This window comes from Urtica dioica, chromosome 12 (assembly GCF_054948205.1).
Source record: "Urtica dioica subsp. dioica isolate 48M chromosome 12, U.dioica_male_clone48M_v1_H2, whole genome shotgun sequence".
NCBI classification, from domain to species: domain Eukaryota; kingdom Viridiplantae; phylum Streptophyta; class Magnoliopsida; order Rosales; family Urticaceae; genus Urtica; species Urtica dioica.
In genome coordinates, this window is record NC_142767.1 from 20,252,957 (window position 1) to 20,386,671 (window position 133,715).

At 35.8% G+C, this 133,715-nt stretch overlaps 21 protein-coding genes and 1 pseudogene across 26 annotated transcripts in view; 5 read left to right on the forward strand and 17 right to left on the reverse strand.

Moving 5' to 3' along the window:
- Nucleotides 1-312, forward strand: part of LOC149380109 (Pentatricopeptide repeat (PPR) superfamily protein) — a 5,041-nt gene extending 4,729 nt beyond the window's left edge. Inside the window, exon 5 of the mRNA XM_089604362.1 lies at nucleotides 1-312. This exon is cut by the window's left edge and continues 32 nt beyond it. The gene's annotated coding sequence lies outside the window, so the exon portion shown is untranslated.
- A 742-nt stretch (nucleotides 313-1,054) lies between these two features.
- On the reverse strand, nucleotides 1,055-1,981 carry LOC149380110 (Copper transport protein family). The gene is made up of 3 exons (XM_089604367.1): nucleotides 1,843-1,981; nucleotides 1,643-1,721; nucleotides 1,055-1,561 (listed from the first exon to the last, which is right to left on the reverse strand). The coding sequence occupies exons 1-3, from the start codon at nucleotides 1,849-1,851 to the stop codon at nucleotides 1,329-1,331; spliced, it is 321 nt and encodes a 106-aa protein (XP_089460493.1). The 5' UTR covers nucleotides 1,852-1,981; the 3' UTR covers nucleotides 1,055-1,328.
- A 4,057-nt stretch (nucleotides 1,982-6,038) lies between these two features.
- LOC149380111 (Heavy metal transport/detoxification superfamily protein) lies at nucleotides 6,039-8,002 on the reverse strand. The gene is made up of 3 exons (XM_089603501.1): nucleotides 7,873-8,002; nucleotides 7,667-7,745; nucleotides 6,039-6,564 (listed from the first exon to the last, which is right to left on the reverse strand). The coding sequence occupies exons 1-3, from the start codon at nucleotides 7,876-7,878 to the stop codon at nucleotides 6,236-6,238; spliced, it is 414 nt and encodes a 137-aa protein (XP_089459627.1). The 5' UTR covers nucleotides 7,879-8,002; the 3' UTR covers nucleotides 6,039-6,235.
- A 6,441-nt stretch (nucleotides 8,003-14,443) lies between these two features.
- Nucleotides 14,444-18,948, forward strand: LOC149380112 (uncharacterized). The gene is made up of 6 exons (XM_089602995.1): nucleotides 14,444-15,017; nucleotides 16,385-16,926; nucleotides 17,563-17,755; nucleotides 17,858-17,922; nucleotides 18,011-18,221; nucleotides 18,439-18,948. The coding sequence occupies exons 1-6, from the start codon at nucleotides 14,877-14,879 to the stop codon at nucleotides 18,799-18,801; spliced, it is 1,515 nt and encodes a 504-aa protein (XP_089459121.1). The 5' UTR covers nucleotides 14,444-14,876; the 3' UTR covers nucleotides 18,802-18,948.
- A 742-nt stretch (nucleotides 18,949-19,690) lies between these two features.
- Nucleotides 19,691-23,607, forward strand: LOC149380113 (uncharacterized). 2 transcript variants are annotated; one of them, XM_089602900.1, is made up of 7 exons: nucleotides 19,753-19,809; nucleotides 19,951-20,168; nucleotides 20,844-21,391; nucleotides 22,124-22,316; nucleotides 22,467-22,531; nucleotides 22,607-22,817; nucleotides 22,988-23,607. In XM_089602900.1, the coding sequence occupies exons 2-7, from the start codon at nucleotides 20,028-20,030 to the stop codon at nucleotides 23,348-23,350; spliced, it is 1,521 nt and encodes a 506-aa protein (XP_089459026.1). In that variant the 5' UTR covers nucleotides 19,753-19,809; nucleotides 19,951-20,027; the 3' UTR covers nucleotides 23,351-23,607. The 2 variants fall into 2 exon arrangements, with proteins under 2 accessions (XP_089459025.1, XP_089459026.1); XM_089602899.1 differs by having other exon boundaries at nucleotides 19,691-20,168.
- Nucleotides 23,608-25,916: 2,309 nt separating this feature from the next.
- Nucleotides 25,917-29,690, forward strand: LOC149380114 (uncharacterized). Its single transcript, XM_089603437.1, has 6 exons — nucleotides 25,917-26,656; nucleotides 27,522-28,060; nucleotides 28,376-28,568; nucleotides 28,651-28,715; nucleotides 28,788-28,998; nucleotides 29,079-29,690. Exons 1-6 carry the CDS (start codon nucleotides 26,516-26,518, stop codon nucleotides 29,439-29,441), a joined length of 1,512 nt encoding a protein of 503 aa, XP_089459563.1. The 5' UTR covers nucleotides 25,917-26,515; the 3' UTR covers nucleotides 29,442-29,690.
- On the reverse strand, nucleotides 29,507-36,685 carry LOC149380115 (uncharacterized). The gene is made up of 3 exons (XM_089604106.1): nucleotides 36,513-36,685; nucleotides 29,962-33,447; nucleotides 29,507-29,743 (listed from the first exon to the last, which is right to left on the reverse strand). Exons 1-2 carry the CDS (start codon nucleotides 36,668-36,670, stop codon nucleotides 29,967-29,969), a joined length of 3,639 nt encoding a protein of 1,212 aa, XP_089460232.1. The 5' UTR covers nucleotides 36,671-36,685; the 3' UTR covers nucleotides 29,507-29,743; nucleotides 29,962-29,966.
- Nucleotides 36,686-37,236: 551 nt separating this feature from the next.
- Nucleotides 37,237-82,215, reverse strand: LOC149380116 (uncharacterized). Its single transcript, XM_089604107.1, has 4 exons — nucleotides 82,044-82,215; nucleotides 79,912-80,273; nucleotides 38,169-39,371; nucleotides 37,237-38,135 (listed from the first exon to the last, which is right to left on the reverse strand). The coding sequence occupies exons 1-4, from the start codon at nucleotides 82,187-82,189 to the stop codon at nucleotides 37,237-37,239; spliced, it is 2,610 nt and encodes an 869-aa protein (XP_089460233.1). The 5' UTR covers nucleotides 82,190-82,215.
- Nucleotides 48,673-54,225, reverse strand: LOC149380117 (receptor-like protein EIX2). The gene is made up of 2 exons (XM_089603433.1): nucleotides 54,051-54,225; nucleotides 48,673-51,528 (listed from the first exon to the last, which is right to left on the reverse strand). Exons 1-2 carry the CDS (start codon nucleotides 54,218-54,220, stop codon nucleotides 48,687-48,689), a joined length of 3,012 nt encoding a protein of 1,003 aa, XP_089459559.1. The 5' UTR covers nucleotides 54,221-54,225; the 3' UTR covers nucleotides 48,673-48,686.
- LOC149380118 (uncharacterized) lies at nucleotides 62,061-66,821 on the reverse strand (annotated as a pseudogene).
- LOC149380119 (uncharacterized) lies at nucleotides 66,865-69,046 on the forward strand. Its single transcript, XM_089603438.1, has 5 exons — nucleotides 66,865-67,380; nucleotides 67,693-67,885; nucleotides 67,968-68,032; nucleotides 68,112-68,322; nucleotides 68,403-69,046. The coding sequence occupies exons 1-5, from the start codon at nucleotides 67,070-67,072 to the stop codon at nucleotides 68,763-68,765; spliced, it is 1,143 nt and encodes a 380-aa protein (XP_089459564.1). The 5' UTR covers nucleotides 66,865-67,069; the 3' UTR covers nucleotides 68,766-69,046.
- On the reverse strand, nucleotides 68,926-71,797 carry LOC149380120 (receptor-like protein EIX2). Its single transcript, XM_089603434.1, has 2 exons — nucleotides 69,285-71,797; nucleotides 68,926-69,066 (listed from the first exon to the last, which is right to left on the reverse strand). Exon 1 carries the CDS (start codon nucleotides 71,789-71,791, stop codon nucleotides 69,290-69,292), a length of 2,502 nt encoding a protein of 833 aa, XP_089459560.1. The 5' UTR covers nucleotides 71,792-71,797; the 3' UTR covers nucleotides 68,926-69,066; nucleotides 69,285-69,289.
- On the reverse strand, nucleotides 71,900-76,105 carry LOC149380121 (receptor-like protein EIX1; the record flags this gene model as incomplete). Its single annotated transcript, XM_089602779.1, has 2 exons — nucleotides 75,934-76,105; nucleotides 71,900-72,821 (listed from the first exon to the last, which is right to left on the reverse strand). Coding segments are annotated over exons 1-2 (1,080 nt in total), but the record flags the coding sequence as incomplete, so codon positions are not given.
- On the reverse strand, nucleotides 77,306-79,874 carry LOC149380122 (receptor-like protein EIX2). Of its 2 annotated transcripts, none has more exons than XM_089603436.1 (2): nucleotides 77,970-79,874; nucleotides 77,306-77,512 (listed from the first exon to the last, which is right to left on the reverse strand). In XM_089603436.1, exon 1 carries the CDS (start codon nucleotides 79,858-79,860, stop codon nucleotides 77,977-77,979), a length of 1,884 nt encoding a protein of 627 aa, XP_089459562.1. In that variant the 5' UTR covers nucleotides 79,861-79,874; the 3' UTR covers nucleotides 77,306-77,512; nucleotides 77,970-77,976. The 2 variants fall into 2 exon arrangements, with proteins under 2 accessions (XP_089459562.1, XP_089459561.1); XM_089603435.1 differs by having other exon boundaries at nucleotides 77,306-77,516.
- Nucleotides 82,216-83,493: 1,278 nt separating the features above from the next.
- Nucleotides 83,494-84,727, reverse strand: LOC149380123 (uncharacterized). Its single transcript, XM_089603439.1, has 2 exons — nucleotides 84,169-84,727; nucleotides 83,494-83,928 (listed from the first exon to the last, which is right to left on the reverse strand). Exons 1-2 carry the CDS (start codon nucleotides 84,653-84,655, stop codon nucleotides 83,909-83,911), a joined length of 507 nt encoding a protein of 168 aa, XP_089459565.1. The 5' UTR covers nucleotides 84,656-84,727; the 3' UTR covers nucleotides 83,494-83,908.
- A 1,480-nt stretch (nucleotides 84,728-86,207) lies between these two features.
- On the reverse strand, nucleotides 86,208-91,417 carry LOC149380124 (uncharacterized). Its single transcript, XM_089604544.1, has 3 exons — nucleotides 91,266-91,417; nucleotides 86,627-89,989; nucleotides 86,208-86,511 (listed from the first exon to the last, which is right to left on the reverse strand). Exons 1-2 carry the CDS (start codon nucleotides 91,325-91,327, stop codon nucleotides 86,629-86,631), a joined length of 3,423 nt encoding a protein of 1,140 aa, XP_089460670.1. The 5' UTR covers nucleotides 91,328-91,417; the 3' UTR covers nucleotides 86,208-86,511; nucleotides 86,627-86,628.
- Nucleotides 91,418-94,350: 2,933 nt separating this feature from the next.
- On the reverse strand, nucleotides 94,351-96,412 carry LOC149380125 (uncharacterized). 2 transcript variants are annotated; one of them, XM_089604536.1, is made up of 2 exons: nucleotides 95,035-96,412; nucleotides 94,351-94,638 (listed from the first exon to the last, which is right to left on the reverse strand). In XM_089604536.1, the coding sequence occupies exon 1, from the start codon at nucleotides 96,340-96,342 to the stop codon at nucleotides 95,035-95,037; it is 1,308 nt and encodes a 435-aa protein (XP_089460662.1). In that variant the 5' UTR covers nucleotides 96,343-96,412; the 3' UTR covers nucleotides 94,351-94,638. The 2 variants fall into 2 exon arrangements, with proteins under 2 accessions (XP_089460662.1, XP_089460661.1); XM_089604535.1 differs by having other exon boundaries at nucleotides 94,351-94,642.
- Nucleotides 96,408-100,777, reverse strand: LOC149380126 (uncharacterized). The gene is made up of 2 exons (XM_089604534.1): nucleotides 100,611-100,777; nucleotides 96,408-98,505 (listed from the first exon to the last, which is right to left on the reverse strand). Exons 1-2 carry the CDS (start codon nucleotides 100,766-100,768, stop codon nucleotides 96,408-96,410), a joined length of 2,256 nt encoding a protein of 751 aa, XP_089460660.1. The 5' UTR covers nucleotides 100,769-100,777.
- Nucleotides 100,778-102,022: 1,245 nt separating this feature from the next.
- On the reverse strand, nucleotides 102,023-106,408 carry LOC149380127 (uncharacterized). Its single transcript, XM_089603432.1, has 3 exons — nucleotides 106,196-106,408; nucleotides 102,454-105,855; nucleotides 102,023-102,285 (listed from the first exon to the last, which is right to left on the reverse strand). The coding sequence occupies exons 1-2, from the start codon at nucleotides 106,378-106,380 to the stop codon at nucleotides 102,459-102,461; spliced, it is 3,582 nt and encodes a 1,193-aa protein (XP_089459558.1). The 5' UTR covers nucleotides 106,381-106,408; the 3' UTR covers nucleotides 102,023-102,285; nucleotides 102,454-102,458.
- Nucleotides 106,409-114,566: 8,158 nt separating this feature from the next.
- LOC149380128 (receptor-like protein EIX2) lies at nucleotides 114,567-119,724 on the reverse strand. Of its 2 annotated transcripts, none has more exons than XM_089603289.1 (3): nucleotides 119,545-119,724; nucleotides 115,312-118,626; nucleotides 114,567-114,835 (listed from the first exon to the last, which is right to left on the reverse strand). In XM_089603289.1, exons 1-2 carry the CDS (start codon nucleotides 119,703-119,705, stop codon nucleotides 115,317-115,319), a joined length of 3,471 nt encoding a protein of 1,156 aa, XP_089459415.1. In that variant the 5' UTR covers nucleotides 119,706-119,724; the 3' UTR covers nucleotides 114,567-114,835; nucleotides 115,312-115,316. The 2 variants fall into 2 exon arrangements, with proteins under 2 accessions (XP_089459415.1, XP_089459416.1); XM_089603290.1 differs by having other exon boundaries at nucleotides 114,567-114,839.
- Nucleotides 119,725-120,538: 814 nt separating this feature from the next.
- LOC149380129 (uncharacterized) lies at nucleotides 120,539-126,495 on the reverse strand. Of its 2 annotated transcripts, XM_089602272.1 has the most exons (3): nucleotides 126,236-126,495; nucleotides 121,746-125,327; nucleotides 120,539-120,644 (listed from the first exon to the last, which is right to left on the reverse strand). In XM_089602272.1, exons 1-2 carry the CDS (start codon nucleotides 126,445-126,447, stop codon nucleotides 121,751-121,753), a joined length of 3,789 nt encoding a protein of 1,262 aa, XP_089458398.1. In that variant the 5' UTR covers nucleotides 126,448-126,495; the 3' UTR covers nucleotides 120,539-120,644; nucleotides 121,746-121,750. The 2 variants fall into 2 exon arrangements, with proteins under 2 accessions (XP_089458398.1, XP_089458397.1); XM_089602271.1 differs by lacking the exon at nucleotides 120,539-120,644 and having other exon boundaries at nucleotides 121,659-125,327.
- A 2,549-nt stretch (nucleotides 126,496-129,044) lies between these two features.
- Nucleotides 129,045-129,645, reverse strand: LOC149380130 (Cox19-like CHCH family protein). The gene is made up of 3 exons (XM_089603661.1): nucleotides 129,472-129,645; nucleotides 129,310-129,355; nucleotides 129,045-129,220 (listed from the first exon to the last, which is right to left on the reverse strand). The coding sequence occupies exons 1-3, from the start codon at nucleotides 129,589-129,591 to the stop codon at nucleotides 129,159-129,161; spliced, it is 228 nt and encodes a 75-aa protein (XP_089459787.1). The 5' UTR covers nucleotides 129,592-129,645; the 3' UTR covers nucleotides 129,045-129,158.
- Between the last annotated feature and the right edge of the window lie 4,070 nt (nucleotides 129,646-133,715).

Here is a 133,715-nt window from a genome sequence, read left to right on the forward strand (position 1 = left end):
AATCCTTGCCTTGCCTATTTCATGTTGACCTCATTTAAGGTCAGATCAGTCACCGACTCACCATGATTCATGATCTCGGCTCAGGTAGACAATATTCATTTTAAAACTATGATAAAATCATCTTGATATGGTCATTTGTGAGATCAATATACATCATATACTTGTATTCCTATACAAAGTTAGCTAAGCTGTTATTTCAGGTTAGGTTGAGAATTGAATATTGTAATCATTTATTGAAGTAAATCATAGTTTTCAAATTAGAATTTTGTATTTCTACTTCTAGTGGTTTCCCATTCATTTTTCCATCTTAAATTTGAGGTATACTAAACATCATGAATTTTTTTTTTATTTTTTTTTTTTTTTTATTTTTTTTTTTATATATATTATGTTATCCTCTCATCTTCAGCAATTGTCATCATTGTGTTTGTGCCACATTTTTATCACTGTCCGAGTCCTGATCTGACTGTTGTATTAATTTTTCAATCTAGAAACAGCACGCTTACCATTAAAAAAAGAAAATAAAAAAAAGAAGCAAATGAGAGATGGTCAAAACAAAAGATCGTGGTTTGTGACTGGTTATATCATGAAGCACTCTTTTATAACTCAGCTTAGTCAGCTATCACCACCATCACTGAGGCACTTACTAAATCTTCAATTATTTATTTAATGATTTTCAAATTTCAAACCATTCACATTTCAATGGCTATTTGTATTGTATTATAACCAGGCAATCCAATGGGAACGAACCAATTGTTTTTGTTTTAGTGTCGCCAACTAAATTGAACCTCATGCCTTTTCCCTCTCGCTTTTTAGTCAAATGACGTACGATTAACAACTACAAAATCTTGTATAGATTCAATTCATTTATGGGTCCAAAAATAAATTCTTTAGCTGCCTAGACAAGAAAAACAGATTCTCAATTAAAAAAAAAAAAAAATATATTGTGAGAGAATTCTTTGGCTTAGTAGGCGACAGCACGATTACGATTAAATTGATTGCGACCCAAACACATATTGGCAAAAAAAAAAAAAAATTAAAATATTAAACGCATGCATGCCAACAACATTCTGTTTATTTAATATAAATTCCATAATAATATCAAGCCAAAAAAATTGGCATCTCTCCCATCTTACAAAATTGACATTTGCATTACATGGCACAAATAAAGTACAAAAAAAAACCCTACTAAAAAAAAGAGAAATTATTTATCATCGTTATTATCACCGACCGATCATTGTATTTGCATCTATGTTGTAATTTACATTTGCAAAGGAGAAAATGAGGAGATGAACGGGAAATCTGATGAAATTGAATTATTATTATTATGATTATTTTTTGTCGTCCTTTTTTTCTTCCTTCTTGGGCTCAGCAGGCTTTTCCTCTTTCTTTTCTTCTTTCTTTTCCTCTTTCTTCTCTTCTTTTTTCTCTTCTTTTGCTGGGCCAACAGATATGATGTCAACTTTGCCTACTTTCTTCAGCTTTTTCACCACTGCCACCGTGTCCATTTGCCCTATCACTGTTAGCTTCTGCTCTTTCACATCTGCTGCTATTGAATCCACTCCTGTAATTATATATCATTTAATTAACATTTATTCCTCAATTTGATAATAAATATATATATATATATATATATATATAGTACCATAAATATCAGCTGCAGCTTCCATAGCTTTCTGCTTGGTTTTGTCATCAGTCATGGTCATGACCTTCAACACCACTTTCTGCAATAATAAACAAAACAGTGTTTAATTAATAAATATGATTTAGGAGATCTAAATAGTAAAAGAAATATGAATCAGAAGAGATCATGCAGAAGTAGAGGGATGAGTTATTGGTTATTACCTGAGCCATCTCAAGAAGGAAAGCAGAGAGAGAGAGAGAGAGAGAGAGAGAGAGAGACAATGGAGTTGTGTTGTTTCTTAAAGAAGAGAATGATATTGAGATGTGAGGAAAAGAAATTGCACTTTATTATTTTGATTTTTGTTAATTTGGTTTATTATTTATATATCTATCAGGGTGACGGAAACAACTTTATTACGTGTGGGTAAATTCATTCAACAAATGGATCTTATTTTTTTTTTTTTTTTTTGAGGAAGCGATGGATCCTTAAATCAACTGAAACGTTTCGTCTTCTTTCCTACTTGACACGTAGCAAGGTTTTTTTTTTTTTTTTTTTTTTTTGTTGTTGTCTTTCATTAATATCATTGCTTTGGGGCTCTATGATCTCCTTTTTTTTTTTTGCTCAGATCCCATTCCCTCTTTCTTTTACTGACAATTAATTGTTTAATACAATAGTAGTTAATGCTGAGTTTATATTCATTATATTTATAATTAGATAAATATTATAAGAAATAAATTTAAAAGATATGTACCAAATATATTCGGCAAATAGTGTTATATATTTGACACATTCGAGAATAGATTACAAAAATTCGAAATCAAACAAATAAAGTTATTTTCGTACCCTAAATCTATAACTATTAGTGTAACCATATACCTTTGTATAAATGTAATTTTGTTTTAATTTATAATTAAAAGCTCAAAATTTTCATTAGAAGAAAGTTGAGTAACTGAAAAATACAGATTTCGAACATATATTTTGAAGGCCTAATTAGCCCTCAAGTAGGATTAAAGGTCAATTGTGAAGCCCATATAAGACACTTAAATCGAGAATATTGATTGGTAAATAATCCAAGCAATCGGATAACATAGCCCACGAACTTAATTGTTATTTAATCTTCACAGAAGATATTCTAATCATCCTTCCACAATGCATTGGTTTATACAGAAATATAAATAGATCAAGCAGTTGTAATTATTCACTAGTAAATAGAAAATAGATCTATTCATGGTGGATTGTGGCTTTATATTGGCGGGGTAGATCAAGTAGTTGTAATTATTTTATGATGAATTGATCTATAACTCGTCATATGATATTATTGATTTTAAAAAAAATACAGATTAATATGTTGCATTGATTTTAATCCTTATCAATGCCAATTTAGCTTAGTAAAGCAGATTTCGTGGCCCAGATGATTTTAATTGAACTCATGGGTAAAGAATATAACTTATTTCCATTATGGTTGTTTTAACTTTAAGTGGGGATAGTCAACTTTATTTATTTTGCTAAGAAGTATAAAGTCGGTGGCTTTTTGGTGTGGCCAAGTTGGGCTAAGCCATCAAGATCGAAAAGAAAACGAAGGCGATGGCTTCATCTTTTTCAAGATTCTCTTCCATTCTATAATAACGGAAGGCTTATTTTATTTTTATTTTTATTTTTATTTATTTATTTATTTTTTTTATTTTAGATTTCACACCTATAAAATAAATTGCAAATCATGAGAAATAGTATATCAAGATTTCAATAGAGAAAATGACATATATACCTTTTATTTTAGTGAAATGTCGAATTTAATTTTTAGTTTTAAAAAATATCGAGTTTAATTTTTAGTTATAAAAAATGTCGAGTTAGTACTTTGTGTTTAATCAAAATGGAAAAATTATATCCTAAAACAAATAACAGTGCCACGAATCTTCGTTTTATTGACTTTTCATTGATTTTGTCTCTAATATTTTTATGTAAATTCCATTTTACCCTTATTCATTCGTGCCCTATATATAATTTATTTTAAAAAGTAAAAAAAAAAAACATAAACAACAATCACTGAATTATGGACAATACGACAGGTGAAAAGGGTAAAAATCGACAATCGATCGTCATCAAAATCACTAATTCGAGCATCAAATCCAGAACTCAGAGTTGCGACTCAAACATGGAAGGAAGCCATCTCATGGGAGATATGCGTTTTATTAGTCTATTTTTATTTAAGACTATTTTTTATTTCAAAATATGGAATTTGGGGGTTGGAGTACTGGTTTGGAGTTTGGTTCGTTTTTCTTATATCAGAGTCAACATTAATAAAAAGTCAACAAAATGAATATTCGTGACACTGCTATCTATTTTAGGGTATAATTTCAACATTTTAATTAAATATAAGATATAAACTCGACATTTTTTAAAATCAAAAGTTAAACTCGATATTTCACTAAAACAATATATGTATCATTTTCCAATTTTAATATCACCTCACACGCACACATGGGCATGACTTTCCTCTAAGAACCAAGATTCTTAATCACATGCATTTCATATATATTAGGTATTTGTTTATTTAATTAAAATTTATTTTTTAGTAGCTCAAATAGGTCTTCAATGATCATGTAAGTGTAGTTATTTTTTAGTAGCTCAAATAGTCTTCAATGATCATGTAAGTGTAGCTATTTTTATAAAATTATTAAACCTTATAATGAAATATATTACCTAAGAAATTTAAAGTTTATATTTGACAACCTAAATTATTTGTTAGTTTGTCTGACAAGTTATAGGCCTGCATTCATGGTATGGAATCTAAAGAAGATGGTAGAGAATATATCAATACAAGCAATGGAGAGAGAGTATGAATAAGTATATGAAAATATAGAAAATTCAGCTATACAACCTAAAGTTGAGACTGAAAATGAAAAACACTCTCCTAAATTAATAACTGAATAGATGTCACGAAGTGAAGATTGTACTCCTTTGTGCAAGGGAAACTTTTATTTTGAATGTAAAATACAACACATCTTAATCCAAACCTTAGCCTGTTATTTTCAGCCGTTCTATGATCTCGTACGTGGTGTTTAATTGTCAAGAAAACAGACAAATAAAAAGAAAAAAAAGGGTCAATAGAACTTCTAAGAGACATAACACACTCTGACGAGTCGGAATAGGCGAAAAGGACTCAACCACGCAACTCACTAAAAGGAACTGTAGAGCCAGGATCGGCTCGGAGGATACATGTTATACTTGACGATATAAAGATAAATTGCATGGTAATTTCTTAGAAACTAAACTTGTAGAAAGTTGAAAACTAGAAGATTTTATACTTGCATGTATACCAACATGCAGTCTCTTAATTTAGATCTATAGATGATGCTATTTCCATAACAAAAAAATAACAAGAAATTTGAAAAAGCACGACTCATGTTATAAGACATGAAATAATATTGGTATTTACTCAATAGTGTTGGTGTTAGAAAATGTAACTCTTTGGACTAAAATATTATTATTGACTAAGAAAATACAGTTAAGATTGTTAAAAAAAAAAGAAAAAGTTAAAAACACGTTTATATTAAATCAACCCCAAACACATCCAATAACACTAACAACTCGAATTAAAAAATAATTTGTTAAAATTGTTTATATATTGATGAAAGAGCATAAATATGGTAGTATGTATTGTAAATACAATATCTTGATGGCCGGCTAGACACATTTGGAGGCCTAAAGCGAATTTCAAAATATATGATACATTTTAACCCAAAAAAATTGAAGCATGTACAATTTGAATTTTATATATGATGATAATGATAATGATTTTATTAAATAATAATATAAATCTAAAACAATTTTATTTATTTATGATAATGGTAATTATTCTATTAAACAATAATAGAAACAGTTAGCAACTTTTTTTCTCCTACACAATAAGGAATCATTTTGATGAAGAATTGGTGTTCAGATGTGGGCTAGTGCATGATGGCTTCTTTTTACTAGTTGTTTATGTAAATTTGGCAGCATCGCTAATTATTATTGCATTATTATGATTATTATATTGCTATTATTCGTGTAAAAAGAAGTCAAAGTGAGTAAAAAAAAATGGGCCTTTTTTTTATTAGTGGGCTAAAGCCTTTGCTTTAGGTCCCTATAGCAAGAACCGGGATCAACTTCACCCACAGCGCATGAAACCCGGGGTCCCTATAATAATATGCTGACTCTTTAAACGCTGCTAATTTTATATGTATAGTATTCCAAGCTCCAACCAATTACAAATCAAATATTTATTTGGCTTAGCTACTATTTTATAAAACTAGACATTGAAGTGGTTTATCATTAAAAAAAAAATAAAACTAGACAATTATTCTTGAAGTAGATACAACTTACAAGTCTAAAGCATGTAGACAAAACTGATAAGTGATACACGTGGAACGATTAGAAAAAAAAAAAAATTGTTGAATAAAATGAAACGTTAGGCACATATATGACACATTACAAATTTTTATGACCTTGGTTTCACTTTTTTCAAATCAACTAAAGACATTAGGTCTTCTAGAAAATGATCAAGATTCAAATTTCAAACAAAGACAACATAAACAAAATATAGTTTAATTAACAACTTAACTAATTAATGAATCATTACATAATTGTGCAAGCATGGGGATTGTCGTCGCTAAAGATAGAGGCTATAGCCTCGTCAGACGCAACGGCACGAGAATAAACAGCCGGTGTGTGGAAGAAAGAGTGAACGCCGTTGGTTGTGACGTTTTTGTAAGCGTCGTAGTAGTGATTCACAATGTGGTTCGGGTATTTGTAGAACGACGAAAAGTGAGAGTGTCCCGGGAATGGCCACGGTTCTGCTGCTTTTCCCGCTCGCTTTATCGCCTTTAGCACCTTCTTCTCTTCCAAAGCGTACCCTCGTACCGTTATCTTTTGTGACTCCATTTCTACTTCTACCTCTTCTGCCCCTAGAAAAAATAAAATAAAATAAGAAACATAAGTTCAACAAGTTTAAAATCATTATAACATGTCTCTCTTCCATTAAATTATGACATAAGTAGAATATATAATATATAAAATTGGCGAAGTCTCATAATATATATAATTTAATATCATAAAATGGGACCAAAAAAGAAAAGAAAATGAATATCTTAATTTGTCTCTCCTAGCTGAAATTAAGTGTTGAATAGACAATAGAGTATTAGCTAATGTAAACCTAATTGGGCCAAGAATTAGGCTTCTTAACCGTACCTTTGAAGGACCTAACTCCTACTCTAATAGAAGTCTAGTGATGCTTTGCGTGTGTAACAGTACAATATAAAAAAAAATTATATATAACAATATTATTAATAAAGGATCTCAAAACACTATTAAGCTACTCAATGTCAAGGACCTCACGTACTTACAAAACAATTATACTTTAGAAAAAAATTATACTTTCCAAATTTACAAAAAAATCACAAATATTATTCTAATTTCCTACAGAGATTTTACGTCACGTGAATTTTCTTCCTCATACCAAGGCTTATATTTGAGTACTTAAAGCTCATACGTGGGCCGTGGATTGATGAAACAGTGGACTGTTTAAGTGCAGGGAAGTTCAATAAATATCATATTTGAAGATGGTGATTCCATGAATACCTCATTTTGATTACTTTTAGATGATTTTGCCGATATTGGTAATGAAACTGTAACAACTAAAAATTTAAATGAATGATCTGTAAATAAAAAGTAAAAAATAGTCTAACAAAAGTGTAAACAACAAGAAGAAACTAAAACAATAAGCTATATCCAGATTAAAAATAAGAAACATGATACTCTAAAAAGAAAAAAAAAATTAAAATGAGGATGCTTGGGTAATTCCCACTAAAGGTTCTATACACAAAACTCAACGCACGTTAAGAAAGGTGGCACTTTGGCAAAGGGTAAACATCCATTGAGAGAGAAATCATGAAACGAACTTTACTACACTAAAGCAACATGGAATATCTGGCAAATAATGAACATATAGAGATTTGGCTCTCCCTCAAAAAGAAAAAGAAAAAAGTGATTTGTCACAAAACTACACACCTTTGAGCTTTAGAAGAGTTTTCCTCAACTTCGAAGCGCATCCTTCACAGTCAAGGTTTGGGACTCTCACTTCTACCATCTGAAACACCTCAACATTATCAGAATCTCATTTCCAAATATATATATATATGTTATCATATATATATAAATATAGTCATCATCTTGTAAATGATATTGTTGTACAAGTGAAGAGAATGAAGACTTACAGACATTGCTTCTCAAATACAGTTTATAAGAATACAACCACCGAAGAAAACTAGAACTAGATAGTTGGTCTTTTACTTAACCGTTATAAGCTTCGGAGCCAAGAGGATGTATATATATACAATGAGCATTGGGCTGAAAAGAGATAAAAAGGTTTCTGTTTTGAAATACGAGAGAGAGAGAGAGAGAGGTCACGCGTGGAATTGGAAAGCGTAACTTTCGTGTGCCCAACCCAACACTAAAACCTAATTATCTCCTTGGACACCTCTTTTTAATTACAAAATTATTTCCCACAATATGTCGCATTTGGCCACGCCACGCTCCTCCTGAAATAATTAACTAACAAAGAAAATACGTTACATGTTTAGTGTGTATGACTGTAGAACATGCATGTACTCATTAAACCATGACAGTATAACACACTTTGATTATAGTGCAAAACCCATCTCCCTATAGTTCCTCTCTTGTCGATGTTTAATATATTAATTATTATTACACAATTTCATAAACTATATGTCCAATATTGCATGAAACTCAATTTATTTTAGTTGATTAGTGCCAAAAGTTTAATTTCTATAGAATACCCTTAATACAATCAGCCCTCTGCTGTAACTCATTAGCAAACCGAAAAAGTTAGTTTTTCAATGAAATTTTTTACAAAAAAACACATATTAATAAGCATGTAAAAAAAAAACTATGAAACTTACCAATGAGAAAAAAACTTTATAAAATCTCCCCAAAAATCTGAAACTTAAAGTAAGAGGGAGTAAATATTATTGAGTGTAGGGTTGTTTTATGTGGTCTTTAAAGGTATTTTGATCAAAATGCATATAATTTTTAAAATTTTGAAACTTTTAACTTGGAATAAACCTTATTTTTGACGCAATTTGAGACATTATTATATTTACTAGGACCCCCATTGATTAGAATATAACCAGTTTAACTGTTTTGAGGCACTCTTTTCCGAGTGATGATGCCCAATTTACAAACTGAGTCTGACTTTGAGCTTGCTTTTTTGTTTTTCCTGTTCTTGATCATGCACTTTCTAGCAGGAGGAAAAAAAAGTTCTTGTCACGCTTTTGCAATATTTTAAGCTTTCAACACTGAATATGCTCTGCCAGGAAAAATAATAAAAAGAAGAAGAAACAGAAAATTAATGAACAGTTGTAAGACCAAAGAGCTGGCTATATAGTATCAAAGTGGTAACATATATTATATATATACAAATACATCAGAGTCAGACTATAGGTTATATACTACTCTTCTTTATATTATGTTTATCTGTCTCTGATTGGTCAACATAGTGGTGGCGCTATTTATGTTGCTACGGTTTAAGGAGCTTGTCCGATTGTCACATGAGTAAGAATTTTATTATTAAAAAAATAGTCTACTTATTAGTTAATTTAATTTACTTAAATTTGATGGGTTATTTTTCGAAGTAAATTAAATTAACTTAATCAGTTAATTAATTAATTACTTCGGGTAGACTATTTTTTTAGTTAAATGAAACTTTGACTATTTTTTTAAAAAAAAAGTAGGTTATTGAGCTAATTGCCTCTTATTTCAAATTGTCTTAACCTTTCTCTGTTGTAATTAATATTTGAAAGTACTTAGATTAGATCAGATGTCAAACTTATATATGTTGACTTACTCTAATAACTTACCCTACTAAAATATCACTTCATTTTTACAATATTAAACATAATATTGTATTATTTGTCACTCACGAGGTTCATATCAAATACATGGAGAATATTTTTTATTCACCAAAAATAATAACTTCTATTACTGTTTGGCGTATCACATATTCACATATATATATATATATATATATATATATATATATATATATATATATATATATATATAATAGTATATCCATAACGCTAATTAATTTATGATTGGTTATCTCCAAACTTTGAATTTAGTTCCGGTTTATTTCCCATCGTAAAGAACACGGGGGACCATGCATATATATTTGATCAATGAGATATATCATATAGTGCATTACAAATACACACACTCTTACGTACCCTTGGAATATTTTAAGATTCGAAGCATTGAGAAACAAACACACACACACACACACACACACACACACACACACACACATATATATATATATATATATATATATATATATATATATATATATATATATATTCTCTTGAAAAGCGCCTGCAAGAGCTTTGTTAAAGATTGACATAAAGCTAAAGCTAGACAATAGTTGAACATTGATATACACAACTTTCTTTTTTTGTGTGTTTGGTCTCTTTAATTTTGAGGGAAAATATTACTTGAATTTTGTTATTTTTAGTTTTTTATCGAAAAGAAAAAAGATTGAGGGAAAATATTACTTGATTATTTTGTCATCTATAGTGTTATTACGTGCAGTGTTCGCTTATTGGAAAACACAATCATAGTACTTGCTTATTTCACTACCGGAAAAGATAGATTCGTTAAATTATTTGGTCTTTAAGAGATACAAATAATTTTAACGACAATGTTACAAGCGAGTGTTTAGCATTGTCGTTTGTCTACGCTGTTTTTTTAATTTTTTTATTTCTAAGCCGGATCGAATAAAAGTGCACTATTAAAGATTTAAAATCCAACGTGACACCGTTGCCAATAATAATTCCTTCCATTCCGAAAAAAAGAAACGCAAGAAAGTATAATAATATTCCTCTTTTATTATCGATCATAAATGATTTAAATTTACTTCCGTTCCGTATCTGTTTTGTCGTGTCACGCTTTTCAGAGACTGTAAATCGCAACGGAACGAATCTCTCTTTAACGACCAAAGGTAACGCATTCCGACACATCCAATACAGTCACAGGACTGCGAGTCCACTGAGTACGGCCGCCGCACAGGAACCCGACTCCACCCCTGCGCGAAAGCCACGACAGCGCCACCGAGTCCAGCCGACTGCCACGTGTCTATGTGGGCCCGAGAGGAAATATCGCATATGCCGCGCTGGTGTGGGTGATCCTACAGTTGTTAAGGTAGTCCTTGTCTTGGGCCTGGAGTCCCTTGGAATGGGATTAGTTGGGCCTTCTTCGTCATAGAGTTTAAATACATTTTTTGAACTGGTTACCTCATTTTCGAAACTTATTATCCTTTTTTTATTCCTAATTAGGATACCTCATTTCCCACGCATTTTCTATCATGTCCGTACTTCAAACATTTGGCTTTGCCTAAGAAAGTGAGTTTCTGTTTATGTGGTAAGTATTGAGTATAATTTGAAGGGTATTAAATAGTATCAAACGTGAGGTATTTAGAAAATTATGTGTCTACGTGATAGTTACGTAATTTCCCAGTTTTATGTTAAACAAAGTATTTAAAATGTATATTCTTAACTTTAATTCCAAGAATACTATTTTAATCAAATCATTAGAAAAATAGTTATTTGTTTATTTATTTTTTCCCCGTATATTTTCATCAATGTTTTTTTTTTAATTATTTATATTTTTTTTCAACTTCTTATACTATAATTTTTGGAACTTTTTTTCAATAGTAAAATGGAGAAATCATCGTACATATGAGTGAAATTTGTACTTTCTAAATTCAAAAAGTTTGTCGGTATTTTTAGAATTATGATCCTCAAACGCGGTAATCATGTCATTTTCCCTTTTAATTTTACATCGTAATGTATATATGAAATAATAAATTTAACAATAAGATATAATTTCATTTTAAATTAAGTTGGACCAAAATGCTCGGGCATAAAGTTTTGACCATGAAACAATCTAACACTGTTTTTAAGACAGTAATTAGCACTTAACCTCCAACAGTTTCTTTGAGTGCCAAGATCCTTCTTACAGAGCCAAACATCCAATGCGATAGGTCATCAGTTCAAATTATCTTACTAATATGTCTGTTTACACAAGTTAAGTATATATAGAAAGAAACTAATAATAAAGCTTTTCTCATACTTACCTTAAAAAAAAAAGCTTTGTTCGTACTTGAGCATATTTACTTATTTCAATCTAGATATTAAAGAATATATAGCGTATTAATTACTAGATAATAAAATTAAATTCTACAAATAATTATAATGATTGTTTTCTCGCAATTTTGAACAGAAAGAAATTAAAAACGAATATTCTATTTCAACAATAATTAATTATTTGTGTTCCTTTTGTCCTCGATATTTTCTTAAACCTTTTCAATTAAGACGTTGCATAAGTAGCCATTAGAAAATAAAAGAACCCGGCACCAGTTGAAAACAAAATGTGGTTGCTTTTCACAACGTCTTGTATGTATTTTATGTAATAGATGTCTACTTGAAGTAAAGTTACGAAAGTCACAAAACTATATATTAACTTAATCTCTCAGCTTCACAATTCTATCTTGAGATCTGCATGGCCACCGGAAAAACATGAAGTACGAAATGGTTTCTCGAAATAAGAAAAGTCAATCCATTTTGAAACGTCATCTGCACCCAAACACACTATCACGTTCGCGTATACTTGTTTTGTTTTTAGCTTGCTCGGTCAAACTATACATTTCTCACGGCTTACGTGAATTTCAAAATTTTGTTTTTGTTTTTTGTTAATATCTGTTTGCTCTATGGATTTATAATATTATATTAGTAAATTTTCTCCTTCATATCATGCAATTTGTTTTTGTGCCACTTGTTACATATAATGTTTTAATTTTAGAGCATTTGCCTTTGTGGTCCCTATATTTCTACGGATTTTGGTAGATTTTACAATTTTTTTGGGGAACTTTGGAAACTTGGCTTCATGCTTCTTTCCCTAACTTGTTTCATTTTATAAAATTATTATTATGTAATTTTAATTGTCTGGCCTACCTAATCTTACCTTATTTTTCCGGGTAATATGCCATTTTCATTTGAAAAAAATATCATAAAGTGATCCATTTGAGTATCAAATCATATGCGTCGAGCACAACTGAATCAATGTCGCTCGTTGTCTTCTTGAGTATTCCCTAGCTCCACTCCTCGTTGAAAAAAATAATAGAATAGGTTTATTCCTCGAAGTCGAGATTGATACGTATGCCCCTAGATAGGAGAGTGCGATCCTCCCTAACACGGTCAACTATGGTATATCAATTAAAGGGAACCTCTTTCCTCCTCTCCCTAGAGCCGTCGTCCATCCATGCCATTTTTTATGATGTCACTTAAGACGACGATTAGACTAGGTGCAACAACTAACCACTTGCGATTCATTGCATTAAAGCTCGAGGCAGCGGTTGACATTGGTTTGCATGAAAGTGCTCATATCAACTAATTTCTCCCTAATGTGGCGGCTATCTTATTATCAATGGCCTGAGATATGGTCGAGTTGTGTGGCTTGGTCTCAAGAGTTGCAAGTCGGATGACATCTTTTTCAGACCTTCTTTGGCGCGCTGCATACCTTCTTCGTGGGATGTTGCTCTGCTGGTAGATGAGGATCTCTACAGGGAAGCATGTGGGTCTATTTTTTTTTTGGAGCAAAGTGGACCAGTGAGATTGATGCTTACATTATTGGATGCTATGCTAGTAAGATGTTGATTGTAGTTGTAGTGGCGATGCTCTTGAATGGAGTTATGTCTAACCGCCACGAAATGAGTCGTTGAGCCTATGGTAGGACAACTTGGCACTTGAGTTCACCGACTATGGGCCGAAAATCACATGTCAGCTTTTGTGCGTTCGCGGATATGAATATTTGTTCTTTATTTTGAGGAGATTTTCCAGAACTAATCATCCTTACCGAACAAAGAAGAAAGATGAATAATTATATAGTTCGTGTGACAAAGGATTAGTATCATAATTGGACGTTTAAGTCCTCGTTCTAATGCTATATATTGTTACTTGAAATTCGAGAATAACAATATTATCTAGAGAGATAAGAGGTGAAACTAATTAGTATCGGCTAGGTACTTGCAAAATTGATAATGGTTAAGGTGGTTTGCCTAAGTCAAAGCACATTGCTCAAATGAATACTAATGGCAAGACTTTGAGACCAATGGTATCCTTGAGAAAAATTTCTCTTAAGTTATTAGATTTTGATCTTTATTAGACGATGGGCGAGGATCGGTTTGGCTACTTTAAAGTGTTACTGACTCATTCATTACTCGATTGTTCGAGGAATAGATCTGCTTAAAACAATATTTTATTGTTTAATGAATTTATTTATATTGGTGTTTATGGTTGATCTCATTTAGAGGATCTATATCGGGTCCATACAATTATCGATCTTGAAGTGATTTTTATACAAGTTCTCGAGACAGGTGGAGACCTCAAACATATTTTGTGGTCGAAAAGGAGCCGAATGCAACCAAAGTTTCTTAGTTGGGTTATAAGTGGTACATTTATTTGACACTTCGGTCAATTAAAGCATAAATTAATCATTTATCATACATATAGTTAGGTAGAGGTTGAAATTTGACCTAAAAACAAGCCACAACACCGATTAATCAAGTAATTGAATCGTACATAAGTTTTCTATATAAAATTGCCAGGATCATTATTCAATAGTTGTTTGAGTAAGTTGTCTCTTAAACTATATATTAACTCTCTAAACATTTTATATATAGGTGCAAATACTAGTCATAAGTAAACCATTGAAAGATTGATTCTAATATGTAATTCTTCTTCACTGTCTCTCTCCCTCTCTCAGAAATTCAAGTCATAAGGTGAACCCATATGTAATTCTTCTTCACATATCTCTCCGACTCCGAGTTTTTCTTTCTCTCTACAAATTCGTGATCATACTCTATAAAAATCCATTATTACAAAATCCTGTCTTAGTCAACTATAAACTATACTTAAATTTTTTACTAATTCATTTCAATTTTCAATAGTTCTCTCAAGAAAAATCTCAGCTACACAACGTTGAACTATCAGTCTGAGAAACATAATTCAAAGCTTTTCTTCACATAGAGCTTCAAAAGGAGTCACCCAGTTAAATACCAATCATACCCCTCGGGCAGTCAGAATCTCCGACTCCGACGTCACTCTTTCTGACAACGAATAAATAAATAAAAGAGCTGAGACAAAGAATGAGAGAGACGGCGTTAAGGTATTGGAGTAATTTCAGAGAAGCGATCGTTGAATCATCGTCAAATAAACCGGCAATATATGTGTTCTGGATCCTGCTCTTCGTCGGCGCGTTTGCTTCCACGCGCCTGCTTAATACGACTGTATGTTTTTTTATTTTTTATTTTATCTATTTTATGAAATCCAGAAGAGAGGAAATTTGTCTTGTTACTTAACGATATAGAAACAAAGCCGTAATCGTCGGTTAACGTTTTCTTTCTTTAGTTTCCTTTTAATGAGGACGTGTTTGGCGCCAGAAAATAGGAACGAAAACCTGAAACCTTGTGCTTATAGAATCTGGAAACTATGCATCTTGAGACATGCATGTCAGTGAAATACAAGTACATAGCGTACGAATTTGATTATTTAATTAGATATTAATTATGTTTTTATGAAGGAAGTTCGTTGCTTGCATTTGATTGAAGAAATAAATAAATTTTTTTTTTCTTCATATTTTTGCAAAAAAAATAGTCAAATATGATAGTTTAGGATAACAAAAATAAAAGTCTCAAAAGGACAATTGTTTTAGTTTGCGCTAAATAAATGTCACTCTCCAAAACTACGAACATTTTTTTTTTGGGGGTATTATCAATGATTAAAGGAGAAAATTCGGTTAACCTAAGTTAATTGTTGAGCATTAATTTCGGTCAGCGGTTAATTGTTAGCATTGAAATCAAACAAAGTAGAATTTGAAGGATCTTTTTAAATGATTTGATTTAGTAGATCTTGAATTTTAATAAACTTAACCGATATTATTTGCAGACCAATTAACCGAAATTAATGGGTTTAACCGAGAATATTATGTGTGATTAATTTCATTTCGAAGTTAATATGAATAACATTTAATTATAGACATTGTAATTGATAAAGGACTATTAAATGCATTTTTGAAAAGCAAAATATCATTATTACGTCCAGTTTTAATTAGAAATAGAATGCTCATATATATACATATATGTAGAAAGTCGAAATACAATGCCTATTTATAACAAATATTGAATGCCAATATAAATATTATTAAATAGCGAATTGTATTACAATGTCTACTTTCATTGTATTTAGTATAGAATCTGGAAACTATGCATCTTGAGACATGCATGTCAGTGAAATACAAGTACATAGCGTAAGAATTTGATTATTTAATTAGATATTAGTTATGTTTTTATGAAGGAAGTTCGTTGCTTGCATTTGATTGAAGAAATAAATAATTTTTTTTTTTCATATTTTTGCAAAAAAAAATAGTCAAATATGATAGTTTAGGATAACAAAAATAAAAGTCTCAAAAGGACACTTGTTTTAGTTTGCGCTACATAAATATCACTCTCCAAAACTACGAACAAATTTTTTTTTTGGGGTATTATCACGTCAGGTTAATACAATGACGTACATGAAATAGAATAATCAATGATTTAAGATTTTAAAAAAAATAATTATTGTATGTTGACTTTGAATTTGTCCACGTACATTTCAGGACATAACAGATTTTACTCTCTCCAAATTCTCCACAAAACCCCGAGAAAAAAAAATCGAGATCCCACTGAATTGCTCTGCTTACGACCCCACGCGAAAATGCCCTTCAAACTACCCAACGACACGCCCAACGGGAGATCCTAGCCGTTCATCTTCCACCACGTGTCCAGAGTACTTCCGTTGGATCCACGAGGACCTCAGGCCGTGGGCCCAGACGGGCATCACGAGGGAGATGGTTGACCGGGCTGGGCGTTCCGCTGACTTTAGACTGGTCGTTGTGAAGGGAAAGGCTTACGTGGAGACCTTCCGAAAGGCGTTCCAAACGAGGGACGTTTTTACGGTGTGGGGGATCCTACAGTTGTTACGGTGGTACCCCGGGAGAGTCCCCGATTTGGAGCTCATGTTTAATTGCGGTGACTGGCCATTGGTCAACCCTAAGGCCTTTACGGGTCTTAATGCCACGTCACTGCCTCCGCTGTTTCACTACTGTGCGGACGACTACACCATTGACATTGTGTTTCCTGATTGGTCGTTTTGGGGCTGGTAAGATATCGTTATCTAGACTTACTCAATTTTTCCTTAATTTGAATTTTTTTTTTTTTAATAATTTTTCCATGAGAATGGATATTTGTTTAAAAAAAAATTTCAAACAGCTTTTAGTTTCAGAAACTTAGATATAGGATGGTTTCAGGAATTAAATGTATATATGGAAATCATCTATATAAAAACAACTGTCCGCTTCGATGTAAGTACATACAATTTTCCTTATGTTATACATATTTTATCATAAAAGATCTTTGATAACTCATTTCTTTGTCCATAATCTCTACTGTTGATTTATATGCATAAATACATTCAAATCCATCACAAAATTCATATAAATCTTATCAATTAATCAAACACCGATTATATTAATTTATTTATCGTCACAAAATTTTATAAATAGGTACCTTGTATGATCTTTGGCCAATATTAATATCAATAATCCTCAAAATTTAAACAACGACGATTATAAATCACAAATACAAAAACTGAATCTGTGAAGTGTAGCTATGTCGTTACCATGTATCATAATATCTCTAAAACAGCACAACGTCATCACAACAACAAAATCTATAATAAAAAAAAATTACAATGCTTATAAAAATGAAAATATAATTGATTATAACTCTAATACAGGCCAGAGATAAACATAAAGCCATGGGTGCCGTTGATGAAGGAGCTGAGTAAAGGAAACAAAAAGATGAAATGGAGCAAGAGAGAGCCTTATGCTTATTGGAAAGGAAACCCTACTGTTGCACCCACAAGAAAAGATCTTATGAGATGCAATGTTTCCCCAAAACAAGATTGGAACGCTCGTCTTTACCGTCAGGTCTCATAACTCATATTGTCTCGCTATATTTGTTATTAAATTCAATTAAGATGACTCTTAAACCTTGCGTGACACTCACCTCAATTTGTCTTGTTGTTGTAGGATTGGCGTCGGGAAACTAAGGCGGGGTTTAAAAATTCCAATTTGGCGAACCAATGCACCCACAAGTAGTGAACCTCTACCTACTCAGCTAACCTTTTAATTTCCTCGTGATAATTATTTTTACCAACGAATAACGAGTAAATTTTTGTGCAGGTATAAGATCTACATCGAAGGAAATGCGTGGTCAGTTAGCGAGAAGTACATTCTCGCTTGCGATTCTCCGACTTTGCTAGTGAAACCGCGCTTCTATGATTTCTTCACGAGAAGTTTGAAACCCTTGAAACATTATTGGCCTATTAAGGAAAATGACAAGTGTCGATCCATCAAGTTCGCAGTAGATTGGGGAAACGCTCACAAGAAAGAGGTAATAATAAAAACTAACAAATCACAATGAAAGCTCAATATCATTATTAATTTTATTAGCTATATATTATTTAAGGGCAGTTTAGTCTTTTAGGCATTCATTGCGTTCTCTATTTATTCTTTTATTATTATGTTCAACTCTTCAATGTAAATAAACTCTCTTTCTATCTTTATGTAAATTTAACCATCTTATAACCAACTTATAACCATTTCTTTAGGCGCAAGCAATGGGAAAGGCATCGAGCAGTTTCATTAGGGACGAGGTGAAAATGGACTATGTGTATGACTACATGTTTCATATCTTGAATGAATACTCCAAGCTCATGAAATTTGTGCCCGTGATACCGGAAAAGGCAGTCGAGTTTTGTTCCGAGTCCATGGCTTGCGCAGCTCGAGGTTTGAACAAGGATTTCATGGTTGAATCGATGGTGACAAGTCCATCAGATAGTGAGCCGTGTTCAATGCCTTCACCGTTCAGCCCTTCATCTTTATTTTCTGATCTTCGCATGAAGACAGAGACCTATGAGCAAGTAGAGTTGTGGAAGAAAACGTATTGGGAGAACACAACCAATCGGCCATAGTGTTGAATTTTATTTTGGACTAACTCTTTTGTTCACTAATGTAACTGAACAAGACTATGTTGTTCTATTTCATGGTACAATTAAGCATTGAGGTTATTTTTTTAGTTTGCGTAGAAAATACAATAGTCTACCGTTTGTTTTTATTTATGGAATTCAAATCATTGCAAAATACGTAATAAGATTGACATAAATAGCAAAATTAACTGAAAAATAAACATGTATTTCAAATTTGGGGAAAGAAATGTTATCGCCATCTAAAAAAAATCGTTATTAAAATATATCGTAACAATAGTTTTTGTAACACTCGATCAAATAATTATATGCTCCTGTGCGAATAAGAAATAAATTAATATTTTTTTTTTATCATTCTTAATTTCGGTGATTCGAACTCATAGTTAGATACGCGAGACAAAGCATTTGGAGGAAACATAACATTAGGTTGCCAATTCAATAACAAAACGGCCTAGTTAGCTAGTTCAAGCGTTGACTCTAAAATATGCATGCATGCCAAACTAAGGGGGGAAAAAGTTTGGCAAGGCCGCTAATAAGTGGGGATAAAAGCAATTGAGAATTAACTGCTATATGTAGATACTATAGCTCTTGTACTTCAACAATAAAAGAGAGATTAATTGAAAATTTATTAGTTAACAGAAATCTAAAACTTATTGTTACGTGTCATGGAGCTTTTGTATTCTTATTCACCTCACCATATACACATACACACACACACACACACACACACACACACACACACACATATATATATATATATATATATATATATATATATATATATATATATATATATATATCATCGCTTAAACTAGTGATCATTGCTTAAACTAGTATAGAATTATGACCCGATTCACTTAGTTTAAGGAATCGAATAAACGTCTTTCCACCAAAACTCATGTCACGTACCTCTTAGACTCTGATTTTTTTTTTTTTTTTTGGGCACCTCATAAAATGTATTCTGTTTGTCCGTCATGTTACAAGAAAGTTCAATAGGTCAGTCTCCATAAAAATCCCAGTTACAATTACATTTTTTTTCTTCTTCTAGTTGTCATTATTACACTATCAGTTAGAAACATAATTTAAAGCTTTTCTTCACATTGAGCTTCAAAAGAGTAATCCAGTTGATAAATACAGGAATACCCGTATCCGGTAGGATCAGAATCTCCATCTGAAGCTCAATAAATAAATAAAAAAGAGTATAGAGAAAAAGAATGAGAAAGACGGCGATTAGGTATTGGAATATTTTCACAGAGACGATCGTGAAATCCTCATCAAAGAAATTGGCAATATATGGGCTCGTGATCCTGCTCTTGGTCGGCGCGTATGGTTCCAAGCACTTGCTTAATACTGGTGTACGTAATTTTCTTCTTTTAATTTGTGTTATTGAATGTGAAGAAGATATTGTTCTGGATTATGTAATGTCGACAGGCAATAATCATTCAAAAAGATAAACAATGCTGTATTAAATTTATGCATCTAGATATAGATTAAGAAATTATTCATTGTGAGACATGCATGTAAATGAATATTGGCACAGACGTAAGTGATTAGTCATTTTCAATTTATATTTCTTTCTAAGAAAGTCTATCTTTTTTTTTCTTCATATAATTACAAACGGAATAGCTTGTTTATAATTTTAAAAACTACCGTGAATAAAATAATTTCATAAATAAGATAAAATTGTTTTAATTTTTCAGTATTTTTTAATGTTCAATTATAAAATTAATAAGTTATTATACTATCAAGTTTAGAACTGTACTTCAAAGCGACTAAAATGGTCCAAAGAAGAAGTTATGAATCAAGATGATACAAGTATAAAAATTCATAGATTACTTAGCGCCAAATTCTCTCAATTGTTTATCAGTTTTCATTTTATTTATTTATTTATTACTTTTTTGGTATAAGAAGTTCCAAACGTGACGAGCCATTGCATTTGATTTAATAAAATATATTATTTATTTGTTGATTGCAATGAAGCAATTGTGTTGATTATTTTGGTGTTCGTTTTATTGACTTTGATTTACCAGGACGTAGTTGGAATCACTCTCTCCAAGTTCTCCACAGAACCCCAGCAAATCAAAATCCATGTCCCACTGAACTGCTCTGCGTACAACCCCACGCGAACATGCCCTTCAAACTACCCAACGACCCGCGCACCAGAAACGGAAGATCCCAGCCGTCCGTCACCCGCCACGTGTCCAGATTACTTCCGTTGGATCCACGAGGACCTCCGGCCGTGGGCCGAAACGGGGATCACGAGGGAGATGGTTGACCGGGCTGGGCGTTTCGCTGACTTTAGGCTCGTGATTGTGAAGGGCAAGGCTTACGTGGAGACTTTTAAAAGGTCGTACCAGACGAGGGACGTGTTTACGGTGTGGGGGATCCTACAGTTGTTACGGAGGTACCCCGGGAGAGTCCCTGATTTGGAGCTCATGTTTAACTGTGGTGACTGGCCGTTAATCAACCCCAAGGAATATACTGGGCCCGATGCCACGTCACTGCCTCCGCTTTTACATTACTGTGCGGACGATTCCACGATTGACATTGTGTTTCCTGATTGGTCGTTTTGGGGGTGGTAAGACTTTTATTACACGTTCCAATTTTTCTTTATGGAATTTTTAGTTGTCATTTTAGAGCTCACTGCATGAGAAATATATTTGTATAAAACTCAATAATTAAAATATCGATGCCATCGTGGATACAAATATTTTGAGTATTGACTTTGATTTTTACCGATCAAAATTTATTGATATATATCAACACATTTTCTATAAAACAAAGTATTTAAATATGCTAATCAAATATGAGTATTCATCATTATTAATTATTGACTATAAAGATGATCTAACTAATAATATAACTCTTTTTAATATAAATTAGAAATATATAATCTTTGCATTAAGGTTTATGGCCAACTCAATCATATGCTATAGTTTTGTCCAAGCAAAAAAGAATAGTCCACAAATCATTTTAAAACTTATTAGTGATCTGACTGTATAATACCATAAACTATACTTTTCGACAAGTAGAGTACTAATAAGTGAAATTTTTTGGCTGTTGAGATAATTCAAAGGGAATATAGATTATGTATATTTATAGTACTTATACCATACTAATACAATAACTCAACTATAATAAAAGATTTTAATGAAAAAGAAACTATCATCAATAGTAATAAAGCTAAAATATTTCACGATACGAATTGTAACGTAAGTGTCACGTATATTTCGAATAAAATGTTATAGTTAAAAATTCCAAACATACAATGACTAACATAACCTAATATATATATACAACTTCAATACAGGCCAGAGATAAACATTAAACCCTGGGTGCCAATAACAAAAGAGATGAGTGAAGCAAACAAGAGGAGGAAATGGAAAGAACGAGAACCTTATGCTTATTGGAAGGGAAACCCTACCGTGGCAGCAACTAGACAAGACCTTCTCAAATGCAATGTTTCCGATACACAAGACTGGAATGCTCGCCTTTACGCCCAGGTCTCATATATATATATATATATATATATATATTCTCTATCAGCTTCTCTCTATTATAATTATTTGACTTGAACTCGTGATCTCAAATTATTAATTAGACGTGTTCACGAATTGTGCTGAAAAATCATTTCAATTGCCTTGTTCTTCTAGGATTGGAATAAAGAAACTAACGAAGGGTTTAAAGACTCCAATTTGGCGAACCAATGCACCCACAAGTAATTCACTCAGCCTTTTAATTTTCTCGTTATAGTTTAGTTTAACGAATTACACGGCGCCAAAATATTTGTCAGGTATAAGATCTATGTGGAAGGGAATGCATGGTCAGTCAGCGAGAAATACATCTTGGCTTGTGATTCTCCGACTTTGCTAGTAAAACCGCGCTTCTACGATTTTTTAACAAGAGGTTTGGAGCCCTTGAAACATTACTGGCCTATCAAAGAAAATGAAAAGTGTCGATCCATCCAGTTCGCCGTCGATTGGGGAAACAACCATAAAGACAAGGTACATAACAAAAACCATGATTAAGGTCAAATTCATCATTAATTTGATATGTGTGTATCGATCTCAAAATCAATTGGAAATGAGAAGAGTAGTCCAAGACTTTATAAGTCTGTGTTAATTTTTATTCACTTTTAATATCTAATTTCTAACAATACTTGTGATATCTTCAGGCTGAAACAATGGGAAAGACAATGAGCAAATTCATGATGGAAGATGTGAAAATGGAATATGTGTATGATTTCATGTTTCACATCTTTAACGAATACTCGAAGCTCATGAGATTCAAGCCAGTGATACCTGAAAAGGCGGTCGAATTCTGCCCCGAATCCATGGCTTGCGCGACTCAAGGATTGGAGAAGGAATTCTTAGTTGAATCGATGGTGACGAGTCCTTCGGAGAGTGAGCCGTGTTCAATGCCTCCATCTTATAGCCCTTCGCAATTATTTTCGGTTCTTCGCAGGAAGACGGAGACAATCGAGCAAGTAGAATCGTGGAAGATAAAGAATTTGGTGAATCAAACCTATCCACCGTAGTGTTCTTTTTATTAACACCTCTTTGTCCAATAATAATGGAATTTATATCACAAGTTTTATTGACACGGAAAACCAATGCGCTATATATTTGGTTTAGGGAACTTTACCTTTCATATTTTCATTCAAAACATCTTGTTGAAGAGCTACGAAATATTTAATAAGATTGACAAAAATTTCTCGATGAGATGTACTTTTTTTCTAAACATTTTTCCTAAATTTAACACTAAGAGTATATTCATCTTTTTTTTTTTTTTTTTTTTTTTTTTTTTTTTTTGTTTACACGTTTTTTTCCCTCTCATCAGTATGTCTTTATATTACAAATTTCCTGATAAACTTGTAATTCCAAGCATGACGTAAGCTCTAATATTTATTCGTCACCTATAGAAACAGATCAAGTGATTGTCTTTCGAGATCCTTTTGTATGTAAGCATTTATTTATTTATTATTTTTTTTTTGTAAATATAAGTATATACCTACCAAGTGCCTACTTGATGAGAAGTGACAAGTTATGATATATAAAGACGAGGCAGAGAAATATCACTAATGTAATGTGATAAGATCTCATTATCACAATTCTATGGTGGGTTCACTAGCATTGTCGGTAGGGGTTTTGAAATCACCATGACCACTAGAAAATAGTATGAAAATGTATCACGAGAGGAAAAAAGGGAAAAAAAAGCGTGCCTGTTGATGAGAAAAGTCAGCCAGTTTTGAAATGTCACTACCACCCAATATAATTACGTATACAAAGTGCCAAAGCGCTGATTGGATATTTGTTTGTATTAACCGAAGTTCGAAATGTCGTTTTCGTTATTAATCGGAGTCTTCTAATTTACGAAAATTCGACACGTCGACGAAAAATATAACAAAAAAATTGTGGAAAAGACAAATAAAATGTTGTTTTCGATGGAAAACCGAACGGAAATATTATTGTTGAATATGTTAATATATATATATATATATATATATATAATATATATATATATATATATATACATATGTTTTTTAATTTTTAAACTTAAGATTTATGGCAATTATATTTTATAATTTTCAATACGTAATTATTTTTACACCAATCTAATATTCAATATTGCAATACCCACAACTTATTAATTTCAATCCCACATAACGATTTATACCTAATACACAATTTATATATATATGTATATATTTATGTATTATTTTTATATATATATTATTTCTTAAATCTAGATGAGATTTTTAAGTTTGATGTGATATATTTTTTATAACTTAATTTATAATGTTTTATATATTTATTATTTTATTATAATTATTTTTTATATTAAGTTTATGATAGTACAAGATTTTTTTTTTACAAAATTTATATATAACTTTTACATAGTATAACAAAAGTGAAAACGTAGTTGATTGATAGTTGTTGAGCGCCTCATGCGGATGCCTGGAGTTCGAATCCCAAGAGATGCAATTCTCACCTTAAATTTTTAAGTGAAAAACGACGATTTTTGACGTAAAAACAAAAAATCTGTACGTCTTCGACCGTTTATGCTTTGACAGCGGTGTCGTTGCCAAATTCCAACAAATTTCGTCGGCATTTAAAATTTCTGGTATTAACTTCTCTTTTGCGTTATCTGTCAGTAAGTTTTGCCTCTCGTAAGAGCTTCATATTACGCTTGTTAATTAAACCATTGAATACGTAACACATCTTTATTAAAAGTTCTATACAAATTCGAGTTTGCTCTTTTATCGTGGAATTTAAAAATGTATATTTTATTGTATATATACATCGCTTATTTGTATCTTAGTCTTCAAAACTTGGATGCGTTTTGGTAGACTGGTCTATATATATACTTTGATTTTCTTGGCACTAATTTTTTACAAGTTCAAATTTTTTTTTGCACCCGTAACTCCATCAAATTTATAATTTTTAGCAGACATGCATGACCTTAATTGTATGCACAGAAAAAAAAAATATAAAAAAGTCCGAAAATCAAATTTCCAAAAAATCTCAAGCGCTACCTCCAACTTTTGTTGTTGAAAGTTGATTATAATTGATTTGATTGTATATATATATATATATATTTTTTTTTTCATATGGATTATTATTTTACCACATAATAAATCAGGTCATGGAGGTGGTATTTAGGATAGCCTAGTGTTAATTTCACATCACCTCCTGTGTAGAGGTCGTGGGTTCAATCCCCACTGCAGCACAGCTGCCTTAAAAAAAAAAAAAATCAGGTCATGGAAGTTGAATATTTGAGATCTGTAAAAATTAACAGAAATTTCGGAAAAGGACCGGGAGCAAAAATTGGAAGAAATATTTTTATGTAACCAAATGTGTAAAGTTAAGATTATCTTTGCTAAAACTAAGTGTGATCCAAATATCCAATACAGTTAAATTTAAGGAATTAAATTGCAACTAAGTTGTACATGCGGGACAATAATTCATAAAGTGGTTCGAGAACGTTCATTTTTAGCCTGCTATAGAGATTAATTCTCTAAGCAGATCATAAATTCAACTCATAGTCTCATACTATATAATATGTGAAGTAAAAACTGCCAAGAGACTCTCTCTCTCTCTCACACATACACACACAAAGGTCACGAGAAAAAAGTAATCTTTTCAACTTTCTAAAACACTCACATTACATTTACATACCTCTCTCTCAGTAGTTCTCCTAGTTTTTCTCATCCTATTTTTTCTCTCTACCATTTTTCATGTTTGTCTTCTAATCTCTTTCTGTCTTTTAATCTCTTTTCAACTTGCTACACAAGCACTCACATTACATTTACATACCTCTCTCTCATTACTTCTGCTAGTTTTTCTCTCTACCATTTTTCATATTTGTCTTTTAATCTCTTTACAGTAATTACCATATTCCCTTACCTTTTAGCCAGCTAAAAAGTTCTTTTCCCCAAAAGTTCAGTCTTCTCTACCCTAAAATCCCTACACACCCACAATTTTTCCTAGTTGTTTGTTTGACACCATTAAAACCTTCAGCCAGAAGAAAAAACAAAATTCAAAGTTTTTCTTGGCATTGAGCTTCAAAAGAGTCGTCCAGTGAGAGATACAAGAATACTCCTTGGGAATTCCGAATTTGCCACGTCACTCATCTCTCTCTCTCTCTCTGACATTACATTCTGTACTTCGACTGGTAAAAAATAAGAGAGCAGAGAGAGAGAATGAGAGATATAGCGCTAGGGCAATATAGTAATTATCTCGATACGATCGTGAAATCCTCGTCCAAGAAACCGGCTGTAATCGCGTTCTGGATTCTGCTCTTCATCGGCGCGTTTGTTTCCACGCGCTTTCTGAACACGGCTGTAAGTACTTTATCTATTTATTCTATTAATTGTACAGAATTTAGAAGGAGAAATTCGTCATGATTACGTGAAAACGTCGTTAGTTTACGAGAGAGAAAGAAAATCATTGGGAAACACAAATAACGCCGTGATCGTCGGTTACCGTTTTCTTGGCCTAGTTTCTTTTCCTGATTTCACGAGCCACGTGTCTTCTATCGCAAGAAAAATGTCGGTTACTATACTACTACTGACTTCGATAGGAAAACCGTGTAGTAATAATAATAAGCAACGCCACAAAAACGTACCTGTCATTTTTGGTATCTTATTAATAGATTATTTTAGTATCAAGATTCAAGAAACCCAACTATCTTTTGTTTTTGTTTTGAATATGTCATGGAAATATGGAGGTTCATGACTTTATAACGTACGGAGAGTTCAATTTCAATAAAAGAAATATTCCTGATATGCCTTTTTCAGCTGGGTTAAGATATTAAGAAGAAGAATTACTTTAGAAATAAAAAAGGATATATACCTTTTCTTGACAACAATGACTTGCTAATTTTGGACCTTTTACATGACAAAAATAACGGTTGTGTACAATATATAATAATACTAATTATATCGTTTTTTTTTTTGCTTATACATGCCTTTTTCTTCACGAGCTACGTATTCATGTCCTTTTATTGAGGTCTTGGAAGGACACTTGTTTTTGAATTTGGACTAAATCATAAAATAACTATTTTACCATAACTCTATTATTTCAGTTACACAACTACACGATATTAAACATATATATTTAATCGCGTGAAGTTAATCAAGATGCAATGAATTGTGTGGACGATTATTGTGGCCGAATTTGTTGACATTGAATTCAATTCCCACACAGGACACAGCTGGATTAACAGTCTCCCAAAAACCTCAACAAATCAAAATCGCGATCCCACTGAACTGCTCTGCGTACGATCCCACACGAACATGCCCTTCCAACTACCCAACCACGGACGCACCGGCAGCGCGGGATCCCAGCCGTCTGTCTCAGGACACGTGTCCGGATTACTTCCGTTGGATCCACGAGGACCTCCGGCCGTGGGTCCACACGGGGATCACGAGGGAGATGGTGGACCGGGCTGGGCGTACGGCCAACTTCAGGCTTGTGGTTGTGAAGGGAAAGGCTTACGTGGAGACCTTCCGAAAGGCGTTTCAGACGAGGGACGTTTTTACGCTGTGGGGGATCCTACAGTTGTTACGGTGGTACCCCGGGAGAGTGCCTGATTTGGAACTCATGTTTGACTGCGTTGACTGGCCCGTTGTCTTCTCCAAGGCCCATACGGGGCCCAATGCCACGTCACCGCCTCCGGTGTTTCGCTACTGTGGGGACGATAACTCGCTTGATGTCGTTTTTCCTGATTGGTCGTTTTGGGGATGGTATAATTCTAAAATATTTTCTATTTATCTTTTAATTATATATTTTTTTTAATTTCTTAATAAAGATGACATTTTTTGAAAAAAAAAAATTAGATTATTGTTTATGTATTTAAAAGCTAGGGTGCTTATATATATTTTTTAATTAAAAAAAAGGGCTAACTGAAAATTCAAACCTATTGTTAACCGAGGCTAATCAAATTCCCATCTTCACTTCATGGAAAAATGCTATTCCATACAATCATTATATACGTTAAACATGAAAATAACAAGAGCAAATGTAATATGGTGTGTGTATGTGTGAATATGAATGTATAGGCCAGAGATAAGCATAAAGCCATGGGTGGAATTGGAGAAGGAGTTGAGTGAAGGAAACAAGATGAGGAAATGGGAAGACAGAGAGCCTTATGCTTATTGGAAAGGAAATCCTGAAGTTGCAGAAACTAGAAAAGACCTTCTCAAATGCAATGTTTCCGATACACACGAATGGAATGCTCGCGTTTACCGCCAGGTCTATTTTTATTATTCAATTTAATCAAAATGATCTCTCACACAATGTTGTGACATGCCTTGTCGTGCCTCTCTTGTTGTAGGATTGGGGTAAAGAAACCAAGGAAGGCTTTAAGAACTCGAATTTGGCGAACCAATGCGTCCACAAGTAATCTACTCGCTTTATCGAATTTTTTTTTTTATAATTAATTTTGTTGAGCATCGAATAAAATCGGTGCAGGTATAAAATCTACATCGAAGGGTCTGCGTGGTCGGTGAGCGAGAAGTACATTCTGGCTTGCGATTCTCCGACCTTGCTAGTGAAACCGCGCTACTACGATTTCTTCACGAGAGGCTTAGAGCCGTTGAAGCATTATTGGCCTATCAAGGAAAACGACAAGTGCCGATCCATCAAGTTCGCCGTCGATTGGGGAAACACTCACAAGGAAGAGGTAAACATAACAAGAAACAGCAAGAGAGTAATGGGAAAATTGGTGTGAATTTTCTGTTATATGTAATATGATTTCTTCAGGCGCAAGCAATGGGAAAGGCGTCGAGCGAATTTATAAGAGAAGAGGTGAAGATGGAGTACGTGTACGATTACATGTTTCATCTTCTGAATGAATACTCGAAGCTTCTGAGATTCAAGCCGACAGTACCGAGAAGAGCGGTGGAGTTTTGCTCGGAGTCCATGGCTTGTGGGGCCCGAGGAGCGAAGAAGGATTTCATGGTGCGGTCGATGGTGACGAGCCCTTCGGAGAGAGAGCCGTGCTCGATGCCTCCACCGTACGGCACTTCCTCTCTCTTCTCGATTCTGAGAGCGAAAACGGAGACAACAGAGAAAGTGGAATTGTGGCAGAACAAGTATTGGGAGAACCAAACCAACAAGGAATAATGAAGATATCATGATATCTCCTTTTTATGAACCAAAATATCATTCATTGATATAGAAATTTGAAAGAAAGAAAAGGAAAGCATCTATGTTGTAGCAGAGCAATACAATACAGTATAGAAGACGTACATTATTAGACACAATGCAACATAGAAAAACCACACATTAAGTAATTGTTTTCTATAATTTGTTTCTTACAACAAGCTCAATAAAGTTCCTCAAGACTTGAAAAGCTGCTTCAATATAAGTTGCTACGATCCAACTCTTTGGCATGAATGCTCCAGACTTCTTTTTCTGTCAGCTGACTTGAAGAAGAGAAAAGTTAAAAAAAAAAAAAACATTAGTAATTGAAAATATACTAATCTGATATGAGATTGTCAGTCAGTCAGTCTCTTTAGAACTCTGTAGAATGATTTTTCTTTTGTTCAACATAATCTGATATGAGAACATACCAAGAAAACGCGTATATATATAAAATTAATAAATAAATTAAGATAAGTAATAATCTGGTAAGAAGTCTTACACTGATCAATTCCGCTGCATTCTCTGTTTCAGCCTTGCTACTTTGATAGCGATCATTGCAAGAATCCATTCCTTTTTGTCCTCAGCGAATCGGAAGTAAGCGATTCTCCAGTTCTTCTTGAAAACCAAAGCCCCGATTACTACCCATAAACCCAACGCATATCCAGTCGTCACAAAGAACCAAAACAATATCTTTTCCTTCTTCGCGTCGTCTCTGTTATCTCCCTTTTCATGCCCAGAGCTGATTGGAGGTTGGACTGAGTCGCCACATTTTTTTGGCAGTGGATCTCCGCAGAGTTTGGCATTGCCGCCATATATTGATGGATCTGTAAGAGTTTGAAGCTGATTGCCTTGTGGAATCTTCCCCGACAAGTCGTTGTTCGACAAGTTGAGATGACTAATGAACGGTAAAGCCGACAAGTTTTGTGGAATCGGACCAAACAATCGGTTGTTTGAAAGGTCAAGAGTATCCAATAACTTCAGGTCTCCGATCTGGTTTGGTATTTTTCCTGACAATTGATTGTTGGACAAATTCAGACCTTGTAAGCCAGAGAGAGAACATAGCTCAGCGGGTATAACTCCGGTTAGCTTGTTATTTGAAAGATCCATGTTGTGTAAAAGTTTGAGCTGCAATTTTGTGTACTCGAGATCTGATCCCTTTGTCGCCACCGGAAGCGTCTCTCTTCTCCACTCTGGATCCCCTTCAGGTGGCATTACCTCTGGATCCTCGTTTTCAGGAGCTTCGCCAGGAGCCGGTGCCATTGCTGGGCTTAGTGAAATTGAGATTTCCAAATCAAGTGGCGAATCACTCATTCCACGGAGATTGGCGAAGCAACGAGGGATATCTCCAATTAGATTATTATGAGCGAGATCCAAGATCTGTAAGCGATGAAGATCACATATTTGTTGAGGAATCCTTCCACTGAACATGTTCTTCCGAAGACTAAGAATCCGTAACGATGAAAACCTTTTTCCGATCCATGGTGGTATAAACCCTGAAAAATTGTTCTCACCGAGATCCAAAATTTCCAAGAGGGTGCAACTTATTAATGCTTGTGGAAGCTCCCCTTGGAACTTATTTTTGTTGACATGAAGCCTTTTCAGATTCGAGAGCTGTCCGAATGAGCTTGGAATACTCCCCGAAAGCTTATTCGATGATAGATTGATAACACCTAAATTTGGTATTTCTTTCCAACAATGTGGCACTTCACCAGATAACTCGTTCTCTGAAAGATCTAGAACTGTCAAATATCCCAACTTGCACAACGAGTTTGGGATCGAACCACTTATCAGGTTCTTTCCAAGAAAGATTGCATTTATGTTCGGCATATTATCAGCAATATTTGCTAATGGATTTCCCATGATTTGGTTGTTGGAGATATCCAAGTTGGAAAGATCTATAGGTTGGGGCCAAGTTGGTAAAGCTCCAGAGATATTAGTATTCGACAAATCTAGATCCCAAAGATTTTGTTGTGTTAGAATCCATGCAGGAAACTGAGACCCAATCACACAAGATGACATGTTAGCATACCTCAGAGAGAAAGGAGGAATCCAATCAGATTTGAAGTTGCATTTCAGATGGTTGGCACCAATGGAGATGCTATCTAAACTTGAAAGGTTGGCTAAGTGACGTTCCGAGAAAACTCCTTCCAAGGAATTAGAAGAAATATCCAAACTTTGTAGGTGTACAAGCTGCCCTATGCTCTCTGGAACATGTCCACTCAAATTATTACTTGCGAGATCTAAATCTGTCAAGGAGAAAATTCCCAACAATGATTTTGGAATACTTCCGTTCAACTGGTTATGTGACAAATCCAGGGACCTCAACGCAACCAGATTCCCCAATGATTGTGGAATTGAATCACTCAGAGTCAGAAGATTATGTGAAAGATCTACTCGCTCTAAGGCTACCAGACTCCCCAATGAATGTAGGATTGAACCACTCAATTGATTATGTGAAAGATCTAGAGACTCCAAGGCTACCAGACTCCCCAATGAATGTGGGATTGAACCACTCAATTGATTATATGAAAGATCTAGAGACTCCAAGGCTACCAGATTCCCCAATGACTCCAAGGCTACCAGATTCCCCAATGATTGGGGAATTGAACCAAGCACTGAAGTGTTGGCAAGGTCAAGATACTTCAAATTCGTAAACGTCCCTAACCAATTTGGAATGCGCCCAATTAAGTTATATCCTAGAGACAGACTTTTTAGCTTAGAACCGTTGGCGCATTTTGGTAAACTCGTGTTGCTATTCAAGACCTCGTGACTACCCAAGTTGTTAAATGAAAAATCCAAAAACTTTGCAGAACAAGCTTTACATAAAAATGAAAACAGTCCCCCTTCAACTCTATCAAATTCGTTCATAGAAAGATCCAGCTCTAGAAGTGTCTTAGAGCTAATCAACGAAAGAGGAACAGTGGAATTAAACTTATTATATGAAAGATCAAGTGACCTAAGGGAAGTCATGTTGTGGAAGGCATGGTGAATCGGTCCGGCGAACCTATTGCCGGAAAGATGAAGGGATATAAGGGAAGTCATGTTGTGGAAGGCATGGTGAATTGGCCCGACGAACCTATTGTAGGAAAGATGAAGGGATATAAGGGAAGTCATGTTGTGGAAGGTGTTGTGAATCGGTCCGGCGAACCTATTGCCGGAAAGATGAAGGGATATAAGGGAAGTCATGTTGTGGAAGGCATGGGGAATTGGCCCGACAAACATATTGCCGGAAAGATCAAGTGACCTAAGGGAAGTCATGTTGTGGAAGGCATTGGGAATCGGTCCGACGAAACTATTGCCGGAAAGATCTAGGGATTGGATGCTTGGAAGGAATGTGGAATTTGGAGAAGCGGTGACAAAGTGAATGTTATGCAGTTGACAACCTTGTAAGGCCAAGTTTAAAAGAGAGGGAAGTTTGCTCAACACATGAATCAGATCAAATGGCTCGTGTAAGTCAACGTGACTCATGTCAAGATGTCGCAAAGAGGTAAGACTTGAGACCCACCGGAGATTCTTAGCATACAACTGTTGTGGATAATAGTAATCACTGAGATCGAGAACTTGCAAGCTGGTAAGGTTACCTAATTGATGAGGAATCGTTCCTCCGAACTCTGCGCCAGAGAGATTAAGATACTTGAGATTCTTGAATGAGCCAAAGAAGTCAGGAATTCGAATTCCGTAGAAGCTGTTTCCACTCAGGTCCAAGTACTCCAAATGTTTCAACTCTGTTAAACCAGAATTAACCTCCATCGAGGATAATATATGATCCATGTAATTATATCTGATCCTTTCCCAGAATATATCATATGGCACACTGAGATCGAGCTTGACAACATGACCGGTAAATGTGTTGCAACTAATGCCTCTCCAGTGACAGCAATCTCCACCGATCCAACTGACTAGTCGGTTCGAAGGGTCTTTGAAACTTCTTTTAAGCTTCATTAGAGCCACTCTTTCTCCTTCGATACACCCAGCTATTAAGGTTCTGCATAAATGTAATTTTATTCCGCCAATGTTAGCCAATGCCATTCTTTTCCACACAAAAAATTATATTGAGGTTGTTTTTTGTTTTGTTTTTTTTTTCAACTACGAACACTTCTCTGCTCTATAATAAGTCTTAAACTGATATATGAACATAATGAAATAGAAAAGGCGAAAAAAAACCCAGTCTTTGATTCAAAATAGACTAACACTTTATCCAATTATATCGGGTAATTGAGCTAAATAGTCAAAATAAATCAACCATTAATACGTAATTATTAAACAACATATTTTATTTTCCAACTCATAAATACATACACGATTTTAATTTAAACCATCAGATTTAATGTCATAATTGAAATGCTAAAAATGTTCAAATAAGGTCACATAGTCTTATTGACTATTTATTTAAAATTCACAATAAATCGGCTATTTAGTAAGTCTTCAAGTTTTGATGGCTTAATTACTTAGATATTTGATATTTAAACTCATTGACTTCGTTTTAAAAACACAAAATAATTTTGTTTACAAACAAATAAGTCGGTGTTGCATATGAAGATTATTTGTAATTCAAAAAAATAAACTAGTAAACAAACTTCGTTTATAAATAAACATAAGGATTTTTTGTAAAACAAACAAACCGGTAAAGAAACACTATCATTTATAGCTATTCTTGTATTTATTTATTTATAAATTAACAACTTCGTAAAACTATTATCGAAATAAATTTGAATAAACAAAGATCGCTAAGCAGACAAAACCATTTATGTGTAAAAAATACTTTCAAAATCATTTAAAAGGGAAATCCAATATTAACATGGCTGCTTTTGTTTAATTGCCGAAATTCAAATATGTTCTTAGGAAAATCCCCTTAACGATTCATTATATATGTTAACAATGTCCGTAATATAGGAGCACATAATTTTTTTTTAACGAAACTCGATACCAAAAAAAATGATATTCTTTTTGGGCTACGATAAATACAGATCTTTTAAAAAAATTAATTTTATTATGAACTACATCCCCTATAAATTAGGGCTAATGAGTCAACTGAAAAAAAAAAAAAAAAACTGCTAGATTATTTAATATGTGTAGCTTTAAAAACCGGAAGCGACATTAAAAATAGAAGGAAAAAATTGTCATCCAATATAAAATGGTAACTTGGCTATAGTAACCTTCAATTAAATGAAACCTTTGCTATTTCTTAATTGAACAAGTTTCAAGTGGCTTGGATTCAGTGATTTCCCAATTAACATTTGCGGTGTTACCGTCATCATAATTATCATTACATTTTTAGTTATAAACTAAACACATGTCCATGAGGGCTGCACAAAAATTATTCAAAATATTGGTTGAGAGGATAACTGAATTGATCCAAACCCAAAGTTCGATTTGGTTAACTGAGCTGTTTTTAAAAATTAGTTCATTATCCATTTTAATAATTTTATATGTGGTTATTAGCGACCGAACCAAACATATATGTTGGCTTAGTGGTTGGGGGTTACCAGTTAACATGTCTGGTAATTATGGAGCATACTATTTTTTTTTCTTCATACATATTTAAGAATTTTCAATCAATATTATAGTACAAATTTGAACCCCGATCACTTCTTTACATAGTTTATTCAATATTTTAGCTATCACTTGTAAAAGCTGGATTTATATTTTAAAGAATCTAATAATCAAATTTCTAAAACAGTTTCAAAGCAAGAAGTTGCTTTTATTAAATGGAATAACTAAATATTCGGCTTTTGGTATTGCACTAAATAGTCAGGTCATTAGTCCAAAATTTTAAAAATAAGAAATTTTGATTGGATTATTGAAAATAGTAAAAAACTATTGTGCTGATCCAATTTCAACAATAATGCCAACATAATGTTTACTTATTTTTAGCTATTTTAATGAACAAATTAAATATAAACCATTTGATATATGAACTAAAATTGAATCAAGTAAGTGACTATAAATTAAAGCATATAATGTGCTTACAATATTTTGGCCAACTTTTTAGAATCAAGCTAATCGGTGCCAATATCGACCATTTCTATCAAAATTTATATAGAACATAGAAAAAATAGTTACAATGTCGACCTTTTCATAAATCCGTGTCATGATCAATGCCATTTGAAAAAATAGAAGGACCAAAGTGTCAATTTCAAACTCTTTGAAGACCATATGTTTTTTTATATATCATGCCGGAGTTCATCGTATGAATAATGGTCTGTATTATTGTATTATTTTAGTTTAGATTATCTTGAAATAATTGAAAATTTTCGGAAATCATCTAGAAATAAATGGAAATGTAAACATGATGCATTAAACATGATTTTTCGTCAAACACAATGAGTCTATTTTTGAAGATCTCGGCGCCATAAATTTGTAGGATTTGGAATCACTCAATTTCGAGTTCGTATAAGATAAATATGAATTTTTGAAGTTTTGATGAAAAAAATATGTTTGAAAAAAAGTAAGAGAGAGAAAGTGATGAATCTAGAAAAAAAAAAGTTATATTTATTTAATGATGAATATTGAATTTTAACTCATTATCTCTAGTGTCACCTAATATAATTGGTTATTTTTCTAAAACTCTCCAGTGGACTAAATCTTAAACCACCTTGAGTTTAAGGTGGCCTAGTAATTAATTACAAAATTCTTATTTTATTTTATAAAAGGCTGTATCATAGTTGATTAAACACGTTTAACACGATATAACGTGGTAATATAAGCAACAAAAATAACAACTTACACAGACTAAGCAATTTTATAAACTATAAACCAATCAAACACGAAGGGTATATTTAGAATTATAAAATTTTCTTCTTCTTCTTTAAGATTGCTATTTTATTAAGGTGTCAAACATTCCTTATCTTATAGATTGCTATAACGATGTATGCACGTATTACACGGACAATAAAGTTGGAGATGACTTCAATGATAGGATGATTATATAATAATAGAACCTAACACCAATTCATTAAAAGAAAAGCATTACACCATGCAAATTATCGCCGTCTTTTCTACGTTTTAGATTCAAATGAAGGAAATTTAATTAAAGAGATTGAGACTAACCGATTTGACTGATCTTTGAAACTGTGTTTGAGGTTGAACAGAGTTTGTTTCTGGCCCTCTATCCAGCCCGAGGTTGAGTTTGTGCACACACATAACTGTATTCCTTTGAATAACAACACAACAAAGAGTAAAATTAGAGGGCTCACAACTTTTTTCATCTTTGTCACAGCTCTACTTCTGATCAAACTCAGACCATATATATAGTACAAGTAGAAACTAGAAATGAAGACCGACTTATTAGATGGGGCTAAGTTTGGTCTTCTTACTTTGAGAAACTTCAACTTGATGAGCCTCAACTTGATTAGATTAAGTAACCCCACAACATTAAATTCATGCCCATTGAGTCGATGACTAAACACCATTGACTTGACGATGTCTTTGGTCTTCCTTGATAACGAAAAAGGAGTCTTCCTTCATCTATTACGTAGCTTCGAGTTATATGACTGCCTAGCTATTTGTCCTCAAATACCTTTTAAGTTTACAATTCGAGGAATGTCACGCGTTTTAATTAATAATAATTATTTTCATTTTCTTATATATATATATATATTTCTGAATTTCTATACCACCTTTCATAATATATCAAGCCCAAGACTAAAATGCCAGTGGTCGATAATTGGCTCGTTTATCTATTTTACATAATATGTCGAAAAATCAACGTGAAATATCATAACAATACAATTCAATTGAGTACATATAAATGATATAATACACAATGCAACATTCATCTGTCCTTAAAAAAAAACATTGAAAAGTCAAACCTTATTTGATAGGCAATTGGGGGTTGGGCTGACTCGCTGCATTTCTTCGGCAGTGAATCTTTGCAGAGTTTAGCATTGTCGTCAACGAATCGGAAGTAAGCGATTCTCCAATTCCTCTTGAAGACCATAGTCCCGATAACTCCCCATAAACCCAACGCATATCCGGTCGTAACGATGAACCAAAAAAGTATCGTTTCCGTCTTCTTCTTGTCCTCTCCGTGATCTCCCTTTTTATGGCCAGAACTGATTGGAGGTTGGACTGAGTCGCCGCATTTCTTCGGCAGTGGACCTCCGCAGAGTTTAGAGTTGCCGCCATATATTGATGGATCTGTGAGAGTTTGAAGCTGATTGCCTTCCGGAACCCTCCCCGACAGGTCGTTGTTTGACAAGTTGAGGTGGCTTAAGGAATTCAAAGCCGACAAGTTATGTGGAATCGGGCCAAACAATCGGTTGTTTGAAAGATCAAGAGTCTCCAATGATTTCATTTTTCCGATCTGGTTTGGTATTTTATGAGACAATTGATTGTTAGACAAATTCAGACTCTGTAAACCAGAGAGAGAGCATAGCTGGGGCGGGATAACTCCGGTGAGCCTGTTACTTGAAAGATCCATGTTTGCAAGAAGTTGGAGCTGCACTTGTGTGTACTCACGATCTGATCCTTTCGTCACCACCGGAAGCCTCTCTCTTCTCCAGTCTTCTGAATAAGATCCTTCCGTCACCACCGGAAGCCTCTCTCTTCTCCAGTCTTCTGAATAAGATCCTTCCGTCACCACCGGAAGCCTCTCTCTTCTGCACTGGTACGTCCCTGTTGCTCCATAAGGTCCGTCCCTCGCACACGGAAGCTTCCCTGTTGCTCCATAAGGTCTGTCCCTCGCATACGCACAGCGCGAATAAGGTCTGTCCCTCGCATACGCACAGCGCGAATATTTTCCTTTTGAGTTTGACAGTGAGTTTCTTGTGTGCATCATCGTTTCAAGTGGCAGAGGAGTCCCGATCATTCCACTGAGATTGCCAAAGCAAGCAGGGATGTCTCCGATTAGATTATTCTCAGCAAGATCCAAGATCTGTAAGCGATGAAGATCACATATTTCCTTAGGAATTCCTCCCTCCAACATGTTCTTTCGAAGCCTGAGAAACCGTAGCGACGAAAAGCTATTTCCGATCCTGGTTGGTATAGATCCCGAAATATTGTTCTCGCCAACATCCAAAAGTATCAACTTGCTGCAATTTCTCAATGCTTGTGGAAGCTCCCCTTGCAACTTATTTTGGTTGACATGAAGCCTTTCCAGTCTATTGAGGTTTCCGAATGAGTTTGGAATACTCCCCGAAAGCATGTTTGATGATAGATCGATAAAAACTAAAGATTGATTTCCTTCCCAACAACCAGGTATTTCACTAGATAACACGTTCTCTGATAGATCTAGGATCAGCAGATTTCCCAACTTACACAGTGAGTCTGGGATCGAACCACTTATCATGTTGTTTCCTAGAAGGAGTGTCCTTATACTCGGCATGTTATTTGAAATATTTTCTATAGGATTTCCGACGAATTGGTTGTTGGAGAGATCCAAATAGGAAATAGTCATGTGTCCAGACCAGGTTGGTAAAGCTCCAGAGATATTGCAATTCGACAAATCAAGCTTCTTGATGCTATTTTGTGACTGAATCCACGGAGGAAACCGAGACCCAACCACACAAGATGACATGCCTAAATTTGAAAGACTGAAAGGAGGAATCCAATCAGATTTGAAGTTGCATTTCAGATAGTTGGCACCAATGGAGATGCTATCTAAACTTGAAAGGTTGGCTAAGTGACGATCCGAGAAAACTCCTTGCAAGGAATTAGAAGAAATATCCAAACTCTCTAGGTTTACAAGCTGCCCTATGCTCTCTGGAATATCTCCACTCAACTGATTACTTGCGAGATCTAAATACGTCAACGAAAAAAGCCCCAATAATGAATGCGGGATTGAACCATTCAGCTGATTGTCTGAAAGATCCAGAGACTCCAAGGCTACCAGACTCCCCAGCGATTCTGGAATTGAACCACTCAACCGATTATCTTCAAGATCTAATGTCCTTAGCTTTGATAATTGACCTAAACACAAGGAACCCGAACCAGACGTCATCATGATAGTAATTGTAATCATTGAGATCGAGAAGTTGCAAGCTGGCAAGGTTACCTAATTGATTGGGAATCCTTCCTGCGAACCCTGCGTGGGAGAGATTAAGATATGTGAGATTCTTGAATGAGCCAAAGAAGTCGGGAATCCGAGCTCTGTTGAAGTCGTTTCCACTCAGATCCAAGGACTCCAAATGCCTCAACTCCCCAAAACCAGGATCAACCTCGACCGCGAATAATAAATTCTCATTGCTTCCACTGAGATCGAGCTCGACAACATGATTAGTATCGGCACTACAGGTCACGCCTCTCCACTCACAGCAATCTTCACCGCTCCAACTGATCAGTCGGTCCGTACGGTCAGCGAAACTCCGGTTTACCTTCATCAGAGCCTTTCGCTCATCTTCGATACATCTGGATACGCATTTTCTGCATAATACTTGTTCTCATTCACAGACATAAAGCTTAAAGCTTAAACCTAAACTTAAACTTAGTCTTTCAAGGGAGGATATGAAGAGAATATAGAAAAGGGAGTGAAAAAATAAAGCGAGCATAAGTTGTAATTTTAAACTAGACCTCACTTAAAAGGAGTCTCTTACAGACGACATTTTCCTAAAAAAAAAAAAAAACACACACACACACACACTTACAGGCGACACCATATCTTAAAATTTGACCACGCCATATCAGCATATTTCTGAATGGAGCTATTATATTAGACGGCTACCATATTAGCATAAAACTTCCATATTCATTCTAATCCCAATTATTAATGTTGTTGAAGTTTAGTGACCCGAACAGAATTGGTTTATGATTATGGTAATAAACCAAACACATTGCCATTAGGGTTGTACAAAACTTAGTAGAAAATCGGTTTAGCGTAACCAAACCGTTAAAAAAAGGGTCATTATTTTAGGACAGAAGAGGCTCTTAGATTCGATAAAATTCGCATCAACAAATAAATTTTTTGTTCGGTTAACTAAGTTGGTACCAGTGTGGTTATTGGTTTTTTTTTAATTTATTTTCAGTTATAATTAAACTGAATCGAACTAAATTATATATTATTGATAAGCCAACACAATGTAAATGGGTGTGCTGACTTAGTGGGGGGGCACTCTGAGTTCAATTACCATGTCTATGATCTTGGGGCATATTTTTTTTAAGTATTTATTTTTACCGTATTTTAAAGCTTTACAATGAATGTCGAAGTGGCTCTCCTAGAACCACGATAATTTATTTATACATAGCTATAATGTAGATAATTAAATAGCTTATTTATCTCGGGAAAACTAGATTTAGATTTTATAGAACCAAGTACTCGAATATTTACAATTTTTTTTATACTTTTTTGCTATTTTTAAAAGTGTGATTTTGGTAATAGCAAATTTAAAGCAATAAATTTGTAAAATAGTCAAAATTTACTTAAAATTAGTGAAGTAACTAAAATATGCAATAATTAGTTTCAAATTTTTATTTACCACAAAATTAATTTTTTTTGAAAGTATAAATTGCTTATAATAATTGTTAAAAATGTTGATCTTTGTGTCAAAAAACTTTTGTAAACGTAATTTTGACTATTTTAATGAAAATTTAAAATTTTGTCTATTTAGTTTCAAATAGTTATTTTGTATAATATTTCCTTTTGAAAATTCTTCTTTTTTATTTTGCCTTAAAAATTTAGAAAATTAGCCCTTTTGAAAATTTTCTTATAGCTCCCCTAGTCTACATTTTTGGCTCCATCCCTAGTAATAGAGGGGTCAAACTAAACGGAATTGATCTATTTTCACCCATAAATGCCCATTTCTGTACTTATTGTTAGGTATATCCGTATATGTAATTTAATAACGTTTTAAATATAAATCATTGGATATATAAAAAGAATTGAATTCAGTACGAGGTATCTTTAAAAAGAAGTATTTCAATACAAACAGTCTCTTGAACAATGATGCATAACCTCAAACTGAATCAAGTAGAGTCTATGAAAACTAAAGTACGTAAAATTTAGTGTTAAATGAACGTTATATTAAAAACGAATATATATATATATATATATATATATATATATATATATATTTATATGGATTTATCCTTAAACACCAAATTAAGACAGTATATAATATTACGCTTTGTCAATCCAAATTCAGATAAAATAGATTTAATGTTTTGCTGCCTATATATAAGAGTGAAACTAACCGATTTGAAGGATCTTTGAAACTCTGTTCGAGTTTCTGGCCTTCTATCCAGCCTAAGGTTGAGTTTGTGCAAGCGCATAATTGTATTCCTTTGATCAACAACACAGCAAAGAGTAAAATTCCAGGGCTCACAATTTTTTTCACCATTGTCACAACTCACAGCTCTACTTCTGATCAAACTCAGACCTTAGTGGGAACTATATTAGTGACCAATAATGATGATTGACTAGTCAACGGACTAGTTGGGTCCCTGCTACTTTTTTTTCTTTCCTACTTTGGATCACATTAGTCACTTTAGTTCAAATGTCTTTTTGTAACAAAGTGACATTTGAATTATTAACATAGTATATTAATTTTATTATTATTCTAATAATTTCTTTTATTGAGTGTATTAAAGTTATATACTCATATTCTGTACTTTCTCATTATCGAATTATTATTTGAATTTCAATTTTCTCTTTGAATCTTTAATATCAATCTTCATGAATTATCTATTCTAGCTATAAATTAAAAGCTGAATTCTACTTATATTTTAATTTGATGTAATTCCCAAATATATACCACTCCGACCAAAGTAGAGTTTCACATTCCGCGTTTACCACACTTTTTCGGTTTTGCAAATATCTCGTTGTTTATCTCAAATACCGAGCTTTTTGTGCTTACTGCGAGCTTTTCATCACCTTCGATCATTTTTCTTCTCCGATCTGCTATCATACTCCATAACTTTTTAGTCTTTTTTTTTTTTTTTTTTTTTTTTTTTTTTTTTTTTTTTTAAAGTTAGATTTGGTTTATTCTGATTGTATTTGGTTGTTTTTAGTTTGATTTTGGTTTATATGGAGTTGATTTTGAATTTAATCCGAATTATAGATTATTATTTTGATGATTTAGTTGATTAATTTGATTTTTTTTTTTTGTCTATGTCGACTTGATTTTGAATTCAATCCGAAATATTTGGTTTACTTGGTGGATTGGTCATTTATATGTGATTTTAGTTATTTTAACGTATGCGTGGAAACTTTTTTTTTTTTTTTTTTTATAAATATTTTTGTTTATGAATAATATCTTGCGATTTACTAATGTTTTGGAGTTTATCCTTGCGATAACGATTAGCTGTAAACTTTATTCGATATATTGCCGTATACAAACCATGATCGATATGTCATATACCAATAAAGTGAAGGTGTGAGATGTAATATACGAGGACTAGTTAATGAGCATTCACCTACTTTTTAAAATAAATATAATTAAAGTTGATGAGCCTCAAGTAACGTCCCCAAAACATTAGTCATGCATAGTGTTGGCAAGACACTATTCACTTTAATGTATATGCCTTTAATGTACCCCACAAGTCTGCCTTTAATGCATATGAGTTACAAATCTAGTTGGTGACTCAATAACTAATGACAAAACGTTTCTTTCCAGTAAAAAAGGTCAAAACGTTTCTTAAAAAAAATAATTACAAGGCTGGCTTCATTTTCTGTTGTTTTGGTCTTCTGAAATCGAAGCCTTCCCATATTCTTCTTCAAATGATGATATTGAAAAAAGCGAAATTTTTTGTAGCTCGTTTTATCTGTTTATAAAAGTTTATCATGATTAATTTCGGTAAATAATGAATAGTGCAATGACAAAAAAACATGATGGCTTATTTGTAGCCGATTTCAAATGATGATTATTTTAGTAAATAAAGAACATTATGCAAGCAGATAAATTTCCTAAAAATTATGTATACCATATTAACAGACATAAACTGACGACATTGATCAACCAACGAAAATATAAAATTTTAAATTTTGCAAAAACCAGAAAATAGAAAATAAAAAAAGAGAAAAAAAGGGAAGAAAAACATGAATAATGAGGAAATACATTTAAAATAATTTCAAATTTTGAAAAATTACTTAACAAACAATTAGTTGATAAGCGTGTTTTATACGCGATAAACTCTTATTTTCCGACTTATCTCACTCATTCTCGAGTGATTTTAGTGTGTTTGATGTGTTCTTTTAGTGATTTATAGGTTCGAGAGGTCAATTGGGTGTTAAAGAGTTTAGTAAATCATCACGTGACGTTATGGAACAATTTTGAGGTGATTAGAAGATTTTTCGAACAAGTTAGAGCGGAATAAGAAACACGAAATCTTATTCTACATGATTTTGAGATTATCTATCAAGTATCATGGATGAACTCTTCCCACCATTGGATATAGTTTTCTCTTAGCTTTCCAATGCATATTTATTTGTAAGAATCAGTTACCGGAGCAAAATATCATGGCCATTTTAAGCATCACTACGCGCCGCGGATACGAGACAACTTGAATATGTCTTGTTCAGAGTCTTGTTCATTCACAATGAATATGTCTTGTTCAGAATCTTGTTCATTCACACAACTTGAAAACGTGAGAGAGATTGTTATTCGGCCTGGTCACGCTACATGTGAGAGGGAGTAGTGAAGTGAGATAGTTCCACATTGATTATGTGTATGACTGAACATGTGTTTATAAATCAATTGAGTCTTTCCACTTGACACCAATTGATTTTAAGATGGTATTTAATAGTTTTTAGCTGATTTTGATTTATATTGAGTTCATTTTGAATTTAATCCGAATTATCGATTATTATTTTGATGATTTGATTGATTCTGAGTTGTTGTTGTTGTTGTTTTTTTGTTTTTTTTTTTTTATGTCGACTTGATTTTGAATTCAATTGAAATATTTGGTCTTGGTGGATTGGTAATTTATATGTGATTTTAATTATTTTAAAGTATACATGTAAACTTTTTTATTTTTTATTTTTTTGTATATAAATACTTTTGTTTATGAATATCTTGCGATTTACCTAATGTTTTGGAGTTTATCCTTGCGACAACGATTAGCTGTAAACTTTAATAACGAGGACAAGTCTGGCTCTTCCTCCTACTTTTTAAAATAAATATAATTAAAGTTGATGTCATGCACAATGTTGGCAAGACAGTGTTCACTTTAATGTATATATGCTCTTAATGTAACCCCACAAGACTGTAATGTATATGAGAGTTGAAAATCTAGTCGGTGACTCAATAACTAATGAGAAAACGTTTCTTTCCAGCAAAAAAAAAAAAAAAGCCGATTAGGTATCTAGCTCAAATTGACCACCTCTTTTAAAATTATAGCCCAATTATCACTTAAATTAGGTAACTAGCCCAATCCACTATCAAACAATATTATATTCCTATTTTACCCCTCATCAAATACACACCAAAATTTTCGGATCCGACTCCAAATCCTTCAATCCTCCGATATTGCCTCCGAACTCTCCGTCGATTTCGAATCCCTCAATCATCCGATATTACGTCCGACCTCCTTTTCTGCCACCAATTTTCTGATTTTGCCACTTCCGAAACCGACGAAGCGTCTCCGTTCTCAGACTTGGAAAAAATGGTAAGTATAAATTATTTCCAATTCGATTAACCCATAGAACACCATAATCGAAACCCTCCCCCGCATCTCCGATCAATTCTCTGTTAGATTACCTATAAAATATGCTTTTTCGAATGGTAAATAATATTTACTATCGGACCATCCGATAGTAAATATTATTTACCATTCGAAAAAACAAAATACTTGTCTCCGATTTGACGAACGATTCCATGATTCAAATATGATGATGAATAACTGGAAAAAATTTGGAATTAACAACCAAATAAGAACGAAATTGTAAGAAACTAAAGAACCTAAACACCTACACTAGACAAACATAAACTAAGAAGGATTAAATGACTAACCTAAACGAGCACATAATATAAGAACAATAGAAGAACATCTACGAAATCGATGATCCTACTATTCCAAATGAGTTGTCGAATATCCTGGTTGCAAATCGCAAGATAATTTTAATGGTAAATAATATTTACAATCGGGCTATCCGATAGTAAATATTATTTACCATTCGAAAAAACAAAATACATGTCTCCGATTTAGCGAACGATTACATGATTCAAATCCGATGATGAATAACTGGAAAAAATCTAGAATTAACAAACAAATAAAAACGAAGTTTTATGAAACCAAGAGCGATTTTGGAAGTATGAGAAATATGGGCTATTTCCCTAAATAAATAGATAGTTGGACTATAATTTAAAAGTCCCCTCTATAAGTAGGCTAGTTGTTTATAAATCTAAAAAAAAAGGTCAAAACGTATCTTCATATTAACATAAATAAACGGACGACTTACCAGGGAAAATATAAAATTCTACATTTTGCAAAAACCAGGAAATATAAAATGAAAAAAGAGTTAGAAAAAATGTGAATAATGAGGAAATACATTTGAAATAATTTCAAATTTTGAAAAATTACTTAACGAATAATTAGTTGATAAACGCATTTTATACGTGTTAAACTCTTATTTCTCGGCTCATCTCACACGTTCTCTAGTATTTTTAATGTGTTTGATGTGTTTTTTTTTGTAGTAATTTATAGGTTTGAGATGTCAATTTAGGGAGGTTAGTAGTTTATCACGTAACGTTATGAAGCAATTTTGAAGTGATTTGAAGACTTTTTGAACAAGTTAGAGCGGAACAAGAAACATGGAGTCTTATTCTGCATGATTTTGAGATTCTGTATAAAGCTTTATGGGTAAACTCTTCCTACCATTGCATTGAGCTTTCTCTTAGTTTTACAACGCATATTTATTTGCGAGAATCGGACACCAGAGCAAAAAATTATGACCATTTTAAGCATCTGCACCTAAGACACGAGACAAAACACTCTGCGCGGAACACGCACCCATCTGCGCACCGCCCATTCCAATTGTGCGTTTCATGTCGATTTTGTGTGTTTTAAGCCCCCAAGATGCTATTTTCCAATTTTGACGAGTTTTTGACCTTTTGATTAGATCTAAAAGCTCGAATAGCTTCAAAAATCACCAAAAATCCTAAATACACTAGATAGAACATCTAAAAACATAAGTTAGATTTTATTTTAGTTTTTGTTTTTCTGTTTGGCTCATTGAGAGAGAAAGTGAAACAGAGAAGAAGACTCGTTCACCACCACCGATCATCGTCATCAGCACCACCACAATTCAGAGTTTCATCTTCTTGTCTTAATTTATCTCTAGAACGCCTGTTTATGTTTATTTGTTTTAATTTGGCTTTTATGGTTTGGTTTTATTTATTTTGTGTTTCTGTTACTCTCTCGTCATGAACTAATCCCCGAGAAGGTGATGGCTTAGCATCTTGAATATGGCAGTGAATTTATTTATTGATTGAAGTATTTCCATGTTCATCTTCTCTATCACTTGATTTAATTCCGTACTTAATGCTTTTGTGAGATTCGCGACCTTATACATGTTTTCTAGGATTTTTTAGTTGCCCGAGAGAGAATAAATAATGGTGCATAAGAACTATTTCACCGTAATACATTCCTAAGATTAGAGATAGTTAAGCTGCTACGGAGTCGTGTGCAGGCTCCTAATTGTAATGTTTGTCGTATTTTTAGGATTTGAGATCGAGAGATAAAAACCCGATATTGACATAGGTTGTTAGATGCTCGAGAGAGATTTAACGATAATATTACGAGAATGTGATTAATGGAGAGACTGAACTGAAATATCGTGCGTAGTTGTAATAATCCCGACCATAAGAGAGTTTTGTGAAGCCGTTGCTCTTGCCTTGTACTCACCCGTTCATCCATATTTATTTATTGTTTTTATTTATTTATGCAATTTGAGTTAATAATTTCCTTTGAAATCTTGAGTTCAATTCGTGGCTAGTTGGTTTAATTATTCGGTTAAAATTAGTTCTCGTTGGATCGACTCGTACTTACGAACTTATTACTTGAGCGACTACGTGCACTTACGTACGAAAATATCTATGTAGCTAAATAGCCAATTTAAAGTTTTGAGTTTGCAAAATAGTCTGGTTTGTCTTAATTTAGTGAAATAGTCAAAATATGCAGTAATCTGATTTAAAATTTTTTTTTACTCCAAGATTAATTTGTTGAAAGTGATAAACTATTTATAATAATCGTAAAAAAATTTAATCTTGGCTGTCAAAAAAAATTTGAAAAACGTAAATTTGGCTACTTTACTTAAAAAATTGAAACTTTGGCTATCTTGCTAATCAATAAGTTTCAAATGTCTATTTTGTACGACTTTTCCCAACATTAATTACTATAATTGTGGAAGGAAGTAATTGGTTTACAAATATTTAGTGATATAAACAACAAAAACATAAACATTTGCATTTTAGCCAACATTTTTTACACATATTTATTAGAAATTTACTCTGCGTAAATAGATTTACGTGGTTATTTATAAAAAATTAACAAAATATTGATTATTTAGAAATGACCACTGGACCCTTGATTTTAGAGTAATGCTATTTGGCACAACTCACGAGTGGGAACGATCCACTCAGAAGTTGACACGTGGCAGTTGGTGGACACGTGTCAACTTCTGAGTGGATCGTTCCCACTCGTGAGTTGTGCCAAAAATCATTTCCCTTGATTTTATGGTGTGGTCGATGGTGACGATGCCTTCGTATCAATGCCTCTACCGTTCCTCTCTCTCTTTTCAATGAAAGTACATTTTTAGACAGAATGCAACATAGAAAAACCACACATACATTATTTCTTCTCTCTATAATATTGTATACAACAAACTCAATAAAGTTCATCAAAGTCTTGAAAAAAATACTTTAGAATAAGTTCTTCAGACTTGGACCGATCCAACCTTCTTTGTCTGACGAGTCGTGCTGACTTGAAGAGAGAGAAAAAAAAAACTTTAGTAACTTAAATTACAGTAATCTGGTATCAGATTCTCAATCAGTCTATAACTCGAACACATTTTTTTGGTAAGCATAATTTTTTTCACATTGAAATTCTATTGAGTGGAAGTCGCAATTAAAATATCAAACCTAAAATTAAACTGAAGCAAAAAATAAAATGTTCAATACTGGAGTCATGTGAAATAATATAATTGAGATACTCAAGAGGGGAAAAAAGAGAACTGATCAGATACTACAGAGGATATTGTTCCACGAATTTTCAAAAACTAGAAAATGGCTCACAGCAGATAATATAACCAGAAAAAAAAATCGATAAACTCAGGAAAGAAGTCTTACTTATTGATCAAGTCCTCTGCATTCTCTGCTTCAGCCTTGCTACTTTGATCGCAATCATCGCAAGCATCCATTCTTTTTTGTCGTCAACGAACCGGAAGTAAGCGATTCTCCAATTCTTCTTGAAAATCAGAGTCCCAATAACTCCCCATAAACCCAACGCATATCCAGTCGTCACAACGAACCAAAACAATATCTTTTCCTTCTTCTTGTCGTCTCTGTGATCTGTCTTTTCATGCCCAGAACTGATTGGAGGTGGGACTGAGTCGCCACATTTCGGCAGTGGATCTCCGCAGAGTTTAGAGTTGCCAGCATATATTGATGGATCAGTGAGAGTTTGAAGCTGATTGCCTTCTGGAATTTTCCCCGACAAGTCGTTGTTTGACAAGTTGAGGTGGCTTATGGAATCCAAAGACGACAAGTTCTGTGGAATCGGACCAAACAATCGGTTGTTCGAAAGGTCTAGAGACTCCAACGACTTCAGGTCTCCGATCTGGTTTGGTATTTTGCTTAGCAATTGATTGTTAGACAAGTTCAGACTGCGTAATCCGAAGAGAGAGCAAAGCTCATCGGGAATAACTCCGGTTAGATTGTTACTCGAAAGATCCATTATGTCAATAAGTTTGAGCTGCAATTTTGTGAACTCACGATCTGATCCTTTTGTGACCACCGGAAGCCTCTCTCTACTCCAGCCTGGATCGTCGTCACGAGTAATAGGTGGCTTTTTCCGTTCATAGGTGTTTATATAAATTGGATCAGGTAGCAGAGCAGTAGTCATTGCAGTGAGATTTCCAAGGCAACGAGGGATTTCACCGATTAGATTATTCTCAGCAAGATCCAAGACCTGTAAGCGATTAAGATTACATATTTGTCGAGGAATTGTTCCATTAAACATATTCTTCCGAAGCCTCAGAATCTGCAGCGAAGTACAGCTTTTTCCAATCCAAGTTGGTATCAGCCCTGAAAAGTTGTTCTCACCAAGATCCATGATTTCCAAGTAGGGGCTATTCATGACGCTTTCCTGAAGCTCCCCTTGGAAGTTGTTTTTGTTGAGATGTAACCTTCTCAGATTCCGGAGTCTTCCAAATGAATTTACAGCATTCCCCGAAAGTTTGTTCGAGGACAGATCGATTACAAGTAAATGTTGCATTAGCCCCGGAAAATGCGGTATTTCACCAGATAACTCATTCTCTGAAAGATCTAGATATTTCAAACTTTGCATGTATAGTAATCTTGGGAGTGAACCACTTATCAAGTTGTTTCTGAGAACGAGCGTACTCATCATTGGAAGGTTCCTGACAATATTTGCTAAGGGATTTCCAGTGATTTGGTTGTCGGACATATCCAAATAGGAAAGACTAAGCGTGAGAGGGGGCCAAGTTGGTAAAGCTCCAGAGATATTAGAATTCGACAAATCAAGAGTTTGGAGTGCTTGTTGTGTCTGAATCCACGGAGGAAACCGAGACCCAACCACACACGATGACATGCTTAAATGTGAAAGACTAAAAGGAGGAATCCAATCAGATTTGAAGTTGCATTTCAGATGGTTTGAGCCAATGTCTATGATTGATAATCTCGAAAGCTTAGCTAGGTGACGCTCCGAGAAAACTCCTTCCAAGGAATTAAAAGAAATATCCAAACTCTGTAGGTTTACAAGCTGCCCTACGCTCTCTGGAACATGTCCACTCAATTGATTATGTGAAAGATCTAGAAACTCTAAGGCACGAAGATTCCCTATTAAATGCGGAATTGAATCACTCAATTGATTATCTGAAAAATATAATTCCCTTAACTTTGATAGTTTACCAAAAGACAATGGAATTGAACCAGACAATGAATTTTCTTCAAGACTAAGATACCTCATATTCGTCAGCTGACCAAACCAATCTGGAATGTTCCCACCAATTTGATTAGATTCTAAAGACAAAAACTCCAAATCGTACCCGTTGGCACATCTCGGTATACTCGTGTTGCTATTCAAGAACTGATTACCACTCAAGTTGTTGAATGAAAAATCCAACGACTTTAAGGAACAAGCAATTGATAGTCCACCTTGAAGCACGTCAAAGTTGTTCCTAGAAATGTCAAGATTCACTAGCGTCTTCAAACTAACCAACGAAAGAGGAACACTAGAATTGAACTCGTTGGATGAGATATCAAGAGATCTAAGGGAGGTCATGTTGTTGAGAGCGAAAGGAATCGGTCCGGAGAGCATATTGGATGAAAGATCTAGGGATTGGATGCTTGAAAGGAATGTGGAATTCATGGAACTAGTACCGAAATGAATGTTTTGAATTTGACAACCTTGTAAGCTCAAGTGCAGAAGAGCTGGAAGGTCACGGAGCACGTGCATCAGATCAAATGCCTCGCCCAAGTTAACATGGCTCATGTCAAAGTATCGCAAAGATGAAAGATTCGAGACCCATCGGAGATTCTTTGCGTGTAAATCATACAAGCCACTAAGATCGAGAACTTGCAAGTTGGTAAGGTTACCTAATTGGTGGGGAATCTTTCCTCCGAACTCTGTATCAGAGAGATTGAGATACTTGAGATTCTTGAAGGAGCCAAAGAAGTCGGGAATACGACTTCGGTTGAAGTCGTTTCCACTCAGGTCCAAGTACTCCAAATGTTTCAACTCCTTTAAACCATAATCAACCTTGGTCGTCAATAATTTCTCCTTGTAAGATGGGGCGCTGAGATCGAGCTTGACGACATGGCCAGTACTGGCATTGCAACTCACGCCTCTCCACTCACAGCAATCTTCTCTGCTCCAATTGGCCAGTCGGTTTGAAGAGCGTTCGAAACTTCTTTTCAGCTTCATCAGAGCTTCTCGCTCTCCTTCGATGCACCTCCTGAAGATGTTAATTTTATTAATAATTAGACAGCTACTATATTACAAATTTTATTTTTGAGGGCATTTACTGCCGCGGGGATTGAACCCTGCCGTGTGGACCAAACTAATTATCACCTATGTTATAATTTTTTGGCTATGTATTACCATTTTACTATATTCTCATTGAAATTTTTAATTTTTAATTTTTTAATTTTATTCTTTTCACTGACTGATTTTGTTGGTTCATTATTTTCTTCACTAACTTATTTTAGTGATATAATTTGTTTTTGTTTGAAACGAAAATGTAATAGAATTTGGTTCCTGTATTTTTCTTTTAATTTATAAATAACTAAGCCACCAAAATTTGGAGATTTGCGAAAAGGAGAGTGAGCATACTAGCCCAATCAACCCACCAATATTAGGAGAATATCCCAAATTTGAATAAATTAAGTGAATAGCCCAATTAATATTTCACTACCTAAATTACCTTCATATATAAGAGCAAAACTCAATTTTCCTAAAACCTAAACCTAAACTCGTTCTCATCTTCGTCCATTTCACGCCACCGATCCACTTCACGCCGCCGCGTCGTCGCCAATCGTCGTCCATCCTCGTTGCTGATCTCTAACGTCGCCGGCGAGATCCGCCATAGACGCTGTCAAGATCCGCCATGGACGGCGTCGATTCCGTCGAGCTCCAGCGGCGGCGATGCTCGGACAATCGACGGTTCAGATTGACTCGAAAATCGGCGGGGGGAGAGGAATCGGCGGCGGAGAGGAAATCGCCGGCGATGGAGGGGATTGAGGAGAGGCACTTTGTAAATTCGCGAATCGGTTAATTTAATTAACCTACTGGAGTGAGTTAGGTTAATTAATTAACTGATTCGTGAAGGATTTGAAATTCACAAAAAATTTACAAAAATCATAACTTAATAGTCAATTGATATTCAAAACATTCAATTAATTAACCTAATTCCGAATTCAATCATTTAGTAAATTAACTTTACTAAAAAAAAATCAGAACTTAAACTAATATTCAATCAATAAGTTAATTAATTAACCTAACTCATTCCAGTAGGTTAATTAAATTAACCTATTCGCGAATTTATCAAGGGTGTTATGGTCTGAGCCGAAATTATGGACTATTTGCTTAATAAAAATGAAACTTTGGCTATTCCCCCAATAAGAATGACAAACTTGACTAGTTACAACAAATTTCACTTTGCGAAATAGTCAATTTTTTTTGCAAAATATTAAGTAAATAGCCATTATGATAATGTGACATCGTTTGAACTTTGAATCATTTTAGCATTTCTACCTTTCATATATATCATTGGAGTGTGTGATATGATTTATTAACGATTATTTACAATTATAAACGTTTTTTAGCTTTATTAATAGAACCTCGTGGTTATTTACTTAAAATTTACCAAAGGTTGATTATAATGTAAAAATTGAATCTTCATATGGCTATATATCTAGAGAGCCCGAGTAAACATAACCAATAATCTTTTTATAATTTTTTTGTTGAATAATATCAGTTTTATAGTTTAAGAATCCTCAAACTTTTTAAGTAATTTAAACAATGAAGAACATGAACTCGAATAAACATGGACTATTAGAATGGAAGAATGGGATCCTCTTATGATTCAATAAAAAAGGGCTCTTTGGGTAATTAAGCTAAATAGCTAACTTAACCTAATGAATTTATGAAATAGTCAAAGTTTGTAAAAAAAAATTAGTGAAATAGCTAAAATGTGCCATAATTAGATTTCAAAACTTTTTTTGACCCTAAGATTAATTTTTTTTAAAAGTGATAAATTTTTTATAAATAATCGTAAAAAATTTTAATCTTGTTGTAAAAAAAAAATTTGACAACGTAATTTTAGCTATTTTGCTAAAAATTTGAAATTTTGAATATTTTGTTAATCATTTAGTTTCAAATGACAATATTGTATAATTTTTCCTCTAAATATATAGTTATATAAAAACTCAATAAATATAATATTACTTATAATGATGTCAAAATTGCTGGAACGATTTTGTAATGATCAAAGGGATCTTCTTTTTAACTTAATAAATGAGATTCATGTCAATACCTATTTTTTTTAACTCCATTTTTACACCCACTTTCCTCAATTTTCACTTACAAAAATCCAAGAATCACATTCAAAATCCATTTTTTGTGCAAAAAACTTGAGACGTTGGAGATCATAAACCTAAGGCATCTACGAAGTTTAAAAACTCTACAATAGCTTAGTACAATTATTTGTTATTGTTTTACATATTATATGCATAATTGCTTAGGCTTATTAAAACGTGTTTGAGAAATGATAATTTTTTTTTAATTTTGCTACACTTGTCTGACGCAACTTTTGTCAATCCAAATTAAGATATAAATGAGCAAAATAATGTTACACTGTCAAGTTTTCATAATTCCCCTACCAGTCTCTTAATAGAACCTCTTTTCTACGGTTGAGATTATTCCAAAGAAACGATAATGTCTTTTTGGTGCTCCTAATTATAAGAGAACGAGACTAACCGGTTTGAAGGATCTTTGAAACTCTGTTTGAGCTTCAGCGGAGTTTGGCTCTGGCCCTCTATAAACCCCAAGGTTGATGAGTTTGTACAAATACATATTTGTATTCCTTTGAAGAACACCACAAAAAACATTAAAATTCTAGGGCTCACAACCTTCTTCATTGTTGCCATAGCTATATTTCTCATGATAATACACGCACACACAATGTGTTTATTTATATTGGAAACTGATATTGAAGATTCCTAGTCAACACAGAGACGGGTTTGTTTTTCCTCCTACTTTGCATCATAAGAGTCTCTTTCCAAGTTCGAATGGTTCCGAGTTGATGAGCCACTTGGTCCAATTTTACTCAAACACGTTACGGTTCAAACTATATATTGCAGAGAATGGAAAAATGGGCTGAGAAAGCAAAGTACTAATTCAATGACAAGACAATGTATTTAGTCTTTGTTGACTGTTCAAAGCGTAGAGCTTGGTTTTTAGCAAGAAAATTCTACGCAGTGAGCTGATGTGTTGTTGGCTCTTGTCAAAGTAAGCTTTGATTTCTATTTAATTTTATTTATGACCGTTTAGGCTGTCTCTTAAAGAAAAGTCTCTTATTGTACTTCTGTTTATGGCAATAACCAAAAGTATATTTCTCATCAGTCTCAGACCATACTAACAATGAAGATTGAGTCTCAAGTTTGAAACCATACCAAAACGGTTACTTTTTCATCAACATTGCCTTGAATGCATTTGCAACACCGAGTCAAGTCAAGTAATATGACACGTTACCGTTGACTTTTACGATGACTTTAGCAATCGTTAATAATGAAATAGGAGGCCTTCTTAATGAAGGTTTCCGTGTTAATTAATTCTGTCGTTTTTATATTTATTAATTCTGAATTTCTCTACCAGTTTTCATAGTCGACCAGGGCCAAAGATTAATAAGTTGACTGTCGATAATTGACCGATATCTATTTTGCAAAATCTCAGCGACCAATGGATGCTTATTCACAGCTACTCACTAAAGAACTGTGAGTGTGACAGGAAAAAAAAATCCCTCATAGAGAAGAACACAATAGAGTACAAGAGACACACTGCAACAGAGAAAAACCACAAACTATATTGAGCACGCATTTGGTATCTCTATATTTTTGTGTGCACAACAAGCTCAAGACTTCGAAAAATGCTTCAACAAACGTTGCTTTTTGCCAACTCCGTGGCATGAACGATGTAGTAACTTGGCAGTTTCTATCTCACTAGACTTGCAATGTAAGAAAAGATTTTCTAACCTATATGAACAAGAAAGAGCAACAATGCACAAGACACACACGTTTTACCCTGGTTCGATCATAAAGACACCCAGCACTTCTGATTCTTTCTCTTATTCAAGATACAACAGATGAACAAGGTTTCTCTCTGTCTTTTTCTCAAACACCTCACAAACACTCACCAAGAATATTTCCCTTGCAATGATTCTTCTCTCAAGCGTTTCCCAAATGTTTTCAGACTAACTCACTCTGCAAAACCTTATCTAATGCCTTTATATTACAAACCAACCTAAAATAACTAAGTTGCAACCGATGACGTGTACAACAAGTTATCTTAGTTCTAGTCATCTAACGGCTATCTGTCAACTGATATTAGATCATTCTTCTACAAACAAAAAAGAACTCCTTTGTCTGTCGTGCTGACTTCAAAGAGACAGAACAAAAAAACTTGTACAAATAAACAGTACACTGATCTAATATGAGAGTATCAGTAATTCCTATTTTTTATCCATTGTTTGAATTGAATACAGAACACTAATATGTTTACCACAAGTTACAACATTGGTCTTAGACAAACATGTATTAAGGCTATTAAGTGACGTGGATGTTTCCTGCTATCTTACTGGTGTATTTTGGTTTAGTAGTGTGTCCTGCGTGGCACTTTATTTCTACTGTTAAAGGCTCAAGTATATAAGCCTGACTCTCTCTGTATTTTGATTCAATTCAGTTCTTTGAATCCAAACACTTCTTTCGTTCTCTCTCAAACTTCAGTATGGTATCAGAGCCTCAATTCCGGCTTCGGAAGAATTGAAGATCGATCATGGCGACCACATCGACGACTTCAATGGAGGACACAGCTGGATCTACAACAGCAAGAGCGACTCCGATTGTTTTCAACAATTCAATCGGAATGAAGCTTGATCTCAACAACTTTCTGATATGGAGGAAACAGGTTCTCTCTACTGTTAGAGGACACGATTTACAAGATTTTCTCTTAGGCACCGGTGAAATTCCGGCGAAGTTTGCTGAACTTGGAGATGAAGAACTGATGACGATAAATCCGGCGTTTCGTCTATGGGAGAGGCAAGATCAACTGTTGGTCTCGTGGCTCCTCTCTTCCATGACCGAAGCAATTCTATCTCGAATGGTGAGTTGCGACACAGCGGCTCAGATCTGGAAAACTCTGGAGGTGTATTTCGCTCAGCAGATCAGAGCGAAAGTTTCTCAGTTCAAAACTCAGCTGAGGAACACGAAGAAGATTGACATCACAATGAACGATTACCTGTTGAAAATCAGGAATCTCGTAGATCTGCTTCTTCTGGTTGGGGAAACCTTCACGGCGAAAGATCATGTGGAAGCTATCTGTGAAGGATTGCCAGAAGAATACGAAAATCTCATCATCTCCTCACTCACCAGGACTGAAGAGTTCACCGTTGATCAGATCGAAGCGCTTCTCCTCTCTCAAGAAGCTCGAATTGAGAAGAAGAATGCTGACCTAGATCTATCTCACCAAAAGAATTCTTCGTCTCTGTCTGCTCACTACACTGTCATGAACTCCAACAATGAACGACGAGGAGGGAGTTCAGGAAGCTATCACAGTCAGAGACAACACTTCAGTGGCGGCGGAGGTCAGTCCTACAATGGCGGCTATCAAAATTACAATCACAGCAATTTCAGAGGTGCTGGATTCAGTCGTGGCTCGAATCGTGGTCGTGGTCGTGGTTTCACACCGCGTGGTTTTCAATCCAATAGACCTCAGTGCCAAGTGTGTGGAAAGCTAGGTCATCTGGCTCTTGGATGCTTCTACAGATTCGATGAATCGTTCAAAGGTCCAAATCAACTGCAAAATACCGGACGTCAGGGCCAATCGTCTGGTGCTGTTCAAGGAAACGTTGCTCAGACCACTGTCATGCCTCAGGACGTTCAAAGTCAGAGTTGGTACAGTCAAGATCAGTCGTGGTACACTCCGGATTCTGACTGGTATCCAGACTCAGGGGCTACAAATCATGTGACATCGGAGCTGCAGAATTTGGATCTAAAGTCTGAATATCACGGCTCAGAACAGCTCCATGTTGGTGATGGTAAGGGATTACTGATTAAACATATTGGTCAATCATCTTTTCAGTCTCCTTTTTCCAGTCATAAGTTAAACCTTAAATCCTTACTTCATGTCCCTAAAATTACAAAAAATCTCATGAGTGTCTCCAAATTCTGCCTGGATAATAATGTGTTTTTTGAATTCCATTCCTCTCGTTGTTGTGTCAAGGATCAGATTTCCAGGACTACTCTTTTGGAGGGAGTGCTTAGGGATGGCTTGTACGTGTTTGACAAGGATCAAGTGTGTCTAGACTCTCAGCCTAAGTCTAGTAATCAGGTCTCAGAGTTGTGTACAAAGTCTCTGTCTAATTGTAGTACTTTTATTTCTGCGTGTGTTCCAAAATCTGAGATATTCCAACTTTGGCACAATAGACTTGGACATCCATCCTCTAAGGTTGTTCAAAGTGTTTTATCCCAGTGCAAAATTCCTGTTTCATTGAATAAATCTGAAATGGACACATGTTCTGCTTGTTGCTATGGCAAGATACATAAATTTCCCTTCCCAGCTTCTGAGACTGTGTATACCTCACCCTTTGAGCTTGTAGTCACTGATTTATGGGGACCATCTCCTATTCAATCTCGGAATGGATTCAGATACTACATTACCTTTGTAGATGCTTTCACTAAATACATTTGGATATATATGCTCAAACATAAGTCAGAGGCGTTTTCTGTTCTCAAAAACTTTAAAGCTCATGTTGAACTACAATTTTCTCACAAAATTAAGTGCATTCAGTCTGATTGGGGTGGAGAGTTTAGACCATTTACGAAATTTCTTGAGAGCTTGGGAATAATTCATAGAAAACCATGTCCTCACACTCACCAACAAAATGGTCTTGTAGAGCGTAGGCATAGACAAATTGTAGAGAATGGGCTCACTCTTCTTGCACAAGCAAATTTGCCTTTTAAATATTGGGATGATGCTTTTCAATCTGCTGTGTTTCTCTACAATCGTCTACCGACTCCTACACTAAAAAATTCAACTCCATACTTCATGTTGTTTAATCAGCTACCTCAGTATAATCATCTCCGGGTTTTCGGGTGTGCGTGTTATCCAAATATCAGGCCCTACAACCCTCACAAGTTGAATTTCAGGTCCACTCTGTGTGTTTTTCTTGGCATCAGTCCTAGTCATAAGGGATACAAATGCATAGATGGGACGGGTAGAGTCTATATCTCTCGTGATGTTATTTTTGATGAAAAACTCTTTCCCTATCCCACTCTGTTTCAGCCAAAATCGTCTCCGTGTGTTCCTAGTTCCATTTCAGATTCTCGTCCTTCTCTGGTCATACCCATTGTTTCCTCATCGTCAAATGACCAATGTGTGCAATCAAGTTCCCATTTATTATCATCACCTAACGTGGCAGGTGTGCAGTCAGTGGTGCACCGGGCTGCGCCTCCTGGTGCTGCTCAGTCTGCTCCTCCTCTTGATGTTGTTGTCGGCAATACTCACTCCATGGTCACTCGCGCGAAGAATGGGGTGTTTAAGCCCCGTGTCTATAGTGCCTCCGTGGAACCAACCTCCGTCAGTGAAGCACTGCTGTCTGGGGATTGGAGCGCTGCTATGATGGATGAGTATCTTGCCCTGATGAGGAACGAGACATGGTATTTGACAGATCTACCTCCCAATCGGCAGGCTATTGGGAGTAAGTGGATCTTCAAATTGAAATATAATGCTGATGGGACTCTACACAGGCATAAAGCGAGACTTGTCGCTCAAGGTTATAGTCAAACTGCCGGGTTTGACTATAATGAAACGTTTTCTCCGGTTGCTAAGCCTGTTACCATTAGGATGTTGATCTCCTTGGCCTTGTCGCTTTCCTGGCCGATTCGTCAACTGGATGTGAACAACGCATTCCTAAATGGTGACTTGACCGAAGAAGTATATATGGTGCAGCCAAAGGGATTCACTGATCCAAACTATCCCACTCGTGTGTGTAGATTGAAGAAAGCGCTATATGGTTTAAAGCAAGCACCTCGTGCTTGGTTTGGCAAGCTCACCGAGGCTTTGACTACATTGGGCTTTGTGGCTTCAAAAAATGACACATCCCTGTTTATCAAGTCTTCAGCTACCTCAAAGATGTTCATCCTTGTCTATGTCGATGACATCTTGGTTACGGGTAGTGATGCTGCGGAGGTGGAGGCCATGATTCGTCGTTTTGGTACCATGTTTTCCATGAAAGATCTTGGTCAGTTGGATTTCTTTCTGGGAATTCAGGTGCTCAAAACTGATGATGGCCTTCTTCTGTGCCAATCCAAATACATCAAGGAACTCCTTGGTAAAGCAAAGATGCAGTTTGCCCGCTCCTGCAACACTCCAATGACCAGTGGTCTTCGCCTCATTTCTGATGGAAGTGATGGTGTTGAAGATGCTCAGTTGTATCGCAGCATTGTTGGTGGTCTTCAATACATCACTGTTACTAGGCCCGAGCTGGCATTCTCAGTCAACAAGGTGTGCCAGTTTATGCACAAGCCCTTGCAGTCTCATTGGGTTGCTGTGAAACGTATTCTCCGTTATCTTGCGGGTACGGTGGATCATGGTCTTCATGTCACCAAGTCTCCGACCTTCAATATCACTGCCTTTTGTGATGCTGACTGGGGTGCTGATAGTGAAGATAGGAGATCAACTTCGGGCTATTGTGTGTTTATGGGTGGCAATTTAATTGCTTGGAGCTCCAAGAAACAGCCAACCATCTCCTGTTCCACGGCAGAGGCTGAATTTAGGAGCATTGCCAGAGTTGTTTCAGAGGTGACGTGGATTTGCTCTCTGATGGCTGAGATGAGTATTCCTCAGTCGCGGGTTCCAGATGTCTGGTGTGATAACTTGGGCGCTGTGATGTTGTCTGCCAATCCTGTGCTTCATGCTCGTACCAAACACGTTGAGATGGATCTTTACTTCGTTCGAGAGAAGATGGCTTCCGGTTTAATTCAGGTGAAACATGTTCCTGCGTGTGATCAGATAGCTGACGTCCTCACTAAGGCCATTTCCAGCTCAGTTTTTCCTCGTCTACGGTCCAAACTCAAAGTCGTCTCATTGACCGACTTGAGTTCGAGGGGGGCTATTAAGGCTATTAAGTGACGTGGATGTTTCCTGCTATCTTACTGGTGTATTTTGGTTTAGTAGTGTGTCCTGCGTGGCACTTTATTTCTACTGTTAAAGGCTCAAGTATATAAGCCTGACTCTCTCTGTATTTTGATTCAATTCAGTTCTTTGAATCCAAACACTTCTTTCGTTCTCTCTCAAACTTCAGTAACATGCAATTGAGATATGTTGAACCTGAAATTGGGAAAAATATATGAAAAAAGAAAGAGTTAGAATTAACGTTTTGATGAGAGCTAATGATTTTAATAAAAAAAAAAGAAGCTATATGTTACAAATATTACAACGCTCACAACTTTTTTCGTCATTTTCACAGCTATAGTTCTCATCACAGCTATATGTTTATTATATGTAAATTAGGGATCAATAATGAAGATTTCCAAGTAAACACGCAAGGGGTTTGGTCGTCATCCTACTTTGAACAAGTTACAAATAATTTAAGTTGATCGAGCCTAGAGTAGCACCAGAATAATATTATATGAATTTATATATGAAACTCACTTGAGATGACTCAGCAATGACAAAGAGACCGTTGATAATGAGTTTGGTATGTGTTGATTATGCAAATATCGTAGCCTTCTTATTGTTGTTGACATTGAAAAAGTAAGCATTGACTTTATTAAATTTTTTTTTTTTTTACTGTTTGGCTGTCTCTTGAAGGGAAGTCACGTACTGTAACTCTGTCATATTTATGTGATTACCATTTACCACCCTTCAGTCTATCGAGACAAACCAATGGGAAAGGTGTCAAGCGATTTCATAAGAGAAGAGGCGAAGATAGAGTACGTGTACGACTACATGTTTCATCTGTTGAACGAATACTCGAAGCTCCTGAGATTCAAGTCGACGGTCCCGAGAAGAACCATGGAGTTTTTCTCGGAGTCTATGGCTTGTGGGCCCAAGGAGCGAAGTAGGATTTTATGGTGCGGTCAATGGTGACGAGCACTTCAGAGACAGAGCCGTGTTTGATGTCACCACTGTACGGCCATTCCTCGCTCTTTTCGGAGACAACCGAGAAAGTGGAATTGTGGCAGAACAAGTATTGGGAGAACCAAAACAAGGAATAATGATGTATCCTTTTTAAAATAAAAATGTCACTCATTGAAATAGAAAATTGAAAGAAAAAACAAGGAAATCATCAATGTAATAGCAGAACGATACAATGCAATAGAGTATATTACTAGACAGAATGCAACATAAAAAAGTCACACATTAATTAATTGATATCTCTATTTTATTGTTTACAACAAGCTAAATAAAGTTCCTCAAGACTTGAAAAGCAGCTTCAGTATTAGGTCCTACAACCCAATTCTTTGGCATGAATGATTCAACCTTCTTTGCCTTTCTGCTGACTTGGACATCAAGAAAAAGAAAGAAACATTAGTAATTGAAAACACATAATCTGATATGAGATTATCAGTCAGTTTATGTATACAGATTTTTCTTTTATTAACCATAATCTGATATATATGAGAACAACATACAAAGAAAACACGTATATGTATAAAATTAATAAATAAATTAAGAACTTTCAATCAGCAAGGTAATAAGGCTTACTTATTGATCAAGTCCTCTGCATTCTCTGCTTCAGCCTTGCTAATTTGATTGCAATCATCGCAAGAATCCATTCCTTTTTGTCCTCAGCAAATCGGAAGTAAGCGATTCTCCAGTTCTTCTTGAAAACCAAAGTCCCGATAGCTACCCATAAACCAAACGCATATCCAGTCGTCACAACGAACCAAAACAATATTTTTTCCTTCTTCTTGTCGTCTCTATGATCTGTCTTTTCATGCCCAGAACTGATTGGAGGTTGGACTGAGTCGCCACATTTCTTCGGCAGTGGATCTCCGCAGAGTTTAGAGTTGCCAGCATATATTAATGGATCTGTGAGAGTTTGAAGCTGATTGCCTTGTGGAATCTTCCCTGACAAGTCGTTGTTTGACAAGTTGAGATGACTAATGAACGGTATAGCCGACAAGTTTTGTGGAATCGGACCAAACAATCGGTTGTTTGAAAGGTCAAGAGTATCCAATGACTTCAGGTCTCCGATCTGGTTTGGTATTTTTCCTGACAATTGATTGTTGGACAAATTCAGACCTTGTAAGCCAGAGAGAGAACATAGCTCAGCGGGTATAACTCCGGTTAGCTTGTTATTTGAAAGATCCATGTTGTGTAAAAGTTTGAGCAGCAATTTTGTGTACTCACGAACTGATCCTTTTGTTGCCACTGGAAGCCTCTCTCTACTCCAGTGTGGATCATTGTCGCTAGCAGGTGGTTCGACGATTACGGAACCAAGCGACTCCTTCGATATAATCGGTGCCTTTGCTTCGAAAGAAATCTCTGTACTAGGAAGAGGTCCAATTTTCGGGCATACCGAGATTAAAATTTTTAATACAGAACTAGGATGGTGTGGCAAATCAGTACTCATTCCATGGAGATTGGCGAAGCAACGAGGAATGCCTCCGATTAGATTATTATGTGCGAGATCTAAGAAATGTAAGCGATGAAGATCACATATTTGTCGAGGAATTCTTCCATTCAACATATTCTTCCGAAGGCTAAGAATCCGCAATGATGAAAGGCTATCTCCAATCCATGTTGGTATAGAGCCTGTATAATTATTCTCACCAAGATCTAGGAGTTCCAAGTGGGTGCAGTTTCTCAAGGCTTGTGGAAGCTCTCCTTGGAAGTTATTTTTGTTGACATGAAACCTTTTCAGATTTGAGAGCTGTCCAAATGAGTTTGGAATACTCCCTGAAAGCTTGTTCGATGATAGATTGATAACAACTAAAGATTTCATTTCTTCCCAGCAACGCGGTATTTCACCCGATAACTCATTCTCTGAAAGATCTAAGGTTTCCAAATATCCCAACTTGCACAATGAGTTTGGGATCGAACCACTTATGATGTTGTTTCCAAGGAGGAGTTCGCTTATTCCTGGCATATTATCAGCAATATTAGCTAAAGGATTTCCAATTATTCGGTTGTGGGAGATATCCAAATAAGAGAGAAACATGAGTGATGGCCAGGCTGTTAAATATCCAGAGAGATTAGAGTTTGAAAAATCAAGCCTCGTGATATATTCTTGTTTGTGAATAATCGAAGGAGGAAATCGAGACCCAACCACACAAGATGACATGTTAACAAATCATAGAGAACTGAAAGGAGGAATCCAATCTGATTTGAAGTTGCATGCTAAATGGTTGGAGCCAATAGAGATGCTAGTTAAACTCGAAAGGTTGGCTAAGTGACTTTCCGAGAAAACTCCATCCAAGAAATTAGAAGAAATATCCAAACTCTCAAGGTTTACAAGTTGCCCTATGCTCTCTGGAACATGTCCACTCAACCGATTATTTGAAAGTTTCAGAGACTCCAAGGCTAGCAGACTCGCCAATGAATGCGGGATTGTGTGACTTAGTTGATTATCTGAAAGATCCAAATACTTCAAAGCTACCAGATTCCCCAATGACAGTGGAATTGAACCAGACAATGAATTGTTGTAAAGATAGAGAACCTTTAAATTTGTAAGATGCCCAAACCAATCCGGAATGCTCCCACCAATTTGGTTATCTCCTAAAGACAGCCGCTCTAAATCATAATTGTTGGCGCATCTTGACAAATTCGTGTTGCTATTCAACAACTCATGACCACCCAAGTTGTTGTGCGACAAAGCCAATAACTTTGCAGAACAAACATTGTTTATAAGAGAAAACAATTAATCCACCTTCAACTCTATCGAATTCGTTCCTTGAGAGGTACAACTCTAGAAGTGTCTTAGAACTAACCAAGGAAAGAGGAATAGTAGAATCAAACTTATTATTTGAAAGATCAAGGGATGTAAGGGAAGTCATGTTGTGGAAGGCGTTGGGAATCGGTCCGGCGAACATATTGTAGGAAAGATCTAGGGATTGGATGTTTGAAAGGAATGTGGAGTTCAGAGAAGCAGTATCAAAGTGAGTGTTTCTGATTTCACAACCTCGTAAGGTCAAGTGCAGAAGAGATGGAAGTTCACTGAGAGCGTGCATCAGATCAAATGCCTCGCCCAAGTCAGCACCGCCCATATCAAGGTGTCGCAAAGATGAAAGACTCGAGACCCACCGAATATTCTTTGCATATAATAGCCCACTGGGATAACTATTACCAAGATCAAGAACTTGCAAGCTTGAAAGGTTACCCAACTGAGGAGGAATCCTTCCACTGAACTCTAGAGCCACGTGTCTTCTATCGCAAGAAAAACGTCGGTTACTATAGTACTACAGACTTCGATAGGAAAACCGTTTAGTAATAATAATAAGCAACGCCACAAAAACGTACCTGTCATTTTTGGTATCTTATTAATAGATTATTTTAGTATCAAGATTCAAGAAACCCAACTATCTTTTGTTTTTGTTTTAAATATGTCATGGAAATATGGAGGTTCATGACTTTATAACGTACGGCGAGTTCAATTTAAATATCAAGGAGTTTATTTATAGAAATATTCCTGATATGCCTTTTTCAGCTGGGTTGAGATATTAAGAAGAAGAATTACTTAAGAAATAAAAAGGATATATACCTTTTCTTGACAACAATGACGTGCTAAAATGATAATTTTGGACCTTTTACATGACAAAAATAACGGTTGTGTACAATATATAATAATACTAGGGTTATATAGCTAAATAGCCTCCTAAAAATATACAGTTTTGGATTTAGCCAACGTTTGGTTAATTTTGTGTTAATAGCCAGACGAATTTATTTACGTAGTTAAAAATACCAATATATCCTCGCAATTGTTCCCGCCCGTTCCCCTATCGAAAATAAAATCAATTAAAGCAAATCTTAGGATAATAACTGCCGCGTATCTTCTCTGTAATTAATATCAAATATACACGCAATCTTCTCTCTCATTCAAACACAAATTCAAACACGAAATCCCTAGAATTAGAAACAAAAAAAAAAACGAGAAAGAGAGATCGAGGGAGTGGGCTCAAGGAGAAAGACAACGCCTCCGCTGGAAATCAGCATTCGAATCCTCGCCCTAAGAACCGAAACACCGGCATCGAATGCACCGGAAAACGCCAAACACTTCACCGCTGTCGAACTCATCCACCAATTCATAAGCACCGATCAGAAACGGGAACCCTAAAACATCTGAAACGCCAAACACTTCACCGCTCCGTCTCGCCGCCTCGGCCCGCTCTGCAGGCCCAATACTCGGCCCAATCTCCGCCAACTGCTCCAACAGCAACACCGCGCCTTTTCTCTTCTCGGGATCCTCGCCATACAGATCGCCGATTGCTTCGAGGACCAGCTTCCCGGGATCGCCGGAGTCCCACAGCGCTCGGCGCACGCGCTCACGTAGCGTCTCGTGCTCGCCGACACGCTCAGCACAATCAAAAGCTTTTTCGCGTGTGTAGTTCCCGGACTGGGATCGGGATCCGGATGAGTGTGACCTAATTTCTCTATATTTTGTTTTTCTCGACCTAATTTATGGTTTTTTTTTAAATACAGTATATTCGTGTAAATAGATAGCCTATTTACAGGATGTTCGTGTAAATAGAAATCATATTTACAATATATTCGCGTAAAAACAAAGCTTATTTACAGTATATTCACTGTAAATACAAAGCCTATTTACAATGTATTCGTGTAAATAACTGAAAAATTCTGGAAATATTTTGAGCACGAAAATTATGGAAATTATGAATTATGGAAGACAAAATAATATCAATGAATTAAGAATTAATTCGAAATTAATTACCTAATGAATTGCAACGAAATCCAATATCAAATTTGAAAACTTCCCTATTCGGTTTCAATATTTAATTCGAATTTTTTTTTAAAAAATGCCTAATTAAAATAGCGTAAGGATAAAAAGGTAAAACTAATTCAATTAATAAGCTGCCACGTAAGCAAGATGGTTATTTACGCGAAATTAACGAAAGATTGGCTAAAACCAAATTGCTAGTGTTTTAGATGACTAAACAGCTAATCATTTGATAATACTAATTATATCTTTCTTTTTTTTCTTTTTTTTTGCGCTTATACATGCCTTTTTCTTCACGAGCTACGTATTCATGTCCTTTTATTGAGGTCTTGGAAGGACACTTGTTTTTGAATTTGGACTAAATCATAAAATAACTATTTTACCATAACTCTATTATTTCAGTTACACAACTTCAAAAAATAACTATTTTACCATAACTCTATATTAGGCTATTAGCCTTCAAAAAAAAAAAAAAAAACTACACGATATTAAATATATATATTTAATCGCGTGAAGTTAATCAAGATGCAATGGATTGTGTGGACGATTATTGTGACCGAATTTGTTGACATTGAATTCAATTCCCACACAGGACACAGCTGGATTAACGGTCTCCCAAAAACCTCAACAAATCAAAATCGCGATCCCACTGAACTGCTCTGCGTACGATCCCACACGAACATGCCCTTCCAACTACCCAACCACGCACGCACCGGCAGCGCGGGATCCCAGCCGTCTGTCTCAGGACACGTGTCCGGATTACTTCCGTTGGATCCACGAGGACTTCCGGCCGTGGGCCCACACGGGGATCACGAGGGAGATGGTGGACCGGGCTGGGCGTACGGCCAACTTCAGGCTTGTGGTTGTGAAGGGAAAGGCTTACGTGGAGACCTTCCGAAAGGCGTTTCAGACGAGGGACGTTTTTACGCTGTGGGGGATCCTACAGTTGTTACGGTGGTACCCCGGTAGAGTGCCTGATTTGGAACTCATGTTTGACTGCGTTGACTGGCCCGTTGTCTTCTCCAAGGCCCATACCGGGCCCAATGCCACGTCACCGCCTCCGGTGTTTCGCTACTGTGGGGACGATGACTCGCTTGATGTCGTTTTTCCTGATTGGTCGTTTTGGGGATGGTAATAATTTTAAAATATTTTCTATTTATCTTTTAATTATAATTTTCTTTTTTATTTCTTACTAAAGATGACATTTTTTGAAAAAAAATTAGATTATTGTTTATGTATTTAAAAGCTATGGTGCTTATATATATTTTTTAATTAAAAAAAAGGGCTAACTGAAAATTCAAACCTATTGTTAACCGAGGCTAATCAAATTCCCATCTTCACTTCATGGAAAAATGTTTTTCCATACAATCATTATATACGTTAAACATGAAAATAACAAGAGCAAATGTAATATGGTGTGTATGTGTGAATATGACTGTATAGGCCAGAGATAAGCATAAAGCCATGGGTGGAATTGGAGAAGGAGTTGAGTGAAGGAAACAAGATGAGGAAATGGGAAGACAGAGAGCCTTATGCTTATTGGAAAGGAAATCCTGAAGTTGCAGAAACTAGAAAAGACCTTCTCAAATGCAATGTTTCCGATACACACGAATGGAACGCTCGCGTTTACCGCCAGGTCTATTTTTATTATTCAATTTAATCAAAATGATCTCTCACACAATGTTGTGACATGCCTTGTCGTGCCTCTCTTGTTGTAGGATTGGGGTAAAGAATCCAAGGAAGGCTTTAAGAACTCGAATTTGGCGAACCAATGCGTCCACAAGTAATCTACTCGCTTTATCGATTTTTTTTTTTTTTTTTTAATAATTAATTTTGTTGAGCATCGAATAAAATCGGTGCAGGTATAAGATCTACATCGAAGGGTCTGCGTGGTCTGTGAGCGAGAAGTACATTCTGGCTTGCGATTCCCCGACCTTGCTACTGAAGCCGCGCTACTACGATTTCTTCACGAGAGGCTTAGAGCCGTTGAAGCATTATTGGCCTATCAAGGAAAACGACAAGTGCCGATCCATCAAGTTCGCCGTCGATTGGGGAAACACTCACAAGGAAGAGGTAAACATAACAGGAAACATCAAGAGAGTAATGGGAAAATTGGTGTGAATTTTCTGATATATGTGATATGATTTCTTTAGGCGCAAGCAATGGGAAAGGCGTCGAGCGAATTTATAAAAGAAGAGGTGAAGATGGAGTACGTATACGATTACATGTTTCATCTTCTGAATGAATATTCGAAGCTTCTGAGATTCAAGCCGGTGGTGCCGAGAAGAGCGGTGGAGTTTTGCTCGGAGTCCATGGCTTGTGGGGCCCGAGGAGCGAAGAAGGATTTCATGGTGCGGTCGATGGTGACGAGCCCTTCGGAGAGAGAGCCGTGCTCGATGCCTCCACCGTACGGCACTTCCTCTCTCTTCTCGATTCTGAGAGCGAAAACGGAGACGACAGAGAAAGTGGAATTGTGGCAGAACAAGTATTGGGAGAACCAAACCAGCAAGGAATAATGAAGATATCATGATATCTCCTTTTTATGAATCAAAATATCATTCATTGATATAGAAATTTGAAAGAAAGAAAAAGGAAAGCATCTATGTTATAGCAGAGCAATACAATACAGTATAGAAGACGTACATTATTAGACACAATGCAACATAGAAAAACCACACATTAAGTAATTGTTTTCTATAGTTTATTGTTTAACAAGCTCAATAAAGTTCCTCAAGACTTGAAAAGCTGCTTCAATATAAGTTGCTACGATCCAACTCTTTGGCATGAATGCTCCAGACTTCTTTTTCTGTCAGCTGACTTGAAGAAGAGAAAAGTTGAAAAAAAAAAAAACATTAGTAATTGAAAATATACTAATCTGATATGAGATTGTCAGTCAGTCAGTCTGTTTAGAACTCTGTAGAATGATTTTTCTTTTGTTCAACATAATCTGATATGAGAACATACCAAGAAAACGCGTATATATATAAAATTAATAAATAAATTAAGATAAGTAATAATCTGGTAAGAAGTCTTACACTGATCAATTCCGCTGCATTCTCTGTTTCAGCCTTGCTACTTTGATAGCGATCATTGCAAGAATCCATTCCTTTTTGTCCTCAACGAATCGGAAGTAAGCGATTCTCCAGTTCTTCTTGAAAACCAAAGCCCCGATTACTACCCATAAACCCAACGCATATCCAGTCGTCACAAAGAACCAAAACAATATCTTTTCCTTCTTCGCGTCGTCTCTGTTATCTCCCTTTTCATGCCCAGAGCTGATTGGAGGTTGGACTGAGTCGCCACATTTTTTTGGCAGTGGATCTCCGCAGAGTTTGGCATTGCCGCCATATATTGATGGATCTGTAAGAGTTTGAAGCTGATTTCCTTGTGGAATCTTCCCCGACAAATCGTTGTTTGACAAGTTGAGATGACTAATGAACGGTAAAGCCGACAAGTTTTGTGGAATCGGACCAAACAATCGGTTGTTTGAAAGGTCAAGAGTCTCCAATAACTTCAAGTCTCCGATCTGGTTTGGTATTTTTCCTGACAATTGATTGTTGGACAAATCCAGACCTTGTAGGCCAGAGAGAGAACATAGCTCAGCGGGAATAACTCCGGTTAGCTTGTTACTTGAAAGATCCATGTTGTGAAAAAGTTTGAGCTGCAATTTTGTGTACTCAAGATCTGATCCCTTTGTCGCCACCGGAAGCGTCTCTCTTCTCCACTCTGGATCCCCTTCAGGTGGCATTGCCATTGGGCTTTCAGGAGTCGGTGCCATTGCTGGGCTTAGTGAAATTGACTCTGGAACCTCGTTTTCAGGAGCTTCGCTAGGAGCCGGTGTCATTGCTGGGCTTAGTTCCAAATCAAGTGGCGAATCACTCATTCCACGGAGATTGGCGAAGCAACGAGGGATATCTCCGATTAGATTATTATGAGCGAGATCCAAGATCTGTAAGCGATGAAGATCACATATTTGTCGAGGAATCCTTCCACTGAACATATTCTTCCGAAGACTAAGAATCCGTAACGATGAAAACCTTTTTCCGATCCATGGTGGAATAAACCCTGAAAAATTGTTCTCACCGAGATCCAAAATTTCCAAGAGGGTGCAATTTATTAATGCTTGTGGAAGCTCCCCTTGGAACTTATTTTTGTTGACATGAAGCCTTTTCAGATACGAGAGCTGTCCGAATGAGCTTGGAATACTCCCTGAAAGCTTGTTCGATGATAGATTGATAACAAATAAATATGGCATTTCTTTCCAACAACGTGGCACTTCACCAGATAGCTCGTTCTCTGAAAGATCTAGAACTTGCAAACTTCCCAACTTGCACAACGAGTTTGGGATCGAACCACTTATCCGGTTCTTTCCAAGAAAGATTGTACTTATGTCCGGCATATTATCAGCAATATTTGCTAATGGATTTCCGATGATTCGGTTGTTGGAGATATCCAGGTTGGAAAGACGTACGGGTTGGGGCCAAGGTGGTAAAGCTCCAGAGATATTAGTATTCGACAAATCTAGATCCCAAAGATTTTGTGTTACAATCCATGCAGGAAACTGAGACCCAATCACACAAGATGACATGTTAGCATACACCAGATCTATGAAAGGAGGAATCCAATCAGATTTGAAGTTGCATTTCAGATGGTTGGCACCAATGGAGATGCTTAATAATCTTGAAAGGTTGGCTAAGTGACGTTCGGAGAAAACTCCTTCCAAGGAATTAGAAGAAATATCCAAACTTTGTAGATTTACAAGCTGCCCTATGCTCTCTGGAACATGTCCACTCAAATTATTACTTGCGAGATCTAAATCTGTCAAGGAAAAAATTCCCAACAATGATTTTGGAATACTTCCGTTCAACTGGTTATGTGACAAATCCAGGGACCTCAACGCAACCAGATTCCCCAATGATTGTGGAATTGAATCACTCAGAGTCAGAAGATTATGTGAAAGATCTACTCGCTCTAAGGCTACCAGACTCCCCAATGAATGTAGGATTGAACCACTCAATTGATTATGTGAAAGATCTAGAGACTCCAAGGCTACCAGACTCCCCAATGAATGTGGGATTGAACCACTCAATTGATTATATGAAAGATCTAGAGACTCCAAGGCTACCAGATTCCCCAATGACTCCAAGGCTACCAGATTCCCCAATGATTGGGGAATTGAACCAAGCACTGAAGTGTTGGCAAGGTCAAGATACTTCAAATTCGTAAACGTCCCTAACCAATTTGGAATGCGCCCAATTAAGTTATATCCTAGAGACAGACTTTTTAGCTTAGAACCGTTGGCGCATTTTGGTAAACTCGTGTTGCTATTCAAGACCTCATGACTACCCAAGTTGTTAAATGAAAAATCCAAAAACTTTGCAGAACAAGCTTTACATAAAAATGAAAACAGTCCCCCTTCAACTCTATCAAATTCGTTCATAGAAAGATCCAGCACTAGAAGTGTCTTAGAGCTAATCAACGAAAGAGGAACAGTGGAATTAAACTTATTATATGAAAGATCAAGTGACCTAAGGGAAGTCATGTTGTGGAAGGCATGGTGAATTGGCCCGACGAACCTATTGTAGGAAAGATGAAGGGATATAAGGGAAGTCATGTTGTGGAAGGTGTTGTGAATCGGTCCGGCGAACCTATTGTCGGAAAGATGAAGGGATATAAGGGAAGTCATGTTGTGGAAGGCATGGGGAATTGGCCCGACAAACTCATTAAATGAAAGATCAAGTGACCTAAGGGAAGTCATGTTGTGGAAGGCATGGTGAATTGGCCCGACAAACATATTGCCGGAAAGATCAAGTGACCTAAGGGAAGTCATGTTGTGGAAGGCATTGGGAATCGGTCCGACGAAACTATTGCCGGAAAGATCTAGGGATTGGATGCTTGGAAGGAATGTGGAATTTGGAGAAGCGGTGACAAAGTGAATGTTTTGCAGTTGACAACCACGTAAGGCCAAGTTTAAAAGAGAGGGAAGTTTGCTCAACACATGAATCAGATCAAATGGCTCGTGTAAGTCAACCTGACTCATGTCAAGATGTCGCAAAGAGGTAAGACTTGAGACCCACCGGAGATTCTTAGCATACAACTGTTGTGGATAATAGTTATGACCGAGATCGAGAACTTGCAAGCTGGTAAGGTTACCTAATTGATGAGGAATCGTTCCTCCGAACTCTGCGGTAGAGAGATTAAGATACTTGAGATTCTTGAATGAGCCAAAGAAGTCAGGAATTCGAATTCCGTAGAAGCTGTTTCCACTCAGGTCCAAGTACTCCAAATGTTTCAACTCTGTTAAACCAGAATTAACTTCCATCGAGGATAATGTCTCCGTGTAATTGTATGTGCTTTCCCAGTATATATCGTCGGCAGTGAAAAGAGAATAAGATGGCACACTGAGATCGAGCTTGACAACATGACCGTTAACTGTGTTGCAACTAACGCCTCTCCATTGACAGCAATCTCCACCGATCCAACTGACTAGTCGGTTCGAAGGGTCTTTGAAACTTCTTTTAAGCTTCATTAGAGCCACTCTTTCTCCTTCGATACACCCAGCTATTAAGGTTCTGCATAAATGTAATTTTATTCCGCCAATGTTAGCCAATGCCATTCTTCATTAGAGGTTGTTTTTTGTTTTGTTTTTTTTTTTTTCAACTACGAACACTTCTCTGCTCTATAATAAGTCTTAAACTGATATATGAACATAATGAAATAGAAAAGGCGAAAAAAAACCCAGTCTTTGATTCAAAATAGACTTACACTTTATCCAATTATATCGGGTAATTGAGCTAAATAGTCAAAATAAATCAACCATTAATACGTAATTATTAAACAACATATTTTATTTTCCAACTCATAAATACATACACGATTTTAATTTAAACCATCAGATTTAATGTCATAATTGAAATGCTAAAAATGTTCAAATAAGGTCACATAGTCTTATTGACTATTTATTTAAAATTCACAATAAATCGGCTATTTAGTAAGTCTTCAAGTTTTGATGGCTTAATTACTTAGATATTTGATATTTAAACTCATTGACTTCGTTTTAAAAACACAAAATAATTTTGTTTACAAACAAATAAGTCGGTGTTGCATATGAAGATTATTTGTAATTCAAAAAAATAAACTAGTAATCAAACTTCGTTTATAAATAAACATAAGGATTTTTTGTAAAACAAACAAACCGGTAAAGAAACACTATCATTTATAGCTATTCTTGTATTTATTTATTTATAAATTAACAACTTCGTAAAACTATTATCGAAATAAATTTGAATAAACAAAGATCGCTAAGCAGACAAAACCATTTATGTGTAAAAAATACTTTCAAAATAATTTAAAAGGGAAATCCAATATTAACATGGCTGCTTTTGTTTAATTGCCGAAATTCAAATATGTTCTTAGGAAAATCCCCTTAACGATTCATTATATATATATATATATATATATATATATATATATATATATATATATATGTTAACAATGTCCGTAATATAGGAGCACATAATTTTTTTTTAAATTTTTTAATTTTTTTTAACGAAACTCGATACCAAAAAAAAATGATATTCTTTTTGGGCTACGATAAATACAGATCTTTTAAAAAAATTAATTTTATTATGAACTACATCCCCTATAAATTAGGGATAATGAGTCAACTGAAAAAAAAAAAAAAACTGCTAGATTATTTAATATGTGTAGCTTTAAAAACCGGAAGCAACATTAAAAATAGAAGGAAAAAATTGTCATCCAATATAAAATGGTAACTTGGCTATAGTAACCTTAAATTAAATGAAACCTTTGCTATTTCTTAATTGAACAAGTTTCAAGTGGCTTGGATTCAGTGATTTCCCAATTAACATTTGCCGTGTTACCGTTATCATAATTATCATTACATTTTTAGTTATAAACTAAACACATGTCCATGAGGGCTGCACAAAAATTATTCAAAATATTGGTTGAGAGGATAACTGAATTGATCCAAACCCAAAGTTCGATTTGGTTAACTGAGCTGTTTTTAAAAATTAGTTCATTATCCATTTTAATAATTTTATATGTGGTTATTAGCGACCGAACCAAACATATATGTTGGCTTAGTGGTTGGGGGTTACCAGTTAACATGTCTGGTAATTATGGAGCGTACTATTTTTTTTTCTTCATACATATTTAAGAATTTTCAATCAATATTATAGTACAAATTTGAACCCCGATCACTTCTTTACATAGTTTATTCAATATTTTAGCTATCACTTGTAAAAGCTGGATTTATATTTTAAAGAATCTAATAATCAAATTTCTAAAACAGTTTCAAAGCAAGAAGTTGCTTTTATTAAATGGAATAACTAAATATTCGGCTTTTGGTATTGCACTAAATAGTCAGGTCATTAGTCCAAAATTTTAAAAATAAGAAATTTTGATTGGATTATTGAAAATAGTAAAAAACTATTGTGCTGATCCAATTTCAACAATAATGCCAACATAATGTTTACTTATTTTTAGCTATTTTAATGAACAAATTAAATATAAACCATTTGATATATGAACTAAAATTGAATCAAGTAAGTGACTATAAATTAAAGCATATAATGTGCTTACAATATTTTGGCCAACTTTCTAGAATCAAGCTAATCGGTGCCAATATCGACCATTTCTATCAAAATTCATATAGAAAATAGGAAAAATAGTTACGATGTCGACCTTTTCATAAATCCGTGTCATGATCAATGCCATTTGAAAAATAGAAGGACCAAAGTGTCAATTTCAAACTCTTTGAAGACCATATGTTTTTTTATATATCATGCCGGAGTTCATCGTATGAATAATGGTCTGTATTATTTTAGTTTAGATTATTTTGAAATAATTGAAAATTTTCGGAAATCATCTAGAAATAAATGGAAATGTAAACATGATGCATTAAACATGATTTTTCGTCAAACACAATAAGTCTATTTTTGAAGATCTCGGCGCCATAAATTTGTAGGATTTGGAATTACTCAATTTCGAGTTCGTATAAGATAAATATGGATTTTTGAAGTTTTGATGAAAAAAAAAATGTTTGAAAAAAAGTAAGAGAGAGAAAGCGATGAATCTAGAAAAAAAAAAGTTATATTTATTTAATGATGAATATTGAATTTTAACTCATTATCTCTAGTGTTACCTAATATAATTGGTTATTTTTCTAAAACTCTCCAGTGGACTAAATCTCAAACCACCTTGAGTTTAAGGTGGCCTAGTAATTAGTTACAAAATTCTTATTTTATTTTATAAAAGGCTGTATCATAGTTGATTAAACACGTTTAACACGATATAACGTGGTAATATAAGCAACAAAAATAACAACTTACACAGACTAAGCAAGTTTATAAAGTATAAACCAATCAAACACGAAGGATATATTTAGAATTATTAAAAAAAAAACATTTTTTCTTCTTCTTTAAGATTGCTATTTCATTAAGTTGTCAAACATTCCTTATCTTATAGATTGCTATAACGATGTATGCACGTATTACACGGACAATAAAGTTGGAGATGACTTCAATGATAGGATGATTATATAATAATAGAACCTAACACCAATTCATTAAAAGAAAAGCATTACACCATGCAAATTATCGCCGTCTTTTCTACGTTTTAGATTCAAATGAAGGAAATTTAATTAAAGAGATTGAGACTAACCGATTTGACTGATCTTTGAAACTGTGTTTGAGGTTGAACAGAGTTTGTTTCTGGCCCTCGATCCAACCCGAGGTTGAGTTTGTGCACACACATAACTGTATTCCTTTGAACAACAACACAACAAAGAGTAAAATTAGAGGGCTCACAACTTTTTTCATCTTTGTCACAGCTCTACTTCTGATCAAACTCAGACCATATATATAGTACAAGTAGAAACTAGAAATGAAGACCGACTTATTAGATGGGCCTAAGTTTGGTCTTCTTACTTTGAGAAACTTCAACTTGATGAGCCTCAACTTGATTAGATCAAGTAATTCCCCACAACATTAAATTCATGCCCATTTAGTCGATGACTAAACACCGTTGACTTGACGATGTCTTTGGTCTTCCTTGATAACGAAAAAGGAGTCTTCCTTCATCTATTACGTAGCTTCGAGTTATATGACTGCCTAGCTATTTGTCCTCAAGTACCTCTTAAGTTTACAATTCGAGGAATGTCACGCGTTTTAATTAATAATAATTATTTTCATTTTCTTTGATATATTTCTGAATTTCTATATCACCTTTCATAATATATCAAGCCCAAGACTAAAATGCCAGTGGTCGATAATTGGCTCGTTTATCTATTTTACATAATATGTCGAAAAATCAACGTGAAATATCATAACAATACAATTCAATCGAGTACATATAAATGATATAATACACCATGCAACATTCATCTGTCCTTAAAAAAAACATTGAAAAATCAAACCTTATTTGATACGCAATGACTCGCTTCTGCATTTCTTCGGCAGCGAATCTTTGCAGAGTTTAGCATTGCCAGCATATATTAAAGAATCTGTGAGAGTTGAGGTGGCTATTGGGTATCAAAGCCGACAAGTTCTGTGGAATCGGACCAAACAATCGGTTGTTTGAAAGGTCAAGAGTTTCCAATAACTTCAGGTCTCCAATCCGGTTTGGTATTTTTCGAGACAGTTGACTGCTAGATTATTCAACCCGGTTTGGCAATTTTTTTATATGTGATATGATTTCTTCAGGCGCAAGCAATGGGAAAGGCGTCGAGTGAATTTATAAGAGAAGAGGTGAAGATAGAGTACGTGTACGACTACGTTTTTCATCTTCTGAACGAATACTCTTGAAGCTCCTGAGATTCAAGCCGACAATGCCGAGAAGAACGATTTCATGATGCGGTCGATGGTGACAAGGCCTTCGGAGAGAGAGCCATGCTCGATGTTCCGCCGAGAGCGAAAACGGAGACAACAGAGAAATTGGAATTGTGGCAGAACAAGTATTGGGAGAACCAAACCAGCCAAGAATAATGAATGTTTCCTTTTTTATGAGTCAAAATGACATTCATTGAAATAGAAAATTGAAGAAAGAAAAGGAAACCATCCATGTATTAGCAGAACAATACAATACAGTAAGCGTACATTATTAGACACAATGCACTATAGATAAACCACACACTGAAACTAATTGTTCTCTCTATATTATTGTCTACAACAAGCTTAATAGAGCTCCTCAACACTTGAAAAGCTGCTTCAGTATAAGCTCCTTCTTTGTCTGACGTGCCGTGCTGACTTGAAGGAAAAAAAAAACATTAGTAACTAAATTTTATCTGATATCAGATTATCAATCAGTCTATAAATCGACATAATGATTTCTATTTTTTTTTTTAACATTGAAATTTTAGTGAGTGGTAGCTGCAATTGAGATATCGAACCTGAAATTAAACTGAGAAAAAAAAAATGTTCAAAATTGGCGTCATTTAAGATAATAAAGAGAAAAAAAAAAGAGAGAGAGAGAGAAATGATCAGCAATACATATTAGAGAGACAATATATCCGACTGTTCAAACACCATATCAAACTTGAAACAAATGATTCAGAATGAACTCAACAAACATGAATCAAAACAAGATAATTTAAAACGGAAATTCCAACATCATCACGAACAGCATAACCAGAAAACACATAAATGTAACATAAAAAAAATAAACAAACATTCAATATCAGTACAGGAAAGAAGTCTTACTTATTGATCAAGTCCTCTGCATTCTCTGCTTCAGCCTTGCTACTTTGATCGCAATCATCGCAAGCATCCATTCTTTTTTGTCGTCAACGAATCGGAAGTAAGCGATTCTCCAATTCCTCTTGAAGACCATAGTCCCGATAACTCCCCATAAACCCAACGCATATCCGGTCGTAACGATGAACCAAAAAAGTATCGTTTCCGTCTTCTTCTTGTCCTCTCCGTGATCTCCCTTTTTATGGCCAGAACTGATTGGAGGTTGGACTGGGTCGCCGCATTTCTTCGGCAGTGGACCTCCGCAGAGTTTAGAGTTGCCGCCATATATTGATGGATCTGTGAGAGTTTGAAGCTGATTGCCTTCCGGAACCCTCCCCGACAGGTCGTTGTTTGACAAGTTGAGGTGGCTTAAGGAATTCAAAGCCGACAAGTTATGTGGAATCGGGCCAAACAATAGGTTGTTTGAAAGATCAAGAGTCTCCAATGATTTCATTTCTCCGATCTGGTTTGGTATTTTATGAGACAATTGATTGTTAGACAAATTCAGACTCTGTAAACCAGAGAGAGAGCATAGCTGGGGCGGGATGACTCCGGTGAGCCTGTTACTTGAAAGATCCATGTTTGCAAGAAGTTGAAGCTGCCCTTGTGTGTACTCACGATCTGATCCTTTCGTCACCACCGGAAGCCACTCTCTTCTCCAGTTTTCTGAATAAGGTCTTTCCGGCCCCACCGGAAATCCACAAGATCCGCCCCTCGGAGACTCACAGAGCGAATAGTTTCCTTCTGAGATTCTTGTGTGAATCATCGTTTCAAGTGGCAGAGGAGTCCCGATCATTCCACTGAGATTGCCAAAGCAAGCAGGGATGTCTCCGATTAGATTATTCTCAGCAAGATCCAAGATCTGTAAGCGATGAAGATCACATATTTCCTTAGGAATTCCTCCCTCCAACGTGTTCTTTCGAAGCCTGAGAAACCGTAGCGACGAAAAGCTATTTCCGATCCAGGTTGGTATAGATCCCGAAATATTGTTCTCACCAAGATCCAAAAGTATCAACTTGCTGCAATTTCTCAATGCTTGTGGAAGCTCCCCTTGCAACTTATTTTGGTTGACATGAAGCCTTTCCAGTCTATTGAGGTTTCCGAATGAGTTTGGAATACTCCCCGAAAGCATGTTTGATGATAGATCGATAAAAACTAAAGATTGACTTCCTTCCCAACAACCAGGTATTTTACTAGATAACACGTTCTCTGATAGATCTAGGATCAGCAGATATCCCAACTTACACAGTGAGTCTGGGATCGAACCACTTATCATGTTGTTTCCTAGAAGGAGTGTTCTTATACTCGGCATGTTATTTGAAATATTTTCTATAGGATTTCCGACGAATTGGTTGTTGGAGAGATCCAAATAGGAAATAGTCATGGGTCGAGGCCAGGTTGGTAAAGCTCCAGAGATATTGCAATTCGACAAATCAAGCCACTCGATGCTATTTTGTGTCTGAATCCACGGAGGAAACCGAGACCCAACCGCACAAGATGACATGCCTAAATCTGAAAGATTGAAAGGAGGAATCCAATCAGATTTGAAGTTGCATTTCAGATAGTTGGCACCAATGGAGATGCTATCTAAACTTGAAAGGTTGGCTAAGTGACGTTCCGAGAAAACTCCATCCAAGAAATTAGAAGAAATATCCAAACTCCATAGGTTTACAAGCTGCCCTATGCTCTCTGGAACATGTCCACTCAACTGATTATCTGAAAGATCCAGAGAATCCAAATATACCAGACTCCCCAGCGATTCTGGAATTGAACCATTCAACCGATTCCCTTCAAGATCCAATGTCCATAAGTTTGATAATTGACCTAAACACAAGGAACCCGAACCAGACGTCATCATGATAGTAATTGTAATCACTGAGATAGAGAAGTTACAAGCTGGCAAGGTTACCTAATTGAGGAGGAATCCTTCCACTGAACTCTGCGTGGGAGAGATTAAGATCTTTGAGATTCTTGAATGAGCCAAAGAAGACGGGAATCCGAGCTCTGTTGAAGTCGTTTCCACTCAGGTCCAAGTACTCCAAATGCCTCAACTCCCCAAAACCAGGATCAACCTCGACCGCGGATAATAAATTCTCATTGCTTCCACTGAGATCGAGCATGAAAACATGATCGGAACTACAGGTCACGCCTGTCCACTCACAGCAATCTTCACCGCTCCAATCGACCAGTCGGTTCGTACGGTCAGAGAAACTCCGTTTTACCTTCATCAGAGCCTTTCGCTCATCTTCGATACATCTGGATACGCATTTTCTGCATAAAATTAGTTCTCATTCACAGACATAAAGCTTAAAGCTTAAACTTAAACTTAGTCTTTCAAGGCAGGATATGAAGAGTATATAGAAAAGGGAGAGAAAAAATAAGGCGAGCATAAGTTGTAATTTTAAACTAGACCTCACTTAAAAGGAGTCTCTTACAGACGACATTTTCCTAAAAAAAAAAAAACACACACACACACACACACTTACAGGCGACACCATATCTTAAAATTTGACCATGCCATATCAGCATATTTCTGAATGGAGCTATTATATTAGACGGCTACCATATTAGCATAAAACTTCCATATTCATTCTAAATCCCAATTATTAATGTTGTTGAAGTTTAGTGACCCGAACAGAATTGGTTTATGATTATGATAATAAACCAAACACATTGCCATTAGGGTTGTACAAAACTTAGTAGAAAATCGGTTTAGCAGGTAACCAAACCGTTAAAAAAGGGTCATTATTTTAGGACAGAAGAGGCTCTTAGATTCGATAAAATTCGCATCAACAAATAAATTTTTTGTTCGGTTAACTAAATTGGTACCAGTGTGGTTATTGGTCTTTTTTAATTTATTTTCATTTATAATTAAACTGAATCGAACTAAATTATATATTATAGATGACCAACACAATGTAAATGAGTGTGCTGACGTAGTTGGGGGCACTCTGAGTTCAATTACCATGTCTATGATCTTGGGGCATATATTTTTAAGTATTTATTTTTACCGTATTTTAAAGCTCTACAATGAATGTCGAAGTACATATTTGAAACATGTGGCTCTTCTACAACCACTATAATTTATCTGTACATAGCTATAATGTAGATAATTAAATAGCTTATTTATCTCGGGAAAACTAGATTTAGATTTTATAGAACCAAGTACTCGAATATTTACAATTTTTTGATACTTTTTGCTATTTTTAGAAGTGTGATTTTGGTAATAGCAAATTTAAAGCAATAGATTTGTAAAATAGTCAAAATTTACCTAAAATTAGTGAAGTAGCCAAAATATGCAATAATTAGGTTTCAAATTTTTTTTACCATGAAATTAATTTTTTTGAAATTATAAATTGCTTATAATAATTGTCAAAAATATTGATCTTTGTGTAAAAAAAAAAATATATTTCATTGTAATTTTGGCTATTTTGTTGAAAATTTAAAACTTTGTCTATTTTGCCAAAAAATTAGTTTCAAATGGTTATTTTGTATAATATTTCCTTTTGAAAATTCTTCCTTTTTTATTTTGCCTTAAAAATTTATAAAATTAGCCCTTCTGAAAATTTTCTTACAGCTCCCCTAGTCTAAACTTTTGGCTCCATCCCTATACTAGTAGTAATAGAGGGGTCAAACTAAACGGAATTTATCTAGTTTCACCCATAAATGCCCATATCTGTACTTATTGCTAGGTATATCCGTATATGTAATTTAATAACGTTTTAAATACAGATCATTGGATATATAAACAAGAATTAAATTCAGTACGAGGTATCTTTAAAAAGAAGTATTTAAATACAAACAGTCTCTTGAACAATGATGCATAACCTGAAACTGAATCAAGTAGAGTCTATGAAAACTAAAGTATGTAAAATTTTAATCGAGTGTTAAATGAATGTTATATTACAAACGAAAATATATATATGGATTTATCCTTAAACACCAAATGAAGACAGTATATAATATTACGCTTTGTCAATCCAAATTCAGATAAAATAGATTTAATGTTTTGCTGCCTATATATAAGAGAGTGAAACTAACCGATTTGAAGGATCTTTGAAACTCTGTTCGAGTTTCTGGCCTTCTGTCCAGGCTAAGGTTGAATTTGTGCAAGCGCATAATTGTATTCCTTTGATCAACAACACAGCAAAGAGTAAAATTCCAGGGCTCACAATTTTTTTCAGCATTGTCACAAGTCACAACTCACAGCTCTACTTCTGATGAAACAGACCAAAGTGGGTATTATATTAGTGACCAATAATGATGATTGACTAGTCAACGGACTAGTTGGGTCCCTGCTACTTTTTTTTTTTGTTTTTTTTCCTACTTTGAATCACTTTAGTCACTTTAGTTCAAATGTCTTTTGTAACAAAGTGACATTTGAATTATTAACATAGTATATTAATTTTATTATTATTCTAGTAATTTCTTTTATTGATTGTATTAAAGTTATATATATATACTCATATTCTGTACTTTCTCATTATCGAATTATTATTCAGAATTTCAATTTTCTCTTTGAAACTTTAATATTAATCTTCATGAATTATCTATTCTAGTTATAAATTAAAAGCTGAATTCTACTTATATTTTAATTTGATGTCATTCCCAAATATATACCACTCCAACCAAAGTAGAGTTTCACATTTTGCGTTTACCACACTTTTTTTATATGGTTTCGCAAATATCTCACTATTTATCTCAAATACCGAGCTTCCGTGCTTACTGCGAGCTTTTCATCACCTTCGATCGTTTTTCTTCGCCGATCAGCTATCATACTCAATAACTTTTTAGTCCTTTTTTCTTAGTTAGATTTGGTTTATTATGATTGTATTTGGTTGTTTTTAGTTTGATTTTGGTATATATTGAGTTGATTTTGAATTTAATCCGAATTATCGAATATTATTTTGATGATTTGGTTGATTCTGAGTTGATTTTTTTTTTTCTATGTCGACTTGATTTTGAATTCAATCCGAAATATTTGGTTTACTTGGTGGATTGGCCATTTATATGTGATTTTAGTTATTTTATCGTATGCATGGAAACTTTTTTTTATATAAATATTTTTTTTATAATAATATCTTGCGATTTACTAGTGTTTTGGAGTTTATTGGCGACAACGATTAGCTGTAAACTTTATTAGTCATATATTGCCGTATACCAAGTACCAACCATGATGGATATATACCAATAAAGTGAAGGTGTGTGATGTAATATACGAGGACTAGTTAATGAGCATTCACCTACATTTTAAAATAAAAAAATTGGCCAGATAAGCCTTAAAAACAGTGGCAATTGTGTTTTAGCCAACGTTTGGTTAATTTTTTGTAAATGGCCATTGCGCCTACGTGGCAAGAAATTAACTGTTTTTTTGTTACTGAATTGCCCTTATTAATTGCGCATTCATTTTAAAATTGAGGCAGTTTTAATTTGAAATTTGAAATGTATTAAATGGTTTTTATTTTCGGAATAAACTTTTTTTGGAAAGCAGTTATTGCATTTTAGTTATGTTGGACGTGTGTTTTGGTCTGTGTATATCGGCATTAATGGTAATGATTCCCTGAAATTCTGGACGTGTAAATGGAAATTTTTACGTTAATTGATTTGTCAGCTTATTTACAATACAAATAACCTGTAAATAAATTTTATATTTATTGTCCATTAACATCAATTTACATCTAAAGAAAAAAAAATTAAAAATGAAAATGACAGTTTGTTTGGAGTCCAAAAATGGCGGCCGCGATCATCTGAACCTCCTCGATCCCGAGCCGCTCGACGCCGAGGAACGCGAGGCAATCGTCGATCGATTCCCGCCGCACCGATCCGTACGCGTGGACGCACTCTTTCTCGTAATTCGACCGGTTCATCCTCTCCGTGATCTCTCGAAGCTTCTCCACCGCCGCCGGCTAACTGTTTGTTTCATGAGCTATGTACAATTGACACATGTTAATGGGGTAGTAAATAAGACTCTTTTCAATTAACTCAAATAGTTCACAGAATCAAGCACCAAAAGGCTAGCAGATAAGACACTCCAGGGACACAACACAAAAGTAAAAAATAATAAATCAAATGCTCTGTTCTAGCGCTTGTTTCATGAGCCATACAAACACAACGATCGCATCTGATTCACGAAATTGAGTATAAAAAAAAAGGGTTGTAAACATACCATCTCTGGTGAAAGTTTGTCCTCCGAGAGTGACGACCTCGAAGACCTCGCCTCCGTTGATCAACGGTCCCAAAGCCGACTCCGCCGAGGGAGTGAGCGAGATTGTCGTGGGGCCCGAGAGAGGCCACTTTGTAGCGAAGACCGCGATCCCGTCCCTCGTGAGCCTGATTCCGGGGTGGTAAGTCACGCCGTTGATCCCGATTCCGAACTCTCTGAACTCCGAGGCGTTGTCGTTGCTCTCGGCAAAGTACATCGCGATGTAGTAGTGGGCATCGCCGTCCTTCCCGTCCTTCCCGTGGACGCCGCGGCGATCGTCGCCGTTGTGGGCTGGGTTCGAGTGCCCTAAATGCCACCTCCTCTGCAGAATCGGAGAAGAGTTTCGGAGAAGGTGGTTCGGTGGTCGAGTGAGAGGGTTTGGGCATGAAGAACGAAGCCTGGTGATGTAAATTCTGCGAACTGTGTTGAGTTTGTGGAATCTTAATCCCATAGTTGGACCAAGAGAGTAGGATTTCAGCGGTTTGAAAGGTTAATTTGGAAAAATGGAATCAATTACAAAAATGGAATCAATTCAATTAATAGTAATTTATGACATTAATGGGCGGTTATATCTGAATATTAGTATTAAATATTTTATTTTCAGCATGTTAATGAGCGGGAACGGTTGGGAGGTTATTTTGGTATTTTTATCTATGTAAATAAATTGCTGTGGCTATTAACAGAAAATTAACTAAACGTTGGCCAAATCCAAAATCTCTATAGCCGTGTGGCTTATATAGCTATATAACCCTTTTAAAATAAATATAGTTAAAGTTGATGAGCCTTTAATGTTTATGTCTTTAATGTACCCCACAAGACTGCCTTTAATGTATATGAGTTGAAAGTCTAGTTGTTGTTGTTGACTCAATAACTAATGACAAAACGTTTCTTTCCAGTAAAAAAAGGTAAAAACGCTTCTTAAAAAAAATAATTACAAGGCTGGCTTCATTTTCTGTGGTTTTTGTCTTCTGAAATCGAAGCGCCTTCCCATATTCTTCTTCAAATGTTGATATTGAAAAAAGGCGAAAATTTTTCTTGCTCGTTTTATCTGTTTATAAAAGGTTACCGTGATTAGTTTCGGTAAATAATGAATAGTGCAAAGACAGAAAACATGATGGCTTATTTGTAGCCGATTGCAAATGCTGATTATTTTAGTAAATAAAGAATATTATGCAAGCAGATAAATTTAATAAAAATTATGTATATCATATTAACAGACATGAACTGACGACTTACCTAATTGATCAACCAACGAAAATATAAAATTTTACATTTTGCAAAAGCAGAAAATAGAAAATAAAAAAAGAGAAAAAAAGAAGAAAACATGAATAATGAGGAAATACATTTGAAATTATTTCAAATTTTGAATAATTACTTAACAAAAAATTAGTTGATAAGCGCGTTTTATTCGTGATAAACACTTATTTCTCGGTTTATCTCACTCGTTCTCGAGTGATTTTTAGTGGGTTTGATGTATTTTTTGCAGTGACTTTTGTAGAAATGAAGACTGACGGACATTAATTGGGACTAGTTTGATTTTCTTACTTTGAGAAGCTTCAACTTGATGAGGCTCAACTTGATTAAATCAACTCAAGTTCACAACACTTTATTCATGCCCAAAGCTTACTTAACCCAACTAGACACGACACCGTTGACTTGACGATGACTTCGGTCTTCCTTCATATTTTAGTTAGCTTTAATTTTTATGACTGCCTATTTGTCCTTTTAAGTTTCGATAAATAAAAAAGGTACCTTTTAAGCTTACATTTGGAGAAAAGTCATCCCCTTTAATTAATTCTTTCATTTTCTAATTATCTCTTTTTCTTTTTCTGAATTTCTTTATCACCTTTCATAATCTATTATGACCCAAGACTAAAATTGCAGTAGTCGATAATTGGTATAGAAGAAAAATCACCTTGAAATAGCACAGCACATTTGAATACATATTAAATACGATGCAACATTGAAAAGTCACAAGTCACAACAAGTTTAATAAGCTTGATCAAGACTTTGAAAACTGCTTTTATCTAACTTGTTGGCGGGAACAACCAATCTTATTTAATTTCTGTGCTGACTTACAAGAGAGGGGAAATAAAAACTTTTACAAATCTGATATCAGAGTATCAGTATTTTTTTTACCACACTATTTAAAGTATTTTCTTGAATTCAACACACTAATTGAAATGAATATACACATTTCTTACTTGTATCTATATAATGAGTTTCCCTTTGCTTAACGCATATTTTTCACATTGAAGTTAAGTGAGTGGAAAAACTCTGGAGATTGAGACATTTTAGATACCGAACCTGACATTAACCGAACAAAAAACAAAACAAAAAAAAACCATATCAATCTTTTACAACATTGTGAGATGAATTTAAAAAAAATCTGAACTAAATTGAAACAAAGGATCTAACGTACCTTCATGTCCTCCGAAGTCTCTGCTTCAGCCTAGCTACTTTGATCGCGACCATCGCAAGAATCCATTCCATTTTGTCCTCGGCGAATCGGAAGTAAGCGATTCTCCGATTCTTCTTGAAGACCAGAATTCCGATAACTCCCCATAAACCCAACGCATATCCAGTAGTCACCACAAACCAAAACAATATCTTTTCCCTTTTGTCTTCTCCATTGACTCCCTTTTCATGACCTGAGCTGATTGGAGGTTGGACTGAGTCGCCACATTTCTTCGGCAGTGGATCTCCACAGAGTCTAGAGTTGCCGGCATATATTGAAGGATCTATGAGAGTTTGAAGCTGATTGCCTTGTGGAATCTTCCCCGACAAGTCGTTGTGCGACAAGTTGAGGTGGCTTATGAACTGTAAACCCGTCAAGTTCTGCGGAATTGGACCAAACAATCGGTTGTTTGAAAGGTCAAGAGTCTCCAATGACTTCAGGTCTCCAATCTGGCTTGGAATTTTACCCGATAATTCATTGTTAGACAAGTTCAGACCGCGTAATCCAGATAGCGAACAAAGCTCAGCTGGAATAACTCCGGTTAGTTTGTTACTTGAAAGATCCATGATGTCAAGAAGTTGGAGCTGCAATTTCGTGAACTCGCGATCCGATCCTTTTGTCACCACCGGAAGCCTCTCTCTGCTCCAGCTTGGATCGTCGTATCTCGGAGGAGCTGGTGCATAGACGTCTTTAGGAACTGGATCGAGTGACAGAGCAGCACTCATTCCACTGAGATTGGCGAAGCAGCTAGGGATTTCTCCGATTAGATTATTCTGAGCAAGATCCAAGAACTGTAAGTGCTGCAGATCACATATTTGTTGAGGAATTCTTCCGTCCAATAGATTTTTCCGAAGCCTGAGAATCCGCAACGACGAAGAGCTATTTCCGATCCATGTTGGTATAACACCTGAGAAATTGTTATCACCGAGATCGAGGATTTCCAAGCTCGGACAATCTCTCAAGGCTTGTGGAAGCTCCCCGTGGAAGTTATTTTTGTTGACGTGAAACCTTTTCAGAGTCGAGAGTTGTTGAGATGTGCTTGGAATACTGCCCGATAGCTTGTTCGATGATAGATTGATCACAATTAGAGATTGCATTTCTTTCCAACAGCCCGGAATTTCACCAGATAGCTCATTCTCAGATAGATCTAAGGTTTCCAAATATCCCAACTTGCACAATGAGTCCGGGAGTGTATTACTTATCATGTTGTTACCTAGAAGGAGTGTACTTATCGTCGGCAAGTTATTAGCAATTTCTTCTAAAGGATTTCCACTTATTTGGTTGTTGGAGAGATCCAAATAGAAAAGAGATGTGGGTAGAGGCCAAGTTGGAAAATCTCCAGAGATACTTGAATTCGAAAAATCAAGAAACCCGATTCCTTTTTGTGTCTGAATCCAAGGAGGAAACCGGGACCCAAAAACACAAGACGACATGTTTACAAACCATAGATTGAAAGGAGGAATCCAATCAGATTCGAAATTGCAGGTCAGATGGTTTGAATTAATGGAGATGCTTTTTAAACTTGAAAGGTTGGCTAAGTGTCGTTCTGAGAAAGCTCCATTCAAAGAATTATAAGAAATGTCCAACCTTCGTAGGTTTACAAGCTGCCCTATCTTCTCGGGAACATGACCACTCAACTGGTTATTTGCAAGATCTAAATATGTCAATGAAAAGAGCCCCTCAATTGATTGTGGAATAATCCCATTCAGTTGATTTCGTGAAAGATCGAGATATTCCAAGGCTAGTAGACTCTTGACTGACTGTGGAATTGGACCAGACAATTGGTTTTGTGAAAGATCGAGATGCCATAAGATGAGCATACTCCCAAATGACTCTGGAATAGTTCCATTCAAAAAATTATGTGAAAGATCCAAATTCCTCAAGGCTAATAGACTCTTCAGTGACTCTGGAATCGAATCACTCAACTGATTATATGAAAGATCTAGAAACTCAAGGGCTTGTAGATTCCCCAATGACCGTGGGATTGAATCAACCAGTTGATTTTGTGAAAGATCTAGAAACTCAAGGGCTTGTAGATTACCCAATGACTCTGGAATTGAATCAGTCAGCTGATTTTGTGAAAGATCTAGATACTCCAAAGCTAGAAGAATCTCCAATGAACGTGGAATTGAACCATTCAATTGATTACTAGAAAGACATAGCCCCCGTAATTTTGACAATTTACCTAGAGACAAGGGAAAGGAACCAGATAAGGAATTACTACGAAGATTAAGATACTTCAAATTCTTCAGTTTCCCAAACCAATCTGGAATTTTCCCAACAATTTGATTAAATCCCAAAGACAGAAACTCTAGATCATAACCGTTGGAGCATCTCGATAAACTCGTATTGCTTACTAAGACCTCGGCACCGAAGTGGTTATTTGAAAAATCCAACGACTTTGAGGAACAAGCTTTGTTTAAAACTGAAAACAACCCCCCTTCAACGCTATCAAACTCGTTCCTAGAAATGTCAAGATTCAATAGTCTTTTAGAGTTGACCAACAAGAGAGGAGCAATGGAATTAAACTTGTTATCTGAAATATCAAGTGATCCAAGGGAAGTCATGTTGTTGAGAGCATTGGGAATCGGCCCGAAAAACATGTTGGAGGCAAGATCTAGGGATTGGATTCTAGAAAGGAATGTGGAATTCAGAGAAGTAGAAGCAAAGTGAATGTTTTGGATTTCACAACCTCTTAAGGTCAAATGTATAAGAGAGGGAAGTTCACTGAGCTCGTGCATCAGATTCAATGCCTCGCTGAAATTTGAACCGCTCATGTCAAGGTGTTTCAGAGACGATAGACTTGAAAGCCACACAAGATTTTTCGCATACAACGGACGCGGTGATTCTCTGAAAGCATAAAACCTGGGACTACTAAGATCAAGAACCGCAAGGCTGGTAAGGTTACCTAATTGTTGGGGAATCTTTCCTCCGAACCCTGCTTGAGAGAGATTGAGATATTTGAGATTCTTGAAGGAGCTGAAGAAGTTTGGAATTCGAATTCCATTGAAGTCATTTCCACTCAGATCCAAGTACTCCAAATGTTTCAATTCCGTTAAGCCAGAATCAACCTCAACGGCCAATAATCGCTCTGTGAAATTGAACACATTTTCGGAGTGCATAAAGAAGGGGCTGAAGAATGAATAAGATGGAACACTGAGATCGAGCTTGACTACATGACCAGTAATTGCATCGCAACTCACGCCTCTCCATTCGCAACAATCTTCACCGCTCCAACTGACCAACTTGTTTGAAGGGTCTTCAAAACTTCGTTTCAGCGTCAATAGTGCTTGTCTCTCTCCTTCGATACAAGCAGAGATTGATGTTCTGCATAAACGTTAGTGTTAGCTAAAGCTATGGATTGTAATGCAATAACCAACACTAATTCACAAACCTAAAATGGCACATCGATGATTACCAAAGCATTGTGTGTGTCCCAAGAAATAAATTATACTTGTAACCCTATATACATTTTTGAATATTTACAAGTTTTTGCACACGTTAAAATTTCCCCTCATAATTTTTAGCTCTACTTTTATCAAATTTATTTGGGGATTTAATAGTAGCAATGTTAATACAAGAAACAGATCTATATAAATTGGCCTATCTCCTACTTTCATTTTAATTGCCTTCTTCTTCTTTATTTCCTTAAAGTATTAGTCCAATCTTCATTTAATTAAAAACATAGTCGAGCTTTTACATTCCCCACTATACTCTCATTCCTTATGCTTCCGATTCTCATAGTTCATCTGAAAATTTTCTAGATTCGTTTTAGCAAATTCAAATCACCAAAATAGTAAATTTAATTTACCATTCGGATAAAGCTTTCTTATTATCCCTATCCCTTCGTGATTCTCTCAAGGATTGAGATTTACGTTTTAATACATTTCCTGCATTATTTTTTTAATAAGTAACTAGTAAACTAACCATATTTACACTTTTAGATTGCTATTTAGCCAACATTTTGTAAGTATTCGGTAAATAGCCAAGATTTATTACGATTAAATTATTTACAATTATTTCATACTAAATTTTACAACTATTTACAACTGTTTACAAATGATTACACAAAAAATGGTTATTTACCAAATATTTACTAAACGTTGACTAAATAGCAAAGTATACATGTAAATATGACTATATATCTACTAGACCATTTTTTCATGATTATGTGAATTACATAATCGTTGTTGTAATTTTTTTTATCATTTTTTATTATTTTTATTTTATTTTTGGACTTTATAATCAAAATCTCCAAACTTATTATCTCACTCGGGTATCTCGCTTCGGTTCCATACCTTGCATGCAGATAATTAATGAACATCTATGACTATCTACCGTATTAAGATCGAGGTCATAGGATAATCCATACTGTGTAGCCAAGTAATTTTTAAAAGGATAGAATAAAAACGACAATACCTTAGATTCTTGGAGTAATCTTGTTTATACAAAAAATTCTCTTTTTTTAGTAAATTAAAATTACTGTTAAAGTAAATTAAGTCAACCAAAATTCACACTAAAAACAATTTTATAAGCATTTATATATGTATAATATTAATTTATGTTGTTGATGCCATGCTTATATAGAAGAGAAGAGACTAACCGGTTTGACATATCTTTGAAACTGTGTTTCCACTTGAACGGAGTTTGTGTCTCGCCATCCATCCAGGCCAAGGTTGAGTTTGTGCACACACATAATTGTTGTATTCCTTTGAAATACAACACAAAAAAGAGTAAAATTCCAGGCCTTGCAACTTTTTTCACCATATTGTCACAACTATACTTGTGATCAAGCTCTCACACCACAGTGGTATATATGGATATTAGAGACCAATAATGAAGATTGCCTAGTCAACACGGGGACTAGTTGGGTCTTCCTCCTACTTTGGATCACAAGAGTCTCTTTCCAAATTCGGATGATTATCCATTGCGACCGATTATATTCACTCCCACATTTTATTTTTCTGTCTTCTGTAACAAACATTTCAATAATTATCAGTACGTACGGCTTGGCTTTGATCTAATTCCAAATAAAATCACACTATGAAAAGCGTTGAGTTTTATTTTTGTGTAAAAAAAAATAATAAAAAAAACCTTAATATATAACGGTGGAGCGTAATTAGGGAAAAAGGATAAATTCGAATTGAAATCTAGTGAATAGAACAATCGGCGAATCAAAATTAGAGCATATAGAAAAACACAAATTTCTCCAAAATCCAATATAAACAAAAATTTAGTCTGAAGTCTGAACCCTTAAAAGCTTCAATAAAGACCCTATCTTTAGAATTTAACGACATTACCACCACCATAAAATTCACAACAAATAAATAGATTCAATTTTTTATGTTTGATAATGATTACAATACTCTAGTAATAACCTACCCGTTTGGCCGGGATGTGCCGAAAATGTTTGATAATGTTCGCTTAGCCCAGAGCGAATTTTATATATCTTTCTTCTCTTCGTCTCGGTGATCAATCGGATTTGATTCTGATTCTAAGATTGTTGGAACCAATGGACAAGGACATCCAGCTCGAAAGATTAGCAAAGTTCAGTTCCGTAATAGTTCCTTCTAACGAATCAGAAGAAAGAATCAAATACTCTAACTTTGACAATTGCCAGAGGCTATTGGGAATCGCTTTGCTCAGCGTGTTTTCCGAAAGACTTAGCCGCTCTAGATCGGAGATGTTTCCCAACGATGACGGGATGGAACCATTGAGTAGATCACCAGAATGCTCGAGATTTGTCAGTCTAGCCAATCTCCCGAGAGACTCGGGAATTTGTTTCTAGAGAGGTCTAAGTACTCCAATCTCGACAGATTTCCGAGCGACTCTGGGATCGGTCCCCAAAACCCAGAGTCGTGGAGTTCGAGATTGTGTAGGTGCTCAAAGGAACCCAAGAACTCAGGAAATTTGGCTTCCTCTAGATCCGCAAGAGAGGGACTGACCTCGCTGGCGGATAATTTGTTCAAGAAGTCGCAGAGATGGAGATTGGTGACGTGGCCGTTTTCGTCGTAACATCCAACGCCTTTCCAGCGGCAACACTCTGTGTCGTTCCATGAAGCCAAATGGTTTCCGGGGTCTTTGAAGCTCCGTTTCAGCTTCAGCAGAGCTTGTCTCTCTTCTTCGTTACATTTTTGCTCCGTTACATTTTTTAGTGTAAAATTGTATGTAAAAATGAAGTATTTGTAAGTGGAAAACATGAAAATAGTGAAAGTGTACCTTTCTCAATGTATGGACAGATTGAGTATGTCTTTATTTTGCAAATTTTTATAGACTGATATACTAGCAGTAAAAATAAAAATAGTCGTGTTAACTTCTCATTTCTCCTCCGGTTTTAGCTTTGTCTGACGGTCTGGTAACAGAGTTGCCCATGTTTTAGCTAAATGTAATTTGGGTTCCCCTGCAACTGCAACTTCGTTCATGTATTGTTGACTATACTTTGGTCGTTTTGGTCCCTGCCCACAGTGGTTTTTCTATATATATATATATAAAAATAAAAAATAAAAAAAAAAAAAAAAAACTGTTATAGCCGTTAAGAAGTTTCCTGCACAAGTAATATATTTTACAAAAATAAAATGTGAAACTCGGTTCATATACGCATCAATCTGTTGTTACGAAAATAAAATGTGAAATATTGACTAGTTAAATCAAATATTTGCAACAGAGAGCCATAAGCAGCAAGTGTTATGAAAACCGCTCGATAGAAACCAGATTTCAGAGATTTCCTGATTCACGAGAAACTATGATCTAGTCTTGCTTTTAAGAGAATTGAAAGAAACGAGAGAGGTTGACACACTGATTTTACTATGGTATCAAGGAGTGAATATCACTCAAAATCCCAATACATTTTGGTCAAACAACATCTATTTATAATTTGTCACGAAAATACAAGTAACTTGACACCTAAGGTAACGGGGAGGATCCAACGGTTGACTGTGCGTGAAGCTTTAATCTGATCAGCGATTCTTCACTTTTAGCTTGCCATAGGTACATGAAGATCCGCTAATTACATGCAACATCAATGAACTCATATACCAAATGCCTTATTTTTCACAATTTCAACAAAACGTAAATAAACAACTCTCCAGCTCCTTTTCATCTCCTCTCTTCTCGCATGTAATTCTGATTCTAAGATGGTTGGAACCGATGGAGAAGGATGTCAATCTTGAAAAAGGCTACCAAAGTTCAGCTCCGTAATATTCCCTTCTAATGAATTAGAAGAAAGATCCAAACGACGAGCTTTGCCATCTGCCAGAGGGTATCGGGAATTTCTCCGATCATCAGCTTGTTCTTCGAAAGAAAACCACGTCAGACCTTAGATCATCCCCAATGATGATAGGATCGAACTGTTAAGTAGGTTCCCTGAAATATCGGGATTTGTCAATATGCTGAGAAGAGCGGTGGTGTTTTGCTCGGAGTCCATGGCTTGTGGGGCTCGAGGAGCGAAGAAGGATTTCATGGCACGGTCTATGGTGACAAGCCCTTCGGAGACAAAGCCGTGTTCGATGCCTCCACAAAATGGCCCTTCCTCTCTCTTTTCGATTCTTCCGGGGAAAAGTGGAATTGTGGAAGGGAATAATAAAACAGAACAATACCGTAAAGTACATTATTAGACACAATGCAACGTAAAAAATAAAATAAAAACAACAAATTAATTGATTTTTATTTATTTTAAAAACGTGGATGGTACCACGGAGATTTTATTAATAGGTCTCGCTTATGGCGGAGGAATACCGTCATTACAATTATAATAACATGAAAATACGAATAAAATAAGAGAACAAGGAATAATGAAGATATCATGTTGTATCCTTTTTATAAATAAAAAATTGTTGACTGTTCTCTAATTTGTTTTTTTTTTTTTACAACAAGCTAAATGAAGTTCCTCAAGCCTTGAAAAGCTGCTTCAATAAAGTTGCTACAACCCAACTCTTTGGCATGAATGATCCAAACCTTTCTTTGTCTGACGTGCCATGCTGACTTGAAGACAAAAAAAAAAAAAAAAAATAAGTAACTGAAATCGCACTTTTGTAATATCAGATTATCAATCAATCTAAATCAAATAAACTGATTTTTCTTTTGTTCCGCATAATATTTTCACATTGAATTTCAAGCGAGTGGAAGTTGCAACTGAGATATCGAACTTAAAATTTAACTTAAAACAATAAAAAAAAATATTGTTCAAAAATTCGCGTCATGTAAGATAATACGATTTAGATAATAAAGAGGGAATAAAAAAGAGAGAGATGATCAGAAATACATAGTACACAGTAGCTTGGTACATGACTTTTCAAAAACTTAGAAAAAATTATTCAAAAATTAAATAATGAAACTAGAAAAAAAAATCAATCAGCGCAGGAAAAAACTCTTACTTATTTGATCAAGTCCCTCTGCATTATCCGCTTCAGCCTTGCTACTTTGATGGCAATCATTGCAAGAATCCATTCCTTTTTTTCCTCAGCGAATCGGAAGTAAGCGATTCTCCAGTTCTTCTTGAAAACCAAAGTCCCGATTACTACCCATAAACCTAACGCATATCCAGTTGTAACAACGAACCAAAACAATATCTTTTCCTTCTTCGCGTCGTCTCTGTTATCTCCCTTTTCATGCCCAGAGCTGATTGGAGGTTGGACCGAGTCGCCACAATTTTTTGGCAGTGGATCTCCACAGAGTTTAGCATTGCCGCCATATATTGATGGATCTGTAAGAGTTTGAAGCTGATTGCCTCGTGGAATCTTCCCCGAAAAATCGTTGTTTGACAAGTTGAGATGACTAATGAACTGTAAAGCCGACAAGTTTTGTGGAATCGGACCAAACAATCGGTTGTTTGAAAGGTCAAGAGTCTCCAATAACTTCAGGTCTCCGATCTGGTTTGGTATTTTGCCTGACAATTGATTGTTGGACAAGTTCATACTGCGTAATCCAGAGAGAGAACATAGCTTAGCGGGAATAACTCCGGTTAACTTGTTACTTGAAAGATCCATGCTTTTCAGAAGTTGAAGCTGCAATTTTGTGAACTCGAGATCTGATCCTTTCGTCACCACTGTAAGCCTCTCTCTGCCCCACTCTGGATCAACGTCGCTAGGTTTTTCAAGTTGCATAACAGTTATTTCTGGATCTTGGTTTTGTGACTCATCTGATTGGCCAGGAACCGGTCCCATTGTCGGGCTTATTGAGATTGAATTTTCTGAGGTACTCATTCCACTGAGATTGGCGAAGCATCGAGGGATATGTCCGATTAGATTGTTCTCAGCAAGATCCAAGAGCTGTAAGTTCTGAATATTACATATCTGTTCAGGAATCTTTCCATCGAACATATTCTTCCGAAGCCTAAGGATCCGTAACGATGAAAAGCTGTTTCCAACCCAGGTTGGTATAGGCCCCGAAAAACGGTTCTCACCAAGATCCAAAAGTTCCAAGTTTGGACAATCTCTCGAGGCTTGTGGAAGTTCCCCGTGGAAGTTGTTTTTGTTGACATGAAACCTTTTCAGACTTGAGAGCTGTCCGAATGAGTTTGGAATACTCCCCGAAAGCTTGTTTGATGAAAGATTGATAACAAACGAAGATTGCATCTGTTTCCAACAACGGGGTATTTCCCCAGATAACCCGTTCTCAGACAGATCTAGGAATTGCAAATATCCCATCTCGCAAATTGAGTCTGGGATTGAACCACTTATCATGTTGTTGCCTAGCAGGAGTATTCTCAGTCTTGGCACGTTATCAGCAATATTTCCTAATGGATTTCCTATGATTTGGTTGTTGGAGAATCCAAATAGTTAAGCTTCACATGTTGAGACCAAGTTGTTAAAGCTCCAGATATATTAGAACTCGACAAATCAAGCTCATAAAGATGCTGTTGTGTCTGAATCCACGTAGGAAACTGAGACCCAACCACACAAGATGACATGTTAGCAAACCACAGATCTCTGAAAGGAGGAATCCAATCAGATTTGAAATTGCATTTCAGATGGTTGGCACCAATGGAGATGCTATCTAAACTTGAAAGGTTGGCTAAGTGACGTTCCGAGAAAACTCCTTCCAAAGAATTAGAAGAAATATCCAACCTTTTTAGGTTTACAAGCTGCCCTATACTCTCTGGAACATGTCCACTCAACTGATTATTTCCCAGATTTATATCTGTCAATGAAAAAAGCCCCAACAATGATTTTGGAAGACTCCCGCTCAATCGGTTATATGAAAAATCCAGGTACTCCAATGCAACCAGAGTCCTTAGTGATTGTGGAATTGAGCCACTCAAACTATTATTAAAAAGAAATAGGTACTCCAATGCTAGCAAACTCCCCAATGAATGTGGGATTGAACCACTCAATTGATTATCTGAAAGATCCAAAGACTTTAAGGCTACTAGACTCCCCAATGAATGTGGAATTGAACCATTCAATTTATTATTCCCAAGACGTAATACCCTTAACTTCGACAATCTACCTATAGATAATGGAATCCAACCAGACAAAGAGCTATTGTCAGCATAAAGATACTTCAAATTTGTAAGCTGCCCAAACCAATCCGGAATGCTCCCGCCAATTCGGTTGTCTGATAAAGACATGACCTCTAAATCATAACCGTTGGCACATCTTGAGAAACTCATGTTTCTATTCATCACATCATTACTACCCAAGTTGTTATAAGACAAATCCAACGACTTTGCAGAACAAGCTTTATTTAATAATGAAAATAATCCCCCTTCAACTCTATTAAATTCATTCATAGAAAGATACAGCTCTAGAAGTGTCTTAGAACTAACCAGCGAGAGAGGAATAGTAGAATTAAACTTATTCTCTGCAAGATCAAGGGATCTAAGGGACGTCATGTTATGGAATGAGTTGGGAATCGGTCCGAAGAACATATTGGATGAAAGATCTAGGGATTGAATGCTCGAAAGGAATGTGGAATTGATAGAACTAGTAGTAGAAAAGTGAATGTTATGGATTCCACAGTCTTTTAAGGTCAGATGCAAAAGAGAAGGAAGTTCACTGAGCACATGGACTATACCAAACGCCTCACTAAATTTTGCACGGCTCATGTCGAGGCGTTGTAGAGAAGAAAGATTTGAAAGGCACTTATAACCGTTAATTCCACTGCTTCGTTGATGACTAAGATCAAGTGCTCTAAGAGAAGTCATGCCTTGAAAAGCCTTAGGAATTTCACCAGCAATTTTATTGCCCTTAAGATCCAAGAATCTCACGCTTGAAAGGAATGTGGAATTCAGAGCCGCTTCAGCAAAGTGGATGTTTTGGATTCCACAGCCTGTTAAAGTCAAGCGTAGAAGAGAAGGAATTTCGCTGAGCGTGCTCATCAGATTCAATGCCTCGCTTAAATTCGCACTGCTCAAGTCAAGGTGTTCCAAAGATGAAAGACTCGAGACCCACCGGAGATTGTTTGCCTGTAACTTAGGTCCACCGGAATAATAGAAATCGCTAAGATCAAGGACTTTCAACCTGGTAAGGTTACCTAATTGATGAGGAATCGTTCCTCCGAACCCTGCTTGAGAGAGATTGAGATATTTGAGATTCTTGAAGGAGCCAAAGAAGTCGGGGATTCGAATTCTGTTGAAGTAGTTTCCACTGAGGTCCAAGTACTCCAAATGTCTCAACTCCGCTAAACCAGAATCAACCTCGACCGCAGAGAATTTCTCCTCGTAATTTGGCATGTTGAGATCGAGCTTGATTACATGACCAGTATTGGCGTTGCAAGTCACGCCGATCCACTCACAGCAATCTTTGCCGCTCCAAGTGGCCAGTCGGTTTGAAGGGTAAGATAAACTTTGTTTCAGCTTCATTAGAGCTTGTCGCTCTCCTTCGATACATTCAGATATTGATTTTCTGCATAAATAACCAGCGTTAGCCAAGTGTCTGACATTTTTCTGCCAAAAAAGTATGATCTCATTCCAAATCTAACAACTACTTTAAAGTTTATACTTGTTTTTCAACGGAGGATATCTCTTCTTGGTAAAAATAAGAGGGACAGAAAATAATCAAAGCAAATACATGCTGTAATTTTGGTATAGACAACCACTAAAAAAGAGTCGTTTACACGTTCAGTACAGATGACAAAAATTGACGATGCTCTAAATTGCAATCATAACTCTAATTAGATAAACTTCTGAATGGAGTTATTATATTACAAATTAGACATTGCTACCATATTAGCATAAAACGTCTAACGGCTACCATATTATCAATGTTGTTGAAGTTTAGTGATCTGAAAAGCTAGCCTCGAAAAGCTTGCGGTGTAGCAAATTTGTTGGCATTTTGGCTATTCCGCTAATAAAATAAAAATAAATAAAAACTGCAAAACCTTGTTATATTCTTTAATAAATTAAAATCTTGGCTATTTTCTTATTGAAAATTTAGAACGACTATATTATGCATCTTCAATTATATCATAATTTTTTTTATTTCTCAAGCAATTTTTTGGCTTCGTTCCTGATCACAATGATAATCAATCTGTCAACATTTAAGAGAAAATATACGATCAGTACCGATGATGTACTAGTGATGATAGACAAATAAACAAATTATAACGAAGTTCCAAATACAATTACTTTGATGATGTATATGCATAAAAATTACAAATAAAGGACAAATTATATGCTCCTTAATATAAGAGATTGAGACTAACCGGTCCGAAGGATCTTTGAACCTGTATTTACACGTGATAAGTTTTGTCTGGTTGAAACTTTAGTTACTATTTGATTGTTTTTTGGGTTAATTTCAGTTAATTTTACACGCGATAAGTTTTGACCGGCTGAAATATTGGCTAGTAGTTGATTTCTATGATTTATGTTACATAAAAGTATTTTCGATATTTTCTAACCGTTTATTTATGTAAATGATTAAATTACAAAATTTACCGAACGTTGGCTACATCCTTAAAATCATATTTGAAATTGACTACGTTATTAGATTACCCTATTTAAATTAACTGCGATAAATTGCAATTATAAATTTTGTTAAATAAATAAATTTACAAATGGAGCTTTTATTTTGATAATTAATTGACCACGATAATAGCAAAAAAAAAATTATTTTAAACTATTAATGTTTGTTTAAGAGTGTATATCATACTCTTAAAATATTTTATGTCACTCAATTAGAATTTCTGGTATAAAAATTAATTCTAATATGACAGAAAATTAACTCAATAAATAAATAATATATATATATATATATGTATATCTCAATTACAAACAAACTATTTAATAAATTACATGACATAAATATAAAATGTGTTGGTATTTTATTTTATTATTTGTACACATAATGTTTAAATTACATGATTATTCAAATTCACGTTTATGAAAACAATCATATAAAAATGGAAAGCAAACCACCAACAACAATTTAGGTTGAATGGCACTTATAGTCTTATACTATCTCATTGTAGAGGTCTTCATCTTCTATAAAGATATATAGGTTCAAATCACAAAAATATAAATATATTCCAATTTTTGGAATATGGACTTTGAAAATTTTCTTTTGTGATTTGTGCTTATATGCCCAACATATTTGATTATATCTTATACATGATGTAAAAAAAAAAATGAACACACGCATAAAAAAAAGTCCGTTGTTTTAAAAATTAATGGACAATTAACCAACAAAGATCAACGATGATATTCAATACCAATATTTTACCAGAGAAATATATAATTCTAATGAAGTTCCAAATAAAACTACAGTCATTTAAGAGGATATACGGTATAACCGAGGTGACATTTTTCTATAATCATGTATGTACATATAAAGGAACAATAAAGTTTGAGATTATTTCAATAATAGGATGAACATACAATAATTATAGAACTTAACAGCAAGTCACTAAAAGAAAAGCAATTTACTATTTTTCTACGCCTTCAGATTATTTCAAATCAAGGATTTTTTTTTTTTTTTTTTTTGGCTACTTAATAAAAGAGATTGAGACTAACTGATATGAAGGATCTTTGAAACTCTGTTTGAGCTTCAACGGAGTTTGTTTCTGGCTCTCTGTCCAGCCCATGGTTGAATTTGTGCACACACATAATTGTATTCTTTTGAACCACAACACAGCAAAGAGAAATATCACAGGGCTCACAGCTTTTTTCATTTTTGGCACAGCTGTCCTGTATTTCTCATCAAACTCGGTCCACAGTTATCACTTATATATATTTTAGTGACCAATAATGAAGATACTGACTAGTCATCACGTTGACTAGTTTGGTCTTTTCCTAAAAATTTAGATAATTCAAAGTTGATGAGCCTCGAGTAACCCCACAACATTAATGTATATGATGTATATGAATGAATTGAGAATTTGGTAGCTCAATAATTAATGAAAAAACGTATCTAAAATAAAATATAATTAGCGAAATAGCCAACTTAAATGTTTGAAATTGCTAAATAGCCAACGTTTCATAAATCTTAGGTAGAAAATAATTATTTTTTTATATTTTTTTTAAAATAATGACTCTAATTAACACAATTAAGTCAATTAAATAATTAATTTTTAAATTAAAACACATAACACAATTCGAATTTAAATAAATAATTGCCAAAAATATTCAAATAAAAACATATAATAAATTTTTTAATATATATTAATAACTGTAAATATTTTATAAATATATGTTAATACGTATAAACGTGAACTACGATTTTAAAGAACACAAAATCATAAAAAAAATAATTGTTACATATATTTTGGGCATTGATATGCTATCAAAAATCCATGAAATAATATAAAATAACTGCTTGCTATGTTTTTGAAAATATATGAGAGTTTAAAATTCAAATTTAAAAAAAAAAAATCTTACATAAACTGTCGAATTAATAATCAAAATTTAAATAAAATTTCATAAATAAAAAAGATAGACAAACTTGGAAAATATTAAAAAAAAAAAATTACAGGGTTATGTCATTTTTATGGTTATTTATCTAAAATTTACGAAATTTTGATTATTTAATAATGTTAAATATTTAAATTAGTTATTTTTCTAATGGACGGTGAGAATAATAATGACAAGACTTTGTTCGCTTGCCATTGACTTTGGTGTCGTCGATAGTGAAATCGGAGCCTCCTCATTGTTGTTGCTGTTGACAAAGTAAGCGTTGATGGATTTTGTTGTTTTTTTTTGTTTGGCTGTTTCTCGAAGAAAAGTTTTTTTTTTTCTTTCTTTTTTCATTTCTGATTGGCTGAGTACTGCCTAGCTTGTATTTTTCTTCCGAAACTTTCTCCCTTACCTCTCTTACTAATTCGTTTTCAGTTTCTTCTAATTTGAAAATAGTACAACACACTAGAATGTAACCAACAGAACAGTAATAATAAGAAATGTTCAAAAATAGCGTTAAGTAGGAAAAGAACTGAAAAACCAACCGCATAAAATCAAATTAATATGTTTTCTTCTTCTTCAAGAAAATAACTCTTCGACAAGTACATTTACCAACACCATATATAGTGATCTTTTACAATAAGGAACACATGCATTTTCGATGATGTAAAGGACCTTTGGGGCTTATGGACTCTCGAGTTTAAATTCTGATTTCAGTTCATTAGACCTTTGCTTCCGAAGCTTTATATTTTCCTTCGCTACCTCATCTGTTCTCAGATTCTTCTACGATAAAAACCTGATCGAACATGAAACAAAGGTTGGCAAGTAAATGATGATATCATTTCTCAAATTTCGACAAGCATAAAGTAAAACAACATCAAGAACAATATAGCCAGAAAAACACAAATATATTCCAAAAAAAATAAAAATAAAAAAATCTATCAGCAAAGGAAATAACTCTTACTATGATCAAGTCCTCTGTATTCTCTGCTTCAGCCTCGCTACTTTGATCGCAATCATCGCAAGAATCCATTCCTTTTTGTCCTCGGCAAATCGGAAGTAAGCAATTCTCCAATTCTTCTTTAAAATCAGAATCCCGATAGCTCCCCATAAACCCAACGCATACCCGGTCGTCACCACAAACCAAAACAATATAGTTTCCTTCTTCTTCTCTTCATTATATCCTTTTCCATGGCCAGAGCTTATTGCAGGTTGGCATTTATTCGGCAATGGATCACCGCAGAGATTAGAGTTTCCGGCATATATTGATGGATCTGCGAGAGTTCGGAGCTGATTGCCCTCCGGAATTCTCCCCGAAAAGTCGTTGTTTGACAAGTTGAGGTGGCTTATGAACTGTAAAGCCGACAAGTTTTGTGGAATCGGACCAAACAATCGGTTGTTTGAAAGGTCAAGAGTCTCCAATAACTTCAGGTCTCCAATCTGGTTTGGTATTTTGCCTGACAACTGATTGTTAGACAAGTTCAGACCGAGTAAACCAGAGAGAAAACAAAGCTCACTTGGAATAACTCCGGTTAGCCTATTACTCGAAAGATCCATGATGTCAAGAAGTTGCAGCTGCAATTTGGAGTAGACGAGATCTAATCCTTTCGTAATCACCGAGAGCTTTTCCCTTCTCCAGTCTGGATCATCGTCTTTACTATACAGTAATGCGGTCGGATCAAGTGGCCGAGAAAAACCCATTCCACTGAGATTTTTGAAGCAACGAGGGATTTTTCCAATTAGATTATTCTCAGCAAGATCCAGGAACTGTAAGTAATGAAGATGGCATATTTGTCGAGAAATTCTTCCATGGAACATATTCTTTCGAAGCTTTAGAATCCTTAATGATGAAAAGCTTTTACCAATCCATGCAGGTATAAGGCCAGAAAAATTGTTCTCACCAATATCCAGTAGTTCCAAGCTAGTGCAATTTCTCAAAGCTCGTGGAATCTCCCCTTGGAAGTTATTTTTGCTGGCATGGAATCGTTTGAGTTTTGAGAGTTGTCCGAAAGAGCTTGGAATACTCCCCGAAAGCTTGTTTGATGACAGATTGATAACGAGTAAAGATTGCATTTCTTTCCAACAACGTGGCATTTCACCAGATAACCCGTTCTCCGAAAGATCTAGAACTTGCAAACCTCCCAGCTTGCACAGCGAGTTTGGGATCGGACCACTCATGAGGTTGTTTCCAAGACGGAGTATACTTATCTTCGGCAGGTTATTAGCGATATCCGCTAAAGGATTTCCAATGATTTTGTTTTTGGAGAGATCCAAGTAGTACAAAAGAGACCGTAGAGGCCAAGTTGGAAAATCTCCCGAGATATTAGAATCTGACAAATCAAGCACTCTAATATGTTGTTGTGTGTGAATCCATCGAGGGAATCGGGGACCAACAATACACGATGACATGTTTATGGTTTCTAGATTGAAAGGAGGAATCCAATCAGACTTAAAGTTGGCGATCAAATGGTTGGAACTGATGGTAATCGTAGCCAAACTTGAAAGGTTGGCTAAGTGACGTTCAGAGAAAACTCCATCCAATGAATTATGAGAAATGTCCAAACTCACCAAGTTGACTAATTGGCCTATGCTCTCAGGAAAATGCCCACTCAACTGATTATTTGAAATATCTAGGGACTCCAATGCTACCAAATGCCCCAGTGAATAAGGAATTGAATCATTCAATTGATTATCTGAAAGATCAAGGTCCTTCAAGGCTGACATGTTCTCTAATGATTGTGGAATTGAATCACTCAATTTATTCTGCGAAAGATCTAGGGACTCCAATGCTAGTAGACTCTCTAGGGATTGTGGAATCGAATCGCTCAAAAGATTATATGAAAGATCCAGATACTTCAAGGCTGACAGACTCCCCAACGACCATGGAATTGAATCATTTAATTTATTTTGTGAAAGTAACAGAGACTCCAAGGTTAGAAGATTCCCCAATGAATGTGGGATCGAATCACTCAGTTGATTATCTGAGAGATCCAGATACTCCAAGGCTATCAAACTCCCTAATGACTGTGGAATTGAGTTACTCAACTGATTACCTGAAAGGCTAAGAGACTTCAAGACTAGAAGATTGCCCAATGAGTGTGGGATTGAATCACTCAATTGATTATCTGAAAGATCCAGATATTCCAAGGCTATCAAACTCCCCAATGATTGTGGAATCGAGCTACTCAACTGATTACCGGAGAGATACAGAGACTCCAATGCTAGAAGACTACCCAAAGAATGTGGAATTGAGTCATTCAATTGATTATCCGTAAGATCTAATACTCTTAACTTTGAGAGTTTTCCTAAAGACAATGGAATTGAACCAGATAATGAATTTCCCTTTAGACTGAGATACTTTAAGTCATAACCGTTGTCGCATCTTGATAAACTCGTGTTTTTGTTCAAGACATCATGACCACCCAAGTTGTTCTTCGACAAATCCAATAAACTTGCAGAGCAGGCTTTGTTTAAAATTGAAAAGAACCCTCCTTCAACTCCATCGAACTCATTTGCGGAAAGGTCGAGATTTAGTAGTGTCTCTGGATTAACCAGCAAGAGGGGAACCTTTGAATTAAACTTATTATCCGAAACGTAAAGGGATCTGAGGGAAGTCATGTTGTGGAATATAGCGGAAATTGGTCCGATGAACCAGTTAGAGGAGAGATCTAAGGATTGGATTCTAGAAAGGAATGTGAAATTCATGGAAGCAGTGGTAGCAAAGTGAATGTTTTGGAGTCGACAATCTTTTAAGGTCAGGTGTAGAAGAGAAGGAAGATTACTGAGCACGTGCATTAAATCAACAGCCTCGCCCAAGTAAGCACCGGTCATGTCAAGGTGTCGCAACGATGAAAGACTCGAGATCCACCGGAGATTGTTTGCGCGTAATAATGTCCCGCTGAAAGAATAGACGTCGAGATCAAGAACTTGCAAGCTGGTAAGGTTACCTAATTGATGAGGAATTGTTCCTCCGAACTCTGCGCCAGAGAGATTAAGATATTTGAGATGGCTGAAGGAGCCAAAGAAGTCGGGAATTCGAATGCTGTTGAAGTTGTTTCCGCTCAGGTCCAAGTATTCCAGATATCTCAACTCCGCTAAACCAAAATCAACTTCCATCGAGGACAATCTCTCCGTGTAATTGTATTTGCTTTCCCAGTATATATCGTCGGGAATGAAACGAGAAGAAGATGGCACACTGAGATCGAGCTTGACAACATGACCGGTAAATGTGTTGCAACTAATGCCTCTCCAGTGACAGCAATCTCCACCGATCCAACTGACTAGTCGGTTCGAAGGGTCTTTGAAACTTCTTTTAAGCTTCATTAGAGCCACTCTTTCTCCTTCGATACATCCAGCTATTGAGTTTCTGCATAAATGTAATTTTATTCAACCAATGTAAGCCAATTACATCATCTTAATTATCACAAAAAAGAGTTTATATTGAGTTTGTTTTGATTTTTTTTCCAATTGCATTCATAACTTGACCAATAGAGAAATTAGATAAATTTCCGAATTAAGTTACTATATTGCAATTTAGTCATAGCAACGAGATTACTATAAAACTTCTAAATTTAGTTTGCATAATTAATATATTATCATATAACTATCCTCGTTAATAACTTTTTTTTAACTAAGAAAATCATCACCCTCTTGTATACACTTTTTTTTTTTTTTGCTCTCCTTATATATAAGAGATTGAGACTAACCTGTTTGAAGGAGCTTTAAAACTCTGTTTGAGCTTCAACGGAGTTTGTCTATCACCCTCTATCCAGCCCAAGGTTAAGTTTGTGCAAGCACATAACTGTATTCCTTTGAACAACAACAACACAAGAAATAGAAAAATTCTTGAGGTCGCAACTTTTTTCATCATTGCCAAAACTATATTTTTCATCAATCTCAGACCATACTAGCAATGAAGATTGACTGAGTAAAAGGGACTAGTTTGGTCTTCCAACTTTATACAAGTATTTTAAATAATGTAGTTGATGAGCCTCGAGTAACCCCACAGCATTAAATCCAAGCCCTACGGTTTCAACATTATTGCCTTGGATGCATTTGCAAAACCGTGTCAAGTCATGTAAGATGACAAGGCACCATTGACTTTTACGATGACTTTAGTAATCGTTTGATAATGAAATCGGAGCCTTCCTTAATATACGAAGTATTACATTATTCTCTATTAGTAACATTTGATTTGCATGACGGTCTCGGTTTATAATTCTGTCATTTTTTTTAGGGTTATTAAGTTATACAGCCACGGGATATAGCTCACCTTTCGTGAATTTCTTGTAAATAGCCAAGTTAACTTATTAACAGATTAGTAAAAGACTTATTTAATCCAGCCAAACATGTAAAAAAGGTAGTTAATAGGCTGCCACGTATGCAAGTTGGCTATTTACAAAGTATTTACCAAAGGTTGGCTAATTTACAATTCCTATAGTTTCGGTGGCTTACGTAGTCAATTTTTTGTTTTTTTTATATATTTCTGAATTTCTTTACCACCTAGCATCGTCTATCAGGGCCACAGCTTATAAAAAGTTGATTGTCGATGATTGACCGGTTTGCATTTTACAAAATTTCAGCGACCGTAGAACTGTGACATAGAAAAAACCTTTATAGAGCAGAACAACACAACAGACCACACAAGACACAATACAACATAGATAAATCATACTATATTGAACACGCATTTGGTATCTCTATATATTGTGTACAAGAAGCTCAAGAAATCCTCTCAAGACTTCAAAAAATGCTTCAACAAACGTTGCTTTTAGCCAACTCTGTGGCATGAACTATCACGCCTTCTTTGTATATTTTGTGGACTTAAAAGAGAGAAGATATTTTCTAACATATAAATGGTAGGACTCAACTCCAGAACTTCAATTGCTTGGATTGAGTTTGATTCTTCACTTGTAATTTTCACAAAAAGTTAGCATTCCTTTCCAATATATATTTTAAGAAAATGTGTAAGAACATCAGAGCCACAGGATTTATAAAATAAAAAATAAATAAATAAATAAGCTTTCTATCAGAATGTCAATTCATTGAATCTAGAAGCACGACAATGCAGTAGCACACACAATCATAGAAAAACCACACATAATTTTTCTCTTGTTTATCACATTTTTTCACATTAAAATATTGGGACATTAGAAAATATTGGAACTTATTGCAATTTAGATATCAAACCTGAATTTTAACATAACAAAAATAATAAAACCTGTATGGAGTAGCATAACAATACAGTACGTTAATGGACACAATGCAACATAGAAAAACCACACACTAACTTGCTTTTGTTATCTCTCTATTTAAATATTTCAGAACAAGCTCAATAAAATAGATCTGTTTGCCGTGCTAGCTTTAAGATAACTGCTTTTTGGCATCAATGGTCCAACCTTCTTTGTGTTTTGTGCTGTGCTGACTTGAAGAGAGGAAAAGAAAAACATTAGTAATTAAATATACGCTAATCTGATATTATAATCTATAACTGAAAATACAATATAATGACTTTTCTCATGGAAATTTTAGAGAGTGGAATTGCAATTGAGATATGGAACCTGACGTAAAACTCTGCAGTAACAATAGAAGAAAAAAAATTAAATTGGCGTCATATAAGATGGCTTATGAACTGTAAAGCCGACAAGTTATGTGGAATCGGACCAAACAGTCGGTTGTTTGAAAGGTCAAGAATTTCCAATAACCTCACTTCTCCAATCTGGTTCGGTATTTTTCCTGACAGTTGGTTGTTAGACAAGTTCAAACCATGCAAACAGAAGAGTGACCATAGCTTGGCAGGAAATGACTCCGGTTAGCTTGTTACTTGAAAGATCCATGATGCAATTTTGTGAACTCCAGATCCGATCCTTTAATTTGTCACCACCAAAAGCCTTTCTCTTTTCCAGTCTGGATAATGTGATGTCTCTATTCTACTACCCATTTCAATATACCCCTGAGAACCCGAATTAAGTGGCAGAGCACTACTCATTCCACTGAGATTAGTGAAGCAGCGAGGGATGTCTCCGATTAGATTATTCTGAGCTGAGATCCAAGAACTGTAAGTGCTGAAGATCACATATTGGTAGAGGAATTCTTCCATTCAAAATATTCTTCCGAAGCCTGAGAATCCGTAACGATGAAAGGCTAATCCAAGATTCAGGAGTTCCAAGTTGGTGCAGTTACTCGAGGCTTGTGGAATCTCCCCTTGGAACTTAATTTTGTTGGCATGAAACCTTTTCAGTTTCGAGAGCTGTCCGAATGAGTTTGGAATATTCCCCGAAAGCTTGTTTGAAGATAGATTGATAATAAATAAATATTACACGACAAAATTGTAATTCCTTGAACAGCAACACAGCAAAGAGAAATATTACATGGCTCATAACTTATTTCATCATTGTCACAACTTGATTTCTTATCAAACGCAGACCATACTGGTATTAAATAATATATAGAGTAAAGACTAGAAATGAAGACTGACTTATTAAATGGCCAAGTTTGGTTTTCTTACTTTGAAAAAGTCTAAAACAGTTCAAATTGATGAGCCTCATGAACTTGATTAAATGAGGCACTGAAGTAACCCTACAACATTTAATTCATGCCTAATGCCTACTTATAATACAATCGTAGTTCATGAATCGTATGATAAGGAACGAGAGAGTGTTTGTGAGAAACGTAGAGCTTTTCTCATTTTCTGATTAACCCAATACTGAAATGAAGCAGAGTACTTATACATTCAGTGTTTGTATGTAAAAGACTAAAAAGCCATCGAGGCTGTTATTACAGACAATATAAAAGAGTAAAAACGACATGATAATAAAATGACATAATAACGAGGACTCTAATACGCCCCCGCAAGATGGAACTCATGGCGGCCTGAAGATGTCCTTGAGAGCCATCTTGGAAATGAGAGACCGAAGATCAGATCCAACAACCGGCTTGGTGAGGATGTCAGCAAGCTGCAGACTGGAACGAATGGGCAGGAGCTTCAGAACCTGTCGCTGAAGGCAATCTCGCACAAAATGACAGTCGATCTCTATGTTTTTGGTGCGTTCGTGAAACGAGGGGTTCGAAGCGATGTGCACAGCAGCCTTATTGTCGCAGTACAAGACAGCCGGAGAAGGGCATGGAACAGCAAAATCACGCAACAATTGCTAAAGCCAAATGATCTCAGAGGCAGCCAAAGCAAGTGCACGATACTCGGCCTCGGCGGAGGATCGCGAAACAGTCCCTTGCTTCTTAGACTTCCATGCAATAAGAGAGTCCCCCACAAAAACACAAAAACCAGTGACCGACCGACGAGTGTCAGAGCAAGTGCCCCAATCAGCATCTGAAAAGGCGCGGATCTGAGAAGAAGGTGAGGCCGAATAGAACAGGCCAAGCCCAGGAGTGCCATTTATATAGCGAAGCAGGTGGTGCGCTGCCTGAAGATGTGGGACACGAGGAGCCGAAAGGAATTGGCTCAAAGTATGGACACAAAAGGTGATGTCTGGGCGAGAGATCGTCAAATACAGGAGGCGACCAATCAAACGAAGATAGGATGTAGCATCAGAAAGCAACTCACCGCTGGAGGCAGCAAGGGGAGTTTTTGGATTCATTGGAGACTTCGCAGGCTTGCAGTCCAAGAAATCAAAATCTTCTAACAAATGTAGAGCATACTGTCGTTGAGAGATCACCAAACCAGAAGAGGAACGTGCAACCTCAAGCCCAAGGAAGAACCTCAAATCACCAAGATCCTTCAACTTGAAGCGAGTGCCAAGAAAAGCCTTCACAGCAGCAATGAGGTCCGAATTAGGACCGGCAACAATGATGTCATCGACGTATACAAGCACGACAACAAACTGAAAACCACGTCCCTTAGTGAAAAGAGAGTAATCGGCCTTAGACTGTACAAATCCAAACTGCACTATAGCCTGGGTGAACTTCAAATTCCACTGCCGCGAAGCCTGCTTTAACTCATATATGGACTTGTGAAGACGACAAACGGGTTTGGAACCAGGTGGCAAGGGGTTAGTCGGAGGAGAGTAACCCTGAGGAAGGTCCATGTATACCTCCTCGAACAAGTCTCCATTAAGGAAGGCATTGTTGACGTCCAATTGAGCAAGTTCCCAGCCATGAGAAGCAGCTAAGGCCAGCAAGAGTTTGACCGTGACTAGCTTAGCCACCGGGGAGAAAGTATCCACAAAATCCACAACCTCTTGTTGGTTGTAACCTTTGGCAACTAATTGTGCCTTGTGTCGAGCTAAAGAACCATCTTAATGGAATTTGTTTTTAAAAACCCATTTACAGCCTATAGAGTGCTTACCCGGAGGCAAAGAAACCATCGACCAAGTATGATTAGCGTCCATGGCTGCTAGCTCTTCCTTCATAGCCAAGCACCACTGGTCGTCCTTAGCCGCTTGGTGATAAAACCGTGGCTCAAACACCATGGAAACAGCCATAATGAAGGGATGAAAGGAAGAGGACAAACGAGTATAAGAGAGGACCTTGTCCAGCGAATGTGGGGATGAACGTGCCGGAGCCTCGAGGACTTGATTCAGATGAAAATCAAGTAGCTTCGGGGGTAACCGACTAGGGCGCACGGACGGATGAACAACTTGGGCAAGCGGAGGCTGTTCTGGCGAGCTGGCTGATGGAGACAGCGACAAATCAGGCGTCAGTAAACCAGCACCAGGTGTGTCCTCAATAACCACAGCAGGCAGGGGGCTGCGATCAACAACAAGGCTAGGGTCTGGGGGATCAGCCATAGAGTCGTCAGATGCCCTCGAAAGCACAACTGTCGCAAAGGGATCAGGAATAGAGCTAACAAGCTTGACATCAAGAAAAGGAAAAACCATCTCATGGAAGCTAACATCACGAGACAAGAAAACTTCCTTGGTGTCCAAATCAAATAGCTTGTAGCCCTTAACCCCAGGTGGGTAGCCAATGAACACACAACGACGGGCGCGAGGCGCGAACTTCGTGCGATGGCCTCGAAGAGTGGACGCAAAAGCGAGACAGCCAAACATTCACAAAGAGCTGTAGTCCGGACTCTTATCGAGTAACCTTTGATAAGGAGAAATCCCCTGAAGGACCGGTGTGGGTGTACGGTTGATCAAAAACACTGCTGTGAGAACACAATCGGACAGAATTCAATCGGGATTCACGACTGAAAATAGAGTGTCCGGGCAACATTGAGGATGTGTTGATGTTTCCGTTCAACCACGGAATTCTGCTGGGGAGTTTCGACACACGAGAACTGATGAATGGTTCCTTGTTTGTGGAAAAAATCAGCGAATACCAGTTCCTTCGCATTATCGGAGCGAAAGACTTTAACCACTTTGTTAAATTGTGTAGACACCATTGCACAAAAACTAGGAATCAGTGTATGGACATCAGACTTTGCTCGCATTAAAAAAATCCAACAAAATCGCGAACAATCATCAACCAATGTGAGAAAGTATCTATAACCAGCATAAGAAGGCACATTATAAGGACCCCACACATCGCAGTGAAACAAATCAAACAATGAATCCGATAGATGATTGTTTGCATCAAAAGGAAGTCGTCGTTGTTTGGCAAGAGGACACACAAGACAAGGTAATTTCCTATTACAGTGAGTAATATCCAAAATATTCCTCATAGGTTCCAATTTCTTGAAAGATAAGTGACCCAATCTCCCATGCCAAATCTGCGAAGAAACCTTGTTGACTGTTGAGTGGAGCCCCTGGTCCGAGCTCCTCGACAGCAGGTACAAGTCCGAGACCAGATCACCCTTGCCAATCATTTTCATGCCCTTTGTGTCCTGGATTGTGAAACCATCAACATAGAAGATCACAACAGCCTTTGAATCCTTAGTCAAAGCACTCACTGACAATAGATTGAATTTGAAACCAGGCACCAACAGAACATTCCTGAGTACTAGATCAGGAGTCACTCGCACATCTCCACAGTGATGAACCGGTATAACAGTATGATTAGGGAGTGTAACAGTGGAGTGTGTAAGAGGTTTCAAGTTCATTAACATTCTCTTATCAGAACATATATGCCTAGATGCTCCAGAGTCTATAATCCAATCATATTCGCAAGCCTTAGCATCTGTGCTAATATGAGTGAGTGAGCAATTACCTGACAGGTATGAAGAAACATTGATCTCTGCACTGGAAGACGTCGGAGGTGTGAACGCCATTTGCTGGGACAGCATGTTAATCAGTTGGTGACACTGATCATAAGTCAGCGATGAAGCGCCCTTAGCTCCTTCTCCATGAGAGACTTGTTGTGGCTGCTCGATCAAACTCCTCGAATCAGCACAGTTTGCCTGGCCTTTGAACCTCTTGTGGCCTGGAGGATAGCCGTGAAGCTTGTAGCATTTCTCCATCGTATGACCTTGGAACTTGCAGTGAGTACAGAATGGCTTGTCCTTCTCTTTCTTGTAATTCTTCTTCTGAGAATCATCTCTCACAGCAGCTAGAGCCATAGAATTTGACAAGTCTCCTTGACCGGTTTCAACATATCCAATAGATCTCTGCATTTCCTCCTGAGAAACTAATCCATACACCTTGTTTATTGGAGGCATAGGATCCATGAGCAATACCTGTCCTCTAGTCTGAGCATAACTCTCGTTGAGTCCCATCAGAAAAGACATGACATATTCTTCGTGATAAAACTCATTTAGAGCCTTAGATCCTCCACAGGAGCAATTGCACGAACACGTAGGCTTGTAGTTGTTCAGCTCTTCATGAATCGACTTCAAGTTAGTGAAATACGCACCAACTGACTTCTGATCTTGCTTCAGGTTCGACAATTCACGACGGAGCTGAAAAATCCGTGGCTTGTTGCCTTGCTGAAATCTTTCTTCCAGATCTCGCCAGATCTCATGAGCTGAGTCTGAGAACAGAACACTTGTGGAGATCTCCTTGCTGACGGAGTTAAGCAACCAAGAAATCACCATATTGTTGCTGCGAATCCAAGCATTGTAGGCAGAGATGTTGGATCTCGAAGGTCTCTCTATAGATCCATCAATAAATCCAATTTTGCTCTTCGTCGACAAAGCAATCTTCATTGATCGGCTCCATGAAATGTAGTTCTCACCAGTCAAAAGCTGCGTCACGAGAATCGTTCCAGGATTATCCGAATGATGAAGGAAGTAAGGATTGGAGAGATCTTCATTCGCTGGCTTCTCAGTTACAGAAGTTGCTGAAGACAATTGATCCTCCATTCCTGATCTTCACGTAGATCGTTGTAGAGTCAATAGAGCCAGAAGAATTCACGAACACAATCAATCAAACGATGTAGCGGAAATCAAACGCTCTGATACCATAATACAATCGTAGTTCATGAATCGTATGATAAGGAACGAGAGAGTGCTTGTGAGAAACGTAGAGCTTTTCTCATTTTCTGATTAACCCAATACTGAAATGAAACAGAGTACTTATACATTCAGTGTTTGTATGTAAAAGACTAAAAAGCCATCGAGGCTGTTATTACAGACAATATAAAAGAGTAAAAACGACATGATAATAAAATGACATAATAACGAGGACTCTAATAACTTATTCCACAGCATTGCAAGTTGCAACATTGACAATGGCAAGACACCGTTGACTTGACGATGATTTTGGAGTTCGGTCTTCCTTGATAACGAAATTGGAGCCTTCCTTCATGTTTGAAGCAAGCTAATGCGCTACTAAATTCACACGTTTTAATTAATTCTGTCATTTAACTCATAATCTACAAGACCAAAGATTAAAATCCCGGTGGTCAATAGTTGGCAAATTGTTCTATTTTACAAAAAAAAAAATGTCTAAAAAATACTACGAAATAGCATAACACAATCGAGTACATGTAACACACACTGAACACAATCGTTATGCGTCGCTATTTTATTGTGTACAAGCACAGTTAATTCTTTGGCATGATGATCACACCTCTTTTTTTTTTTTTTTTTTTAAAAACTAACTTTTACAAATTGGTAACAGTACCAAATCTGATGAGTATCGGTAATTTCTATCTATTTTCTATACACAATTTTAAATGACTACTCCTATCATACTTGTATATAAAATGACTTTTTTTCAAAATTGAAATATGGTGTATCCTCTTTTATAAATCAAAATGTATCCTCTTTATAAATCAAAATGTCATTCACTGAAATAGAAAATTACAAGAAAGAAAAGGAAACCATCTATATAATAGCAGAACAATACAACACATTTTTAGACACAATGCAACATAGATAAACCACACATTAAGTAATTGTTATTCAACAAGCTCAATAGATTTCCACGAGACTTGAAAAGCTGCTTCAATTTAAGTTGCTACAGCCCAACTCTTTGGCATGAATGATCCAAACCTTCATCTGACGTGCCGTGCTGACTCGAAGACAGAAAAAAATAAATACTATTAGTAACTGAAATCACACTTATGTAATATCAGATTATCAATCAATCTAAATCAATATACTGGTTTTTCTTTTGTTCCGCATAATGTTTTTTCACATTGAGATTCAAGTGTGTGGAAGTTGCAATTGAAATATGAGACCTAAAATTAAACTCTGCAGTAACAATATCACACATTTAATAATTGGCCTCACATAAGAAAGAAACTGATAAAATAAAGAGAGAGAAAAAAAACAATAGTTGGGAAAAATTATCAGCAATAGATGTTACATGAGACAACACACTAGACTGTTCAAACACCTGATCAAACTTGAAACGAATGATTCACAATAAATAAGGAATTACTTTACTTCGACAAACATTAATTAGAACAAGATAATTTGAAACAGAAATCCCAAACATAACCAAAATAAAAAAAAAAATTAATCAGTATAGAATAGAAATCTTACATTGATCAAGTCCTCTGCAGTCTCTGCTTCAGCCTTGCTACTTTGATCGCAATCATCGCAAGAATCCATTCCTTTTTTTCCTCAGCGAAGCGGAAGTAAGCGATTCTCCAATTCTTCATGAAAATGAGGGTCCCGATAACTCCCCATAAACCCAACGCATATCCAGTCGTAACGACGAACCAGAACAGTATCTTTTCCTTCTTCGTGTCCTCTCCATTTTCATGGCCAGGGGTGATTGGAGGTTGAACTGTGTCGCCACATTTCTTTGGCAGTGGATCTCCACAGAGTTTAGCATTACCGGCATATATTGATGGATCTGTGAGAGTTTGAAGCTGATGGCCTTCCGGAATTCGCCCCGAAAAGTCGTTGTTTGACAAGTTGAGATGGCTAATGAACTGTAAAGCCGAAAAGTTCTGTGGAATCGGACCAAACAGTCGGTTGTTTGAAAGGTCAAGCGTTTCCAAAGATTTCAGTTCTCCGATCCGGTTTGGTATTTTTCCAGACAGTTGGTTGTTAGACAAATCTAGACCATGTAAGCCAGAGAGAAGACATAGCTCCTCGGGAATAACTCCAGTTAGCTTGTTATTTGAAAGATCCATGTTGTGAAGAAGTTTGAGCTGCAATTTTGTGAACTCGAGATCTAATCCCTTCGTCGCCACCGAAATCCTTTCCCTGCTCCAGTCTGAATCACTTGATGTCAATACTCTACTTCCGTCTAAATCACCGGATCTAACCCATTGAGAAGTACTCCAGTCTGAATCGCTAAATTCCAAAGTTTCATAGTCGTCAAGAGGACCCGAATCAAGTGGCAGTGCACTACTCATTCCACTGAGACTGCCAAAGCAAACAGGGATGTCTCCGATTAGATTATTCTCAGCAAGATCTAAGATCTGTAAGCGATGAAGATTACACAATTGTAGAGGAATTCCTCCATCCAACATATTCTTTCGAAGCCTGAGAATCCGTAACCACCAAAGGCTGTTTCCAATCCAGGTTGGTATGGATCCCGAAAAATTGTTCCCACCGAGATCCAGGAGTTCCAAGTTGGTGCAGTTTCTCAAGGCTTGTGGAAGCTCCCCTTGGAAGTGATTATTGTCGGCATGAAACCTTTTCAGATTTGAGAGCTGTCCGAATGAGTTCGGAATATTCCCCGAAAGCTTGTTCGATGATAGATTGATAACAAATAAATATTTCATTTTGTTCCAACAACGCGGTATTTCACCAGATAACTCGTTCTCTGATAGATCTAGAACTTGCAGATCCACCAACTTGCACAATGAGTTTGGGACTGAACCACTTATCAGGTTGTTTCCTAGAAGGAGTGTACCTAATTCCGAATGCTTATTACCAATATCCGCTAAAGGATTGCCAGTGATTTTGTTTTTGGAAAGATCCAAATAGTAAAAAGATCCAAACATGGGCCAAGTTGGAAAATCTCCAGAGATACTAGAATTTGATAAATCGAGAATTTTGATTCCTTGTTGTGTCTGAATCCACGGAGGAAACCGAGACCCAACCACACAAGATGACATGCTTAAAACTGAAAGACTGAAAGGAGGAATCCAATCAGATTTGAAGTTGCATTTCAGATGGTTGGCACCAATGGAGATGCTATCTAAACTTGAAAGGTTGGCTAAGTGACGTTCCGAGAAAACTCCTTCCAAGGAATTAGAAGAAATATCCAAACTCTTTAGGTTTACTAGCTGTCCTATGCTCTCTGGAACATGTCCACTCAAATTATTACTTGCGAGATCTAAATTTCTCACGGAAAAAATTCCCAACAATGATTTTGGAATACTTCCGTTCAATTTGTTATGTGACAAATCCAGGGACTTCAACGCAACCAGATTCCCCAATGATTGTGGAATTGAATCACTCAGAAGATTATGTGAAAGATCTACTCGCTTCAAGACTAGCAAACTCCCCAATGAATGTGGGATTGAACCACTCAATTGATTATGTGAAAGATCAAGAGACTTCAAATTTGTAAGCTGCCCAAACCAATCCGGAATGCTTCCACCAATTAAGTTATACCCTAAATACAGACCCTCTAAAGCATAACCGTTGGCACATCTTGACAAACTCGCGTTGTTATTTGACACTTCATGACTACCCAACTTGTTATCCGTCATATCCAACGACTTTGCATAACAAGCTGTATATAAAAATGAAAACAGTCCCCCTTCAACTCTATCAAATTCGTTCCCGGAAAGGTCCAACTCTAGAAGTGTCTTAGAGTTAACCAACGAAATAGGAACAGTGGAATTAATCTTATTACCTGAAAGATGAACTGATCTAAGGGAAGTCATGTTGTGAAAGGCTTTGGGAATTGCTCCGACGAGCCTATTAGCTGAAAGACCTAGGGATTGGATGCTCGAAAGGAATGTGGAATTCAGAGAAGCGGTATCAAAGTGAATGTTTCCGATTTGACAACGGTGTAAGGTCAAGTGTAGAAGAGAGGGAAGTTCACTGAGAACGCGCATCAGATCAAACGCCTCACTGAAATCAGCACCACTCAAGTCAAGGTGTTGCAGAGACGAGAGATTTGAAAGCCCCTTATAATCGTTCAATCCACCACGTCGTTGAGAACTAAGATCAAGTTCTCTAAGTAAATTCATGCTTTGAATAGCCTTGGGAATTTGGCCACCAATTTTATTTTCGGTCAGATCCAAGAACCTCACGCTTGATAGGAATGTGGAATTCTGAGCAGCAACATCAAAGTGAATGTTTTGGATTTCGCAGCCTGTTAAGGCCAGGCGTTGAAGAGAGGGAAGTCCACTGAGCGCGGGCATCAGATTCAACGCCTCGCTCAGATTCGCACGGCTAATGACAAGCTGTTGCAAAGATGAAAGACTCGAAACCCACCGGAGATTTCTAGCGTGTAGTGGGGAGCTACCAAGATCAAGAACTTGCAAGCTGGTAAGGTTACCTAATTGATGGGGAATCATTCCTCCGAACCATGAACGAGAGAGATTGAGGTATTTGAGATTCTTGAATGAGCCAAAGAAGTCTGGAATTCGAATTCCGGCGAAGCTGTTTCCGCTCAGGTCCAAGTACTCTAAATGTTTCAGCTCCGTTAGACTAGAATCAACCTTGAGTGCTGATAATTGCTCATCGTAAAAATCGTCGTTCAAGTCTGCTGCGCGGAGATCGAGCTTGACAACGCGACCAGTGGCATTATTGCAAGTCACGCCTCTCCACTCGCAGCAATCTTCACCGCTCCAATTGGCCAGTCGGTTCGAAGGGTCAGAGAAACTTCGTTTCAGCTTCATCAGAGCCTGTCGCTCTCCTTCGATACATCCAGATGTCGATTTTCTGCATAAATCACTGTTAGCCAAGCTTCTACCATTTTTCCACCAAAAGAAGTTTGATGTCTTTACAAATATTCATTGATCTTTTCTATATATATTCATTCACAAATACGTGTATGCTTTAAAGTTTAAATTCAGTTTTTTCAACGGAGGATATGTATGAACTAGGCGGCGGAAAAAACCTGTGAAATTTCACTGGTCCGATCCGATCCGATTAATACTTTTACACAGTCCGGTGCGGTTTAAAAATTTTAAATCACGGTTTAGATCGGACCGCACCGACTAATACTTAAAAAAATTAATAAAAAATATGTTTAAAATGGTTCGATCTAAAACGATTCAAAACGGTCTATAAGTGAACCGGACCGGTTATTATTTAAAAAAAAATATAAATAAAAAAAAAGTTAAAATAAAACGGTCCGATCTAAAACGATCTGAAACAGTTTAAACCGGACCGGACTTTTTTAACCGGTTTGGTCCGGTCCGATTTTATTTTTTTCAAACCGTTTAGATCAATCCGATTTTATTTTTTGACCTGTTTTAAACCGGATCGGACTGTGCACACCTCCTAGTATGAACTATATAGAGGGGAAAAAAAACAAAAACAAAAAAAACACGAGCTGTAATTTTTAATTGACCATGCATTAAATTGCAATCATAACTTTAATTAGATAAATTTCTATATTGAAAATTAATCGGCAAGATATCAGCATAAAACTTCTAAATTTGATTTTAAATTATTAATGTTTCCTGAAGTTTGGTAACCGAATGGTTTGGTTATAATAATAGTACCTAACAAGTCACTAAAAGAAGAGCATTATACTAAAGCAAATCATCACAGTCTTTTCTACGCTTCAAATTATTTCAAATAAAGGGAGAAAAAAAAATTATTTGCTCCTTAATAAAAGAGATTGAGACTAACTGGTTTGAAGGATCTTCGAAACTCTGTTTGAGCTTGAACGGAGTTTGTTTCTGTCCCTCTATCACACCCAAGGTAGAGTTTGTGCACACACAAAATTGTAATTCTTTGAACAGCAACACAGCAAAGAGAAATATTACACGGCTCATAACTTCTTTCATCATTGTCACAACTTGATTTCTTATCAAACGCAGACCATACTGGTATTAAATAATATATATAGTAAAGACTAGGAATGAAGACTGACTTATTAAATAGCCAAGTTTGGTTTTCTTACTTTGAAAAAGTCTAAAACAGTTCAAATTGATGAGCCTCGTGAACTTGATTAAATGAGACACTGAAGTAACCCTACAACCAGGCCCGGCCCAAGGGGGGGGGGGGGGGGGCGAGAGGGGCAAAGGCCCAAGGCCCCATCTGAAAAAAGGTCCCAAAATTTCGAAAAAATTATTACCTCAAATATCGTATTTTAAAACTAATTTCTGATAGTTGTTTTTATTCCGAGAATACCTTATTTAATTCTAAGAATATCTCATTTACTGTTTTTCTCTTCTTTAAACTTGCTTCAAGTGTGATAATTACAATACGTATCTTATTTTTAAAATACAATATATCAATTTTCATTCTTTTTCTAATAATATATTTTTCTATTATAACATCTTAGTTTCCAATTTTTTTTCTCTTATTAATCAGTGTTTTAAATAATTTTACCATATTCAAACTAAAAAAAAATTGTGATTTGAAATTAATAAGATAAAAAAAAGACCAAAAGACAAAAAAAAAATTACTTTCATGTTAATTAATTTTTTTTTTTTTTGGGATGACTGAAAGAAAAAAAAAATTAGACCCCTTTTTTTTCTTCGCCCAGGGCTCCCGATTTAGTTGAGTCGGCTCTGCCTACAACATTTAATTCATGCCTAATGCCTACTTATTCCACAGCATTGCAAGTTGCAACATTGACAATGGCAAGACACCGTTGACTTGACGATGATTTCGGAGCTCGGTCTTCCTTGATAACGAAATTAGAGCCTTCCTTCATGTTTGAAGCGAGTTAATGCGCTACTAAATTCACGCGTTTTAATTAATTCTGTCATTTAACTCATAATCTACAAGACCAAAGATTAAAATGCCGGTGGTCAATAGTTGTCAAATTGTTCTATTTTACAAAAAAAAAATGTCAAAAAAATCATCACGAAATAGCATAACACAATCGAGTACATGTAAGTAACACACACTGAACACACTATAATGCATACGCTTTATTTTGTACAAGCACAGTTAATTCTTTGGCATGATGATCACACTTTATTTTTAAAAAAAATAATAATAATAATAATAATAATAATAATAATAATAAAAAATAAATAAAAAAACACTAACGTTTACAATTTGGAAATAGTATCTAATCTGATCAGTAATTTCTGTACACAATTTTAAATGACTATACACCTATCATACTTGGGGATCCCTCATACTTGTATATAAAATGACTTTTTTTCGGAACTGAAATATGGGACATTGACAACATTGGGCCTTTATCCAATGTCACAGTTGAGGTATTGAACATGAATTTCAACAGAATAAAAAACAAAATAAACTCAGAATTAGCGTTTATAAAGGAGTTGAAAATAAGAGCAAAAACCTGATCGAGCTTGAAACAAAGTTTAAATTCAATTTCTCTGCTTCAGCCTTGCAAATCGGACCACAGCCATTGCAAGAATCCATTTCTTTTTCTCGTCAACGAAGTGGAGGTAATTGATTCTCCAGTTTTTGAAAACCAGAGTCCCAATAATTCTCCTTAAAACCAACGCATAAGCATATATATTCCTTCTATTTATATATACTTATATTGTTTGCTGCTTTTATTCTAGACAACCTTTCGTGCTTGTCTCTAATTAACGATGACAAATACACAGCAATTCTTATTCCAACAACAGTTCAACGAACAACTACAGCTTTACTAAAAAAAAGCATCATAATCAGCACCATATCAAATCTTTTCCAGTATGTATTAAGATTGTAACATATGACTTTCCAAAAACCAGATCGCACTTGAAATAAAGGACTCGCAACAAATGAAAACATTGCACTCTGACAAACATACATCAGAGCAAAATTACTCAGAATCAAAATCCAAATAACACAAAAAAAAAAATGAGAAAAACAAGTAAAATAAACACTCCATCAGTACAGGAAAGCATTCTTACAATGATCAAGTCCACTGCATTCTCCGCTTCAGCCTTGCTACTTTGATTGCACTCATCGCAAGAATCCATTCCTTTTTGTCCTCAGCAAATCGGAAGTAAGCGATTCTCCAGTTCTTCTTGAAAACCAAAGTCCCGATTACTACCCATAAACCCAACGCATATCCAGTTGTAACAACGAACCAAAACAATATCTTTTCCTTCTTCGCGTCGTCTCTGTTATCTCCCTTTTCATGCCCAGAGCTGATCGGAGGTTGGACCGAGTCGCCACATTTTTTTGGCAGTAGATCTCCGCAGAGTTTAGAGTTGCCAGCATATATTGATGGATCTGTGAGAGTTTGAAGCTGATTGCCTTCCGGAATTCTTCCCGACAAGTCGTTGTTTGACAAGTTGAGGTGGCTTAAGGAATGCAAAGCCGACAAGTTCTGTGGAATCGGACCAGACAATCGGTTGTTTGAAAAGTCAAGAGTCTCCAACGACTTGAGTTCTCCAATCTGGATTGGTATTTTGCCCGACAATTGGTTGTTTGACAAATTCAAACCATGCAAACCAAAGAGAGAACATAGCTCGGCGGGAATAACTCCGGTTAGTTTGTTACTTGAAAGATCCATGATGTCAAGAAGTCGGAGCTGCAATTTTGTGTACTCGAGATCTGATCCTTTTGTCACTACCGGAAGTCTTTCTCTTTTCCAGTCTGGATCATTGGCGCCAGGAATTGGTGTCAGTCCTGGGCTCACTGTGACTGAATTGTCTGGATCAAGTGGCAGAGCAGTCTTCATTCCACTGAGATTGCCGAAGCAAACAGGGATGTCTCCGATTAGATTATTCTCAGCAAGATCCAAGATCTGTAAGCGATGAAGATCACATATTTCCTTGGGAATTCCTCCATCCAACATATTCTTTCGAAGCCTGAGAATCTGTAACGTCGAAAAGCTTTTTCCAAACCATGGTGGTATAAACCCCGAAAAAGCATTCTCACCAAGATCCAAAAGTTCCAAGAGGGTGCAATTTCTCAAAGCTCGTGGAATCTCCCCTTGGAACTTATTTTTGTTGACATGAAGCCTTTTCAGATTCGAGAGCTGTCCGAATGAGCTTGGAAAACCACCCGAAAGCTTGTTCGATGATAGATTGATAACAACTAAAGATTGCATTTCTTTCCAACAATGTGGCATTTCACCTGCTAACTCGTTTTCAGACAGATCTAGAACTTGCAAACCTCCCAACTTGCACAATGAGTTTGGGATCGAACCACTTATCAAGTTATTGCCAAGAATGAGTGTACTTATGATGAGAAAATTATCAGCAACATTTGCTAATGGATTTCCGATGATGTGGTTGTTGGAGAGATCCAAATAGGAAAGATACATGGGTTGAGGCCAAGTTGGTAAAGCTCCAGAGATATTGGAATTTGAGAAATCAAGGACCCTGATATATTCTTGTTTGTGAATCCAAGGGGGAAACTGAGACGCGATAACACAAGATGACATGTTAAGTGTATCTAGAGTACTGAAAGGTGGAATCCAATCGGATTTGAAGTTGCAGGTCATATGGTTGGAGCTAATGGTGATGGTATATAATTTGGAAAGGTTGGCCAAGTGATGTTGAGAGAAAACTCCACCCAAGGAATTATGAGAAATGTCCAAACTCATCAGGTTTACAAGTTGACCTATGCTCTCAGGAACATGTCCACTCAAGTTATTATTTGAAAGATCCAAAGACGACAAGGAAACAAGTCCCGATAATGATTTCGGAATACTCCCCTTCAATTGATTGTGTGAAAGATCTAGGGACTCCAACGCTAGCAAGCTCCCCAGTGATTGTGGAATTGAATCTCTCAATTGATTATATGAAAGTTCCAGAGATTTCAAGGCTGACAGACTCCCCAATGATTGTGGAATTGAATCACTTAATTTATTATGCGAAAGATGCAGAGACCCCAAGGCTAGAAGATTACCGAATGAATGTGGAATTGTACCACTTAGTTGATTATCTGAAAGATCTAGAGACTCCAAGGCTACCAGACTCCCCAATGATTGTGGAATTGAGTGACTCAATTGATTACCTGAAAGATCTAGAGACTCCAAGGCTAGCAGACTCCCCAATGAATGTGGAATTGAATCATTCAATTGATTATCGGTAAGATCTAACACCCTTAACTTTGACAATTTACCGAAAGACAAAGGAATTGGACCAGACAATGAATCAGCACAAAGCCTAAGATGTTTCAAATTCGTCAACTGCCCAAACCAATCTGGAATATTCCCACCAATTTGATTATATTCTAAAGACAGAAACTCTAAATCATAACCATTGATGCAACTTGATAAGCTCTTATTGCTTATCAAGACCTCTCTACCAAAGTTGTTATTTGACAAATCCAGCGACTTTGCTGAACAGGCTTTATTTATAATTGAAATCAATCCACCTTCAACTCTATCAAACTTGTTCCCAGAAAGGTCAAGATTTAACAGTGTCGCGTGATTAACCAATGAAAGAGGAACGGAGGAGTTAAACTTATTATGTGAAATATAAAAGGAACTAAGGGAAGTCATGTTGTGGAAGGCTTTGGGAATTGGTCCGACAAACAGATTGGAGGAGAGATCTAGGGATTGGACGCTCGAAAGAAATGTGGAATTTATGGAAGCAGTAGAGAAGTGAATATTTTGGATTCCAGAATCTTTTAAGGTCAGGTGTAGGAGAGAAGGAAGTTCACTGAGCACGGGCATCAGATCAAATGCCTCACTGAAACTGGCTCCGCTCAAGTCAAGTTGTTGCAGAGACGAGAGACTTGAAAGCCCCTTATAACCGTTCAATCCATCGCTTTCTTGATAACTAAGATCGAGTCCTCTTAGCGAAGTAAGGTTGTGAAAAGCTTTGGGAATTTCACCTTCAATTTCATTGCCCTTCAGATCAAGGAATCGGATGCTTGCAAGGAATGTGGACTTCGTGGAAGCAGTATCAAAGTGAATGTTTTGAATACCACAATGTTGTAAGGTCAGGCGTCGAAGAGAGGGAAGTTCACTGAGCACATGCATCAGATCAAATGCCTCGCCCAAGTCAACACCGCTCATGTCAAGGTGTTGCAAAGATGAAAGACTCGAGACCCACCGAAGATTGCTTGCGTGTAATTGTGATCCACTGGAAGAATAGTGATCACTAAGATCAAGAACTTGCAAGTTGGTAAGATTACCTAATTGATGGGGAATCTTTCCTTCAAATCCAGCGTGTGAGAGATTAAGATATGTGAGATGGTTGAAGGAGCCAAAGAAATCGGGAATCCGAGTTCCGTTGAAGTTGTTTCCACTCAGGTCCAAGTGCTCCAAATGTTTCAACTCTGTTAGACCATAGTCAACCTCGACCGCGGATAGCTGATCCTTGTAAGCGTATTCAAGGACAAAATAATAATATGGCGCGCTGAGATCGAGCTTGACAACATGACCCGTCAGTTTGTTGCAACTCACGCCTTTCCACTCACAGCAATTTTCGCCTCTCCAACTGACCAGCCGGTTCGAAGGGTCGTCAAAACTTTGCTTCAGCTTCATCATACCTTGTCGCTCTCCTTCGATGCATCTAGATTTCTGTTTTCTGCATAAACGTAGTTGTATTCCTTATTTTGTATTAGCCGAGTTTCTGTAATTTTTTCACCAATAGTTTGGTCTAATTCTATATATTAAACATATTACCAGCGGAACGCAGGTCGTGTCATTTCCTACTGAAGTTGTATATATATATATATATATTTTTTTTTGTTTATATTGCAGATAGTCAGCTACCATATTACCATAAAACTTCAATTTTCACCAATAGTTTGGTCTAATTCTATATATTAAACATATTACCAGCGGAACCCAGGTCGTGTCATTTCCTACTGAAGTTATTTATATTGCAGATAGTCAGCTACCATATTACCATAAAACTTCAATTCCTATTACTTTCAAGGGATTATTATTTTTCAAGTTTTTAATCGTTTTTCTTCAGTCATTATTATTATTTTTTTTTTTTCTTGAGTTGTTTTCTGCCTTTTTAAAAAAATAAAAAAAAAAACTCGAAAAATATATTAAAAAGAGGAAAAAAGAAAGCTTCTACTATGAAGAAGCAAAATACAAGCTAGAGAACACTAGGCCAATCTCTAGAAAGATCGAAAAGGCTAAAAGATCTGAAATCAGGATCGAGAGTCGCCAGCCAAAATCCTATAGACCGGAACAAGTGATCCCAAAAACTATCGAAGCAAACAGGAGCTTCTTCAAAAATACATTTGTTAAAACTATTTATTTTTCCTTATAAAACTGTTAATGTTTAATTATTATGAACCATATAAACCATTTGATATGAACTAAAAATTAATCAAGTAAGAGACTCTTAAGCATATAAAAGTATAAGCAGTCTGTTGATAAACAATGATGTATAACCTAAGCAAACCATCACCCTTTTTCTACGTATGATAAATTCAAATAAAGGATTTATTTATTGCTCCATATATATAAGAGACTAACCGGTTTGGAGGATCTTTGAAACTCTGTTTCAGCTTGTGCGGAGTTTGTCTCTCGTCCTCTATCCAGTCGAAGGTTGAGTTCGTGCATACACATATTTGTACTCCTTTGACCAACAATACAGCAAAGAGTAAAAATCCAGGGCTCATAACATTTTTCATCATTGTCACCATTATATTTCCTATGAAACTCAGATCACGCTGGTGTGTGTACATATATATATATGAGATATATATGTTAGAGATTTTAAATAAAGATTGACTGATTGAAGGTGACTAGTTTTGTCTTCCTACTTTGAAAAGGTTTTAATTCTTGCCCAATGGTTACTCCAAAACATTGTCTTTTAAAGTATATGCAACATTGACTCAAGTCAACTACAATGACAAAACGCTGTTGACTTGACAATGACTTTCGTAGTCGTTGATAATGAAATTAGAAGTTTCCTGGATGTTTTAAATTGGTGCTATTGTCCCCACTATTTAATTATTTAAATTAAAAAAACAAATTAGTAGTGATGTTTGACAAAGTATTACAATATGCACAAGTGGAAATCTTGGTTTTGTACACTTTTTCTTAATTTCTTTACCACCATTCTTCTATTAAGACAAACCTTGGTATAAAGATACTTGACATTATTATAAAAGACAGCCTTATAAATGGTCGTGTATTATTGACTGACCTTGATGAAAATCATGAAATGACGAAGTACTTCTTACGTAACTTGTGGGAAAAAATTCAATAAAAAGCTTATGGGTATTCGGTCCCCGAACGTGAAAGGTAGTTGCAGCTTGGCTCTAATATTTTATATTTTTTTAATATTCGCATCCACACTTGATTTTTTTTTTTCCTGCGCAATTTCTCTGATGACGTAGATTTTCATTTTTGTTCTTAAAGAACATTACATGTTAACTAATTTCCATGCGTATTTTAACAATATTGGTGATCATTTCATAAAATATTCTATTGAACTAAGAAGTTATGTTAAAAGACAACCTGTATTTTAATAACTATTGACATTTTAAGGTACATATTGAAAACTAATTATGTATAATGGATGTGCAATATTTAATTGACAAAATGAGTTTGGAATTTAGAAAATGAACTGCGGATGTCAAATATCAATCGGCAACAGAGGTAACGCCAAAGAGAAAGTTTGAGAGCCAAAGTATGATTGTTTTTGTGCTCTTTGATTTTAAAAAATTAACAAAAAAACGTCCGTGTAAATTATAAAATCAAGATAATTTAGTCATTTTGTTACATTTTCAACTAAAAATCATCTCAATTTGAATATCCAATATTAAATTTGAGATCATACGTGAAATGTTTTAAATAACAAAATTATATGATCATTTTTTAGTTTTTTTTTATTTTTAAAGAATGACTACACTTGCATGACTTTTTATAGGGTAGTGCCAATAGACAATTTATTCTAGTAGAATCCTAGAACCTCTGATCAACGACTTCAAACAGCATTTTAAGAGTTGATTGAAGCAAATGTTTTCTTATAAGGCATATACTTTTGCAATTACCTGCCCAATTATTGGTGATACCAGAGCCTTATAGCCAGCCTTACCTTCTAGGCTTGGCGTTGTGGGGTCTGAAATTTAACATAACACACGCATAATACACACACAAAAAAACGACTATAAAGAATAGGAGTTAAAATAAATAAATCCAAGAAGAGAAATATTCAGCGATTTGTGACCTGAGAAATAATCAGCAATGCAAGAACACAAAGATTGTGACCTGACTATAAAAAAAAAAAAAATAAAAAATAAAAAAAATAAAAAAAAATACCTAATCGAACATGAAACAAATGGTTCACTATAAATGTAGACCTTAAATTTCAACAAGCAATATTAAAAATAAAATAAAATAAAATAAAAAAAAGGATAATTTCAGACTGATCCTTTGTATCACCAGTGGAAGCCTCTCTGTCCATCCTTGATCATCGTTTCTAGGTTTTTATTGGATAGCCGTTAATATGACCTGAACCCGAACTACAAGTGATGAAGATTTGTACACGAATTTTTCCAATCCAGGTTGGTAAAATGCCACAAGGATCAGAAGTTATTCATGTTTGTACATAACCTTTTTGCAGATTCGAGAGCTGTCCATGTGAGCTTGAAGTTTCCCCCAAAACTTGTTCGACCAAAAATCTGATTATAATCAAATATTGTGTTTCTTTCCTACAACACGGTATTCGCTTAGATAAACTGTTCTTTCAGAGATCTAAAACTTGCGAATCTCCCATCTTGCGAACGGAGTTTAAGATTGTACCCACTTTCCAAGAAGTGAATCCATGTTCGGAAGGTTATCAGCAATATCTGCTTAAGGATTTCAACTATATGGTCATTGGAGAGGTACATATAGGTAAGAGATGAGACAATCGAGCAATTTGAGGCCATACAAAACATAGTTGTATGTTAGTGCTCCTCTAAATATATCTATATTAGAGGATTTCTCAGGTCATACTATATGTACCTGATTTCCTGAGTCATAATTGGACATGCCTATGCCAGAGGTCGACAACGTCATTTTTGTTTTCCTTGCTTCCATTCCAAGAATCACTGAAAGGAAGATTGACAAATGCTGAGAAACTTTCCTACAATCATCGCCACATACAATGGCATGGGCCGCAAGATTCAAATTTTCTCTATCTGACCAACCAGTCTTAGAATCTTCACTGATCTCGATCCACCTGAAATCAGAAGTTATATCACTACCAAGTCCTCTTGATCTGACCAATCGGTCTTCGAATCTTCATAAGAACTTACATCACGATCGAATAAAAAAAAATTTAAAAAGAATCTTAACAAAAAAAAATGTATTATTTTTCCGAAATTTCCATTCAAGTCCTCAAATATCAAAACTCAATTCCTCTAATACATTTCTGAATAACAATAAATAAATCACTGGTCAATCCTTATTGTGGTTCTTCGTCCTTCTTCTGCTGTCTGTCATGGCAAGATTTCAAAGCTTGAACCTCTGAACATACAATTCCGTATACCAGTCAATAAACTAAATATCCACTTTACAATAATAACAAACACTCAAAAAAACGTTACAACACTGACCTAATTGGCAAGACTTCCAATTCCTATCGGTCTTCACGAGACAATCCTTAAAAATAAGAAAGAATCGGAACAAAAACGACGGAATGAAATTAGAATCTAGGGTTATAGAATGATCAAAACTCTGAAACGAAAAAATAAAATTATATATATAATATTAAAAACCTGTAGAGCCAGATAGAGAAGAGAGCATTGTCTGAGCTGCTTAACATTTTCGTCTTCTTCATCGGCATCGTCCCGGTGAAGCACCGGTGTCTTCGACAATTGTTCTGAACCCGAAGCCATTACTGAAACAAAAGCTTTGAGATTTCTAGTTTTTAATTTGTCGTACCAAATTTTCCCTCCGTTCGGGTCGTGCATTGTTCAATTAATATTCTTAAACGGGCCGGATTGGGCCGAGATTGTGGGAATGGGCTTTTAACAAGAGATCTTTCTTGGGCTTGCCCATTAGGAGATATATAATCCGTTTTTTAAATATAATTAGTGCGTAATTAGACTCTAGTCGACTTGGGATTTCAAAAGGGAAACTTGATAAAGCAAGCTTGATAAAGCATGTGATTTGAAAACCAAACCATGTTTTGGTTCCCTTAGGAAAACCAAGCATCTCACCATGTAAAATGTCCAAATTACCCTTAAATGATTTTTTTTTTCAAAATCAATCTTTCACTCACTCACTCATCTTCACTTCCCTTCCCTAACGTGTGGTTTTTCAATTCTGAAACAAAAAAAACGCATAGCCCTCTCATACCTTCCCTTTTCAATTCAAAACCCAAAAAAAAAAAAAAAAACCCGATCATCCCGTCCCAAACCCCCACGCACGGCCAACCTCCACGCACGGCAAACCCCCACGCACGAATGGGTAAGTTTCGATCCCTAATTCGACGATTTTTTGTATTTTATCTGTTTGATTTCCTGAAAAAAAAAAGAGTTTGAGTTCGTCATGTTGGATCCAGAAAAAAGTTCGAAATTGTTGTCTGTAATTTCGAACTTTATAGCTGTTATTTCGATTGCATTTCGAAGGTTACGATGCCCACACCCTAATTCGTTTAAACTCAAATTTTTTGAGCCTTCTATGTAGTTAAACAGTTGAGAGAAGAAAAATGGGTAAGTTTCGATCCCTAATTCGATGATATTTTGTAAGAGAGATGTTTGATTTCCTGAGAAAAAGAGTTTGAGTTCGTCATGTTGGATCCAGAAAAAAGTTCGAAATTGTTGTCTGTAATTTCGAAGTTTATAGCTATTATTTCGATTTCATTTCGAACTTTTTAACTTGAAATTGTTGTCTGTAATTTCGAAGTTTATAGCTGTTATTTCGATTTCATTTCGAACTTTTTAACTTGAAATTGTTGTCTGTAATTTCGAAGTTTATAGCTGTTATTTCGATTTCATTTCGAACTTTTTAACCTGAAATTGTTGTCTGTAGTTTCGAAGTTTATAGCTGTTATTTCGATTTCATTTCGAACTTTTTAATTTGAAATTGTTGTCTGTAGTTTCGAAGTTTTTAGTTTTATATTGTTAATGATTTCGGAGTTTTATGGCTTTTTTTATATACTGTTTCGAATATTAGTTATTAATTTTTGGTGTTTTGTGACATAATTTTTGCCAGTGGTGAATGATGAAGGTTTATTTTTTGACCCTGACGAAGCTGTCAATATTCATGATGAAACTTTGGACCCTCCGGATGATGATATCGGTAATGGTGAAGAAGAAGAAGATGGTGAGGAAGACGACGATGAAGATGATGTCAACGATGGAGATGATGACAACGATGAAGATGATGAAGAGGAAGACGATGATGGTGAGGAAGACAAGGATGAAGGTGACGGCATCAATGAAGAGGAAGACGATGATGACGAATGGATGGCAGCCCCCGAGACGACAAGCAACGTGGCAGCCCCGGAGACGACAAGCACCGTGGCAGCTCCCGAGACGGCAAGCGAGACGGCAGCCCCCGAGACGGAAGCCCCCGTGGCAGCCACCGAGACGGCAACCACCGTGACAGCCCCCGTGACGGCAACCACCGTGGCAGCCCCCGTGACGGCAACCACCGTGGCAGCCCCCACGACGGCAACCTCTGTGGCAGCCCCCGATGACGACGACGACGACTTCGTCAACCCTCCGGCGAAAGAATCTATCCGCGTCTATGGTAAGTTCTCAATTTTCAAACTGTTTTGCCTATATTTCATGGTTTATGTGCTTTTTAATTATTTTATGTTGGATTGTGTAGTTTCGAAGAGAAAGAGCAAGCGGCCCATAAAGCATGATGATTACACTCCGTTGAACACAGCCAAACTGAAAAGCCTGAAAAAAGGGTGATGAAAATTACTTTGATAGTGTTAGGGACTAGTTTTTTGGATGAAAATTGGGTTTGTAATGTTTCTTGATAATTACTTTGGTAGTTTTGAAGACTAGTTTTTTGGATGATATTTTGGTTTGTAATGTATACATGAATAACCCGAAATGTCTGAAATCCTTGACAAAAAATAATTGAAATGTCTGAAATCCTTGACAAAAAATAATTGAAATGTCTGAAATCCATTACAAAAATGAACTGAAATGTCTGAAATCAAGCACATAAACTAACTGAAAACTCTGAAATCAAACACATAAAATAACTGAAATGTCTGAAATTCATCACATAAACAAACTGAAAACTCTGAAATCCTTGACAAAAAATTACTGAAATGTCTGAAATCCATTACAAAAATGAACTGAAATGTCTGAAATCAAGCACATAAACTAACTGAAAACTCTGAAATCAAACTCATAAAATAACTGAAATGTCTGAAATCCATTACAAAAATACTATGAAATGTCTGAAATCAAGCACATGAACTAACTGAAAACTCTGAAATCAAACACATAAAATAACTGAAATGTCTGAAATCCATCACATAAACTAACTGAAAACTCTGAAATCAAACACATAAAATAACTGAAATGTCTGAAATTCATCACATAAACTAACTGAAAACTCTGAAATCCTTGACAAAAAATTACTGAAATGTCTGAAATCCATTACAAAAATGAACTGAAATGTCTGAAATCATGCACATAAACTAACTGAAAACTCTGAAATCCTTGACAAAAAATTACTGAAATTCACGGGTGTTACGCACAAGGAAATCCTCAGCTTGGAGTGACCAGAATTCTCTAACATAAATGACGTCACACTAGCGTCCGATGCCAAAATTAGAGGAGGCATTGGTCTTCCAGCCCAAACATACGCAGCTTCAAGTTTCAAATCGTATAACGACTCATCGACACAAAAGGCTTCGTACATAGCGATTAATAGCTCCGCCCGAGATATGTCTTTCGCGAGTGCACGCAGTTCGAATCGCGATTCATTAGTATATTCCCATTTTGTACCTTTGTTCACCCAAATACCATCAAATAAACAACATATATTAACGTTTGAACCTGTTAAGAAGTTAAAAAGTATACATTAGAAGTCAAATCTGTACAAGTTAAAAAGTTCGAAATGAAATCGAAATAACAGCTATAAACTTCGAAACTACAGACAACAATTTCAAGTTAAAAAGTTCGAAATGAAATTGAAATAACAGCTATAAACTTCGAAACTACAGACAACAATTTCAAGTTAAAAAGTTTGAAATGAAATCGAAATAACAGCTATAAACTTCGAAATTACAGACAACAATTTCAAGTTAAAAAGTTCGAAATGAAATCGAAATAACAGCTATAAACTTCGAAATTACAGACAACAATTTCAAGTTAAAAAGTTCGAAATGAAATCGAAATAACAGCTATAAACTTCGAAATTACAGACAACAATTTCGAACTTTTTTCTGAATCCAACATGACGAACTCAAACTCTTTTTCTCAGGAAATCAAACATCTCTCTTACAAAATATCATCGAATTAGGGATCGAAACTTACCCATTTTTCTTCTCTCAACTGTTTAACTACATAGAAGGCTCAAAAAATTTGAGTTTAAACGAATTAGGGCGTGGGCATCGTAACCTTCGAAATGCAATCGAAATAACAGCTATAAAGTTCGAAATTACAGACAACAATTTCGAACTTTTTTCTGGATCCAACATGACGAACTCAAACTCTTTTTTTTTCAGGAAATCAAACACATAAAATACAAAAAATCGTCGAATTAGGGATCGAAACTTACCCATTCGTGCGTGGGGGTTTGCCGTGCGTGGAGGTTGGCCGTGCGTGGGGGTTTGGGACGGGATGAGCGGGTTTTTTTTTTGGGTTTTGAATTGAAAAGGGAAGGTATGGGAGGGCTGTGCGTTTTTTTTTGTTTCAGAATTGAAAAACCACACGTGAGGGAAGGGAAGGGAAGAGGAGTGAGTGAGTGAAGGATTGATTTTGAAAAAAAAAATTCATTTAAGGGTAATTTTGACATTTTACATGGTGAGATGCTTGGTTTTCCT

Excerpts from the sequence above, each read along its gene's own strand:
- LOC149380110 (XM_089604367.1), bottom strand. Across the intron at positions 1,562-1,642 it reads AGCTGCAGCTGATATTTATG|GAGTGGATTCAATAGCAGCA; the intron begins GTACTATATATA and ends ATATAATTACAG.
- LOC149380111 (XM_089603501.1), bottom strand. Across the intron at positions 6,565-7,666 it reads AACTCTTCTAAAGCTCAAAG|GGGCAGAAGAGGTAGAAGTA; the intron begins GTGTGTAGTTTT and ends TATTTTTTCTAG.
- LOC149380112 (XM_089602995.1), top strand. The coding sequence starts at position 14,877 with ATGAGAGAGACGGCGTTAAGGTATTGGAGTAATTTCAGAGAAGCGATC. Across the intron at positions 16,927-17,562 it reads GATTGGTCGTTTTGGGGCTG|GCCAGAGATAAACATAAAGC; the intron begins GTAAGATATCGT and ends ACTCTAATACAG. Across the intron at positions 17,923-18,010 it reads GCGAACCAATGCACCCACAA|GTATAAGATCTACATCGAAG; the intron begins GTAGTGAACCTC and ends ATTTTTGTGCAG.
- LOC149380113 (XM_089602899.1), top strand. The coding sequence starts at position 20,028 with ATGAGAAAGACGGCGATTAGGTATTGGAATATTTTCACAGAGACGATC. Across the intron at positions 20,169-20,843 it reads AGCACTTGCTTAATACTGGT|GACGTAGTTGGAATCACTCT; the intron begins GTACGTAATTTT and ends TTGATTTACCAG. Across the intron at positions 22,317-22,466 it reads ATGCTCGCCTTTACGCCCAG|GATTGGAATAAAGAAACTAA; the intron begins GTCTCATATATA and ends TTGTTCTTCTAG.
- LOC149380114 (XM_089603437.1), top strand. The coding sequence starts at position 26,516 with ATGAGAGATATAGCGCTAGGGCAATATAGTAATTATCTCGATACGATC. Across the intron at positions 26,657-27,521 it reads CGCGCTTTCTGAACACGGCT|GACACAGCTGGATTAACAGT; the intron begins GTAAGTACTTTA and ends ATTCCCACACAG. Across the intron at positions 28,716-28,787 it reads GCGAACCAATGCGTCCACAA|GTATAAAATCTACATCGAAG; the intron begins GTAATCTACTCG and ends AAATCGGTGCAG.
- LOC149380115 (XM_089604106.1), bottom strand. The coding sequence starts at position 36,670 with ATGAAAAAAGTTGTGAGCCCTCTAATTTTACTCTTTGTTGTGTTGTTA. Across the intron at positions 33,448-36,512 it reads TTCAAAGATCAGTCAAATCG|AACCTTAATAGCTGGGTGTA; the intron begins GTTAGTCTCAAT and ends ACATTTATGCAG.
- LOC149380117 (XM_089603433.1), bottom strand. The coding sequence starts at position 54,220 with ATGGCAACAATGAAGAAGGTTGTGAGCCCTAGAATTTTAATGTTTTTT. Across the intron at positions 51,529-54,050 it reads TTCAAAGATCCTTCAAACCG|GAGGTGCATCGAAGGAGAGC; the intron begins GTTAGTCTCGTT and ends TAACATCTTCAG.
- LOC149380119 (XM_089603438.1), top strand. The coding sequence starts at position 67,070 with ATGGTGGACCGGGCTGGGCGTACGGCCAACTTCAGGCTTGTGGTTGTG. Across the intron at positions 67,886-67,967 it reads ACGCTCGCGTTTACCGCCAG|GATTGGGGTAAAGAATCCAA; the intron begins GTCTATTTTTAT and ends CTCTTGTTGTAG. Across the intron at positions 68,033-68,111 it reads GCGAACCAATGCGTCCACAA|GTATAAGATCTACATCGAAG; the intron begins GTAATCTACTCG and ends AAATCGGTGCAG.
- LOC149380120 (XM_089603434.1), bottom strand. The coding sequence starts at position 71,791 with ATGACTTCCCTTAGGTCACTTGATCTTTCATATAATAAGTTTAATTCC.
- LOC149380122 (XM_089603436.1), bottom strand. The coding sequence starts at position 79,860 with ATGATGACGTCTGGTTCGGGTTCCTTGTGTTTAGGTCAATTATCAAAC.
- LOC149380116 (XM_089604107.1), bottom strand. The coding sequence starts at position 82,189 with ATGCTGAAAAAAATTGTGAGCCCTGGAATTTTACTCTTTGCTGTGTTG. Across the intron at positions 80,274-82,043 it reads TTCAAAGATCCTTCAAATCG|AAAATGCGTATCCAGATGTA; the intron begins GTTAGTTTCACT and ends AATTTTATGCAG. Across the intron at positions 38,136-38,168 it reads TGCGTATGCGAGGGACAGAC|CTTATGGAGCAACAGGGAAG; the intron begins CTTATTCGCGCT and ends CGAGGGACAGAC.
- LOC149380123 (XM_089603439.1), bottom strand. The coding sequence starts at position 84,655 with ATGGGATTAAGATTCCACAAACTCAACACAGTTCGCAGAATTTACATC. Across the intron at positions 83,929-84,168 it reads ACAAACTTTCACCAGAGATG|CTCATGAAACAAACAGTTAG; the intron begins GTATGTTTACAA and ends AATTGTACATAG.
- LOC149380124 (XM_089604544.1), bottom strand. The coding sequence starts at position 91,327 with ATGGATGGCGAGACACAAACTCCGTTCAAGTGGAAACACAGTTTCAAA. Across the intron at positions 89,990-91,265 it reads TTCAAAGATATGTCAAACCG|AACATCAATCTCTGCTTGTA; the intron begins GTTAGTCTCTTC and ends ACGTTTATGCAG.
- LOC149380125 (XM_089604536.1), bottom strand. The coding sequence starts at position 96,342 with ATGATAAGTGGTTCAATCCCAGACTCAATTTGCGAGATGGGATATTTG.
- LOC149380126 (XM_089604534.1), bottom strand. The coding sequence starts at position 100,768 with ATGAAAAAAGCTGTGAGCCCTGTGATATTTCTCTTTGCTGTGTTGTGG. Across the intron at positions 98,506-100,610 it reads TTCAAAGATCCTTCATATCA|AAAATCAATATCTGAATGTA; the intron begins GTTAGTCTCAAT and ends TTATTTATGCAG.
- LOC149380127 (XM_089603432.1), bottom strand. The coding sequence starts at position 106,380 with ATGAAAAATATAGTTTTGGCAATGATGAAAAAAGTTGCGACCTCAAGA. Across the intron at positions 105,856-106,195 it reads TTTAAAGCTCCTTCAAACAG|AAACTCAATAGCTGGATGTA; the intron begins GTTAGTCTCAAT and ends ACATTTATGCAG.
- LOC149380128 (XM_089603289.1), bottom strand. The coding sequence starts at position 119,705 with ATGATGAAAGAAGTTATGAGCCGTGTAATATTTCTCTTTGCTGTGTTG. Across the intron at positions 118,627-119,544 it reads TTCGAAGATCCTTCAAACCA|AAAATCGACATCTGGATGTA; the intron begins GTTAGTCTCAAT and ends TGATTTATGCAG.
- LOC149380129 (XM_089602272.1), bottom strand. The coding sequence starts at position 126,447 with ATGTACACACACCAGCGTGATCTGAGTTTCATAGGAAATATAATGGTG. Across the intron at positions 125,328-126,235 it reads TTCAAAGATCCTCCAAACCG|AAAACAGAAATCTAGATGCA; the intron begins GTTAGTCTCTTA and ends ACGTTTATGCAG.
- LOC149380130 (XM_089603661.1), bottom strand. The coding sequence starts at position 129,591 with ATGGCTTCGGGTTCAGAACAATTGTCGAAGACACCGGTGCTTCACCGG. Across the intron at positions 129,356-129,471 it reads TTCTCTATCTGGCTCTACAG|GATTGTCTCGTGAAGACCGA; the intron begins GTTTTTAATATT and ends CTTATTTTTAAG. Across the intron at positions 129,221-129,309 it reads TTGGAAGTCTTGCCAATTAG|AGGTTCAAGCTTTGAAATCT; the intron begins GTCAGTGTTGTA and ends TTGTATGTTCAG.